We start from the raw sequence: 144,179 nt of genomic DNA on the forward strand, positions 1-144,179 counted from the left end.
TTTTATTGTTAATATTTGGTATTTGTTTGTGAATTCTGATGAATGATGTCCTATATATTTCTTAAAGTATTGGAGCTGGGCTTGAGAGAAAGGAGTGTAGGCAGCCTCTCTACTGAAGATGTATAGCAGAGAAGGGGGATGAAATGAAGGCACTTCCCTTTAAATAAGAGTTCTTTCACCCCAATGAAATTTTCCTTTGATTGCCAAATTTTTAGCACTGCACCTTACAGAGGAAGTAATGAAGGTTAAAGGAGGGAGGAATGATAGTGATGAATGGTATGGAAATGGGGAGCTCTTCCTTAACTGCTCATTATTTTCTTTATAAACCAAAAACTGGAATTCCCAGAATCCCCCAGCCATCATGGTTGTTATAAATACAGAGTTTAAAAAGTTGAGTGGAATCACCTATGGAGCAGTAAAAGCACAGCTGATGATGATGATGATGATGATGATGATGATGATAATAAAATTTATTTATATTTTCCCTGAAGATCGAGGTGGGATCACAGCATAAAAAACATACACATTACAACATATTCAATAAAATCACAATATCACACTATCACTACTATTGCTAAAAGCTAGCTTGTCATCTATTTTCTGTCTTATCATAGTCAGGTGGGGTTCTTTCAGGGTCATCATAATAGGTCAGGTGGGTAGGCCCGTTAAGGATCATTCTGAGGGGGAAAAGACAGACAGCAAGAAAAAGTGGGTTATAGGGCCAACCCTGCCATTCATGGGAAGTGTCAGTGAGATACTGGGAGAAAGAGAGCTTTATGTATATCAAGTGGCTTACCCTGCATCCTGTAAGGTAAGCTGCTGCTCCCAGGCAGTGAAAGATGCTGACCAATTGCTACTAACAAAGTATGATTCACCTGCCCATAATCATTTATCTTGCACCTCAAGCAAAACATTGGCATGGGTGGGCCCTAGCTAGTGAGGAAAGAATGAATCATGTTTTAGTTCCTATCGTGCAAACATCCTTTCAGTGATTTTTTTTACCAGCTTGTGGTATTGTGACACATAGCACATGCAATAATGCAGTGCTCAGAAAAGTTACTTTTATGGATTTCATTTCCCAGAATTCTCCAGCCACCATGGCAAATGATCATATCAGCTGGGAGCTATAGCTGAATTCCCCAGCCAGAATGGTTCTACTGACTAGAGGATTGTAGTGGTCTGAAGTTTTCACACTTGGGACTCAGCATGAGATGACATGACTCATTGGAATAGATGATATTGCTGTCTAAAGTGGGACGTGGTAAGAAAACAAGAGAATTACATTCCAGGTGAATTGCCTGAGTCTAAGAATCCATGGTGGTGAGTTTGCAAGACCTGAATATGGCTGTTAACAACAGGATCTTTGAGATGTCTCCATTGATTGAGACATTATTAAACCATCTTCCTGTCTTGTGGCAACTGCATTATGAAAGGAAATAGGAACATACCACTTTGAAAACTTTTCTTATCACACCTCGCTTCCTTTGCATGACTGCACTACTTTGAAATCACCAACACCACTGCAGTTCTGCCATTACAGCAGTAAGTGCCATGGGGGACCTGATTTTCCCCTTCTCCCTCCCTCCTACTTACTATTCCAAAGCAGATTAGCCTGTTGGTTTATTTATTTTTATTTTGAAATCTATGTTGAATAAATGAGATGTATCCTGCAACCATTTTGCACGCTAAAGCCTTGGATAGCATCAAATGTGAAATAAAAAGCATCTGTCTTAATATGTTCAGATTTTTGAAACATTTGCCAAAAATATTCTGTGTGGGTGGCTTGTTTTATAACAAAGAATCCTTGGGAGGTCAATTTCCAATCTCCCTCCCCCCAAAAACACAAAATTATTAGAAAGGAGCAGCTAGTGAGCAGGGAATTTCCCCTCCTCTATCTACAGCTCCAATAACGGAAACAGATAGTTACAACACATTTATACCAGCCTGTATACATGCTGCTTTTCATGCCACAAGGCCACTTTTTTTTCCTTTGTCGGTCTGTTCGTCTCTTGCCAACTTTTGTTCTCCAGACAACTGGCAAACTGGAACATTTCTTTCTGCACCAAACTGTGCCAAGCTATGTTGTAATTACAATATGACTGATCAAGCATAATTTAGTCTGAGAATTGTTTTAAGACCACACACAAAAAAAACCCCACAAACCCTTCTCTCTCTAAAATGGATGATATGGTAAAAGAAAATCCCCCCCCCCAGTACTTGTCCGACCCTATTTTAGCAATCTCTTTCTCACTGAAAGAAGAAAGAAAGTTACTTGTTCATGGTTTAAGATGTTAGATCTTGCTTCTGAGGAGATATTTAGGAAAGATAAGGAAAAGTTTGGCATGACCTGTCAACTCCTATTTTCTCTGATTTCCTTCTGGACCTTCAACTAAGTGAACATAACACACAGGAAACAGGTACCACATATGTAAATATGTCATGAAGTTGCAGCAGCCTCGCCAGCATAAATTAGAACCATCTCTGATAATATATGGTAACATATTTGGCATAAAATGTCATCTATGAAATCAGAAACATGGCAGAGTCTTATTTTACATGTTAGCGGGAGGCAGAATGGTCTATGCAAGGCAATGGAAAGGGGAAGACACTCTGTCCCCTCTTGACTGGATGTGGAAACTTTATGATTTGACCACTAATGATAAATTGACACATCTGATTAAATTTAATTTTTTAGAGAAATTCTCTGAAGACTGGAGAAGCTATGGAAAATGCTCTGGACTCAAAATTTAAAGGCTGATTTCTCAGCTGATGCTCGATGAAGTGATTGACAAATTGAAGAAAATAGGTTACATATTCTGTTAGTATAGTTAAACTCAGTAATATATTCTAACTCTGTTTGTACCTGAAAATAAGCCATTATTTAATATATGCCTTTTTCTTATTTCTACTTTCTTAGTTAACCAGAAATTATAAAATTTGAAAGAAAATTTTCTCTTTTTTTCTGATTTTGGGATGTTTAGAGATGAATTTCAGAAATTCTTGATCCTAGTTGAATAATTTTCCTTCCTACTGTAAAGAATGAGATTAATAAGGGTGAGAATTGCAGAAAAAGTAATATACACTATTGGTTATGTGGAGTATAAGACATAGTTAATATAGAAAGAACTTATGATTTTTGGAAGTAGTAACTTTTAGATTTGTTGTTTACTCCTATATGGAATGTATATAAATGTCTATCGTCAAGTGTTTTTGTTCTATTGTGTTAATATTTTATTGTTTGTTTTGTTTTTTATATGAATCTTCAATAAACTTTTCAAAAAAAGAGAAAAAAGAAAAAAAGAAATAGCACGATTTTACCTTCCTTATAAGCATATGCAATTGTGTGTCAAGATAGAATGACTCAGAAAACAGTATCAATGAACTCAACTTGAAGGTACACAAAGGAGGAATACAAAGCACAACTCGAGGCAATTCAGCAGACAAACTGGTTTTCAATGTGAGGGAGGTGGAGGCTGCCTCCTCAGATCTTGCAGTATATATCATACTTTATCTGTGCTCCTAATTTAGTGCCAGCTAAATATTCTTCAAATTTTCTATCCATTTCTTTGTTCTGGGATTCTGAGAACAAGGTTTTCCAGTCACCAACAGATCCTGCAAACATTTAAACAGGTATAATGAGTGGTGAGATACACTGAATAGAAGCATAAAATAATGGAGTTGGAAGACATCACAAGGGTCATCCAGTCCAACCCCTGCCATGCATCAAAGCAGCCCTGACAGAAGGCCATCTACCCTCTGTTTAAAGACCTCCAAAGAAGGAGACTCGACCACACTCCAAGGGAGTGTACTCCACTGTCGAAAGCCCTTACTGTCAGGAATTTCCTCCTAATGTTGAGGCGGAATCTCTTTTTCTGTAGCTTGCATCCATTGTTCCATGTTCTGTTCTCTGGAGCAGAAGAAAACAAGCTTGCTCCATCCTCAGTGTGACACCCCTTCAAATATTTAAACAGCACCATCATATCACCGCTTAACTGCCTCTTTTCCAGGCTAAACATACCCAGTTCCCTAAGTGCGGTCTCTCTCTTTTCAATTTTGTTGAGAGCTGTGGGCCAAAGGAAATCCCACTATCATCTTCCTCTTCCTCTCCCCCTCCCCCAATAGAGATCAGTCTTAATTTGATCATCAGATAGGTGGATCCTTATTTGATCATCAAATAGGTAGAAGTGACTGGTGGCTTCATTACTGCTGTATGATTAAGCCACTTTCAGTTTTAATGGCAGTCCTTAGCACCACCATAGCTGTCCCACTTTTACAGGAGCTGTCCAGGTGCTGAACCTAGGTCAGATATAGGCTCCAGAACAGGATACCTCTTGTACAAACTGGAGCAGCTATGGGAGCACAGCCATTAAAACCGAGGGATGTCATTAAAAAGAGGGTGGATTCCTCACACCAAAATGTCTGCATCAGCAGCAACCTCTGCACATTGGCATTTCATAAAATTGATTAGGGAACATATAAGTTACATTCTGTTAACCATTCAAGATATTTCAAAGATCTCTCCTAGAATCATAAAATCACACAGTTGGAAGAGACCACAAGATCTCCATCCAGTCCAACCCCCTGCCATGCAGGAATACACAATCAAAGCACTCTCTACAGATGACCATCCAGCCTCTATTTCGAAACCTCCAAAGAAGAAGACTTCCCCACCCTCCAAGGGAGTGTGTTCCACTATCAAACAGCTCCTACTGTTAGGAAGTTCTTCCTACTGTTGAAGTGGAATATCTTTCTCTCTAATTTGAATCCATTGCTACGGGTCCTACTCTCTGGAGCAGCAGAAAACAAGCTTGCTCTATCCTCAGTATGACACCCCTTCAAATACTTAAATGGGGCTATCATATTACTTCTTACTCATCTTTTCTCCAGGCTGAACATACCCAGCTCCCTAAGTCTCTCCTTATAGAGCATAGTTTCCAGACCCTTCACCATTTTGGTTTCCCTCCTCTGGACATGCTCCAGTGTGTCCACATCCTTCTTGAACTGAGGTGCCCAGAGCTGGACAAAGTATTCCAGGTGAGGCTTGACCAAAGCAGAATAGAGTGGTACAGTTGCTTCCCTTGATCTAGACACTATACTTCTATTGATGCAGCCTAGAATTGCATTGGCCTTTTTAGGCACTGTATCACACTGTTGACTCATGTTCAACCTGTGGTCTACTAGGACTCCTAGATCCCTTTCACATGTAGTCTCCTTAAGCCAGGTGTCCCCCATCCTATATCCATGCATTTCATTTTTCTGCCTAAGTGCAGTACCTTACATTTCTCCCTGTTAAAAGTAATTTTGTTAGATTTGGCCCAGCTTTCTAATCTATTAAAGTCACTTTGAATTTTGATACTGTCCTCTGGGGTACTAGCTACTATACCTAATTTGGTGTTATCTGCAAATTTGATAAGCATGCCCTCTATTCTTTCATTCAAGTCATTGATAAAGATGTTGAATACCACTGGGCCCAAGACTGAACCCTGTGGCACCCCACTGGTCACTTCTCTACCCTTCTCTTTTATTCCTGACCATGGGATCACTCCCAGTATATCCCTAAGTTTACTGAAATCAGTTTTCCTAAAGTCTAGAATGTGTGTCTGATTATACTTGGCTTCTCATTTCCATTGTATAACAAACTCCAAGAAAACATGGTCATTCCCACCTAAGATCCCACCACTTGCACCCCATTAACCAGGTCATCCCTGTTGCTTTGGATCAGATCCAGAATAGCCGATCCCCTTGTTGCCTCTTTCACCCTTTGGACCATGAAACTGTCTTCCAGGCAAGAGAAGAATTTGCTAGACCTTAAAGTTTTGGGTGAGTTTGACTTCCAGCAAATGTCTAGTAAAAATTAATCACAAATTAATTACTAATCTTGCAGAGGACAGATATGCATTGATTCTTATTCCACTGTTGTTCAACACTTGCTTACTGGACTTATTTCCAAATGATTTTTGGGAGGTTATTGCAGTCTGGAAGCCTTTAAACAAATCCTAAACATCCACAGCTGAAAAGGAGAGAAGGAGGCAGTAGAAACAGGGCTAGCTCCAGGCTTGAGGACTTCTCGGCCAAGTTCCTTCTAGTGGCCATACCTTTATGTCTGTGATGCCTTCCTACAATATGATTACTTATTGGTTATCACTACTTCAGGGGATAGGAGAGACCTCAAAACAGTGGTTCCAAACCACTCAGATTTAAACAGAAATGAAATTGACATTTTTTACCATTCTAATTTTCAACAATTTCTGAGCTAAAGATTTTCAAACACAGTTTTACTGTGTATTTGTTTATTTTTAACTATACTTCAGAAACTAGGAACATCCACTGATATGAACTGAAATACAGTCCTTGCTAATCTGTTGAGGATCCATAAAATAAGGCAACCTTAAACACCAAAACAGTCTAACAAGTAGAGGAGTCAAACAGTGACCTTCGCTTGAGCAGGATAGTATTGGTAAATCTTCTGCCCCCCCCCCCCCCACTATAAAAAGTTACCTTTGCGGAAAAGAATATCTCCAAATGCTCCAAGGGTTTCTTGTCCACTCTCTTTCATAGTTTTGAACCTGCTCTTTTCTATAACACTTTGAATCTCTTCTTCAGTCAGGGAAAACCCAAGGAATTTGGCTATTCTTTTCACTTCTAAATTTGGATTCTGGATTTTTAAACAGAAAAGATAGCAGTTTGCATGTTCAGAATTTTGCAGTGATTTATACATAACAAAAATACTTCTGTTAAATAAAATTACACTGAAGATGAAGACAGAAAACTCACAAATGAAAAGTTTTTCATCTGTGTTCAGCCCAGGGTTCTCGTAGCTATGAACTGCTATAGGAGTAGAATGGCCTACACATTCCTCTATACCTTCTAAACCAAGATGTTGTACTATGGAGGCCATTTTTCATCCGGTAATGCCCTCACCCCTGCCCTCATAGTTGGAAGTGATGATGTATGACTTTTGGTTCTGTAAACTGGCTGAAATACAATTGGATTTCATAGTTTGGGGGAGCAATGGTTTTCGGAGTAGTTTCAGAGGGTTTTGTGTGTGCTTCTTCACAGTTTTTAGCCTTTTTTTCAAATGTGAGTCTGAAAGCTTCAGAGGTCTCTAAGGAATTTCAGTAGCCACAAACAAAATATTCTTATAATTTTCCAGCCTTGGCCATGACATCTTTCAAGAAGCCATTTATTTGGCCTAGTTGCCAGAGGAAGCTACAAATTTACAGAGCAATTGAATTGCATTTTCTCTTTTTTTAAATAAAAAAAATCTAATATTTATTTAGAGTAAGATAAATACAAAGATCAACAGCAATAATATTTAACAAATGAAAACAAAAAAGTTAATAATATATTGTGCCATTCTTTTTTTGTACAGAAAAATTCTGGGAAAACATGCAGTTCATTTCCATCCTTGCTCTTGATGAAAAGGGATAGACATTTTAGAATTATATTTTTGTATTCTTTACATATGAAATTCATTTCTAAAGAATGCTTGCACATTCATTATTTCTGCAGTTGTTCAGCAAGAAATTACATCTAACTTTCATGCCCTGGAGCCAATGCGAATCTCACCTCCTTTAGGTCTTCATAACTTACGGCTGTGACATTTTCATTGTCAATATACTTGTCCCATTCTTTCACAAAATCAAAGTAGGATCCCCAACTCACTGGAGAGAGAAAAATGAGCAACATGATACCATCACTCTAAATCCTGACACTTTCAAATTCTTGGAAGTTTTCTCAACAATGACAGAAGTAATCCATTTTGAGACTACTTTAACTGCCCTTGCTCAAAGCTAGGGAATTCTGGGAATGGTAATTTTGTGAGACATTTAGCCTTCTCTGTCAGAGAGCTCTGGTTTCACAATAAACTACAGTTCCCAGGATTCCCTGGCACTGAACCAGGACATTTAAAGTGATTTCAAACTGGATTATTACTGCCGTGTGTTTTGGACCAACGTCTCTCAAGCATACAGCAACATTCCCATTTCATAAATGTCAGTCCTTCAGTCAGTCATATAACTGGATTTTTTTCAACCTCTAATAAAAAAAGATTTAAAATATAATAATATTAATCAGATTAAATAATCATGTGCATGCACTGCTTCCAAGAACAGCATTAAAGACTTTTGCTCTAATCTTTGTGGTAAGCACAGTGAAAAAAGCTACTGAACTATTTACATTAGGATCCATATCAGCAAGTAATTTATACATTTGCTCAATCAATGATCTATCAGACATTCCTTACAACAGAGTACAAGAAATCTTTTCTTGGGACCCCAAGTCAGAGAAGAATAAATAATGAATAATAGCTTCTCTTTGTGACATCCCCTATATGCATCTATCTTCAAATGTGGAAACACTGGCATATCTCCCACCAATATGAAAAAGATGGTTTGGAATTGTAATTCTGGAAATGTCTTCTCAATTCAATATGAGTTATGGAAAAAGTTAATGAGAGAATAATCTCATGTACCCAAGAAGAAGTTGGCCCTTCTTATACACGGATTTTTTATTCACAGATTCAAGCATCCACAGTTTGAAAATGTTCCAAAAAAGTATAAATTTCAAATATCAACCCTTGATTTTCCATTTTTCATAAGGGACACCATTTTGTTATGTCATTATATTTAATGAGACTTGAGCATACATGGATTTTGTTATACACGAGGATCATGAAACCAAACTCCAGCATATAAGAAGGGTCTACTGTAACATCCTAGAAATATAACAACTCTCCCATTTATTCCTTTAATAATAATAATAAATTTTATTTCTATTTCCTGCCTCTCTCTGCAGATCGAGGTGGGATTACAACAAACAAATTATTCCAGCAATAAAAACATATCAAATACATTCATTAAAAACAATAACATATTATCAATACAATAAGATTAATAAAATACAATTAACTTTCATAAAACATACAGTACTACTGGACGTGAGATATTTTACAGCAAATTTGGTGGATAGGTTCACCAGAAGAGATCCGTCTTGAGTGCCTTCTTGAAGGCATCTTCTTGAAGGTGGTGATAAGGCAGATCTCTTCCAGCAAGTTGTTCCATAATTTGGGGGCTATGATGGAAAATGCTCTGTGGAAAGTTGTTGTTAACCTAGTTTTTGCACACTCTAATCATTTCTTCCCAGATGTCCTGAGAGTGCGGGGCGGATTGTGTAGAGAGAGGCGTTCCCTCAAGTAACTCGGGCCCAAGCCATATAGGGCTTTAAAGGTAATAACCAAAACTTTGTATTGGGCCCAGACGCTGATCAGCAGCCAGTGAAGAGATTTTAATATTGGTGTTATGTGGTCAAACCTAGATGTTCCTGTGATCAATCTGGCTGCAGCATTTTGAACCAATTGAAGCTTCTGAACTTGGTACAAAGGTAGCCCCATGTAGAGTGCATTACAGAAATCTAAATGAGAGATTACCAGTGCGAGTACCACTGCTTCAAGGTCCTTTGAGTACAGGTAGGGAAGCAGTTGGCATATGAACCGAAGTTGGTACCAAGCACTCCTAGCCATCACATCTACTTGAGATGACAACTGCAGAGATGGATCTAGAAGTACTCCCAAACTGCGAACTTCGTCCTTTAGGGGAAATGTGACCCCGTCCAGGACAGGTTGGCAAACTTCCCTGCCTGGGCCTAGGGATCCTATTGATAGTACCTCCATTTTCTCTGGATTCAGACTGAGTTTGTTTTCCCTCATCCAACCCATTACCGACTCAAGGCAGGCATTCAGAGGAGAGATGCCATCTTTGGTCACTGCAAGAGTCAGAAGCATAGAGAAATATATTTGGGTGTCATCAGTGTACTGATAACACCGTGCCCCATGCCTCTGGATGATCTCTCCCAGTGGCTTCATGTAATTATTAAACAGCATGGGGGACAGAATGGTACCCTGAGGGACACCAGATGTCAGCTCTCTTTTACGAGAGCAGCTGTCCCCCAGCCTCACCGTCTGGAATCTACCCGAGAGGTAGGAATGGGCCCACTGGAGCACAGTGCCCCCAATGCCTAACTCCCTCAGGCATTCCAGAAGGATACCATGGTCTATGGTATCGAATGCCATTGAGATGTCCAAGAGCATCAGCAGGGTCACACTTCCCCTGTCGATGCCCAGATGGAGATTATCGACCAAAGCGACCATGGCAGTCTCAACTCCGTATCCCGCCCTGAAGCCGTCATCGTCATCATCATCTCTTATTTATTAATAAAGTTTCTCATGTGATTTAACATAACCCACTGGTTGCTAATTCATATAAAACACAGAAACAAAATAACAAGTAGCAGGGCTAGTAAAAGATCAAGATTACATGTTTCCAGTGGGTTAACATCCAACATAATTCACGCTACTAGATTCTAAACTAGTTAGAGCATTAGGAAGAGTACCCAAGTAAAATATATTAGAGAATTCAAGTCTGGTAAAACATATGGTATTCATATCACCTTAATTTACATGCATCTGTGAAAGGATGTGGTTGGTTTAAGTCTGTATGAAAACAAACAAACATGGCTGCTTCTACCACTAGACACCCAAAAGTGGTGCCGAATCCTGATTCCTCCTGAATTGTGCAAATATGATGGTGTCATTCTATTAACAAAAATTGCAATATGTAAGTGATACCTTTCCCATTCATAAAATCTGTGAAATAAGCATCCCATGTTCGTTTAGGAAAGATGGGCATCTTGTTGTTAAAATGAAAAAAGGACACCAGTGTGTCCTTTGGGTTTCTAATCAGCACCAGTACCTGAAACATAAAGAAATAATGTAAAAAAATTCATACTGTAATACTGTACATTCAGAGTACAACTAGACAGACAGATAGCTAGATAGGGAAGGATGATATGAACATGTAATATATTGGGGCTGGCCATATATATTAAAGTAATTTAATATACATTTATTAAAAAATTGTTAAAACTATACATCAAATACACATTCCTACATAACTGAAACCATAATATATTTTAATAGATTATGAATGTTTATTGTTCCAGTTTTGAAATACAAGCATTCTGCAAAAGTTCAAAGTTCTTTGACAATGCAACTCATTACCGAACAAAGTAAATAATGTAAAGAACATTTCACAGTACTGTGAAGGAGTAACAGTATAAATATTCCCCTGTCAATTTTTCTCTGCTAGAAAGGGTAAACATTACCTGATGTGACACCATGTCAGGTTTGCAAATAACCTGTTCCCCACTTGGCTCTAGAAAGTAAGATAACCACCTAGACAGACCCAACAAAATTTGGTTCTTAATACAAGTATACAGTAGGCAATCAGGTTAGCAACACTTTAATCAACAGTAAGACTGGGTAGAGAGGGGTCATCTTGAAAATACAACTGAGAACAGTTCACTGACACCTCATTTTTCCAATCACAGCAAAGCTGTCCTGGACGAGGCAATCCATACCTATCAAACATGAAAGAAACTTTTGAATTGACAGTTATATTGTTATGGTGAATATTAGATTCTACTCAACTCTTTTCTCTCACAAAGAACCCCAAGGTTGATGCTGTTGTGTGCCAGTTTATAGCATGGTTATGCAGAACTGCATCCTATGAAGTGTACATACCATAAGAAGTACAGTATATAAAATGTGTGCACTCACCTTGGCTTTGTTTCTGAAGACAGATTTAGGCAATATATCGGGAGTGAGGTGAGTGATTATAATTCTTCTTGAAGGTAGTTTTTCCATCCTCTTTAATAAAATAAGAAAAAAGGACTAATATCAAAATTGAGGTTAATAAATGTCAATCTTTTCAACTCAATTTAAAAAAAACATTTGTGATGGAAGCATTTTTTCAATGCAGGTGATCTGCAGAAAATTTATTTAATTAGTAACTTGCTCAGCTGTTAAAAGGCACCTTTCCTCTATGGCACTGAGCAGACAGAGAGTAAAAACTAGGACCCTTCCAGGGCCGTGTTCCCACTATGATTTAAAGCAAATTGTTGATCAGGTTATATGACCATCGTTCCCATTTCAAACTGGGTCTGATCCTGCTGTGATCGGTTCCAATCATGATAAAGCAAGGGAAATGCAAAACAAAAAAACAAAAAAACAAAAAAAACCAACACTCTTTCCTGATAGTAGTTCTTTGCTGGTACTTATGAAAAAAAATTGATTCCAAAGTGTCTTCAACAAGTGGGAATGACAGAACCACATCATTCTGAACCACATCATTCTGGAGGGGAGGGACTAATGGCAGAAGGGTGTTTACCATCCCTCCTCAGTTTTTGGTAGATCCACCATTCCGTTAGTGCTGCCTTTGTACTTGTGGTATGATCAATGGGAGCATGATTTTTTTTTAAAAAAATAGAAGATTTGATTCATTAGTTTTGCAACTACTTGCAATTACCTGAGCGATCCAACAGCAGCTCATAGTGAGACAAGTAGTTGCAATGAATTGAATCATATATATATATATATCCCAAGCCAGGCTGCCGCAGACATCACTGATGACGCACAGATGATTGACATGCATTTTGAAGTGGAGCAAACTAGTAGGGATGACAATAGTGCCAAAAAAAGAAGGGAATGATGAAAAAATCCACTTTCATAGTGGGAATGATGGACCTTTTGGAATCAATTTACCAACACGGAGTGAAGGCAAATTACGAACTGGTTTAAATGTAAGTGGGAATGAACCCCAGGTTTTCCCAACTCAGGTGGAACCTCTGCTGTCTGCATAGCCTGCTCCCACAATGGGCCAAATGCCCATGGGTAGTTTGCACTAACCTTTACCCCAGTGAGGCCCCTGCATATGAATAACTACATTCATGAAATTACAGCTCTTCAAATTTTTTTCAACAGAATGGGAATTTCTCTCTGCTGTCATAAAGTTGTTCATTTTACAAATTAGGTTAAAATGAATGATATAATCACTATTGCAAAACACCTGCATCAACAGCTACTATTTACAACTACTGATCATGCCAGCTATATATTACTTCCAAGATTTAAGTCACTAAACCTCTAAGATGATAATATTTGTTGGTGAGCATGAATGGGAAAATTTCTTGCCGTCATGTGGGCATTTCATAAGCATATAGTTAATGGCTATTGTAAAAGAATGTTGAACGCAGCATGTCTTTGGCCTGATCCAACATGGTCTTTGTTATGTTTTTAACTATGTCTGTGCCTGCGACTGAACACCAAAGCCAAAGAAACAAAAAGAGCTAATCTACATAGAACATCACCATCTAGTGACTTTAACTGGTTGCTGCACGTATATGCAATAATTTATTAACTATCTTTGTGTTATAGTGTTATCTAGGCACACTGCTTGTTAACAGCCAGAGCTGATAGCATAGCAGGGCTGCATAGGACTTTACCCTGAAGTTACATGAAACAGTTTCTACCCCCACCCTGCAAAAAAACCATCCCAAATGCACTTTTGATCTAAGTGGCAAATCTAGAACAGTATAGCATTTTAAAAAAAAGATACAGTTTGACCATATTAATTTAAATTGATTTGAAAATGTCCCAGATGGCAATTAACTAAATGGAATTATTTGGATGATTTTGTTTGGGCATGCTGTTATTTTTCTATAAAGATTTTTATTCTTTTATGAAAAAAAAGTTCTACTTAATTCATATTGGAGATATTATATATATTCTCACCTAAACTATGAGCACATGTTTTTATTTATCTGCTTGGATCATTGTTGCTTTGCAGATTAATTAATAATTAATATAACAAATCTGAGCCATTCTGACCTTGAATTTGTCTGGATCTCCAAATTCAAGACGCGGAGTAATTTTCAGTTCCTTCTCAAGATCAGTTCTCTTTTTCATTTCCTCTTCTGTATATTTTGCAGCTGTGATGGATAAGTTATTTAAGATTCCTTCAAGCCAGTGACTACCTGAAAGGTATGAGAAATGTATGGAATATATGCTTGAGTCTGACACATGTAGCAACCTTGTTCTTCCAGCTGCTCTGGAAACTGTATACAAATGATTTTAAGGACTTTGCTCCCAAATTTCCCCTGGAGCTCTTTGTTAGTATCCTGATTAAACAAATTATAGAATTAAAGCAGATCTCAATCACTAGCCACTTCATCCTCTTCCTCACTGGTGCAGGAAATCTGCTGTTAGGAAATCCAGCCTCTTCTAAAAACCTCTATCAAAAAAGAGTCCATCACTTTCCAAGGCAGTCTACCCCTATATGTAAGCTCATTTGAACACTGACAAATAGTGAATATTGATAGTGAATATTTTCATCAGTTAAACATATACAATATAATACAAAAACAGATAAAATCCCAGTTTTTTTCTAACAAATAGTTTGCATGGGGTGAAGTGAGTCAGGCAGACTGATCGGGACAGTGGTATGAGATAAGAAATCACTCTCACACATACAAACACACATGCCTGCTATTTGCAGCAGAAGGAAACTTGCCATTAACACAGTTTGAAATAGCAGATGCTTGTGGTAATGATGTTTTCGACCACCAATGTTTTTACATTTTCCTCCATAACAGAGACACAAGACAGCATACAAAAATTGGAACAGACACAGATAAAGACGTGTACCATTTTTAAAGATATTTAAAGATAATTTACATTATCTTTAAATAGTTAAGAATTAAAGTAAGAACAAATTAAACCATCTTAAACCATTTAAAACATTAAGAACAACTGGAAATATATAAACTAAAAAAGCAAAAAATAAAAACACTACAAATGCCTTTGTGGAGTGTTTGTGTGTGTGTGATGGGGAGAGGAGGGGAGATTTCAATGACCATGGAGCAGGGGGATGGGGACAGGACATCAGATACACCTTTGCTGCCACTTCAAAGGCCTCATGCAGCTCAGGGATCCTGCAGCTTGTTATTCATTTAGAAGAAATGCTTTAAATGAGAGTTAAATGATAGGACTTTCCTCATGTCCAGTTTAGCCTGTATAAGTCATGTAATTAAATAAAATTTATATTTATAAAAGAAGGTTTGTGTGACCAAAAGATAAGGTTTCTTATGCAGAAATGATGCTATCTGTCATCCTGAGATAAAAAATAAGGAGGGAATTCTCAGTCTCCTACTCCCTTGCATGGCCATCTGTACACACGCACCACCAAAAGAACGTGTCCCGGGGTGTGTGTGTGCTCCTTCTAAACAAGGTAAGGCTGTTGGGAGAGACAGAATGACCTTGAAATAGGTGGAGGTCTACAACTCCATTTTGGGAGGAAGTGGGAGGAAGAATGGGGTGTAAGGATATGCACCCAGTTTAGATAAATCCTGAAATTTAATGTCAATCAGGTTAGTTTGAATGAAACTGAAAACATCTCAGAGCATCCTGATCTGCATCCAGAGTGCATCAGCTTCCTCTGAAGTAATTTGGACCCATCTGGTGCCTCCAATACAGGGCCCACCTGAAAGGTAAAAGATGCCCTAATCTCTCTCTCTCTTCTTTTTGTTGTGTCTCTCTGTGCAAGAATACACAGAGAGAGGGGGGAGGGAGGGAAGGAGGAAGAAGAAGGCAGAACAGGAAGCAGTCATATCATAAGAGCCCTTCCTCCATGCCATCTGACATCATCTGGCCTGGGAAGGAGTGAAAAGGCAAGCCCAACTCCATCAGGCCGAGCTTCAAGAAGAAAAGCCTTCCCTCCATGCCATCTGACATCATTTGGCCTGGGAGGGAGTGAAAAGGCAGGCCCAATCCCAGCAGAGCTAGCCAAAAGAAGAGCCTTCCCTTCATGCCAACTGTCATAATCAGGCCTGGGAGGGAATGAAAAGGCAGGCCCAACTCCATCAGGAATAGCCAGAGCAAGAAGAAGGGCCCTCCCTCCAGTCCACTTACCATGGTCCAGGCCTCAGAGGGAGAGAAGAACCACTGGCCATGATCCCTTTCCCCACCACCGTTCACTTCTCCTTTTGTGTCATGTCTTTTTAGATTGCAAGCCTGAGGGCAGGGAACCGTCTGAACAGTGTTGCCAATCACCCTTGAAGTAAATCCCCTGATTGGCTTCCCAGAATGCCTGCAAAATTCCCGGGAGGGGGTGGGATGTCCGGGTCAGGGGCAGGATGTCTAGGTCAGGGGGTGGGACCTCTAGGTCAGGGGGTCTTCAAGGCACTATGGGAAGGCTAAAGGGGGCAGGACTTCCAGAATGGGAGGTATATGGGTTTTTTGGGGGGGAGGGAAGGTATTCATACTTTTTCTTAGGATGGGCAAGAGTGATACTCACCACATTTAGGATATCCTGTCATGATCACATCATCTCTCCTGGCTTCAAAGGTTTCAAGAGCTTGTAAAGTTTCTGGACGGCAAATAGTAATAGGATACAAAACTCCTTTGTAAGAACAAAGTTTCTCTTCTGAGGATAACTTGGAACCATCCATTAACATCCTGTCAAGAAATTCCACAACATGTTTCCTGTCCTGGGCCATATTTTTGTTCACTGGGAATAGATTGAGGATGAGATTTGAGCTGTTGTTCTTGAACAGACACGTATTTATGCAGATCTTTTGTAAAAGATTACATAACAAAGGTCTTGGCTTGTATATAGCAGTGGGAGGTGTCTAAGGAAATAACATTACTGTTTAACTGAGGAAGTAGAATCTAATTCTAACTTTCGCTTTGCTCACTGCAGATTCACTGAGTTTCCTGACATCTGGATTGTCATTCTCTCAAGTGGCAGGAAAGAATATTTCCCATGTTCTTGGAAGTAAAAAATGGTTTGCAATTAGAAACAGATAAAGAAGAAATGATTCTTCAATAAACATAGAAAAGGCAGAGCTGGGGAAAGTATCTTTTTTGGACTGCTGTTGCTTAAATCACTATGTATACGCTACTCATAGTAGCAGAAAGAGCTCTTACTGCTTTGCTAGCAGGTAGGAGAGACTTGAGGAACTATGGCTTGTAATACTAGGTACAGTACACAAATTCTCTGTTCTGTGCAATTTTTAAAGGCAAAAATACACATCCTCTGCTTCATGTGACTTCAGTACATATAGATGTACATACCATTTAGTTTGGTCCCATTTCACAGGTGAGGAATGGTGAGCCACTGGTACATTTAAGTAGGTTCAAGTCAGTCAAACCATAACCAAAATTTATTTAGCATTAGTAAGAGAAATAATGAAGATCATGGGTATATTTTACTCACTGTACAATGACAGCATTTTCTATTTCTACGCACTTGAAACTAAGAATCAGCAGGGGTAGGCAAAGTACCCCTATAGGACACACATGGCTGCAGTGCTATTCTGTGGTCCCCAGGAGTACCCAAATACACACAAAATCGAGTGGAAGTCTAGAGCAGTGGTTCCCTCAGAGGTATGCAGCAGAATATTAAGGGATGTGCAAAACACTTTTTAATAATGCTGGAATAATCAATAACACCTCCTTTACCTTCTTTGCCTGTATCTTCTTCCAAAAGGAGAACAATGCTCAACCTGAGGAAAAGGGAGCAGATGATTCAGTGGGGGAAATACAATAAACATTAGGCAAAGAGGTAACTACAGACTACAGATGAAAAAAAATTCCACCTTGGTAAAGGAATACGTGGCTACTGTAAATGAATTCAAGTCTCCAGGGCCAGATCAACTACACTCAAAAAGAATTGGCAGAAGTAATTTCAAAACCACTGGCAATAATCTCTGAGAATTCCTGGAGAACAAGAATACTACCAGTGGACTGGAGGAGAGCAAATGTTGTCCCCATCTTCAAAGTGGAAAAAAGAGGACCCAAACAATTACTGCCCAGTTAGCCTGAAATCAATACCAGGAAAGATTCTAGAGCAGATCACTGAACAGGGAGTCTGTAAGCATTTAGAAAGGAATGCCATAATTACAAAAAGTCAACATTTTTTTTTTGGTGGTGGTTTTTTTTTTTTTTTTTTTTGATAGAGTTAACACTTGGTAGACTGAGGGGAATGCTGTGGATGTAATTTATCTTGATTTCGGTAAGGTCTTTGACAAAGCCCCCCACAATATCTTTGCAAACAAGCTACTAAAATGTGGTCTAGACAATGCAACGGTTAGGTGGATTTGTAGTTGGTTGGCTGCCCAAACTTGAAAGGTGTTCACCAATAGTGTTTCCTCATCCTGGGGAGAAGTGACCAGTGGGGTGCCACTGTTTTGTCCTGGGTTCTGTCCTGGGGCAAGTGCTATTCGATATCTTTATCTATTATTTGGATAATGGAATAGGAGACATGCTTATCAAATTTGCAAATGACCCCAAATTCGATGGGGTACTTAATACACCAGAGGACAGGGTCAGAATTCAAAATGACCTTAGTACATAAGAGAGCTGGGCCAAATCTAACATAATGAATATCAGCAGGAAAAAATGCAAGGCAGAAAAAATATAATGCACAGATATAGGGTGAGTAATGCCTAGCTTGATAGTAGTATACGTGAAAAAAATCTAAGAGGCTTAGAAGATCACACGCTGGAATCATCAGTGTGATACAGCAACTAAAAGAGCTGATATGATCTTATGCTGCATCAATAGGAGTGTAGTGTCTAGAATCTAAATCAAAGGAAGTAACAGCACCTCTCTATTCTGCTTTGGTCAGGCCTCACCTGTTATATTGTGTCCAGTACAACGTAAGAGGGATATTGACAAGCTAGAGTATGTTCAGAGGAGGGTGACCAGAATGGTGAAAAATCAGGAAACCATGTCCTATGAGGAGTGGCTTAGGGAGCTGGGTATGTTTAGCCTGGAGAAGAGAAGGTTAAGAGGTGTCCCTGTTTAAATATTTAAAGGGGTGTCATATTGAAGATGGAGCAAACTTGTTTTCTGCTGCTCTAGAGACTAGGACCCAAAGCAATGGATTTAGACTACAGGAAAAGAGATTCCACATCACATTGGGAAGAACTTCCTGATAGTAAGAGCTTTTCAACAGTGGAACACACTCCCTTAGAGTTTGGTGAAGTCTCCTTCATTGGAGGTTTTTAAACAGAGGCTGGATGGCCATCTGCTGGGAATGCTTTGACTGTGTATTCCTGCATGGCAGGGGGTTAGACTGGATCAGGGACGTAGCCAAGGGGGGGGGTTCGGGGGTCTGGACCCCCCCTTCAACTCTGGGGATGTTCAAGCTCCTTCCTTCCCCCTCTCCTCCCCTCCATCAAAAGCATTGAGGGCTCAGATAGAGAGGGAAAACAAAAGAGAAAAGACAATATAAGTTGCGGGCTCAGAGAGAGAGGGGGGGGGAGGGAGGGGGAGTAGGCCGGGATCTCTCCCTGTGCTTTCTTTCCCTTTCGTTTCCTTTCCATCCCAGTCCTTCCACTCCTCCTCCTCCCCCCCCCTGTGCTTTTGCCAGAATAAAAGTCTCTCTTCCTGGAGAAGAAAGGAAGGAAGAGAGGAAGGAAGGAAAAAAAGGAAGGAAGGAAGCTTCTAAAAGGAGATATAAAAGAAAGAAAAGGTGACTTCTAACTTTCCTTTCAACAGTTATATCCATATACAATATAGTAAAATAATAATAATAATAATAATAATAATAATAATAATATCACTTACCCAAAATGCTGAGGACTAGATGTATTTTGGATTTTGGAGTTTTTCAGAGTTTGGTATATTTATACATGTCTAATGGGATATAATGGGAGATGGGATCCATGTATGTTTCATATGCACCTCATAGACATAGACTGAAGGTAATTTAATACACAATGTTTTTAAAATAATGTTGTGCTTCTGCACACTGAGCAGTCAGCAAAACCCTGAGACCACTATTCCTTGTATAATTTAATTATTCAGTAATTTCTCTAAACCTTCAGGACTCCCAAGTTTCCTTGAATTGGTGTCAGACCAGATGCTCTCATGGTCAGTTTTGGATTTTGGAATAATTCAGGTTTCAGAAGTCCAGAGACAGGAGACTGGGACTCTACTCTGGACATTTCTTCTGATAATGAACTCAGGTTTTCAAAAACATTCATTTCTGGATTTTTGCAACAACAAAAAAGAGGAGGGTCTGTGATGCAAAAAGCAAAAAGCTTCCTTTCAGCCTTGTTTTTTCTCTTTTTAAAAAGACAAAGAGAATAAAATACAGTTAGCTGGCCCCTTTTTAGCATGTCAATGGGGATGCTTTGATGGAGAGTTCCTGCATGGCAGAATGGGGTTGGACTGGATGGCCCTTGGGGTCTCTTCCAACACTCTGATTCCATGATTCTATAGCACTCTGAGCCTACTGTGATTTTAATTGTTTTTAAAACTATACAGTTTTAACGTTATAAAGTCTTATAGTGCAAACCATGCAATGATGGACTATTGCACTATAATTTTTTATTGATTGATTTTATACCCTGCCTTTCTCCCAACATACGATTCTCTTAAAGGGGTTTGTTTTTCATAAAAAGAAAGGAAGGTATAATGTCTTGGAATTTAAAATTATGATAGATAGATAGATAGATAGATAGATAGATAGATAGATAGATAGATAGATGAGTCTTGGAATTAAAAATCGTGTGTGTGTGTGTGTGTGTGTGTGTGTCTTGGAATTAAAAATCCCTCTTGGAAGTGGGAATGAAATGTTGTGTGGATGCAGCCTGGGTTCTTAGCTCAGCTCAGAAGTTGGAATGCAGTGTCTCAAAGCATGAACAGAGTGTCTCTGAGCATGAACAGAGTGGCTGCCGCTCATTGCTTGAGAAGCTGCACTTTGCTTTATCGACCTGAATTTATCTGATGTAAACACCTTCAGAGGAAGGGCTCAGTTTGCATCTGCACTGAAAAAATAATCCAGTTTGATGGCACTTTAACTGCTCTTGGCTCCATGTTGTGGAATGCTGGGATTTATAGTTTGTTGTGGCACCTGACAGAGATGGCCAAACAGCTCCTCAAAACTACAAATCCCAAGATTCCATAGCACGGAGCCATAACAGAAGTTAAAGTGGTACCATCCTGAAGTAAACGCTTGACCCTCTTTTTGTGTCTTGGGGGGGCTATTAGCCTCTCAAAATGGTGGCACTTAGTCTGGACCCCCCCCCTCCCAAAATCCTGGCTACGTCCCTGACTGGATGGCCCTTGTGGTCTTTTCTAAATCTATGATTCTGTGATTCTGTAAAGGTTGAGAAGTTGTAGCTGCTGCTTTCAGTGGATATGTATGAGAAAGCAAATAGAGAAGAGCCAATGACAGGGTGAGGGGAGAGTGGGATGGGACACCAACTCAATGCAGTGCCATTAATTGGGTGACTGCCTCCTCCAAGCCCACCTCCCTGCTCTCTACCACCCCCCAATAGATACAGTGAGAATTATGGTACTAATTGGCAGAGCAAAGGATGGAAAGAAGAGAGAGTGTAACAAGAGGGTAGGGAAGGCCAGATTTCCAAGGTGATTGGCATCAATTGTCTGTGCCTGCACTTGTCTTCCTCGTGGTGGTGCTTTATGCTGGCTCTCTGCCATTGCTTGCTGGTAGTAGCGGTAGTTGCAGTGGAGGCAGCAGCAGCATCTTCTTAAGAATTGTCATTTTATAGTTTTATCTTTGTTAGCAATCTTGGCTTGCTGGAAGAAGGACAAGGTATAACTATTTTAAATAAAATAAATGCAGCTCAGTGCTACGTGTTGTTGTTGTTGTTGTTGTTGTTGTTGTTGTTGTTGTTATATTCCACTCTATATTCAAAAATTTTCAGCAAAATCTAGTAAAATCAATTAGAACAATTTAAGTACACTTGGCCCTCCACATTTGCAAGTTTACCATCACAACACCTCAGCTATTCTTCTGCTTCCAACCAACGTTGGATGGTGTTGTGTGAATGTGGGCATGGCAGCGTGGGGTTTGGCGAGTGGGGAGTACAAAACTCAATGCCACCAACTCCCTCCTGAAGCCTGAAGCTGTTATCTCAATGTCTACATGGCAGCCTGCTCCCAAAGCTGGAGGTTTGTTTCAATGGGCATACCAGATAAGTTCATTGCACAGGGCTTGGAGAACAGGAACGGAGTGGAACAGAAGGGAACGGGAAGGGAAGGGAACATGGGAAAAACACATATTATCACACAGGAGAATGCTGCCGAGAGTCCCCAATCCGTTCCCCATCGTCCCACAGCAGCCAATTTTGAAAAACTATTCAGAACCGTTCTTCAAAATCGGCTTCTGTGGGACGGATAGATAGCAGATTGGGGACTCCCGGCGGCGTCGGTGGCATTCTCCCGTGCGATAATATATGTTTTTCCTCCATTCCATTCCCTTCTGATTCCCTTCCATTCCACTCCATTCTCCAAGCCCCATGCGATAAACATATGAGTCTCCAGGATCAGAAGTAGGGAGTAGGATCTTTCTTGCTTCCCATTCTTGAAGCTGAAGGCTTTTGTGTCAATGGGCATACCGCTTCAGATGTGGGGAGTAGGATCATTGTTACTCCCATTTCCCAAAGCTGGAGACTCTTGTATGCCCATGATTCAAAAGCCTCATGCTTTGGGAGGATCCATAATAATAATAATAATAATAATAATAATAGGATTTATTTATATGCCACCCAATCACTGGGAATCTGGGCGGCTTACAACAGAGGGGATAATAGACAGTTTCCTGCCCTCAGGCTGACAATCTAAAAAGACATGACACAAGAGGAGAAGGGAATGGTGGGGGGAGGGGATCAGGTCCAGCATTCATCTCTCCCTCTGAGGCTTGGACCAAGGCAGATGGACTGGAGAGAGGGCTCTTTTTCTTAATCGAGGCTGGACCCAATGGTGTTGGGCTTATTCCCCATTTCTGAAGCTGGAGACTATTGGATACACATTGAAGCAAATCCCTCAAGCTGTGAGCATAGGAAGCAAGAAGGATCCTTCCTCCCCACTTCTGAAGCTGCTGTAAGATCAAAAGCTAAATATGAATCACAAAAATGCTACTACAAACCTAGGCTATGTTAACAGGAAATTACAGCCATTAGGCTTTTGCTAGCATGAAGGGTATAATTTATGGAAACAGGCTGCCAAGTGATACACAACTAAAAAAAAGGTTGGGAACCACTGGTCTAGAGGACTGTTCTGCCATGCTCCTCCAAGCTGTTTTGCCCCAGGAGAGGTCTCCTTTACATAGGAAGTGGCCCAGAAGTGACTTTCAGGTCACTTTCTGTTGTAAAGATCTCTCTTAGGCCCAAAACAGCAGAGGGAAGCCAAAAAGATGGGGAAATGCCCCCTAGAGGGTTTTGAGATCCTTTGGGGGCCAAAAGATTTTTAAAGAGAAGAAGGATGAAGCCTGCCAAGCGTCTGGAGGGCCAGTGAAGCCCTTCAATATCCAACAGAGTTTCAAGGTCCATCATCTCTCTCTTGAAGAATGAAGTATTGATTTGATCTCCACTGATCTTTTGGTTATGCACTACATTTATGAGTCACAAAAATGTTCTCACAATGAGAAAACAGCCTACATGTGTGCATTATATATGCACACTCATCCATCTGTCTGGTTGTCTGTCACTAGACCAGGAGCCTCTAAAGATAGAGTGGGTGACATGTGGCACTCCAGATGTTGTTGGGCTGCCATTCCTATCAACAAAAGATGTAGGATGATGGAAGTTACACTATAGGAACTTCTGGAAGGCTGCAAGTTGCCCACATCTGTTCTATAGGATAGAGCCTAGGGTTCCTTGACCTCAGGGCCTGCACCTTCTTTTCCATTGCTCAGGGCAAGAGAAAGGAATCTCAGGGTGAGAACATTGATTTGCAAAACATATGCATAGTTGAGCTTTCTATGGCTACTATAAATAGGGTTCCTAGATCTCTAGAGCTGGCCCTTCTTCACCAGATCTCAGTAGGAGGGCTAGGCATTTCAGGGAAGAGCATTGGCTTGAAAAGTCTATGGCGGGTTATAGACCGCCACTTTGAGGCGGTCTGCCACCGCTGCCGTTTGCTCCGTAAGGGAGCCGTCGCAGCCACACTGCGCGGCTCCCTTACGGAGCAAAAAAGAAGCTCCAAAATGGAGCTTCTTTCTGCGGTGCCTCTGTGACGTCGCGAGGCGCCAGTGGCACATTCGCGATGTCACAGGTTCCGCGACACGTTCGGACGCACAGCGTCCGATATGTAAAGATGGCGCCAGCCGTGTGGAACGGCCGGCGCCATATTGTATGGACAGAGTCCGTATTAGACCCAGGGGCGTCTAGAAGAGACGCCCCTTTTTTAAAATGGGACGTCCTGCGGACGTCCCAAGTGCCAGTTTGTAACCGGCCCAAGTTTTTCTCACTTGTTAGACATGGTTTTTAATTTGAATGGCATACTCTGTGCAACTGTAGTTGATGTATATGTATTATGCTTAACTACATCACTTGGGGGCACTCCTTGTACAAGAGTCTGCCTCTTGGGACATTACAAGGGGTTATCTCTATTACTCACATTTTGGCCCTGAAATCTCAAGACCTCAATAATCCAGGCTTGACAACCCTAATTTGGTCTTGTGCTTTACAACTGAAAGTCAAAAGTTTATCTATCTGTAGTTAGGTGTGTTTGCAGCAACTCATACATTTCTGGTTTACAACTTTTTACAACCAGCCAGACAAGTCTGTTAAAACATCACAAGGTGAAGGTTTATGTAATGAATGTCAGGAATTGCCCTATTGCTATCCTCACTGTGTTTTTGCATCTCATAGTAAAATAAATTTGGAACAAAATGTTCCAGTTCACAGTAGTCATAACCACAACATCTGCAGAATTTTCTTGTGAATGCTACCAAAAGCCAGGAACTAGTCATGTATGTAGTCAATTTTGTTTCAGGCCTACTTTTGGAACTGAATCAGCCTTGGCCACCCAGATTAATGACCTAGTAGCCATGATAGGGAAATCATGGGGTACTTGCTACAGTGAAACACTTAGCTGGGGTGGGGGGGGTGAGGAGGAAGAGACTGTTTGTGGTCTGGAAGAAGCAGCACCAATCAGGGAAGAAGAGATTAGGATGTGCTACTTGCTTCCATGTCTCTTTACAGTGCAGCAAAAAGAACTTCTGGGGTTGAGTGGGCAGCACAAAGTTAAATGAGGAAAGAGAAGGCCAAGTGACAGAGAGGGAGGAAAGAGAAGCAGTGGTGGTGAGAAAGACAATTGGCACAAACTAGACAAATACTACACATGTGTTAATTTGCTCATTTATGCTAGGTGTAATTTTAGCTGCCTTTATTTTTAAGCAAACACTGTTAAGTACCTGTACCTTTGCCATTGTGTAAATTTCTTTCAACTGAGTCTACCCTCCATGCATTTGATGAAATCAGCTGGAATTCATAAAAGTGTCTGTGAAATAAAGCATGTGAATCTTCCAAAATCCAAGTTTCTATTGTTTTCAGTACTAAGGGTATAGGTCTTTTTCTTCAACAGGAGATGGGGCTGCAATGTTATCTTGTTAGGAAGATAAAACTTCCCCCACTCTCTTTGTCTCATCCAGGCACTTTTCCCCCTAACTTGTTGGTCCTGATTTTTTTGGATTAGATCATGCCATGTACTCTTGCTTGCAGTTTGTTATTGCAGCAAAGAATTTCTAAATATAGGCGCGATACATACCGGCAAAATGTAGTGGGGCGGCGGCGGCGGCAGTAGGGTTAGGGAGAGTGCACCATTCAGACACTTCCTAACCCTAGTACGTACTAGGGTTAGCCTAGTACATACTGGCGGCAGCAAAATGGTGATACCCTGTCTACATGGGTGCCGCCATTATGACATGATGAACGCATAGCGTCTGCTCATCGCGTTGCGCTTGCAATGTCATGAGTGCATCATTTACGCACTTGGGCATCGCAAGCGCGATGAAAAAAGAACCTTCTTTTTGCGGGTTCTTTTTGCTCTGCGGGGAAGCCCCACGGCCTGGCGGCTGAGGCTTCCCTGCGGAGCAAACCAGGGCGGCAGGAGACCACCCTTTTTGGGCTGTCTGTATCCTGCCAAAGTTCTGTTGCATATGAGGCTGGCTGGTTTTATCAGCCATAAAGGCACTTACCAATAAAGCTCACAGGGCAATCTGTACTGTCTCAGACACTGTCTCCAACCCCTGATATGTGTGTACTTTATTTTCATCATTAGGAAGTAAAGATACAGGGAGATAAGACCACAGTAGCAAGAGCATGAAGATTTATCTGCTACTTTCTTTTATTCTAGTCCCATCACAGCTAAGCTAAAGTAGTAATCATCTCACTTCCATAAAAAGGGGAAAGACCAAATAAAAATCTAAAGAAAAAATAAATTGATTTAAAATTGAACAAGAAATCCACTGTCCACTCAACTGATGTGTCACTTGACAGAGGACACCCCCTTCTCTTTCTTTGTGGCTTTTTTTCTCATGTGACAAGACTCTCGGCAAAATAAACAGAATTTCCAGTTGGCAGATGACAACAAGCAACTAAAAGAAAAAGAGCTGTAGTTTGTTTAGCCACTCCCAATTGCAGGGTGAGCTAAGAGGTAGTAGTATTAAGCAGCATTTACTAGAGACTTCAGTAATTAGTAGAGTCAACCCTCCAATATCTACCAATTTTTCATCCATGGAGTCAAGCATCCAGGTTTGAAAATATGTTAAAAATATATAAATTCCAAAAAGCAAACCTTGATTTTGCCATTTTATATAAGGGGCACCAACTTACTGTGTCATTGTGTTTAATGGGACTTGAATATCCATGGATTTTGGTATTCGTGGGGGGTCCTGGACTCAAACCCTAGTGAATACCAAGGGCCCACTGTATGGTTTTGTCTGCCATTCTGAAATCTCATGATAAAAGGATAAACTGTAAATAAATAAATAAATAAATAAATAAATAAATAAATAAATAAATATCCTGCCCTTGACTACAGGATTTCAAGGCAACAGGCACATTTTAAAAAAATCTATAATATATGTTTAGCAGAAGGCTTGGTATTTATGCTTTTATTCTAGTTTTGTGCTTTTGCCTTCTATTGCAACACTGATGCTCTTTGCATAACAGCCATTTAACAGGGCAAGTGACTACATTCCAAGTGTATTAAAGTAACTGTGACTAACTGAACAACTAAAATACATTGCATGACAATTGCATGGCAATTTCATTTACTGTCAGCTTTCCTCATTTTGAAAGACCTCTGCTCTGCTTTAAAAAGGAGCAGGAAAAAATGCTGACATTAGCGCACAGGGAACTTTGAGGTGTCCCAAGCTACTTTCTTTGGCTAACTGGACAATGCCAAGAGAAACAACATGAGTGAAAAATTGACTCATGTTTCATAATGGACTAGTGTGCTTCTGGCTTTAGGGTACAGTAGCAGTATTCTCTTAAAGTAGTCCTATAGAAAAATGTTTACAGTCACCATGGGAGTAAATTCTTATACAGATGGTGGACAATGAAAGGCAAATTAGATAGCATGCTAAAGACATCTTTGCATTTACTGTGGCATTTTTTAAAAAATAAAATAAAATACCATTACTAAATAGAATTGATAATTAATGGGATCAAAGGAGATGTGAAGGATGAATTTCTTCCTTTACTGTATATGAGGAGGAAATATGTGAGGAAAATGCCTCTTTTTAGAACTGGAACAGTATTTGCTTCAAAGAAAATCATTTGTTGGCACTAATAAGATCCACTCTCCCCTTCAAACAAATTACTGGAGGAGCATTTTCCCTCAGGACTATAACACAGGAAGGTTCAAGAAACAGATCATTTTCAAAGGGCAAAGTGGAGAATTGGTGGATAAGAAGGAGCAAAACTCCTTCTTATCAGTACCATGAAAGAAAATCAGTTTAAAAATCCATGTTCATTTTCCAACATCTTGTTATGTGCTTATGCAGGCTTTGTAGGGTGTATTTGTTTAAGTAATGGGTGGTGCTGAAGTTTTGAAGCATGCTTTGCTTAAGGCCAGCAGCATAGCTTCTTTTTGTCCTCAAAGCTTATTTTAGTTGAATTATTTCTAAAGAGGTGTAGGTAATCAAAAATAGACATGTGACAGCACTCACATGAACCAGGGAAACAGGTTGTCCAAGTCTTAGATTCATACACTGCCTTTTTAAATACTATATTTTTAACTTATCATAGGAGCAAATGGACACAGCTGGCTTCTGTTGAAGTGCTTGTAGGAAATTTTGGCCACATTTGCAGGAAAAGTTTCTCTTCTCTCAACACTTTGAGCCAGTTTTCTCTGCCTCAAGCATTTCATTGAAATGTCCTGGGTCAGCTCCAATTGGCCAAAGCTCCACTGCAAAATTTTCGTGCAAAGGAAAAGGAAAACGGTACACTTAGACATCTCAAATATCACTGACGTAGCATTAATCAGTAACCAGTTTTCTTCTTTGAGGGAGGTATTCAAGCATATTGTTTCCTGTTTATTTAAATGATTTCTCTGCTGTTATATTTGCTTCTTTGACCAAGCCAGCTTGGATTCCATTCTACTTGTATCATTGCTTTATGCTCCTATCATGGCTCAGAAAGGATTAAGTGAAAATCTGGAGAAGAAACTGGAAGAAAACAAAAAGACTCCACCTGAAGAGGGGCTTATTTTATACAATGGGGAGTTATATCCTGCTGGAGCCTGTAAACCAGAAACACTGAGTATTCTCCACACTTTTAAAGCTCGGAGTGATGATGTGGTTTTAGTGGGATATGCCAAAACTGGTAAGTGTCTCAAACTTGAAAAATTTCATAAGCCTTTGTTGTGCCTATGAAAGTTTGTTTAATTGGGTTCCAATTATATTTAATTGGGTAATTAAATTGGTAATGTCTGGATCAGAAGGAACCTAATTGTGACACACTGAATTAGTTTTTCTAATGAAAATGTAAAAACTATACCTTACCGAAGGAGTGAATAGCGTATATTATATGTAACCAAAAATACGGGATCTTCAAAGTGAATCTAAATTTAAATAATGTAAAGAATATGATGTATGGCTATTATTTAAATCATTTCATTTAAATAAGTACATAAATATCTTGCAGTTTGTACAACCAGGAATCAAAAAGCATCCAACAAGCAGACCTGAGGTCTGGGGGCTCAAAAACAGCCAGGAGGGAGGAAATGTGTTGGAATTGTTCCTGCTCTCTCTAGAGGTAGTGTGGGACATGTTGAGTTGAAATCAAATCAAATCAAAGGTATGGGGATTTTGAGAAGCATATGTGCCTCAAGAACTTCACTTTCCTCACTTTTGCATTACAAAACTTTAGCCACAGTTCCGAGTGCTTTGATGTTGGGGATATTTCATATGTACTTTTTTAAAAATGTAATGAGGCTATTTCACAAATACTGGGAAAATAGTTATGTGAGTTTCTTCCCTATTAGGTTGCACCACTTTTTTTATCCTGATGAAGAGAGCTTTGGGGTTGCAAACAATAGCTGGTGGTTAGTTGGGAACAGTACTTGTATTGTTTTCTGCAATTCTGTACAGTGCACCCACATTATATGCGGGCACGGCTTACATGCATGTGGCTTACGCAACTTCCAGCATACACTCGAAGCTTGCGCCGGAAGAAGCCTCAGCACGCCAGAAAGAAGTAATGGGGCACATGCCCACAGCACATACCCTGCAGAGCTTGAGCATACATGGTTTTTCCCTTACACGGGGGGCGGGGGGTGTCCCAGAACAGATCCCCTGCATAAGGAAGGGCACACTGTAGTTATCTTGTTTGATATCAGAACACAAAATAGACAGAGCTATAATCAATTGATCCTTAATATTTTATTAAGTCTTCTGGTGCTAAAAAGCTAGTACATTTTGCATCAGTATGGCTTGTCAGGCTTCATTTATGTATATCCTTGAAACACCCTCCAACTATCCCAACTTAACAAGGACAGTTCTGATTAATCCTCTGCTGTTTCACATTTTCAGATGATTTTAAAATGTCCCAGTTTCTTCTCCTCCCCCTTTCCTCCTTTGACTTCATCTTACTTCAGTTGTTTCAAAAACTCATTTAAATGACTTCAAAAAGTATTTTGCACTCAACTTAGTGGGAGCGAGGAAAGGAGGGTGAAATTCTGTTTTTAGTGTAATATTGGAGAGTATGGCTTCAGCATTTATCATTCTTACAAGCTTCATTTTGGAATCCATTTTCTTGCTGAAAGACCTCTAATCTAAATCCAATTTGTAGTCTCAACAAGAGCAGGCCCACTGTTTCAAAGAGAACTTGGCAAATCAACACCTATGTAAATTGCATTGACTCAGCAGGTCTACTCAAGTGGGGACTCGCAATTAGGTTTAGGCCTAAATGATTGCAGGCATAAGAATAAGATGCTTTCTGCATTTTAAATGTAATTTGTGTATTTCTTCAGGTACTAATTGGCTTGGTCATATATTAATTGAACTGGAGGCTGCATCTGGAAAGTATGATGAAGAAGAAAGGAACAGGAGGAAGCAACAAGAAAAAGAATTAAAACTTATGCCATATCTTGAATTTGGAGATCCTGAGAAGTTTCAGGTCAGCATCTAGAGCAATGCTCTATCATTTCTTTTATCCAAATGGCAACAGAGCCACAAATAATCCAATTCAAATAATCTGAGGGATTCCCTCCACCCTCAGGATCTTGGAAGGTTGTGACTGTTGTATCCAACATTTCCATTGGGCCACAGGCCACCAATGCCCATGGCCAATTGTACCATGATAAATGGTTGTAGTGGTGATTTCACATTTCAGGCAATTTTTAAAAAGACCCAGATGTGTTTCAAACTCAAGCATTTCTACCTTCCCAAACTGGAAGTGCCTCTTTTTCAGGGCAAGGAGAGCAGAAAATGGTTTGGGAGGAAGGTTAATTCTGTTTTGGTCAGGCCCCACCTGGAATATTGTGTCCAGTTCTGGGCACCACAATTTTAAAAGGATGTTGAGAAACTGGAGCATGTGCAAAGGAGGACGACTAAAATGGTGAAGGGTCTGGAAACCATGCCCTATGAGGAACAACTCAGGGAGCTGGGGATGTTTAGTCTGGAGAAGAGAAGGTTAAGAGGTGATATGATAGCCCTGTTTAAATACTTGAAGGGATGTCATGTTGAGGAGGGAGCTAGATAGTTTTCTGCTGCTCCAGAGACTAGGACTCGGAGACTAGATGCAAGCTACAGGAAAAGAGATTCCACCTGAACATTAGGAGGAACTTCCTGACAGTAAGGGCTGTTCAACAGTGGAACACACTCCCTTGGAGTGTAGTGGAGTCTCCTTCCTTAGAGGTCTTGAAACAGAGGCTGGATGGCCATCTGTTGGGATGCTTTGATTTAGATTTCCTGCATGGCAGGGGGTTGGGCTGGATGGTCCTTGTGTTCTCTTCCAAGTCTATAATTCCATGATTCTAATGCAACCTGCACTTTATTCATCCCTGATTTAGGGCTTGTTTACATGATTACAATACTCCTAATTCCAGTCAATTAGAATGTGCTGTGGCCACATGCAAATAGCAAGAATTCAGGCCTTTTGCCAGGGAGGGGCGAGGCTGCGTAAACTCTGCAAAAAAGGCATTCCAACTTTTACTGGCATGTCTGCAAAATCCACAAGGATGCTCATTATCCCATGTATGACAGTTTGTCTGCTTTGCATTTATTCAGATGGCTGCATGTTTTCAGCATAAGGAGGGACAATAGATGGAAACTGTGCAGGAAAGTAAACGTCAATAGAACGTCAATGTGAATGTGCAACAAACCTGCAGCATTTCACAGCAATTCACATAATACACTTCCATGCACGCTAGGTCTCAGACAGACAGAACTGTGGGTAAGCTGCTGAGTTTTTATAAGGTGAAATTCACACAATTGATGAGTCTCCCTATGCCCAATTCAAATGGTTATATGTTGATATTAATTACTATATGCTGACCTCCCGTTGGGAACATTGTAACACAATGTTTAATTTCCCTCACAATCTTGACAGGATAATGTTTTACTAGACTGGAAGATGTTTTATACCATCTCCCAGTCTTGTAATCTTTATAGTCTTGTATTCACACTGACATGTTAGTGGCCATAATTTATGTTGACAATTCAGGAGTTAAAAACAAAATATATCCAGTTGATCCAAATGAGATCATCTGGAAGAAGATTAACATGACCCCATAAGAAATATACAGAGAGAGAGAGAGAGGAATAATTGAAAGTAACATATGACAAAGAAAATTTGGTCTGAAAATTTCCCTGTTTTGTTTGGGAGAGCACCTTTTCCTCTGTATTTCACCACAAACTCAAGGGTCAGTTGTACACACAAATGTACACAAGGGATTGCATGTTACCAACAACAGCCAGGTAATTTAAAGTGATTAAACCCTCCTGTACAGGGCTGAAAGAAGGCATATCCAATCTGCTGTGAAGATAATATTGACTGCTTTCAGGACATGAAGTAAACATTGGAAGAGCCAGCTTATGGGGACCACTGGTCTCATGAGAGCCAGGCAGCACCCAGTGAAAGAAAGAGAGAGCCATTCCTGCAGATTTATTAATAAATTTCCTTACAACAACTTTTCTGATTAAGTTTTAAAAATTGTATACCACATCAGCAGCTAGGCATACACAATGAATGATTATTTAAATCATTAAGCTTAAGAACTACAATGTCTATTGTGATGTGGCTAATATGTTAGGAATGAGACCTATGATGCCATTTCATCAGTGTCCTTTTTCATATAAAGAGGTATTAACTTTCCCTATTTGTATGTCACTCTTCAAGAGGATGGAAATGTTACCTTCCAGAAGAATTATAAGAACACATCTAATTCCTCACAAGATGCCCAAAACGTTTTTTGAACAAAACACAAAGGTAAGCACTCTGCTCAAGATCTCATTTTCTGCTTGATTAATTTAGAATATTTATATGCCATATCTCAACAGTACTTTTTCAGTGTGATTGGCATAGGGTGTATCCATACTACAGAATTAAAGCAATTTGACACCACTTTAACTGTCACAACTCTATCCTACAGAGTCCTAGGATTTGTAGGTGAGGCACCAGAGCTCTCTGTCAGACCATGCTGAATACCTCACCAAACTACAAATGTCAGGATTCTGTAGAATATAGAGTCATGGCAGTTAAAGTGGTGTCAGTGCTTTAATTCTCCAGTATGGATATACTTGTAGTAAAATGGGGCAACAAGCAAACCACAGTTAGACTATGGCCTCTTACAGACAGCCAAAATAAAGCTGCTTCAAGTCACAGTGGAGGTATGGTGTTTCAATGATGCATGCGTCCTAAGAGTCGAGAAGCCACACCAAAGCCATGCTCCAGTCCTTAGGGCTGGACCGTGGCTTTGGTGTGGCTTCTAGAATCTTAGGACGCATGCATCAATGAAACACCATACCTCCACTGTGACTCGAAGCAGCTTTATTTTGGCTGTCTGTAACAAGCCTATGATTTGTTAGGAAGTCTCTCAATTAGGGGAATTTTAATTAGCTCAAATTGCTGCGAGGGGGCCCGAACAACACCCTTTGCCAAGACTGTGTCCCGTGGTGTATACCAAAGGTCACCAGGAAATCCTTAGAGAGATGGCACAGATACTAAATATGTCCAATTAAATGTCTAAAGGTTATTAAAGGAGAAACACACATATAGCAAGGGGACACACACACACACACACACACACATTTTCAATATTGGCGGAAAGCAAAGGGGTGAATTCGGGAGATAGGTTGATAGAGAGACACCACTATTATGAGCTTTTTAAGTGTTATTTTCCTTTTATTAATTCATTTCTAAGAACAAATACAATTTCAGCTCTTGCTTATTGGAGTCTGAAATCCTTGTGTTTCAATACATTAATTTGTATCTTTTTGTTCTTTAAAGATGCTGGTTTTGTTTCGGAATCCAAAGGATACAGCTGTATCTTACTTCCACTTTGCCAAATCCATGAAATTGACTTCCAGTGAGAAAACCTGGGATGAATTCTTCTCAGACTTTATCAATGGAAAAGGTGACATTGACTCTTTTCCCCTAGTTAGTTTATTACAATCTAAACTAGCTTTATTTATAGTAATAGCAAGTACATTTCTATGCCACTTATCAGTGAACTAAACACTCCCTAAATGGTTTGCAATGGGTAAGCCAATTGACCCCAACAAGCTGGGTACTCATTTTAGCAACCTATGGAAGAATGCCATACAGAGTGGACCTTGGAGCCCCTGGGATCAAACTGACAACCTTGTGGCTGCAGTATAGGCATTTAACCACTGTGCCACCAGGGCTCCTTTCAAATATGCCACTCTAAGAGAACCCACAGTTTACTCCAGGAAATTCTGGAGTTAACCAAGGTGTTCTGGACATGAAGACAGTTGGATTAGGCTGGATCTGGAGTGACCCAGATGTCCACCTGCCTACACATCAGCCTTATCATCTTGCTGGTCTGTTCCCCTCAATGCCACAACCACTACCATAGCACCACCAGCCAAGCAGCTTCTTGTCAGAGCCTGGCTATTGCTGTTGCTTGTGCTGGGGTCAGAATGGGGCTCCCCATCATGCAATCAACAAGAAGGAGGTCACTTCTTGTCCTGTCCTGACCTCCACAGAAGCAACAGCCAGGCTATCACAGGGAGTTTCTTGGCTCTACAGCTACAGCTGTGGGGCCACAGTAGTGGCAGCACCAAAGGGAACAGGCTACTGGGACAATGAGGTGACACCTGATGGCCCATTTGGACATGTTTGGCCCACATTGTGTCAACCAATACTCTAGATTAAAGGGACAAGTGTAGACACACTCAGTGGGGCTGTGATACTGGGGTTAAGTGGAAAAGAAACAGAGGAAGTGAGGTAAGCATGTATCTGAATCTCATCTGCAGAATAGGATACACTGAAGCTAAGGACTTGCGACTGTCCAGCAAAAAGCCTTATCTCTGCCTTGCTTTTCCAAATCTCCTTCTTTGGCACACATGTCCTTAAGTCCTCACCTCCTTCTAAGCACTGCTGCCAGTATAGCCATTTCATACAGCTATAGTTATTTTGGTGCTGATCAGTAGATTTTTGCAAATAAGTGACAGACAGGTCTCCTGCTAAAGCAGGAATGGGCAAATGCATGAAATCCAAGGGACACACAGGTCCCTGATAGGCTTTTTCTCAAACCAGGAAGTGAAATAGAAATCACTGTCAGTTTTGAAAAGAGTCAAGCACTTGTTTATAGATGCAGGTAATGTGAATGGAAATCCACAACTGAACAGTTAAATTGCAGTTAGATTGTACAAAAATCCCTTGCTTACCAATCATATGTATGAGAGATCTCTTAGTCATCCAAACATTTTTTTCCTTCTATTAGTGGCCTACGGCTTTTATTTGGACCATATCACTGAATGGAACAAGTATATCGATGACAAAAATGTTATGTTTATTACCTATGAAGAACTAAAAGAGGTGAGCTTTAAAGATTGTACTGTTTTTTAAACTTCTGATTTGTGTTTTAATTCAGGACTATCTAGGAAATGAAAATAAGATTTTTCGTTTACTCTCTTTCCTTGGTATATATTTTTGAAATTTCAGAATACGACTTCAGGAATAAAAAGAATAGCCGAATTCTTTGAATTTTCTGTGACTGAAAAAGATATTCAATCTATTGAGGAGAAAACCAGTTTCAAAACCATGAAAGAGAGAGCAGCAGAAACCCATGGAGATATAGGCCAGAATTTTTTTCGTAAAGGTATGATTCTAGTATATTTAATTAATTTTATAAACAACACAAATTGAAACTATAAGCTATTTAAGAACAAACCTACCCATGCAACAATATCATGCAGCCAGTTTCCTCAATAATTGTACAACTCTGTAGTGCAACTAGGGGATTATAATCCATGTTTCAGTGTAATAACATTCAAGGGATTCCTTCCCACAACTAGAAAGCCAGCATACAATATATGGTTTGCAAACCAAAGGTAGTAGTTTTAGAAGTGGAAGTAGATTTCAAAATTATACAAATTTAGTAGTGGAGGAAAGATTTCAAAATTGTACAAATTTAATAAAACATAAATATTAAACAGGAGATGTGTCAGTATACATATCTTGAGCTACAATGCAAGAAGAGTAGAATGTACCTGTTTTGTATCTGGGAGGCTGAAGACATAGCTGAAGAAAGAGAGAGGGGGGGATGCCATTTGAAAGATCCTCAGTCTCTCTCCAACCACATTCTGTATATGAAAATACAGTAGGACCTCTGTACCCACCGATTCTGCATCCATGGATTCAACCATCTGTGGCCTGAAAATATTTTTAAAAATCCAAAAAGTACCATATATACTCAACTATAAGCCAACCTCATGTATAAGTCAAGAGCAGGTTTTGCGGCCAAAATTATGGATTTTGATATGACCCATGGTCAAGGGTAAAATCTAGGGGCATGTAACAAAGGATGTAAAGGATGATGCAAGGGAAAATGATGCCAAAGAACTTAGAAAATTCTGGCAGGCATAACTGTGCTCATCCTAAAGGCTGAATGGATGAGAGAGTAGAGGGGATCCATACCTCTTTTTGGTGCTAAGCTCTTGCTTTTTATTCAGAGTTTTTTGAGTCAATTTTTTGACTAAAATTTCTAGACTTTTTGGGTCAATTTTTTGACTAAAATTTCTAGACTTATACATGAGTATATACAATAACCTTGATTTTGCCATTTTATATAAGGGACACAATTTTACTACTCCATTGCAGTAGTATCACTGAAGGGGTGTGGGCTGTATCAGGTGATACCTCAATGGGGGTGACACTCCAGGATGTGGAATGACACCTGGTCATCTCCCTGACCCCGACAGTTGTTGTTTTGGCCCATGTTGGGGCTGCTCCCCCCCCCCCCGTGGGAGCTGTTCAGGCCTGTGCCAGCACTCCCCTGGGCCTGCACAGGTTCTCCGCGGGCCACGGCTGATTTCCTCGGCCTGGATCAGCACTATGCAGGCCTGTGCCCACTCTCCCCAGGCCCACAATGGCAGTCCCCCAGGTTTGGGCATTCCCCCTGGGCCCATGGGGTGCAGCTGCAGCCTTCATGGGTGTCCTTCTAGCTCCGGAAACCCACTGGAAGTCCAGGGCCAGAAGTCCTGCTCACCCCAGAGGTCCTGCCCCTGACACTTGCTGTTACTCATTGCAGGGACACCACTGCTCTATTGTATGTAAAAGAACCTGAGCATCCACAGATCTTGGTATTCAAGGGTGGGGTGAGCATGAGGGGGTGCTGGAACAAAATCCTTGTGGATACCAAGGGCCAATTGTACAGTTATTCCAACCCCCCCCCCCTCCAAATCTGAAATATGGAATACATCTAGCCCCAAACATTTGGGATAAGGGATACTGAACCATTACATTTCATTTATTATGGCAAATAACATGTACTATAAAAAGATTATCCACAGTGTACAATGTAAGTTGACCTATATGAAGAAGGATTGCAAAAATGAATAATTCTTCAACATGTACCTAAAAATAAGAATTGTCAGAGTATATCTGTTACTGTGGAATACATTCAAGGAGATGTAGCCCCCTGGGAGGCCTCTTCAGAGGACATCATGGAACAAGTTGGACTACAGTCAGCCCTTTATATCCATGAGGGTTCCATTTTGGGCCCCTCCCCTAAAGATGCCAAATTCCACAGGACTTCAAATTCCATTCTCCTCAATGGCAGTGCAATGTACACACCACTGTGTTGCCGCGTCTGTGTGTATGTGTTGCCATTGAGGAGAATGGGACATGGCCATCAGTGCATGCCCCAATCTGTGGATGGCAGGCCGGCAGAAAGAAAGAGCCAACTGTATATGATAGAAAGCTCCTTCATCGGTAACCAGGCTAGTCTAGAAGCAAATATAAAGCAAATGTTTTTTCTACAGCAGGAGGATTATACACTGCTGATGAGGGTATTCTGCACTAGCTTTAGTTTCCAGATGAATCTTAATGGACAGCCTACATAGAATGCATTGCAACAGTTCAACCTCAAATCTACCACTCTTTCCTTTCTCTCTCTGTCCCCACAAATTTTATTAAATTTATTCTTTCAGGCATAGTAGGAGACTGGAAGAGCATCTTCTCAGCGGACCAGAGTGAAGAGATGGACAGAAAATTTGAGGACAATGTAGGAAGAACTAGGCTTGGGAAAATGTTGAAATATGAGGTGTACTGCAAGAACTAAGGAGAGCAACAGTACTGCAAACCTCTCAAGTTTCTTTTTTTGCACATGTGGAAAAGTATGTCCGAGATACTCCTGTGTGCCAATAATAATGCCACTCCATCTCGACCCATGGTATTTATATTATATTGATAAAATTGGCATGTTTTTATGTGAACTAACTTTCAAATAATTAATAAAAGCTAGTACATCTTCAAAGATCTGCTTTATTTTAATTGGAGGACATGGGGTGGGGTGGGGTGGGGGACACTATGACTGTAGCCTGTTCTGGTGAACTGAAACCATTTTACAACATGACCCTCCCCACACTGACCTAAAAAAAGAAGGTGCTTTTTCTTTTGCTGCTGCACCTTTTCTCTTCACCATCTCAAGTAGAGCTTTAGCTCTATCTTCCTTTGCTGCCTTATTTCTGCTTTGAAGCAACAAGAGCTATTCATGTCAAGAACCTTGCATACACATATGGCCACCTTATCTTCCAAAATCCCTTCCCCCCAAAAGTATTTTCCAGCACCTCCACTCTTGAAAACCACCACAAAAGGCAATGTGCTTCTATCCTCTATGTAGCCTTACCTCTGGTAGCTACCATACCAGTGGGAAAGTTAATCAATCCTATCTTAGTCCAAACTTTGAAGGATGTATCCAAAGTGGCAGGTTTTGACACCTTGGATAACCCCTTGAAAATTCAGATCAAAACCCAGGGCAGATTCAGTACTCCACTGACATGGAGATCACTAGTTATCATCTCCAACCCTGTGTACCCTTTGCTCTGGCTTTGCCTAATACTTTCAGTAAACAAATAAGTCCCATTGAATCCAATGTGACCTGCTGCTGCATATACATGTATATTGTGGCATTGTTAGCTGTTGAGTTTTTGAGGCAAGGAAAGAAAATAGAGGTAACTGTAAAGGCTTGAAAGCACATTGCTATTGTTATTTTGTTCTAAGGCAGTGCATCACTGATTTCACTCTGCATTTCATTGAAGAAGACACACACATATATGTGAGAGGGACAGAAAGATGCAGGCTATTACTGCCCTTTGAAAGGAAATCGGTAATTGGTGAGGAAAGTGTATAGCTGCCCTTTACTCCTAAAAAGATAAGATAGTTTACCTCTCACCTGTTCCATTCAGGAAAGGGCTTTTCATTGCTTCTGGTGCTTATTGCAGGGTTGGCCACAAACTTACACATATAGTATAAGAGGGAGTTCCCCCTTGTTGGCCAATTACCTTGGAAGGTATCATGAGGACAGGATTTCAGCAGCAGGCAAGATTTACAGCAGGACATCCTAAGCAGGCCAGATGCTGTTCTTACCAATTTTGCCACTTTCCCACCAAATATAGAAATCACATAGTTCAGTTGAACACATGGCAGCTCAGGAATAAAAGGTTGGCAAAGCTAAGTGCACTTGCAGCTTCCCTGTCATTAAATTTCCTCATATCTGATCTTTTGATCACTTGTCAAAGAAAATAGCAAAATAAGGTTGTAGTTTAGATGTCGATTCCCCATGGGCTGCATTCTTGCTATAATGCAGGGGCCGGGTTGCTGTCCCTCAGACAACTGGGGGGCCGAAGCCAAAAAATAAATCATTAAATAATTTTTTTTTAAATTAAATAAATAAATAAACCGGGACAAATGTAGGACAAAATTTTCAAATGGAGGGCACTTTTTAAATAAAAAATGGAGGTCATGCGAAAAAATTTGCTGATTTTTTAAAAAATGTTAAGATAAATGCATGTTTCTGAGGTGTCTATAGACAACTGCCCCACCATGCCCCTTGCGCGAGACGCCAAAGGCCCCGGCGGCAATCGGCAGCAGGACCGGGCTGGGGCCAGTCCCAAGGCCTCGCCGGGCCGCAGGTTGCCTACCCCTGCTATAATGGGAAGTCTGAGGAGATTTCATTAATAAGGGCAAGGAGAAACTTGCAGATCTATAGGATGAGATATGTGTTTCCATGCCCTCATTGCACCATTCTCTCATTACTGCTGTAGTTGACACCAACATTTGACAGCCAGTATGCACTCTATGGAGCAGGAGTATGATGGAGCATGGACTTAACACCACAGAGAAGGGCAACTCGTAGGGCTCTATCAAACTGAATCTAGCAGAAGGGCAGAAGTACAAAAACGGTGGCATTCTTTAGCCAGTGTGGCAATAGTTATGATTTTGGGAGCTTGTAGCCAACCCTACAGTGGCATGGGGGCTTGGAGCTGGGGGGAAATTGAAAAAAATGGCTATAAGCAGTTTTGGGGCTGCACATTGCACACCCCTTCTCTGAAGAAAAAGTTCTGAGATTCAGAAGACATCTTTAAAACATTTCAATCTTTTTTTAAAAAAAAGGTTAAAGGCACTCTTATGGTGCAGTGGTTAAATGCTGGTACTGCAGCCACAATGATGTGAGTTCAATTTCACAGGGCTCCAGGTTGACTCAGGCTTCCATCCTTTCGTAGGTTGGTAAAATGAGTACCCAGTTTGTTGGGGGCAATTGGCTTACAAATTGTAAACTGCTTAGAGAATGATTAATTCACTATGAAGTGGTATAGAAATGTAAAGTGCTATTGCTATTTAAAAAGTACAGGAGGTGTTTACAGCTAATTCACTAATACAGCTAGTTCACTAATAAGGGCAAGAAGAAATTTGTAGATCTATAAGATGAGATATGTGTTTCCACACCCACATTGCACCATTCTCTCATTACTGCTGTTTACAGCTGTTCTGGCAATACACTTCAAGTTTACTATTACCAGTGAAACCAGGTAACCCAGTTAAAACAGTACAAGTTGGGAGTTTATCATGGGGAAGTTCACACTCTTCTTCAATCCTTGTAATGGCTCTCACTATGTCTTTTTTCTTCATTTTATATTTTTCATTTTCTTACTCTTGGAACAATTCATCATACTCATAATTGCACCAGAGATTTTAAAGATACTTAATGTAAATTAAAGGATGAAACTGATTGGGTATTATTTCCATCTACCCAAATAAAATACAATGCACATATTCCTAAATAGAGAAGGGGGGGCGCACTTATTTAATGACTTGTTATTATGTGCCTTCATCTCAACTACAACTTGCTTCAAACTTATCATAGGGTTTTCATGATAAGATTTGTTCAGATATGTCCAAGGTCACCCAGTGGGCTTTCATAGCTTTAGTGGAATTTTGAACCCTGGTATCCCAGAGTCCTAGTCCAACACTCAAACCAATACACCATGCTGACTCTCTATTCATATGTGAAGTCAAAGGCTTTCATGGCCAGCATCCATAGTTTTTTGTGGGTTTTTCGAACTATGTGGCCATCTTCTAGAACTTGACCACATAGCCTGAAAAACCCACAAAAACCTATCTCTGTTCATACCTTGCATGCCTGTTTATCTATAATAACACTCAAGATACTATGCAATGTACAAAAATGGATAGGATATAGTCCCTGTCCTCAGGCTTAAAAGAAACATCTGAAGAAAATGTAAGGAAGGCAAAAGATATGAAGAATGAAATGGAGAAAACCAGAGGCAACAAAAAAGTCCTGCCTCCTAAGGTGGAGGACCAACAATCAGCCCTTGTAGTTATGCCCTTCTTAGTTCTTGTGCCCCCCACTAGCTGCCAGTTACCTGCTTTGAATGGGTTGGGCTTGTTCTCTGGAGAATGACACCAGCTACATTTTTAAATTTTTTTTATTAAGTTTAAAAATACACATATAAGACATCAAATAACATAAATTAACATTTAAACATTACAAAAGTAACAACAAAGAAAGATACAGAAGTACAACAACAAAGAACAATAAGATTGACTTCCTGGAGTTCATTCTGATCTACAGTAGTCTTATTCAGTTATCCTGAAGTCTTCAAATATCATCTTAAAACAAAGAGAGCCATTTGGGATATACATTCGAGAAATTACTTAATCTAGAACATGTCAATTCCAGTAAATAAATTTCTCTTTCTTCTTTCTTTCAACAGCTTTATATTCATGTGTGTGTGTGTGTGTGTGTGTGTGTGTGTGTGTGTATGTATGTGTGAATTTGCTGAAGGTAGGTAACTCCTAGGTCCCTTTTAAGAAATCCAATATCTTATCTGTTTGTCTATTATAATTTAAGCATTTCTCCTTTTTCTTTTAGATAATCTACCAGTAGAAGCCAGCCATTTTTGGTTTCATTCCAATCGCCATTGTTCAAGATACAGGTAAGTTTATCCATCTCAATAAATTCAATCAATGTAGCTAACCATTCATTAATATTGAATTAACCATTCAATAAAATATGCATTTTGAGCATATTTTCCACCAAGTTCTCGCAAATACAATTCTAGCCATAGCTAACATGTAAAGTAAGAGTTTGCCAAATTTTCTTTCCATGTTTTCATCTGAGACCATGCTTAATAGAAAGTACTTAGGATCAAAGTTCAGCTTACATTTTAATATCTTTTTTATCAGATCATAGATTCCCTGCCAATATCTTTTTGTAATTCTACAATTCCACCATAGATGAATATATGAACCTATAGATTCACCGTACTTCCAACATTTATTTGATGTCTTATAAATTTTTGCTAACTTGGCTGCTGTAAAGTGCCATCTATATTGCATTTTGAGCATATTTTCCCTGATGTTGCTATTCAGTGTATATTTACTTCTCTTGACCCAATTCTTTCCCCACTGTTCTAGTAAGGCCTGAATATTGATGCTTACTGTGAATTTCTGGCTAAAGTATACTTTTCTTCCTGTGGGACTTAGGCCATTAATTTTGGAAGATACTTTCCAATCTAAATGGAAAAACTCTCTGACTACAAAACTACACAATCTGGGTCTCACGACTAACGCCCTTCAGTCTGTGGGATATTCTAAAGCTAAAACAGCCATTATGCAGCACATAAAGGACACAGAATTCCAAAACCATAGAATTCAGTCCACAAACTATTTTACTTATTGGGACAGTATAGGACCGCTTACTGTGCCAAACTACATCATGAACCTATCGATCCCCAGATATAGAAGAGCTTTTGCACTGTCTAGATTAAACGTTCTACCATCAACATTACTGGAGGGTAAATTTAGTAAGACTCCTGTTCATGAGCGAACATGCCCCTGTAACTCAGGAGATACAGAAAATGTTGGACACGTATTGTTTTACTGCAGGGGTGATTTGCATGTGTATTGTTCTGTTGCTAATGGCAGGCCTCAGGGTGGGACAGAACAATACGCATGCAAATCACCCCTGCCTTTCCAGGTCACACAATATATATATACCCAACTCCTTTCCAGGCAAGCATTCTCTGAAGATGCCAGGCACAGATGCTGGCGAAACATCAGGAAGAAACTCTTCTAGAACATGGCCACATAGCCCAAAAAACCCACAAAAAACTATGGATGCCGGCCATGAAAGCCTTCGACTTCACATCTGCTTCGTTGATTATTCTTGTTTTTTTCAAAAGAGATTAATTTAATTTCCAATTCCAATTTATTTTTTAGTTTCCTAATTTCATTTCAATTGGACAATGATCCGAAATCCAATTTGTCGTTATAGCTAAATCAGCAACTTTAGGGAGTAATGTGGCTGAGATCAAGAATATGTCAATCCTTGCCCATGAATGGTGTGTTTCAGAATAATAAGTGAATTCTTTCTCATTGCCATTTTTAGATCTCCAAGGATTGATCAGTGCAAAGCAGTCCATTAGCTCAAAAAATGAGTTAGGTAATTTCCCTTGGAACTTTCTTATTGGTTTTTTTTGGCATATCTGTCAATGGGTGGGTCAATTACCTCACTGAAATCCCCCAAAAGAATTAATGAGTCAAATTTAATTTCTAGTCTTTTATTTCACAAGTCTTTAAAAAGAATTGCTTGTCTTTATTAGGAGCATATACTCCAACTACTAAAGTTTTCTGACCTGTAATATCTATTAAAACTCTAATATAACGCCCTTTGGTGTCTTTGAACACCTTCAGTGGGTTATATTTTTTCTCAATGTACAGGACTACACCTTTGTTTCTTTTATTGCATAAGGATATAAAGTCAAGACCCATTCTTTGGTTTTTCAAGAGGTAATTATTAGTTTTCCTAATTTTAATTTCTTGTAGACAAATGATATCATAGTGGTTTTTATAGATATATTCAAAAATCTTCTTTTTTTTGGCTACATTATTTATACCCTTGAAAACCTGGTCCCTTTAATTTTACTCATTGTCAGCGAGATTTAGAGTGGTTCTTAGTTGGAAGGGTCAATTTGTTCAGAATTACCTAAAACTTGTATAATATCAAATATCTGTGGGTCATTATCTCACTTTTGAATCCAGACATTTCAGAAGTCAAGTCATCAACTCTCTTGCTTAAATCATAGTTAGGTCTTCTAATCTCATCTAGAATTGTCTGACTATTTTCTTGTGTCTTAGGTTGGTCAAACAAAGGTCTTCTAACTTGCAAGGACTGATTTTTAGCAGATTGACTTCGTGTTACAGCCATGGTAAGAACCTTGTACAAGAACCTTGTATTTAACTAAAGTTTAAAGAGCTCCCCCCCCCTTTTCTTTTCATTTTTTTTTAAATAAATCTTTATTTGATTTTCTTAAATTAAATACAATAGGAAAGAAAGGGGGGGGGAAGAAGAGAAAAGAAAAGAACATTCAAGTTTAATCAAAATGACACATTTCTTTTGTCATTTCTGATGTGAAGATACGGAGGTATTATTTGTGTTTTCCCATAATAATCTGTCTACAATGTTTTCTATACTTAAGAAATTCTAATACCACTTGTCCTTTTTCCCCATTGTACCATAACTGGATTGGGATTTCTTTCATAATATTTCCATTTAGTTCTTGTTTGTTTTCCTTATTCTTATCACCATTTCCTTATCAATTTCCCCCATTTTTTTTTCAAATTCTTGCTTTGTTTTCCCCGCAATGTACATGGACAATTTGTCCATTTCTTTTAACTCCAAAACTTTTAATTTCCACTCTATTAAGTCTGGGATTATTTTTTGTTTCCAGTGTCTTGCGAAGACCATGCGCGCAGCCGTTATTAAATATAATAATATACTTATCTGTATTTTATCTAGTTTTTTCTGTGGAATTTCTATCATGTTAAGTAGAAATAATTCTGGAGATAGGGGTATTTTTATTTCCATTATTTCTTGTATCTCTTTATGTATTTGTTTCCAAAATTTTTGAATCTCCTCACACTGCCACCATACATGATACGTAGTTCCCAGCTTCGCTTTACACTTCCAACATTTCCCGTCTACATTCTTTTTCATTTTTGAGAGTCTGGAAGGGGCCAAATACCATCTATGCATAATTTTAAAATAGTTTTCTTTCAGGGTGTTTCCTTTTGTGAATTTTTGCGTATCCCTCCATGATTTCTCCCATGTTTCTAGTGGTATTGTTTTCCCTATGTTTCTCATCCAGCTTACCTTTGAAACCTTAATTGTTTCTTCTTCCTGGTCCAATTCTAGTAGCATTTTATAAATTTTCCTAATTATTCCTTTTTCTTTTCCCATTATGATTTTATCAAACTCTGTTTTTTCTATTTCTATACCTTTGTCTTTTATATCTTTCTTTATTTCTATTTTCAGTTGTTCATATTGCAGCCAATTGATCTTTTTCCCTTCTTGTTCTAGATCGTCCTTACTTTTAATTACTATCCTTCCTTTTATATTGGTCACACAGTCTTCATACTTTAACCATTTGTGGTTCCCCCCCTTTTTCAAATAAAGTACAAATGCAAGTAGAAGACCTTTAACCTTTAACATAAAATAAGTGAGTAATAACATGAAATTGCACAGATAGTAGTAGTATATCAATAGATTAGGTAGAAAAGTGTCATTGTCCATCTATGTTCAGATGGTTAAATGGATGGTTTGCTTAATGTAGATAACACAAGGCAAATAGATCAATAAACAACTATTACGTTGCTTGCTTCCTTGAAAGTCCGGGCTAGAAGAATTTAGACTTGTCCAGTCTAATGTAATTCATTCAGGTTGTGATTTTTTTTCCTTCAAAGATGATTTCCTTTTTCCTCTCCACTTATTTTCTCAAACCAGAGCCATCCACAAACCAACTTAAGGACTACAACTTCCAAGAGCCTCCACTGCGGGTGGGATCTAGGGGTGTGTCCTGTTGATTCACTGGGTCCTGGAAGTTTCACAGAAAGAGTTTACACAGCGATGGGAGAGCAAGCGAGTAGACCTTCTCCTCCAAAGCATCTCACACAGGTGGAAATCAACCTAATAAATAAATTCTTCAGAAAGGGTTTTTTAGTTTTTCTTGTTTGTTTAATTAAACCTTCAGTCCTTTTAGAAATTAGAAGTTAGGTTGTAAAGTCCAACTGCCCCTCGCCTTTTTTTAGGATATAATATGCTTTAGAAGGCAGTCAGTCAAACAAACAAAGGGGGTGGGGAGATTACTGGTAAAGTTCCAAATGTTTGGAATTTAAATAACAAGCTGAATATTTCTGGCCTCCGAGTCTCAACCAAGACTATCAGTGCTTATAATAATATCAGAAGTCCATCTTGCCACAATGCCAAAAGCCAGCAAACAAAAAGAAACTTGGTTAAAATTGGTTGTGTCCCTGGCTGCTTCAGGACAGTTACCATCAATCAGTGTGGTAAATCTGGTCCGGTCACCTCCTTCAGGTTTCTTCCTCTTCTTCCTCTCCAAAAATACCCGGACCCAAGCCCTACAGAGACTCTTTAACAAGGGTTTCTACCTATCAATTATTAATAGCATTTTTAAACTGATCAAGGCAGGAAAACTCTGACTTGGAACGGAAGTAAGTTTACAGCGCGTCCTCTTGGTCCGTCCTAGCCAACCCCAGCCACATCTTTTTTTAAAAAAAGCACCAGTGAAATACACATGAGTAACCCTGCAATAGTGCTAGTCAAGGAGAAGCTACAGAACAGCCAGTGGATGTTTTCACATTAGGAAAATTGGAAGGTTATACTGGTGCCAATGCAGGGTCATCCAGGGCATTAGGGACAATTTCGCAGCTGCTTTTCATATGACGCTGCACGCAATCAGAACAGACTCCAAAGAGAAAGTGAGGTGAATCAGGAAGTTTGCCAAACCACCATATTTGCTTTTTCACTTCATTTGTGAAATGGCTCTCTTCGCGTAATGGCAGCCATCTGAAAACCAAGCCTCCAGATGCCCCCAGTTCCCAGATTTCCCAAGGTCCCATGCTGTCCCTAGGGGAGAAAGAATGTTTCTTCTTAAAGGGATATACACACACTCCCCTCTTTCTCTCCTGCATCCTGTAGCCTCTAATTAAGGGATCAGCTGGTGAGAGAAGGCACAGGGAGATAACATTTTGTAATTCCTCCTGAAGGAAATGGAGAACAGGTCCTGGAAAAGGAGGACATCTGGGAGTAACAGCCGTGGCTGGAATCAGGCAGGTTTATGGAGCAGCCCCCTCCTCTTTCTTTCTCTAGTGTGTGTGTGTGTGTGTGGTTTTAAGGGAGTTTGCAAAGGGAAGCCTCAATCTGCCTTCCTCTGAAACAGCTTCTCAGGCAAAGAATATTTTTCTCCCTGTTTCCCTTCCCTGTGAAGCCATTGATCATTTCCTCCCCAAGTAAAAGTTTGTGTTTTGTCTCCTGGGCAGGGAATCACAGACTTGTATTTGTGTGCACTTGTGTTTATGTGCACTTGTGGAAATGACAGTTTGGAGAATGCACAGAAAAAGTATTTCTAAGGTAGCAATGGGGATTTGTCTTCACCCATTTGATAACCAAATTTGCATTGGACCCTAAGTAATGTGCTTTTAATCCTTGTTGTGCTCAGTGTTTGATAACCATTACTAAATTGGCTTGTTTTTCTGGTATGCCACACTTTAACCATTTTTGGGATGGAAGCACATAAGTCCCCATGTGAAAAAGTCCAGTGTAATGGTTGCTCCTGCAGACTTCATAACTAAGGGAACTGGAGTATAAAACAATATTTATTCTTAATCCTCTGCTGCAATAACAAGTATAGCAAAACGTCTGCATTAGATTTCTTGTTTCTTGCCCATGCCCCTACAACTATTACCTCAATGCAACAAGTTGTATGTATGATTCTACATAAAACCTCCTCATGGATTTGTGATGGGGAAATCCACAGCCTCACCATCCCTTTCCCAGTGCCAGTGTGCCTGATTTCATTGTCCCTCAACAAGAAAGGGGTTAGATTTGTGCACAATTCTTGGATTTGAAAACATCACATCTTGGATTACAATGTCCAGAAGCCCCCATCCAGCATCCTCAAATTCTGAGTTTCATGGATACGGGGACTACGGTTTAGCTATGGAGAGGTGGATTAGAGCTTCCTCCCAATAAGAATCCCTTTCCATGAAATTTTCTTTCAGTCCCCAAATTTCTAGCATTACAGAGAGATAGACTGAAAAACTATTCATACCTAGAACTTTTATATTTGAAGGAAACTTTACCTACCCCTTTTCTTTGGGTGCTTAAACTCTGGCCAAAATCTTTCATTGTCAAGCATAACTACAGTGACAGAGCTCGATTATCATAGTTACATCTGATGATGCCACCTCCTAAAAAACTACTGTTTCAGTTTGGCAGAGCTTCAGCTGAAAGGTTTCTGAGATGTTGCAGATTGGGGCACTGGGAAATGATGTTTGCAATATTCTCCTGGTCATGATGCATATCAAAAACAGGCACCTGGAGAGACCTCAGGGTCCTGCTACAACTGTTTGTCTCAAGGATGAAATGATAGGTTTGAGGTTCATGGCAGGGAGTTGGTCTCTTCCAACTCTATGATTCTATGGTCATACATAACTGCAAGTGTGAATCCTCAGCAGTTATGAGATCCAGCTTACAATCTCATAACTACTGAACAGGATGACAGCAAATATTTCTATTCTGAAGTTATAAATTCCTGCAATCCTAGAGATTTGGGAACATACATAAATTTTCACTGGGGGAAGGCAGAGTTCTTATTGAAGGGGCCATGCCTTCATTTTGACCACTGCACTCTGGCAAGACTTTTTTTTTCTGATTATGGCTCAGTGGGTGTCTTTAGGGAACATGGTCAGCAATGGACACTTGGGCAGAAGGATCACATGTACAAAACTATGCAATATCGTACTTTGCTTCTTGCCTTTTACAATGATCATTATAGTAAAACACTTGTAGTGATTAAACAATAAACTCTTTGTGTAATCCAAAGTGCTCCCATATCTTGATATATTTCTGCTATTAACCTTTCCCTTTGATGAACAAATGAGGCCACTTTTCAGCTTTGCTTCTAAGTGCTTGTTGCCTTGTTTAAACATAGGTTACACTATAGGTTACTATTTCCTGCAGGCAAATCTGCAACTGCTTTTGAATAATCAGGACTTTTCTTGCTCTCTTAGGATTTTGGAATAAGGAGAAATATAAACATCTGTGATGGTAAGAACTGGTTTATAGCGGGAAAAACCAAAACACAGTTTTAGTGGAAGTATCTGAAATCCATTGTTTTCCTTTCTTCTTTATAAAGTGCTTAAGAATTCATTTCTGAGAACAATTCAAAGTCTTGGTTGTGACCTATAAGCCCTACATGATTTCAGCTCAGGCTATTTGAAAAACTCCCTTTATAAGCCTGCCAGAGTTGTAAGATCTACAAGGAAGGACTTTTTTTTCTCAGTCCTGCTACCGTCACAGGCTCATTTGGTGAGGGCAGGAGAAACAGCCTTCTCAGTGGCTGCTCCCACCCTCTGAAATTCCCTTCCACGGGAGGCTAAGCTGGCCCCCTGGCTGCTCTTCCTTCAACAGCAGGCAAAGATCTTTTTGTTTAAGCAAAGTTTTAATGTGTAACAGCTTTCATGGAGGCTTTTTGGTGGGAGGTTGCTTTATTTTTAACCTTGTGTATGCTTTTAAATTATTTATACTGTTTAAACATGATAACTTTAATTGTTTTACATTTTTATTTTTAAGTTTTCATTGATTTGTTTGTGAACCACTTTGGGTTCAACTCCAGGAGAAAGGCAGCCTATAAAATGAAACAAAATTCTTGCCAAGCTGGGCAATTTAGGAGATTACGCCATACAGCTTTCAAACTGCAATCCTACCAGAAAAAAGTGTATTTGGCAATATGTGTCACTCAACGCCATCTCTGACCCATAGTTGCTGTGTCCCCGAAGTGTAGGTGTCCCTTTCCATTAATGAGGGAAACCCATCAATGAGCTTGCAGTCACTATAGTCCCCAGTTGTGAAACATCACTGTTGGGGCAGTTGCAATATCAGAAGTCATGTGGGGTCACAGTCTCCTCCCCTTCCCCTGTTCTGCACCCCCCTGACTATTTCCAACCAGGCTGTTTGCCTTTATTTTTTCTATTTCTCTTTAAAACAAACAAACAAACAAATTTAAATCACATTACCGGAACTCCAGAATTGTGTAAAAAAGTGAAATTAAAAAAAAAAAAAATCCCCAAAGGCATGCTGACATAGGGCATGGAGGCAGGGTTAAAGGGGAGTCTCGAAGAGAGGATGATGGTAGAAGCAGCCCCAGTCAAAAGACTGACAAGATGTGCAATAATGGCTGCTCTGAAACTGGTATGTTTATTTTTATATTTTTATTAAGTGACACAATTGCAGTAGGAATGGGCTCATGTGATAATTTCCAAAGACAGTGAAAACCACTTTGCTGACATATTGCAGATGGAGCTCCATCCCTTCCCCTAATCAGCAACCAAGGTACATGTATAATCATGCCCAAAGAAAGAAAGAAAGAAAAGCTTCCAAAAGAATAAACTGTCCATCATTCTGTTTTCAAAACCATCACTTCATCCCATGGCACTAAATGCCATAACTATGTGTATTTATTGGGAATGCCATCTGCAATTTAATGGAATTTAAACCAAAATTACCTTGTGAAGCACTTCACGCTTAATAAAAAGCAGGGGAGGAAAAGTGCTGGCATATAATTTAGAAGGTGTGGGGGGAGGTTCTCTCTTGTTCAAGGATCCAAACAGAAGAATGGAGGAGACTGCTGGTTTTCCCCTATACGGCTGTTCAATATGTACCAGACCTTGGAGAAACTATGAGTTGTCCTCAAAAGGTAACAAAAGGTTCTTGAATGACCTAAATACCTAAAACTGAGACATGATTAACTCAGCATATTTTGCTGTCCAAGATGAAGGAAAGATGACAACACTCCCATTGTTCACCCATAATCCCACATCAGCATGTTGACTGGAAAATTAGCAGATTGCCATCTCTATATGAATGACTGAACAGAGTCCTCCACTGTTGCCTAACAGCAGTACAATAAACTGAGGGAGGTGTTGGATAGCCCTATGTGTGGTATATGGCACAGCTTTTTTCTAAACCCTCATTCCCCACAATCCAATAGCTGTTGCCTAGTGCTCATCTGACTAATGTGAGGCCTACAAAAAAGGATGCCTCTTCAAACAAGTTTATAAGCAACTCCTCAGATTAGTAATTCTCAGTCTTCACTGTCCCTCCAGACATACTTCAAATCTACTACCGGTGTGTGTGTGTGTGTGTGTGTGTGGTGTGTGACAGACCACTGAAAAAACTTTTTGTTATGGTTCTACAATTCAAGGCACATGCAAAATTCTATTTTTAATCAAGGCAAGTGCAAATTTCCTTTTCAAATTTTTGTGAGCAAAGTTTTGTGAGGGTGTCACATGTGTGTCATCTTTAGCCAGGTTTAGTGTTCACCTTGCTTCTTGACTGGGATATGTCACAATAAACTACAATTCCCATAATTCTATAGCATTCAGCCATGACAGTTAAAGTGGTATAAAACTGGATTATTTCTGCAGTGCGGACACAGCCTAAATTTCAAACTCTTTGTTCACATCCTTTCCTATTAGCCACTTCTCCGGGTCCAGGCTGAGCCCTGGTTTAAGAAAAAAAAGTTCTGGGGTGGAACTCTAGAGGCGTTACAAACCGCCGCTTTGCGGCAGTCTCCCAGCGCTGCTGTTTGCTCCGCGAGGGAGTCGCAGCAGCCAAACCGCGCGACTCCCTCGCAGAGCAAAAAAAGGAGCTCCAAAATGGAGCTCCTTCTCGCGGCACGGCTATGACGCCGCAAAGCGCCGCTGGCGCACTCGCGACATCATAGCCACTGCAACACATGCGGAAGCACAGCGTCTGCTGCGTAAAAATGGCGGCGGCCATCTGGAACGGCCGCCGTCATTTTTTACGTGCAGAGCGCCTATTAGGGTTAGGGAGATGTGGAAGCACTGCACCTCCTTAACCCTAGTACGCGCTCTGCGCGTACTTTAATGGCGTTGTGTAACCCGCCCTAGATTACTTTCCATCCCATTTCCTTCCCCACACTTTCTCCTGTACTCCCTGTTATATGCTGAAAGCAGCCATTATTAGGAGTCATTTCCAGGTAAATTAAGAGTAAGTTATGGAAAGGTGAAGGAGCCCATCATTCATTTTAGGTCATGTCTTTTCTCATTGAGCAAAATATCATTTTTAATTTTATTCTTTCTGTTGTGTTTCTTCCTCTCTACTAATTTCTGTCTCACACAAAATAAAACCATAGTTTGAATTTAAACCATAGTTTTTGTTGTTTTTTAAAACTCACAGGGTTTCTATGAAAAGAAATGAAAATGAAAGAAATTGAGAATTCTTCTGCCTCAGTCTAGTGTGGGAAAATCAAAGCTAAAAGCTTTGTTCTTTTTTTAAAGCAACCTTTCTTTCCTAAACCCTTCAGTCTGCATCTATTCTTAACTCTCATTCTCTTCCAGCCCCCAGTTTATGACTCAGAGCAGAGCGTGCACTTTGGAATAACACACAGGTTACAATCTATCTTGGATTTATGATTAACTCCCCGTTGAGAAATTATCTTGGGTGGAACATTTCCTATGATTCCAAAATTATATCTTCTAAACATTTATGGTATTTAAAGTAGAAGAGGGAAAAATATTGGTGGATACTATTATATATCATTACAGCTGCCAGAATTTTAATTGCTAAAAATTGGAAATTAGATAAGACTACAACAATAGAAGAGTGGATGCAGAAAATTAATGAGTTTAGAGAAATAGATAAACTGACAAGTGTTATAAAAAACCAAAAGAAGACCAAAAGAACAGAAGAGAGGCAAAAGCTCCTACAACATTGGGAGGTAAAGTGGGGAATAAACCAAAATCTTTTAAGAAATTAAACCCCAAGGAAAACAAAGCAAATTTAAACAAAATAGTAATATCAGTACTTCTGCTTTAGTTTTTCAAATAACTAAAGGAACTGAGATTGTGGGAAAATATTGTATTAGAACAAGACGTGAAAACAATAAGGCAATTTTTAGTTTAGAAGACGAGAAATGGTATTTAATAAGACTTAAATAAGATTTTATTTATCTTTTTTCATTGTTTGTTTATGATATTATGTTTGTATATGATATTAGCATGTATAGTACACTGAATAAATACAAAAAATGTATAAGGGATACTTACACTATAACTTGTATTGTTCACAAATGCAGGACTAAGAGGAAGTCACAAAAAGGGTCATGAATTGGAATGTTGAAACAAAGACTTCAGTTTTGATTTTACAAAGGATTTGAAATTTCTTTTGTATTAAAGACTGTATCATAGATTTTAACTAATAAAGATTATTTTAAAAATTGCCAGCCACTCATTCATAAACCATAAGGTTGCGAGTTACATACCAGCCAAGGGCTCAAGCTTGACTCGGCTTGCATCCTTCCAAGGTCACTAAAATGAATACCCAGCTTGTTGGGGCAGTAGATTACAGACAACCAGACTACAGTAAGAAAATAGCATCTTTGGCAGGTGCTTATCACACAATACCATCTCTCTCCTGTTGCTGCTTTGCATTTCAGTCCTCACTGGAGCGTACCTTTTCACTGATGAAGGAGACCATCACTAAAAAGGTGCTCTCCACCAGCAACTGAAATGCAAAACAGCAACAGGAGAGACATGATGTCATGTGATAAGTAGCTGCCAAAGATAACTATTATTTGACTGTAACTGCACTTTACTAACCTGATATGATAAACCCATAAGCGACGCCTTTGTGGTTGTGCTACCTGGCCTAAATACCCTGAGGACACCAGAACATATCTGATCTTAGATGCTAAGCAAGGTCAGCCCTGGTTAGTCATTGAATGGGAGGCCACCAACAAATACCAGATGCTGTAGGCTATATTTCAGAGGAAGTAACTGGCAAAGCCACCTTTGAAGATGTCAAGCACAGATGCTGGTGAAACATCAGGAATAAACTCTTATAGAACATGGCCACATAGTTCGAAAAACCCACAAAAAACTATGGATGCTGGCCATGAAAGCCTTCGACTTCCCACCTCTGAGTATTCCTTGACTGAGAAAGCCCTGTGAAATTCATGGGGTTACCAGATAAATACACATACAAACTGACCATGGAATACTGGCACCTTCTTTGTATATTTCTTAGCATTCATCCAGGCTTTTAAACAATGTCTGATTTTAGCCACTTTTTAAGATGTGTTTTTACTTGATGATAGTTCAAAGTTTTTAAAAATATTTTAATTCTTTTGTACTGGCTAGAATAATTTTGGTGTCTTTGACATGTATAAGTTCCCCTGAGACATTGGCTGACAATTTTTGTTTGATATAGAACATCCACATTCATTTCAGCATTGTGGAAGTGATGTTAACCATGCAGTCGCATACATACAGATTTGCATTGTGCATGGGTACACACATGGAATGCATGTTGCATATTTGGACTGTGATCCTGTATCAAATAGATGAAGCATCATGCTCCTACCTGTTCAGTTCATGTCAATCCTGGAAGTTGTTAACCCCTGGAAGTGACAGCTTTTGTTTCTACTTACTGGTGGGGAGGAAGGAGGCAATTCACAGGAGGAAGATGTAGTTGTTTTCAGCTGTGTTGCAGAAAAAAATAGTGTGTGTTCCCTGATAAAGAGCATCCTCCTTTCCCTTCCTCTCAGAGCCAAGACCAGTCACTTCCTCCTCCTCAGTTGCATCTCCCCCTCCCTCATTGGTAGGTAGCAGCACCCCCCCTCCCCCCGGTTTGACAAATGATGAATAGAGATTGTAGACAAGATGCCAAAAGCTAGAAAATGGTCCCCTGAACCCCATCCAAAAAGAGACATCGGGGCAAAGCAGATTACCCCGAAGGAGCAGCTTCTGGCCACACCTTTGAGTGCCAGATTAGGGCCATGGCAACTACATGCTGTGGCCACAATCCAGTGTTTTTCAAGCTCAAACAGAAGCGGATCTTCTGTGTTTCTGCGGCTTGTGGCATCTGATTGCCATGCTGCAGGAACATCCCAACACTGCCTGCTGTCTGGACAGGGCAGGTGAGTGGTGTGATGCTGGCTTGGGGGGGAGGGGCGGAATCGGGTCATGTAATGTGTGGATGCCATGCCCCCACACCACCCTAAACCGGATCTTTTTGCCAGTCTGTACTGGCAGATAGATTTGGATAAGCTACCCATGTGTATGTCACAATAGGATGCTGATCTTGGTGTCTTGGTTCATCTGTGCAACACTGCCATTCATCACAACAGTTGCATAGCACAATGAATGTGTAACTCCACATGTACACTACAGAACCCCAACTTTGATCAGTATATTAAAATAATAGGTTTATGTTTGAGCTTCCTAGAGAATTATTGTGAGCTTTCCAGAGAAATATTGTACTATTTTTAAATGGTCCAAACAGTGCTAGCTATCCCTTTTTCATTCACTTGCTTTCTGATGGATGTGTTAATGACTGGGAAAGCTTGTTCACATAGTTTTGAGCCAAGCAATGGACAGAATTATTATAGAGTGTTTAGTTAGAACTAAATCAGTAGCCAGGATGAACTAAGAAGGTTACTGTAAGTTCTGAATAGGCAACACCACCCTTTGATGATCTGCCTCTTCCTTTACAATTGCATTCAGAAATATGATTTGCTCTACTCCTTGCATGCAAAACATACAGTATAGAGTCACAGTTGGACATGACCTCAAGGACTATCTAGTTCAAACATCTGATATCCAGCAGTATATACAACTAAAACTCTCTTTTAATGAAGGAGAGCTGACCACCCTTTGAGGCAGTCCACTTCACTGTCAAAGATCTCTGACCTTCAGGAAATTCTAACCAATGGAACCTTGTTTCTTGCAATTTGCATCCATTTGAATTCTTGCACTATGTTGTACCTGGCTATAATAACTGCTACTAATTCATATATTTCATTTTATGCAAGCATTCCCTCCAGTTTACTACCTTAGTGTACATTTATATTTTTGTTCATGCAGTGAATGTCTCCTAAAGTCTTGAGAGCTAGTCTAGTTCTCCAGTCTCACTTAGCTGTTGGACTCTGAGGATGATGAGAAGGCCAGGAGGCTGTTGCATTTTGTTTAACTATTACTATATGGGTGGAAATGGCTGCATTCATTTCAAATCTTCTGGAAGATATTAGCAGATTTCAACACTGGGGTCTGGTTTAAATGTATTTGGATATCTGCATTCTATGAAGAGCTTTCAAGCAAATGCAGAGTAATGAAACTGGCACGTGACAACTATGAACAGATCACAGAAACAGGGTACATAAAGTGGGCTTGCCTTTGGACCACAGGAAATTTTGGAGAGATCTGATTTCATCTAAATCATCTTGGCCAACTTATACTCCAGGTGGACTAGGGGCTCAAGTGGACAGGTAGATTGGAGCAGCCTCTGGCCCCTCCAGCTGCAAGCGAGCCCCAATCAGTGCATGATTACAGTGACCGGATGCCTCTGTCTCAAGGTCAGCTGCTGCTGTGGTTCAAATTGGACTACCAGCAAGGAGCATTTTTGTTTTGTTTTGTTTGCAGCTGGGTTTGGGCAACCTTAGGTGGCCTCAGTGTGGCTTCCAGTCAATACAGGGGCATGCCAATATCTGCACATCGTGCCCCCAAAGCAGCTCAAAGCTGGTGCTTTTTGTCCATCTGTTTTGGACCTGGAGAAATAAACTAGTTTGAGACCACTTTAACTGCCCTGGGTCAGTGCTAGAGAATCCTGGCAATTGTAGTTTATCATGACACCAAAGCTCTCTGGAAAAGAAGGCTAAATGTCTCACAAAACTACAGTTCCTAGAATTCCCTGGCATTGAGCCAGGGCAGTTAAAGCAGTCTCAAAATGGATTATTTATCCAGTGTGGTTTGGACCAAAGTGAGATTAACCAAGACTCTATTTGTATTCCCACTGTTTAAAAAGAGAGGAAAAACAGGTCAGCCATGGGTTTGGAACCTCTGTTTTGTCTATTTTGATCATGTAGCTTAAAAATATAATTTAGTAAGTAATGCATTCAATAGATGAGATGAGATGAGATTTGCCACTAGGCCTAAAGTCAAAAGTTTTATTTCTTATTTATATTTTATTCTATAAATGAAATTTTCTTGGCATTGTACATAACATTAATTTTAAACATTATTAACAATTTGAAAAAGTCGGAATAATGTAAATATGCTAAAATATATTGAGCAACCTGACATATTAAAACAAAACAGTTTAAAAACATTTAAAACAATAAAGACAGTTCAAAAGTGATTTTATCATAGCTTAAAGCAAGGCAAAGGCATCTAATATATTTTGGGTAAGGATGCCATTATACCCACTTGTCTGGGTTTAGTCATGCCATAACATTAGCTAGACTAAGCTTGTTTGCTTGCCTGCTTGCTTGCTTGCTTGCTTGTTTGCTTGCTTATTTTAAAACAAGGCTTTCAGAACATGACTTAGCAGATAAAACATGCAGTCACCATTTTACAAGAAGGAGGACTGCAACTGCCTTTCAATATGTTCAATGTGTTCAGCCAGTAAGTGAAACCCTTAACAGCTTGAGGAAACTTTCAGGACTTTATAGATTTATAATTGAAGAGTAATAAATTGATTGTGGTGAAGATTTGATCAAAAGGAACCTAGTGCCTTACTGTGCCAAAGCGCTTCTGTAATCTATCCTATCAGTGGCATCACTGTTTGGTGTCACTCAGTGTAGTAACACATGATGCCAGCCCCATGGTCCGCCTGGGATAGTGGTGTAAATGGGGAGGAGGGTCTTACCCTAGGAAAGCCATCCTTCTCCTACCACCACCACCCTGAGCTGAGAAAGCTAAGATCGGACTCTCTCCTGAGCAAGAACAGATTTTTAATTATGAAAGCTCTCCACTCTCAAGGAAAGATGAAGTTACAGCAAAAATCCCGCCAAACTGGAGAACAACAGCAGAAAAGAGTCAAACAGATCAGAAGTGGAATGCTACAGGAGAAGAGATCAGAGAGAAAGGTTCACCCTCATCCTCAACTCCATCCCAAATAGTAGTGGCATGCTAAGAAGAGTTCCCTCTTTCTTTCCAAGGATGGGCTTCAAAATGCCTCACTGCTGCCTGTTGTCATCCTGCCTCTCTGATGGTGTCACCCACTGTGGTCTGTACTCTCTGCACCCCTCTGATGATGCCACTTATGCAAGAATAATCTATATCCACTTATGCAGGAATAATCCTGACTGAAATTAATGGTACTTTTTTCTGAGTCGATATGTATGTGATTATACTGTTATTTAATTTTTTAAAAAAGAAAGTAATTTCATTTCAAAGCCAGGAAGTCTTCTGAACAAGTTCAGACACAAATGTAGGTTCAGTTTTGAAAGAAGGAATTTACTTTCTCAGATGACTAAAGTAATGTACCAGACGTGTTAATTGCTCTCCCACCACTGAAGAAGGGGAAAAAAGAACTCCACCTTGTATCTCTTACTGTTACCACCACCACCTCTTTTTCTTTCCCCCACTTTCTTTCTCCCCCTGCTCCTGACCTCATCATAAGGATCAAAATAACACTTAAGATTTTAAAAGTACAAGGCTTTGTACAAAGTGCCAGGGATGGGGATGGGGATGTAAGGAGAGGCAAGATGGAGAAGAAGGGGAAGGAGTCATGAAATTGGCACATACGTTCCACAGAGATGGTGCAGTACAAGATTAACCAAGGGCAGAAGAGAATGTGGAATACACAATGGAAGGGCAGAAGATGTAAAGGAGGGAGGCATAGCAATGTGAAGTGAAGCAAAGGGGAAAAGAGGGTAAGAGGCATGGTGGCAGGGTGTGAGATGCAGGGAAGGTACTGTGACACAATGAGGCAAAGGAAGAATTGAGAATGGGAGGTTTAATGGAGTGTGCAAGGTCCAAGGGAGGGATGCCACTTTTGGATGTGCAACAACACTCTACACTGAAAGCATTAATGCCTCAGAGTGGGCAGTAGTTTCTGACTTATGATGACCCTAAGGTGAACCTTAGGGTCATGAGAACATCAGGGGTAGCTATGTTGGCCATTTGGCAAATTCAAACAAAAACCCAGCAAACTGTGATACCTTTATTGGTCAACCAAAATGCACAATGTACATGTTGCAAACTTTCAAAACTTCACTGGCTTCTTTATCAGGCAAAGTGTTGTTTGTTGTTATTTGTACTCTGCTTTCCCTCCAAAATTGGGATTCAAAGTGGCTTACATTCTAAAAGCACGGTACAATTAATAACATACAAAAGTAACAAAATGGAATTAAACTATTTAACTCTAATCTAATTAATTAAACTATTAAAGCATTTAATCCTTTTCTTGGCAAAATTTGTTCAGAAGAGGCTGAGAGCATGGGACATGCCCAAGCTCACCCAGTGGGTTTCATGGCCAAGCTGAGAAACAAACCATTTCCACTAAGTCATATAATTATAACAACAAATCTTCTCATGAAAGGATTGTCGACTCTTTCCATCTTTGTGTGTAGATCATTCTAACCACTATTTATCCATCAAATTATAGATCTGAATCCATAATCTTTCACAAGTCTACCACATGGGGCAAAAAAGGTTCCTTTTTTTAATGACACTTCCAACACAGATGTAAGTCCCCCTTTTTGGTGGGACACAGAAGACTATTCTCTCACTTTTCTGTTTAGTCCCATAACACCCCTCTGCCTTGCCACTGCCAACTCCAGGAGGGGCTCCTACTTCTGTTTACCAGGGGAAGTGAAGGGAGGTGATTCAGGTCATGAGGATCTGGCTACTCTGAGCTCCTGGGGGATGGAAAAGGTGGATGCACTAATCTGAACCATGTGCCATCCAGTAAGTAACAACAGCATGGGCTTCTCCCAGAGTTTGACAGCTGCTGATCCGTAGGAGGACATGGAACCATGGAGCTATGCACACATCTGTCATCTTGGCCTGTATGTGTTCTGAACATATTTCAAACGTCTGGGCTCAAAAATCTTCTATATTCAGAAAGGTATATTTTCAACTCTTTTTAATCTGGCTCATGAATACAGCTAATACTGGCCAGAATCCAGTTAGGGGTGTGCAGACACATAAATGTGATTTACATGCTCATGCCTCCTTTTCTAGGCAGAGTGCAAGCTGTTATTCTGTAACTCTTTGTGCAACATACAAACCCACCACCACCACCCTATGCACCCACAGCTGTCAAGCCCTGGGGGAGACTGCTGCTGCTGCTGCATATCAGTGGCAGGGAGGAAGTGGGGAGTAGTTCAGACAATGTAGCTCCAATAGCCAGTATGGTGCATTGATTTAAGCATTGGACTGTGACTCTGGAGTTCAGGATTTGATTTCCCAACTTTGCTATGGAAATGTACTGGGCAACCTTGGGCAGGTCACACACTCTCAGTCCCAGAAAACCTTGTGATAGTTTCTCTTTAGGGTCATTGTAAGTTGAAAATGATTTGAAGACACATAACAACAAGCTCCAAGGGAAGGGATAGGTGACTGCACTTCATTTATGAATGCTCTCCCATTTCTTCTACCATGGAAAAGTTCTGTGGATTTTCTGGACAAGTTTGTGTCTGATAGTCACAAACTGACCCCAGAGCAGAAGTATTTCACTTATAACGCACACACACATGTAATAATAATAATAATAAATAAAATTTTTATTTATATACCGCTTTTCCATGGTGATCAAAGCAGATCACAGGTCCATCAAATACACAATATATCTATACAATTAGTCATAATATCAATACAGATAAAACCGTGAGTACATGTGTAATTAACAGATATTCTAAAATCACATCTAAAAACATACACACATTAAAAACACAAACATACACACACACACACACACAAATACACACACAAATATCTTAAATCAACAAGGACATGAATGATAATAATCCCTCTGCCTCTGCTTTTCACAACTGAGTTTGTTTCTATTCCCATTTTGTATTTACATCTCTAGACATTTTTACTCACTTTTTTGAAATTTATAAAGGGCTAACATTTGCAATCCCCAAATTTACTGCATATATAATTTATAATTGTTTTGCATTTGTTTACATCCCCACATTAGACCTTATCACATGTAGGGGGGGTTACAGCTCAGATCCACAGTCACTCCTGTTCTAGCAATGCAAAGCGTGATGTTTTTTCACACCAGATCCAGAGACACTCCTGTCTAGCAATGCAAATTAAGGTTAAAACATGATGTTTTACCACACCTGGTTGCCTTTATGTTGCCCTTCTGAATTGAGGGGGAAGCAAAGTCAGTTCTATTCCAAGCAAGTCATGTGATGCAGATTCAAGCAAAGGAGAGTGAGTGCACATTGTATTACCACACCAGAGCATACTTTGAGGGTTCAAAGATTTGAATCAGCAACCTTGCACATGCTCAGTGGGGCTCTGGAAGCTGCCCTCCTTCCCTGCCTCCTCCTTAGCTGTCATCCTTCATCGGGATCTAGGAGAAGGCAGGGGACGACGGGATTGGTGGCAGGTTGAAGGAGATGAGCAGATCGGGGTCTAGAAGGACACAGGGGATGATGGGATAGGCGGCAGGGTGAAGGAGGGGAGCAGATTGGGATCTAGGAGAAGGCAGGGGATGATGGGATAGGTGGCAGGGTGAAGGAGGGGAGCAGATCGGGGTCTAGGAGGATGCAGGGGATGATGGGATAGGCGGCAGGGTGAAGGAGGGGAGCAGATCTGGCTCTAGGAGGATGCAGGGGATGATGGGATAGGTGGCAGGGTGAAGAAGAGGAGCAAATCAGGTTCTAGGAGGATGCAGGGGATGATGGGATAGGCGGCAGGGTGAAGGAGGGGAGCAGATAGGGCTCTAGGAGGATGCAGGGGATGATGGGATAGGTGCCAGGGTGAAGAAGAGGAACAAATCAGGGTCTAGGAGGATGCAGGGGATGATGGGATAGGCGGCAGGATGAAGGAGGGGAGCAGATTAGGGTCTAGGAGAAGGCAGGGGATGATGGGATAGGCGGCAGGGTGAAGGAGGGGAGTAGATCGGGGTCTAGGAGGACGCAGGGAATGATGGGATAAGCAGCAGGGTGAAGGAGGGGAGCAGATCGGGGTCTAGGAGAAGGCAGGGGATGATGGGATTGGTGGCAGGCTGATGAAGAGGAGCAGATTGGGGTCTAGGAGGATGCAGGGGATGATGGGATAGGCAGCAGGGTGAAGGAGGGGATCAGATTGGGGTCTAGGAGAAGGCAGGGGAAGATGGGATTGGTGGTAGGCTGAAGAAGAGGAGCAGATCGCGGTCTAGGAGGATGCAGGGGATGATGGGATAGGCGGCAGGGTGAAGGAGGGGAGCAGATCCATAGAAAGGAATGGCGTCTGATAACACATTAACTTTACGACGTGAATGCACATTGATGGAAGTGCAGTCACATCGGAACTGAGCCGGAAAATCCCCAAAAAGCTCCATGTGATGTACTCTCCTGAGAAATAGATTTTTGTCCATCAGTGGGATTTACTGGGATCAATCTCTGGCTGCAATACTTCCAGGCTTCAAAGATCTCTTATGGTTGCGTATTCTCAGAATGTATGTGACTTAGGACATGTGTTTCAAGACTATACTTGATAATATCACTGGTTAATGGACTATTAAAAAAAAATCTTGTGTTTACGTTCTTCATTGAAGATGCACTGTAACTCCTTCCTTCTTTCATTCCATTTATATGGCACCTTTTTTTCTAGTGTGGGATGCAAGGCAGCTCACAAAAAGAACAGGATTGTTTAAAACCTGACAATAAAATTTAAAATATTTGCTTCCAGGCGCAATACAAGGTGTTGGTTATCACCTATAATGCCCTAAATGGCTTGGGCCCAGGGTACTTGGAGGACCGCCTCTCCCCATACAATCCGCCCCGCACTCTCAGATCGGGAGGGAAACATCTCTTAAGAGTTCCAGAGACTAGGTATATTATGTCTCGGAGGGCATTTTCAGTTTCGGCCCCTCAGCTCTGGAACTCTCTCCCTTGTGAGCTTCGTGCAGTCACGTCCCTTGACGGTTTTAAGAGCGATCTAAAGACTTTTTTATTCCGCCAGGCATTTCCCCCATGAGCCTGCTGACCATACTTTCCCCCCTGGCTATGCAATTGGTGTATGTCATCTATTCTGCCACTTGTATGGGGATGTTTTTATAGGGATTTTATCTGGTTTTAGTATATGATGTTGTATGGGGGGTTGTATTTTGTGATTTACAATGTTTTTACTGTTGTATTGTTATTATTGCTGTTCACCGCTATGATGCTTGGAATAGCGGTATATAAATAAACTATATTATTATTATTATTATTATTATTATTATTATTAAAGTTTTAGAGATCATCACTTTAAACTTTTGCTCAGTTAGTCTCAAAGGTGGTACAAGATGCCTTTGCATACTGACATTTCATACTCACATGGCTTGTCTATGAAATCAGTATAAAATAATTCAAAAGCATACAAATGTTTTTTAAAAATAGAGCACAGACCTCCTCTATGGAGGCTACTAGTAAGCAATTACTCATTAAAAGCCTACTTGACTAAAAAGTTATTTGCCTTCTTGACAGCTAGGTGCTGATAGGACCAGAGCATGTGAAATTCAGAAACCAAACCCCTGTGTGTGTATGAGCGTTTGATGATTTGCATATTGGTTTATTTAGGAGTAACAGCTCAGCTCTTAGCCTCACTCTGTCTAGGTGCATAGGCTAGGAGATACAGAGATGACCAAGTCTTGGAAAAGTTCTGTGGATTTTCTGGACAAGTTTGTGTCTGATAGTCACAAACTGACCCCAGAACAGACGTATTTTACTTATAAAGGTATTTTGTTTCCTGTAGCTGCTTGTAAACCTGAAACTATCCAAGCTCTTGAAACCTTTGAAGCCAGGGTTGATGATATCTTCCTGTGTGGATACCGTAAAACAGGTGAGTAGCTATGTAAATGGGTTGTAAAATGTGGCTTGTAAATGAAGTTAGACCATGGGAGAAAATCACCATCATATTTAGATTGGCATTTCAATGTTGTAAAATTAAATGTTGGTGTTGTTAACATTATTTATATCTTGTCTTTTCTCTCAAAACTAAGGGTCATAGTGGCTTACAGATTGAAACAAATATAATATACCTAAAACATACAAAAGCTAAACATTCAAATGTAATTAAATTGTTAATAACATTAGCATATTTTAAAATGTAACATTAAAAAGAAAAAAATGTTTCAAAACAATACAATTAAAATAAGCCAAAAAAACATGTTTAAAAACACTGCAAAGAAATTCAGAACCCAGGTTGGTGTAGTGGACTGAGTGTTGGACTAGGACCATGGGGATGGGAGAGACCAGGGTTCGAATCTCTACTCATGGAAACACACTGGGTGACGTTGGTCAAGTCACACTCTCTAGGCCTTAAAGGAAGGCAAAGGCAAACCCCCTCAGAAAAAAATTCTGCCAAGAAAACCTCATGATAGGTTCACCTTAGGCTGCCGTAAGTCAGAAATGAATTGAAGGCACACAAGAAGAAGGAGACAAAGAAGAAGAAGCAACAGCAACAGCAGCAATCACAACAGAGTAAGACCTTTATAGGCCCTAAACACTTAAACAATATTGGTGCTCCCTTGTATATCCAATTCTAATATATCTAATATATCTAATGAATATATAGTCAGCCCTTCTTATAAACAGATTCAAGCATCTATGGTTTGAAAATGTTCAAAAAAAGTATAAATTTCAAATATCAAACCTTGATTTTCCAATTTGTATAAGGGACACCATTTTGCTATGTCATTATATTTAATAGGACTTGAGCATCCATAGGTTTTGTTATCCACAGGGGATCTTGGAACCAGACCCCAGCATATAACAAGGGTCCACTGTATACGCCTTAGAGAACGGTATGACAGTTTACTAATTACCAGATTCTAATTTTGTTGTATTCTCAAAATTAATGTATATCATTAATCTCTATTATTACTTTTATTATTTTTATTTTTATGTATATGTTTATATAATTTTTTCATTTATTGTGGCAGCCTTGTTTTTTGTTGTTTGTTTGTTTGTTTGTTTTTTGTTTTGTTTGTTTTTGTGAAACCTGGTTCAGCTGCTTCATCTGCAGTTTTGCACTATATGGTCCATGATAAATCCAGCAATGGAAAATTTCTGTGGTGTCCCCCTTCCCTAGATGCCCTAAACACATGCTTATTTTGCTTAATGATTAGTCGAGCCCTGACTACTACTGATAGTACTACTACTAGAAAAGGAAAATGTCCTATCTTCTATTCCCTTCTGCAGCCACTGGTACCTTACTACAGTCCTCTGCAGAAGCATAACAGAACATCATATTTCTGCCCCCAGCCCAGTACCAATACCTATGGAGGAAATGTGCTGAAATGACTGAAGCACTTGAAGCAATATACTTCATGAGCTGTTCTTTACAGTTTAACTTTACATGTCTTGAACCAAACTGAAATTTAGAATCTTCTTAAATTTAAAATTCTTAAACAATCTTGTTCTACTTAGAAGAAACAGTTGCTCAAAGAACTCATTAGATAAGAAATGTTGCTCCTCATCCTGGCTTCCATTAAATGTGGGTGGATAGATGGGGCATGTTGCCAAACCAGCTGAAAGCCTACTATTTTCATCTTGCTGTGCAGAAAGCACAAATTGTGCTTTTCCTCAGGCGATTCCTATTCACTTAAAAAAGAACAACAAAGTGATATTTCTTACCATATGAACATTCTTGATTAGCAGTCAGGAGTAGTAGCCAGCATGTGATGGCAAACAGCATAACAGCAAAGATACAATAATAATAACATGGTGGAACATAGTGCTCTGCTAGCATGACTACATGGACTTTCCTCATGCCATAGCTATGCAGCATGCAACTAGCAGTGTTGTTCCTCACCATCTACAGCAAACTATACCCATTCTTTTACACCCATTGTTGCCCTGCTATTAAAAAAATGAAGCTGCTAAGGACTATGTCCTAATGTCTAAGTTTAAAGTCTCCTCCCCTTCTTTAATAAGAATTTTATGTCACTAAGACTATTGTAGAGAAAAGGTAATTTTGGTTCGAATCCAATTGTGATATCTGTGAAAAACCCTTGGTGTATGTACTTTAATAGACATTGTGGAAGGAGATATGCAACACCTTCATGAACAACATCCCACAGTGCAAATATATTTGACAGTCCCAGTATAACCTCCCACAGCTAAGTAGTGGCCAAGGGGGCAGGAAGGCACATGAGCTCTTCTGGTTGCAGTTGGGAAACTGAAAAAATAAAAATTGAGGATTAGTGGCTAAGGAGGAGGGAAAGTACCTGGGCATTGACTGGCTACAGTTGGGCACCTGGGGCAAGGACAGTTGTCACCTTCCCGGATCTCTGATGTAAAACATACAGGGTAATGCTGAAGGTCTGGAACAGCAACGAGGGCTATAAGTAATCTCCATCTCCAAGTATGCATACCTTCTATTTTTAACACATACACCCCAAAATACTTTTAATCTCCCCCCAAAAGTGATAGGTTACCAGCAATGGAGGTGGAAGCAGGGACATGGAGTTGGCCACACCATGACACCACTATTGCTGCTGATAACCCATCTCTTTGGGAGTCACTGGCACCACAAAGAGATGTATAGTAGTGGCATTGGTAGAAACAGGGAGTCAGACCCCAAAGAGATGGGCTATTAACAGCAGTGGGGCTGATTTCATGTTTCTGCCATCAGTGCCTCCTCACTGCCTCCCCATCTGCTGTTTGCCTTTCCTTCCTGCCAGGTAGCTTCTTCCAGGCTTATGGCAAAGGGAAGTGAGGGAAGGAGAGAAGTCCATGCCCCCCAAGTCCCAGTGTGTGCAGAAGGAGGCACTCACTTCACTCACTGTTTTCTCTGTGCACTGAGCTGCTCTTTACCCCATGCCTTCAACATTTGGGGAACAGCAGCATTATTCCAATTAGGGTGTCACCTGGTACGGCCTACACACACCCCAGACACCCCTAGTGAGGCTCCTGGATATGCAGCTTAGCAAGTAGTATTTAGAATTCTCAGAGAGCTCTAGTGCTTCAACAAACTACAAAGCTCAAGATTACACTGGATGCAATCATATAAGATAAAGTAGCTTATCGCACACATTATTTTTCCCGTTATGGGAACAGGAAGGGGACTCTCAGGGCCATGCACCACCAGGTAAAAATGTATTTTATCACACAGCAAATTGTCCTCAAAATGGCCCGTTCCATTCCGCAGCACCAAGCCATCCTCATTCACTGTTGAGGAGCATTAAATGTTCGGGTTGGAAGTCTTCCAACGGAGCAAAATGGCACCCCTCAGCACTGAATGGGGATGGCTTGGTGTCATGGAATGGAACGCAGCCATTTTGAGGACAATTTGCTGTGTGATAAAATCCGTTTTTTCCCTGTCGTGCGTGGCCTCGAGAGTCCCCTTCTTATTCTCATAATGGGGAAAATAATGTGTGTGATAAACTTCAAAATGTCATCATGGTATTATGTGTAGCGTAAACTGACCTGTAGTCTTTCTCTTATCTTCCTTCCTGCCCTCAACAGTAACAGAAAGACAAGGCAGCATGGAAGCTCACAGGGAATGTGTGATATTCCTCCTCCAGTCCTCCTTCACCATTTTGTGAGCCCATAATCCTGTAACAGGATTTATCAAAGAAACATCAGAATATGTAGCTAAGGAAACACAAATGTCTCCTTATGCATAGCCTTCGTCATTGTAACACATTACTTTCATACTTTGTGCTGATTTTCCCTTTCCCCTTACACATAGACACCCTTCCCATTAAGAAAGTGAGGACTGAAAGAACTCAGGAGTAGTGTAGCCATGGGCCCTCCTTTAGAGACCACAGGGGAATCCAAAGCAATAGAAAGTAAATTGAAGAAAAAATGTGCACCCAGTTTGTGGATCCCCTGAACCATATACATGGACCCCTGGCTAAGAACGTCTGCAATAGTGAATTTTCTGATTCTTTCTCATTTGTGTCCTTTCTGTCTATTTATCACTCCCTCCTCTCCTGTTGCCTGCTTCTGTTTTGCTCTATGTTGTTTTTCCTTTTTTGTTTATCCCATCAGCTCTTCTTCTCATCCCAGTTTCCCACCTGAGTTTGTCTAATTTCAGATCTGTATGTCTAAGAAAGTATACAAGAAAAAAGGGATGATACCAGGAACTGAACTAGTCATCTGAATGGTGCAATGAGATTTTTTTAAAATATATTGGATATAGTGTATTATTTAGGCTTTGCCCCAGGCAGCAAAATGTCTTGAATTAGCCCTGATGGTAGAAATTATAATTGAGCTGCAGGATCCACAGATGCAGAGTTTTAAGTAACAACATGCCACGAACAGTAGCCTCAAGCATGTATTCCACCCATTTTTCATCTTTTTCAGGTACCAACTGGGTTGAACACATCCTAAACCACTTGTCAATCACAGCTGCAAAATATACAGAAGAAGAAGTGGAAGAGAGAATTAGTATTGCAAGGGAATTAGCCATAACACCACGCCTTGAGTTTGGTGATCCAGACAAATTCAAGGTTAGAGTGGCTCAAACAATAATGACTCTGACTATAATAAATTTGAATGTTTAATCTGTCACAAGACACTTTGTTGTTGTTTGAAAATATCGAGCCCGCTTTCACTTATGTGCAAAGCTATATTGCAAAAGGTGTGCAGAATCAGATTCCCAAGTTGGAAGAGATTGTCTGTATTCTCACATGATAACTAAAGATGTGTTCAGAAGTGGGATTTCTCTCCTACTTGTGCAGAAAATTCTCTGTGTGTGTGTGTGGGGGGGGGGGGTTGTACAAAACAACCATGTGCAAATCTTGCACAGAATAAGTCCTAACTGTGAAGATTTTTACCAGCCCAGAATTCTTTTTTTCTTTTCTTTTTTGCTCATTTTTCAAATATTTTCTAAAATTCTTTCCATCCCTAGATCTGGGATGGGGGTCCTGTAACTTTCATAATTAACAGACCCTGGAGCACAATGAAGTACCATAATGCTACATTAAGCCAGATGGAGGTACATGTCCTCCCTCTCCTTCCAAACTCTAACTTTCTGCTTCAGCTATCCCTCACAATAAGGTTATTGCCTTGCTGGTGGAGAGCAAGGGAAGGGGGCATAGCTGAGAACCTAGTCCTGTTCTTGTTTCTGGAAAAATGACAAAAGCCCTGACCAAGATCTAAACTGGCAACCCTAGATTTAGGGTACTGAACAGGTGGTCCTTCTACATCCCAGAGTGATTATCAAGGAAGAATTCTTACAATAACAAGTCCATCAACCAGGGAGAAGGACATGGTCCTATCAAATATCATTTCCATACTGTTTCCAAATAACTTTTATCTGGAAGTCAACCTCTTTATGAAGTAAGTTTTTTGAAGCATCGGACAATAATACACTCCCATTGCTTATTGTGAAAGCTCTGTCCTATTTATTTAGCTTGGATAGAATCACTCAATGATGATGTTGCAAGCATGTTCACTATTTTCACTACATTGGCTTTGGCAGTGAGCTCAGCTGCAAAAGTGATTATTAGCTATTATATCATTTATTTTAGACTTGTTAGTCATTATGTGTAAGCAGGAAGCAGGAATGAACATATGGGATAATTGGGAAGGGCTCCTGTTCAAACATAATAATACCTGAAAAGATATATTGTCCCAGTAACATTACTAAATTAAGCTAATTGTTTTGTAATCTGAAAAACTGGAAATTATGTTATGGCTACTCTCTGAAGAATTTTTCACCATAAAGGGAACAGAAATGAAATAGTTCAAATGACTGTAATGCTTTCTATGCAAACTTGTGAAGGAGCAGTTGTTGGATATCTGTCAGATATGTTGCTTTCAAAATAAAAAGTTATCTTGCTTTTGGGGAATACATGACTAGAAGCTTGTATGGTATCAGTGTGTGAGTTAAACATGAGAAATAGTATTTATTTACTTATTGCATTTATAGTCCACCTTTCTCACAAAACAGAATTCAAAGCGGCTTTCACTTGTGCCTGTAGATAGAAGCACCACAGCAGGCATCTTTGCAGCAGGTATCTTGGGCAGGGTTTATCTGTGTGCCCCAGAGGTATAGCATATCATTTTTCATGAAAGTAAAACAGTTTAAAATTCACTGTTGTCCACATGTCAAATAGTTATATAAATTATTATAATGCACAACATTTTCTCTGGAAACTTGAGGAGGAAGCCTTCATTTGAAATTCCTTCCAAGATGTTATTTTCAAAAACACAGATTGTCAAATTTTCTTTTAGGACCAGTGCTTGTATGCTGTCAGCATTAGCTATATTTCAGAGAAAGAAACTGGCAAGTCCTCCTCTTGCCTAGGAAAAACCTATGAAATTTGTGAGGTTGCCATAAGTCAACAGGCAACTTGAAGGCGCGTGCACGCAGTGCGCACATACACACACACACACACACACACACACAGACACCAAACATTCAGCAGTCTGGATCACACATGGAAAGTGGGAATAAGCTAGAATGTATGTGTACATTCTAGCTGTGTTAAATCCTACTGAGCTTTGGTTAGGGTGGTGTGTGTTCACCTGAGGCAAGTACTTCTCAGTATCAAACACCTACCCTAGTACTCTCTAAGGCACACCAGCAAAGCATTTGATGTATTTCACATTACATTTAAATTAAAAACTATTACTCAAATGCCTCACAAGAGACCACATAAGAATGCCATAGTCCTGTGAACAAAGTATCTTAGAATAATATGTGCAAGCACATACACTGTTCTTCAGAAGGGCCCAGGGCTAAGGCAGCTATAACTTCTTCTGATAGGCTCTGCCAGGTACTGTTTTCATACTCGATAAGTTGGCATGAAAAAAGTTGAAACACATGAATTATTTATAATGTTCATTTCATAGTTTGCTAGAGATATAAACATGTCACAATTCAGGCTCTAGCCACCTTGTGAGTGTGTGTATGTGACTTCAAGTTCCCTGCTTTCAACTTATGGTGACCCAATTAATTTCATAGGCTCGTCTTAGGCAAGGAATACTTAAGAGTTGGTTTTGCCAGTTCGTTCCTCTGAAGTATAGCCTGCAGCATCTGGTACTAATCAGCAGTCTCCCATCCAAGTACTACCCAGGGCTGACCCTGCTTAGCTTCCAAAATAATACAGAATCTGGTGCCTTTAATGTATTTAGGGCCCCATACAAACTGGCTAAAATAAAACTGCTTCAGGTCACTTTGGAAGTATGCTGTTTAAATGATGCATGCGTCCTAAGAGTTCGGAAGCCTCACCAAAGCCAAGATACAGTCCTAAGGATACACTAAAGATACACTCCCAGCATTCCATACTCTGACCCATTCTTATCATTTACCTTATTGCATTTACTGCTCATCACCATACATAACCATACTTTACCACAGTTTCTCAAATAAACACATTTTTTTGATCTGCCTTGGTCCAGGCCTGAGAGGGAGAGAAGAATGCTGGACCTGATCCCCTCCCCCCCTCACCATTCCCTTCTCCTTTTGTGTCGTGTCTTTTAGACTGTAAACCTGAGGGCAGGGAACCGTCTATTATCCCCTCTGTTGTAAGCCGCTCGGATTCCCAGTGATTGGGCGGTATATAAATAAATCCTATTATTATTATTATTATTATTATTATTATTATGAAAATACCATATATTTTAAAATAATAGTAAGATAAGAAAGGTACTGGATTTATGAGAACTACAAAATATGTTGTTTAGTCAATGACCTGCTACAACAAACAATAGCAGCTGTGCAAAGTTTAAAAATCTGGCTGTAATTGTGGAGTTCGGATTAGACTGAAGATGTGTTTCTATATATGCTCAGATCTGACAGGAACGTGTTTGGTTTTTTGTTTTGTTTTGTTTTGTAAGACTGGCATAATAAAAATTGAAGCTATCACAATAAAAGAGGCAATTCAATAAAACATGGCTGGCTGTTTCCACATTATTTGCTTCACAAGAACATAAACACTGTTGGTAAGGAGTCCTAACTCTTCCTTCCAGGGGTACCAACGGTGAAACATTGGCAGGTTACATACCGCCGAGAAGCAGCGCTCTCCTGCCACCACCGCTTGCAGCATCCAGGAGCTGCAGCTGCCACACCGCGCGTCTCCCGGACGCTCCGAGGAAGGAGCGCGGAAATCGCGCTTCTTCCAGGGCTGGAGAAAAGGCACACTATGTGCTGTGGCGCAGCCTCAATACGTCACAACCGCGCCGCCTCGTGTGGAGGCGGCGCGGTCGTGATGTAATCATGGCGGCAGCCATGTGGAATGGCCGCCGCCATTTTGTGCGCGTGGAGCGCGTACTAGGGTTAGGGGGATGTGGAAGCACCGCCCCTTCCTAACCCTAGTACGCGCTCATCGCGTACTTTCTGGTGGTCTGTAAACCGCCATTGTATTTTGCTAATGAAAATGCTTTCCTGAATTTGGGAGTAATATGTTCTGCAACTCGAGGGCAGTTAACAACAAAAAAGTTCTGCCAAGCAATTGGCAGGCACAAATGCCTCCCAAGACAATATTGCTCTTCCCAGTTTACCATCCTCCAACTGTGTAACTTTGGGTTTGGCAGCTCCTATGTGCCTACCAAGGTTTCTGTTCACACATACTCATTTCCATGAACATTTACCCCTCCATTTACTGTCTTTTTGTACTAATCTTCCTGTTTGTTTTCCTTCCCTAGTTTTAATGCATGGATTAATTTTATTACTTCTATCGATCTTTTCATTTACATGCCAGTCCTATTAGCACTGTGCAGTAATGATAACTTGCTAAAGGAACCAAATATGTCTTTAGCTGTCCCCTGTCTTATATGTTTCTCAAAGGTACAGAAAAATGATGATAGCAATACTGAACAATCACACACACACACACACACACACACACCAAGATAGCGTTAACAATAGATGATATGGTGGTTGCAATGTTTTGAATTTATTACACTTGTTTGACTGTGGTGTTTATTTCTTATTTTACTACAGAAGATGGAAAAACTACCTTCCCGAAGAATCATTGTAACTCATCTTCATCCTCACATGCTGCCTACGTCTATTTTCAGAAATAAAGCCAAGGTGAGTGCATATACAGTGGGCCCTTAGTATTCCTGCATGGATACCAAAATCTGTGAATGCTCACATCCTATTCAATACAATGGCACAATAAAATAATGTTCCCTATATAAAATGGCAAAAGCAAGATTTGCTTTTTAGAATGTATATATTCTTAAAAATATTTTCAAGCCGTGGATGGCTGAATCTATGGATAAAGACTACACAGTGCTGACTATAGCACTTTGTGCTGTGGTGACTTTAATGTAATACAGGTTGAATTTCCCTTTTCTGAAATGTTTGGGACCAGAGATGTTCTGGATTTTGGAATATCTGCATATGCATAATGAGATATCTTGGATATGGTATCCAAGTCCCATGAAATTCATTTATGTTTTGTATACAACTTATTAAGATCCAGATCAAGATGAAGAAGAAATAAAAAGACATTGGATGCAATGCACAGTTATATAAAAGAGATGAAAAAATGGATTGAAGATATGAAGATGAATTCCAAATTCTAAAAAGTTAGATGGAAGCTGCATTAAGAGAAATTGGGAAGAATAAATCATCAGGAATAGATTCAATTCCAATTGAACTGCTACAATACAAACAGACAGAATCAACTCTATTGTCAGCTAATATGTGCCAACCAAAATGGGAAGCAAAACAGTGGTGAACAAACTGGAAATGACCAATATGTGTGTTCGCAGTCTGGGGGTGCTCCTAGACCCGTCGCTTCACATGAGAAATCAGGTGAATGTGACAATCAGGAGCACCTGTTATCAGCTTCGGCTGATATGCCAGCTGCGCCCTTTCCTGGAAGTAAAGGACCTAGAATCTGTTGTACACTCACTGGTAACCTCACAACTTGATTTCTGTAATGCTCTCTACATGAGGCTACCCTTGTGCCTAGTCCAGAAACTTCAACTAGTGCAAAATATGGCAGCCAAGCTGGTCGCCAGAAAAACTAGGAGTGACCGAATAACACCCATCCTAAAATCTCTTCACTGGCTGCCTATTAGTTTCCGGGCATAATACAAGGTATTGGTTATAACCTTTAAAGCCCTACATGGCTTGGGTCCAACCTATTTGAGGGATCGCCTGCTCCCATATAATCTGCCCCGCACCCTCAGGTCCTCTGGGAGGAATCTATTGCAGCCTTTAAAAACCAGACTGACTGCTACCTCCCAGAGGGCCTTCTCTGCAACTGCTCCCAGACTATGGAATGGCCTGCCAGACGAGATCCGTCAAATTGCCAGCTTAGACAGCTTTAAATAAGCTGTCAAGACGGATCTCTTCCAGCAGGCTGTTCCTGAATAAAAGTGTCTGGCCCCAGAATGATTGCCCCCCACATCATATATCAGCCCCCAGCTCTGTCCTCATTATATATATATTTAATTCTGTTTTAATAGATATTTTAATTGTAACATGCTTAATCCTGTTTTAAGAGGGGGAATTTGGGACACTATTGTTGTAAATGTGTATTTTAACGTGTTGTGAGCTGCTTTGATTGTCTCGTCACAGAAAAGCGAGATACAAATAAAAGTTTTATTTATTTATTTATTAATATACATCTTCATCCACAAAAAAGGAGAAACAAAGGACTGCAACAACTATAGGTCCATAGTGTTAATTTCCCAGATCAAAATCCTGGAATCATACCTCCACAGCGGCTGGAAGCTGCACTGAAGCCATGCTCTGGTCCTTTGGGCCAGAGCAAAAAGGAGCTTAGATAATCTGACTCCTGTCAGCCCTTGTGTGCATGTCCTGCCTTAGGAGTGGGCCATGCAGTCAGCAGGGTTCAGAATCACTTCTGGCCAGAGCGGACATGGGCCACTCTTTCCCACTCATCTGCTCTCGCCCTAAGTCTCTGTTGTGAGAGGATGTATGAAGAGCCTGGGGAGGATGGAGTGAGAAGAAAAACTTTCTATTTTAACACCATCTAGGTCTCCCAACATGTCTTTGGGCCAGCATGCCTTCTCACATGTATAACTTCCTAGTACTCCAAAGGTCATTGTGACCTCTTTAAAAATGCCTGATGTTAGATATGAAATATGAAAACATTAAACCTCCTATTTGATGAGAGAGATGTAGGGTACGCTAACACCTATTTATCCATGGACTTGTCTGGGACAGTAAAACAGTATTACCAGAGTACATGAATACAGAATCTTTCCTAGTTCCCAATTTGTGGGGCATGTAATTGTCATTACTACTTAATTCATTTATTTAGTCTGGAAATGCACACACAGAAAATATCAGCAATGCATGGAGAAACTCTGTAAGAGATAGAAATACCAACAAGATAGGGAAAGCTTTGCAATTAAACCAATGTTAATCCATGTTGGGAACAGTAAACATGCTTGATAGACATCCTCTTTCATATGCATCAGGTCTGAGAGTGTGACAGAAAAATCCATCCTAGCCCAGATCTCAGTACCAGAAGAGCTGCCACAACATCATAATTCTTCTATCAGTAGATGTTTTACTTAATTTATCCCAAATTAGGTCCCTCATTGGGAGAAAGGTGAGATATAAATTAAATACAAATTGATCATAGCTAACCGAGTCAAATGTTTTATGTGCTGGTGACTCAAATGAGATAAAAGAAAAAGTGATCAGTTATGGAAGAATTGTAATGAAAATTACCTGCTTTTCTGCATTCGTGATAGATGAACAAAGATTGGCCAAGTTTGTCTGCCTGATCCCTTCTTCACCATAGTAAAGATTCAGGCCAAACACAGCACTTTATCACAATGTGGGGAAATTATCTGTATTCATGTGGAAGGATAAAATAGTCAGATGTTTACATCCCTATTGTCACATCAGGTGTTTGCTATTCTAACACAGTAAAACTGGCATGTTTTTCAGCAACCACAACAGGCTGTTATGATCATCACTGCTTGCAATCATGATCACATGTTGACTATCCTACAGGGTGGGGTATTATAAGAGGCTACAGACTTGGGTATTATAAACTTAGCAGAGCATTTTGCAATTTTAAACTTAATTTGAAATATGAATACAATTAATAAAATGACAGTGTGAAACTAATGTTCCTTTCTGTGTTTTACTCAGACTCTACTGAATTATAGGTTTCATTATTATTATTATTATTATTTTAAAAAATGAGTATAACATTTTAAACTATGATAACTTTCTTTGTGTCTCAGGTGCTGGTACTGATTCGAAATCCAAAAGACACAATGGTATCTTCTTTTCATTTTAGAAACAAGCTATCTTCCTTTCCAATGTCAACATGGGATGAGTATTTCACAGATTATATGAATGGAAAAGGTACCTCTTCAGTCTTGCAGCATATATTATGCAGTGTTTGTTTGCTTGTTATTTTTTAAAGGTTCATGAATGGATTCTGATAGTAAATTGAACAATTTATTTAATGAAACAGTGGCAGGTGAACTCTAACATAGTAGTCTAGGGTTCCACACAGAATAAGCAATTAAACCAATTTTATATAGAATTATTTTTAAAAAACACAGACAGTGACAGCAACAAACGGTTATGACAAACAAACTCAGGGGTGAAACAGATGAGCAGGAAAAAGCAGCTTAAGCTGCCTTTTCTGAAGCTGCATTGAATCCCCAACAACTGCACCTCCCACTCCCAAGGTGGCAGGAGTGTACATGTCATGACCACATGGCACAGCTTCAAGCAGTGCTCCTGGGTACTTTTTTTTAAAAAAAATTGTTCACCCCACCATCCCTGCACACCTTTGCAGGAGTGAAACAAGTAACTGCCACCCCATTGGCTGGCCATCCCTGTGAACCTGTACACATTCAGATGTGCAGCGCTCCACTGGGACAGGGCATGAGAGCAGAAGCCTGCCCATGCAGATGCAGGAAAGATACACTCATGCCCCCTTCGCTCCCTCTTCACCCCATGCCACCCCATTGTCTGTCTGTTTTGTGTATGTTGTACTCATGTCCATGAGAGATGTAATGTTTTCTCTTTTGGGCATTGCCACCCACCACCACTTTGGTATGGCAGCTGCATCCCTTTTAAATGTGCTCCTACAATGGGGCATTTTCGTGCACAATTAGGGTTAGGATTTGGAAACAGCACCCCTTTAGACCGCCCTGGTGTCAGTGCATTTATATGTACATGCAAAGGTACACACTTTCCAGAAAGAAGCAGAAGAATCCAGCTCCTTTTTAGTCTGGCTTTTTCCCCCATAGCGAGGGTTGGGTATGTTTTCTGGCCGGCTTCAAGGCATGCATCATATCAATGCCCTGCCTTGAAGCCAGCCAGAAACCTGCTTATTTGACTGTCTGTTTCATCCCTAAATTACCAATAAGGAGCTAGTACTATTCCCAAACTATATATGCCAAACTTGTTCTTTGTGTTTCATGTCAGTGATCGAGGTGTTATCACATCAAAACATCATGTCAAGATCTTTTGGGACATGAATCAGAATGCTTTGTACATGTTTAATGTAAATTGAAATGACTAGAAAATGTTTTCCACATCTAAGTAAAGTATTTTCTTCAACATGGCTGCATTGAGGCCTTTTGGTAACTTTCTGATTTTTCTCCTTCAGTTAGCAGAATAACTAAAGCAGATTTCTAGATTTGGGAGGTCCTTCACCAATGTGGAATGTTCAGTTGACAAGAAGTAGCAAAATGTTTATGATATCAATTACAGTTGATATGCCAACTGTATCATTTCATAGAGAATTAGGACTTAAGCTAAATACTATGATAACATGGGAATATCTCTATGACCCCCAAATTTCAGCTGTTCCACTATGCATGTGATACTGATACTTTATAAGTATTGCTAGTTTTGTGTGGGCTAAATTCAAGGCCCTGTGTTTGAGCTTTAAATCCTTGTTGCATGCATGTACATGCACTCACCCCATTCTCACCACAGTCACACTTGTCAGTATAAATCAGCTTATACCTGTTTGTAGTATCACATCACCACACATCTTCTCAATCACATGACGGCCATAATCACACTTGCGTCCTGACTCCCCCTTAACCCTGCCTCTCTGCCCTATGCCCTATCCAGCATGCCCTCTAGGGGTTATTTTTATTTTAATTTATTTTTACTGTTTCATGCAACTCCGGAGCATTACTCGACAGTTTGATTTGTGTTGAGGGGGGTGTTTTAGAGAAGAATTTTAAAAAGGTAATTAGACTGCCTGGGTGAACCTAAAATAAAAAAGATAATCAAGCTACTGATGGGGAGGGGGAACAAGGGGAGAGAAGGGGACACTGACACCACATGATCGCTGATAACCTGACTGCCCCAGGAGAGACATTTTGCACCTGGGGACTTGTGCTATTGAGAGCTTCTTGACAGGTTTTCCCCATCAATAAAAAGGGACACCCTAATTGTAGTTAGGGGACAGACCAGCTGTCTGACAAATATTGCCAAAGCCACTTTTTTCCAGGTCCAGTTTAAAATCTGCAAGTAGTAATCTCCTCAGATACAGCTGCCTCATGGATGTGAATGCTAGCACATTCAAATAATATACACATATCAATGAGTTAAAAGTTCTCAAGAAATCTCCCCATAGAAATCTTTCCCAGATTTCTATAGAAAACTTAAATCAGTTTGTTGTGGGAAGCAACACTGTTTCCTCTACTGAGGATAATGTTTTGAGTTGAATTTTGGTTTATTCACATATGAAATAATATTGAAAGTTGATCAGCACCTGAGCAGCACTGGTGAGAATTGTTTCAGTTACTTGAAAATGCCAGGCTCCAAAGCTATAATGTCATGCAACTCACTTTTTTATTCTTTTTCTTCAGTGTCTGGAGGCTCCTACTTTGACTATGTCAAAGGATGGGACAAGTACATTGATGACGAAAATGTTATGGGCATCAGTTACGAAGAGCTGAAAGAGGTGATGTTAATATTGCCTTCTGGAGTATGGGAATCAAAAATACTTTCTGAACTACTGGAATGGTTGCAATGAAAACACATCTCAAAATCATGAGAATGAAAGCAACAACCAGGTTTGATCAACCTGGCCTGCCTGTTGACCTGTTCATCATAGCAAAACAAGCAAATGTTTATTTATTTATTTTTTTAAAAAAGAAATTTTATTGAAGATTGTAACATTTAAACATTTAACAATACATTTGACATTACATAACACATATAAGATAAAACAAGCAAATGTTTATTAAAAATCCTGGTACACAGGAAAGGACAGATATTTCACTGCACTGTAATTCATTCCTAAGGTGAAAAATGGGTTTCCATTTCTCCATTACTAGGAAAGCCAGTAGGAAAGAATAATCCCATTATAAGTCAAGTCAACGTTTATTGTACTAGCCAAAGGCCATGAAAAATGAGCTTATCAAAAAGCATAAAACATTTAACATTTAAAACAAAAGGCACAGAATACAAAGGACATTTTAAGTAAATTTCATTTCTATGGCAAAAGTCTATATACATTTCATTTTATAACAGTTTATCTCCTAAATCTTAGTGATGAAAATTGATTACATGTGTTCTTTTGTTATGAACAGGAAAATACCCTAAGAGGTAGTTGGACTGTTGAATATAAAGGCTTAAATCTAAATTTTAGACCCAATGACAGTAAACTAGGTAACTGAAATAATAGGAATATGGTAAGTGAATAAATTACTTGGTTTGGATTTAGGCCCAATTCAGTTGTGACTTAGCTTTGATTAAGTACAGACACTGATGATCCAGTGTGATTTCTCTTAGTACTTTCAAATGGATATTTGTTTTTCATATCAGCAAATTAAAGTGTTTTGAAGGTCTATTATAAGACTTTACCCCCTTTCTTAAACTTTGCAGGATAATTCTTTGAAGAATTGGTTCCTTCAGTCACATATTACAACATTAAAATATCAAAGATTTTTGTGAAAAATCTATGTGATGGAAGAAATCTGGGATCCTTCTTGGAGGGCCTAAATCCTTATTGGATTTAGAATGCAAAGTTCCTATAAAACTAGCATACATTTTAAAAAAATTTACAAGTCTGTGTAATTTGTATGCTTCTCAACTGGAAAAAGATATGGTAGAATGTGACCGAATACTTAAAAGGGCAACCAGAATGATCAAGGAGTTGAAGTAGTTAAAGAGGAAAGGTAATTGTCAGAATTACTGCACCCCTGCCTCTTGTACATGAACCTCTTATATATGAACTTCATTACTGTGGTGAGGCATAGACACACCATTCCATGTTTACCTATTTTTTCAAGACTGAAGATAAAGCAGCTCACATGTTTTTCTTCAGTTTTCACAGACGTCAATAGATTTATCCAGCCAAGCAGATGGATTTTAGGAATAATCATGGAAAAAGTTCAGAAATCATAAGAATATGCTATCATCTAGTAGCTATAATGGGATACATATACCATGTAACCCCTGGAGTGATTTGGAAGCCACAAAGCCACTGGATAGAACTGAAGATGAATATGTCAATGACTTATCAATGACTTGGAGGAAAAAATTGGGGGAATACTTATCAAATTTACAGATGACACCAAATTAGGAGGAATAGCTAATACTCCAGAGGACAGGATCAAAATTCAAAATGACCTGAATAGACTAGAAAGCTGGGCCACAGTTAACAGAATGAACTTCAACAGGGAGAAATGTAAGGTACTGCACTTAGAGCGAAAAAATGAAATGCACAGATATAAGATGGGGGACACCTGGCTTAAGGAGACAACATGTGAAAGGGATCTAGGAGTCCAAGTAGACCACAAGTTGAACATGAGTCAACAGTGCGATGCGGCAGCTAACAAGGCCAATGCGATTTTAGGCTGCATCAATAGAAGTATAGTATCTAGATCAAGGGAAGTAATAGTGCCACTATATTCTGCTCTGGTCAGGCCCCACCTGGAATATTGTGTCCAGTTCTGGGAGCCACAATTAAAAAAGGACATTGAGAAACTGGAGCGTGTCCAAAGGAGGGCGACTAAAATGGTGAAAGGTCTGGAAACCATGCCCTATGAGGAACGCCTTAGGGAGCTGGGTATGTTTAGCCTGGAGAAAAGAAGGTTAAGAGGTGATATGATAGTCCTGTTTAAATATTTGAAGGGATGTCATATTGAGGAGTGAGCAAGCTTTTTTTCTGCTGCTCCAGAGACTAGGACCCGGAGCAATGGATGCAAGCTGCAGGAAAAGAGATTCCACCTCAACATTAGGAAAAATTTCCTGACAGTAAGGGCAGTTCGACAGTGGAACACACTTCCTCGGAGTGTAGTGGAGTCTCCCTCCTTGGAGGTCTTCAAACGGAGGCTGGATGGCCATCTGTCGGGGATGCTTTGATCTGGATTTCCTGCATGGCAGGGAGTTGGACTGGATGGCCCTTGCGGTCTCTTCCAACTCTATGATTCTATGATTCTATGTCTATGGGTTTTGTTTTTATTCTGTCTGTGTCTCCCTCGGTGTAACATTTATTTCATAGATATGCTATTTTTGCTATGTAAGTGCCCCAGCACTGTGAGATTTTGAAATGTTTGATTTACTGTCTTTTCCTTATAAATTATAGAACCTAAATTTAGGAGTACAAAAAATTGCTAAATTCTTTGGGCTTTCCCTGAACAAAGAAGAGATTGAAGGTGTTGTGGAAAAGAGCAGCATTGATGCTTTGAAAAAGAGAGCCCATGAAACCCATGGATTATTTGGAGCCATTATTTTCAACAAAGGTAACTTTCTGGGATGAGGGCAAGAGGGACAGTAGATTATTCATCAGAAGTTACTTATTAAGGATATTTGTACAATGTAATTTTTTCTCTTCCTGGGATGGTTCATGAGCAAGCTTTTGTAGTTTTATCATTTTCCATTCACATAATGCACACCTTATTTTGTCTAAGCCAGTCTTCACTCTCTTAATGTTTGGTAAGTATCTTTTTTCATTCCAGAATAGTTCAGGGAATTTATCAAACATTGTCATAGTACTATGTTTTGCATTGGTTTATTTCTCAAGTGGTAGGATATTTATAGTGGGAGCCAGCATGGTGTAGTGGTTGGAATGCTGGACTAGGACACTGGAAGAGCAAGGTTTGAATCCCCATCATCCATCAAAACCTACTGAGTGACCTTGAGCATGTCACACTCTCTCACTCTCAGAGAAAACAAGGGCAAACCCCTCTGAACAAATTCTGCTCCAAATCCAATTATTATTATTATTATTATTATTATTATTATTATTACCCGCTGTTCAGCCAAAAGGCTATCAGAGCTGCTTACAAATTGTTAATTAGACATTTCCCTGCTATCAGACTTACAATCAAAAAAGACAAGACACAAAGGAGAAGGGAATGGCAGTGGAGAAGGGGGAAAGTCCAGCAGATCGTCTCTCCCTCAGAGGCCTGGAACAAGGAAGATGGACTGGAGGAAGGGCCCTTCTTCTTACTCTGGTTAGGCCTGATGGAGGCTGGAGCTGACCTGCCCTTCTCTCCCTCTGGATGATGGTGGATGGAGGGATGGCCTTCTTCTTTTCAGGCAAAGCCTGATGGAGCTGGCTTTCCCTTCTCTCCCTCTGGATGTTGGTGGATGGAGGGAGGGCCTTCTTCTTTTCAAGTAAGGCCTGATGGAGCTGGCTTGCCTTTCTCTTCCTCTGGATGGTGGATGGATGGAGGGCCAATAGGGTTGTGTCGCTTCAAACCAGAAATGACTTGAAGTTACACATCAACAATAAAGGCTATATTAGATTTATTGGATATTCCATTTATTTGTATGTGTATGGAATAATACTTTGGTGTTATGTCCTCCCACCTTCCTGCTGCATCCCAAGGGCTTTGACTTTCATCATTTGATATTTCTAGTCTCTGAAGAGGTAACAAGAAGGTTGTACAGTACTGGCTTCACTTGCTGGATAAGAAGAATGCTGTTTGCCCATCACCCTAATAGATGGTGATGATTCCCCAACAATCTGTCCCATGTAGTAGGTTTAATAAAATTCTCCATTTTTGTATATCATAATGCCTGTTAACCACAACACTACTTTTTCAAAAGTAGCTTGTGATGCAGCAAATATTTTACAAACTTAAGGATTCAATCTCATTCACTTTTTTAAAAAAAGTTGTGTATGTTCTTCTCAGCACCACTTTCTCTAAAATGTTTGGCTGTGGATGCATTGTAATGTACCCTGTGTCAAAACCTGCACTTATTTTTCTTTTCAAAAAAAGAAATAGTATTGTCATGATAAAAATATAAAACTGAATTTTTGAGAGAACAAGCTCCACAATAGGTGTTGTTATTGTTTTTATTAACAGCATAAATATTTGTTGTCTTTCGGTTTACATCTTTGGTATACCTTTGTTTGGCGAATCTGACATCTTTTTCTTATAAAACAATAGCAACAACAAAAGAAATAACACTCATTTAATTCTTGTGGTTCAGACTAATTTTTCATTTAATTTATATAGCCCTTTATTGAAATAATCAGGCAGGCTCAGATCCTAAATGTTGAAACATAGTGTAAGAGACCAAGGTCCTCTCTGTCACCACCCCAGGGCTCACTGTTGTGATGAAGCAGCCTTACCACCACCACAGCTGTTGTCTTGCTCTTGGAAGGCAGGAAGGATGGGAGAAGATGGGGTTATCTCCCCAGTCTGAGGACATCTTCCCTAAGATCAGTGGGGTCCTCCAGAGGTCTCAGTATATAATACTATACATTTTCAGGCCTCATTTAAAGTGCTGCTTTTAACTTGGCTCTGTATTGCCTGGATGTTATCCTTATCGCATACGTACTACTTTCAGACATCTTCCTCCTCGTGCCCCTACCAAATACCTATGGGCTGAGGCTGGTGACCAGAAGGAAGAGGGTCTTTTGGATAGTGATACCATAGTTAGGGACCTGCCCGCCAACCCCCAGATAGCGTCTTAGTGCTCTTTTCAGTTTTAGTGACCTAGACGTAGTTTATGTTGATGTTTCTGCTTTCAATTTTTTAGTTGTTTTCTACTGTATTTTACTGATGTATTTGTTTACTGATGAATTGTTATGTTATGTCATTTGTTATGTCATACAGTATAAATACAAAAATAAATATGTATTAAAATTAAATATATATTCCCCCTCTCCAAAAAAATTTCTGCAGGACATGTTGGTAACTGGAAAAGCATGTTCACTGAATCTCAAAGCCAGGCAATGGATAAAAAATTTGAAGAGCATTTAGCTGGAAGTAAACTAGGAGCAAAAGTGAAGTATGATGTTTATGGGACTGCACATTGTGAGGCGGGAGCACCACCTTTTGAAAATATTCCTGTTGCTAGAAATGGATCCTGAAATATGTCTTAACTTTCTGCCTTGTGTACCGTATTTGTCAAAATATGGTTATTGTAATACCTGGTTGGCCAGTTGGACCCAACCATAAATCTTATTCATATATTTGATTTTATGTTTCTGTTTTATCATCTGTTTAATGCGTGCCACTCATGGAACCCTGGAGATTCCTCAGGAGTAAAATAAATAAATGTATATGTCACTTTCTCTGTGAATTTGCAGCATTTGTTGTTTCTTGCTTTCATTCAAAAGGAAAAGAAAATCTCTAATCCTGGTTGAACAAGAGATACAAAACTCTATTCTCCTCAACCATTTTGTGAGAAAGAAATATCTGCTAACCCTCCCCTCATTGTTTCTAGATAAGAAATTAAGGCATAGCTATAACTGATATCTAGTGAAGCCCTTCTAGTGAAAACACCACACTCACCCCAAAGCTGGTGTTGGCAGTCTCCATGATATACAGCTACTTCCTGGAAGGATTTGACTTTGTTCCAAAGTACCCCTGGGGTTTTCAGAAAATGCTAGAGTGCTTCAGGTGCTTTTGGCCATGTGGATAAGTATGGACAACTCAATTCAGCCTCCTGGAGATATCCAGTCATGTGATCAAGGGAGTGGGTCACTCTACCCCCTCTTCATTGACCACATGGGTGCCTCATTTTTCTGACCTCAGCAGAAGTGGTGGCATACCAAGAAGGCTTTCCATATAGCTCCTGCCTGCAAAGAAGTGGCAGTGGCAGCTCTGAATATGGGACAGGCCAGCAGAGCTGATGCGGTGATGGCCATGCTGGCCCATGTGGACAACAACACGCCATCACATCAGATTTGGGATGGTGTGTGTGGCCATCATCGTGATTGCTCTGAACCGGCCCCAGATTAAGCAGCCAGTGTAGAAGAGCCCACTGAAAGAGAGGGTGTGTGTGCCTTCAGTCAAGAAACATACCTGTTACATGGAAACTGGACTTTCTTGTTAATTTTAAATCTGTTTCTTTTTAATTTGTAATTTTTGCCTTTTCTGATTGTGAAAAGATTACTTCTTTAGTTGTGCTGCAATTAAATTGGAACAAAATAGGTGCTCATATTCTTTCTATTTTGCCTTATCTATATATCTGTACTGAGCTTGTAAAATGATTTCAGCAGAAACAAAAAGGACAAGTTAAGATGAAAATCTTTGAATGGGAATGAGAAATGGGGGGGAGGAGTGGCTCTAACCAAGAGACAGGAAAGGTTACAATCTCATCTACCACTGAAGATGAAAAACTACACTTTAAGTAGTGAAAGCAACAAATTCTTAAATATTAAAATGTTTTATTTTGCATAGGCTTTTATACATCCCAGCCCATTTCATCAGATACATGTTAGAAAGTAAAAGTCAGCCCTCCTTATCCATGGATTCAAGCATCCACGGCTTGAAAATATTCAGAAAAAGCATAAATTTCAAATAGCAAAACTTGATTTTCCATTTTATATAAGAAACACCATTTTGTTATGACATTGGATTGTATGGGATTTGAGCATCTATGGATTTTGTTATCTGCAGGGGGTCCTGGAAATTAAACCCAGTGGATAACAAGGGGCCACTGTATTTATTCACTTCCTATAATGAGGGTATATAAATATAAAGGGTACTGGCAGTCCATAGCAGTTCAGTTTAGGTTAAAAAATATATTATCTGGAATCATGTTGAGTTACGAATACGTAACCTGAATTATGCATTCATCATTATGTGGTATTCACAATCCCTATGTAAACCTGAGTTTATATGACACATAGGGATCATGAAAATCCCCCAATCTCCACGTACCAAGAAGTAGCCACTACAATTAATGGGGATCCATTCCCTTAACTTCAGGAAGAAGTTGACTGACATTCCCACCCCCACCGTTTGTGCAAGTGATCGGCAGTATGAGATCTTGTTGGTCATAAGCCAGAATCATGAGCCATCAACAAACCATGGTTTATGACTCTGACTTGACTGCAGGGAGACAAGCTAGACTTACCAGTTCACCTATACCTGTTTGTTTCTTTCCTGGATGCTCACTATGGACCAACACTAGTCCATGAAACAGCTTGTTGAGGAGCACTATATTGGTAGCACTGGCTTTCTCAGTGCTGTGGAAAAGGCAAGGTTAAAAAATAATAATAAAATAAATAGAACTTATCTACAGGGCTTCTTTCTCTCTTTTGTGTGATGACTAAAGCTCAACAAGAGCATGGTGGGGGGGGAACTGCTGAGCCCATTGCTTTTAATATTTCAGGTGGTCTTAGAATTTTTGCACTTAGAATCATAGAATCATAGAGTTGGAAGAGACCGCAAGGGCCATCCAGTCCAACCCCCTGCCATGCAGGAAATCCAGATCAAAGCATCCCCGACAGATGGCCATCCAGCCTCCGTTTGAAGACCTCCAAGGAGGGAGACTCCACTACACTCCTAGGAAGTGTGTTCCACTGTCGAACAGCCCCTACTGTCAGGAAATGCCTCCTAATGTTGAGGTGGAATCTCTTTACCTGCAGCTTGCATCCATTGCTCCGGGTCCTAGTCTCTGGAGCAGCAGAAAAAAAGCTTGCTCACTCCTCAATATGACATCCCTTCAAATATTTAAACAGGGTTATCATATCACCTCTTAACCTTCTTTTCTCCAGGCTAAACATACCCAGCTCCCTAAGGCGTTCCTCATAGGGCATGGTTTCCAGACCCTTCACCATTTTAGTCGCCCTCCTTTGGACACGCTCCAATTTCTCAATGTCCTTTTTTAATTGTGGCTCCCAGAACTGGACACAATATTCCAGGTGGGGCCTGACCAGAGCAGAATATAGTGGCACTATTACTTCCCTTGATCTAGACACTATACTTCTATTGATGCAGCCTAAAATCGCATTGGCCTTGTTAGCTGCCGCATCGCACTGTTGACTCATGTTCAACTTGTGGTCTACTTGGACTCCTAGATCCCTTTCACATGTTGTCTCCTTAAGCCAGGTGTCCCCCATCCTATATCTGTGCATTTCATTTTTTCGCCCTAAGTGCAGTACCTTACATTTCTCCCTGTTGAAGTTCATTTTGTTAGCTGTGGCCCAGCTTTCTAGTCTATTCAGGTCATTTTGAATTTTGATCCTGTCCTCTGGAATATTAGCTATTCCTCCTAATTTGGTGTCATCTGCAAATTTGATAAGTATTCCCCCAATTTTTTCCTCCAAGTCATTGATAAAGATGTTGAACAGTACTGGGCCCAGGACAGAGCCCTGTGGGACTCCACTGGTCACTTCTCTCCAGGATGAAAAGGTGCCATTGTTGAGCACCCTTTGGGTTCGGCCGGTCAACCAATTACAAATCCACGTAACAGTTGCCTTGTCTAGCCCACATTTTACAAGCTTGTTTGCAAGAATGTCATGGGGAACTTTGTCAAAGGCCTTACTGAAATCAAGATATACTATATCCACAGCATTCCCTTCATCTACCAAGCTGGTAATTTTATCAAAGAAAGAGATTAGATTTGTCTGGCATGACTTGTTTCTCTGAAACCCATGTTGACTTTTTGTGATTATGGCATTGCCTTCTAGATGTTCACAGATTCTTTGTTTAATTATCTGCTCTAGAATCTTTCCTGGTATTGATGTCAGACTAACTGGACGATAATTGTTGGGATCCTCTTTCTTCCCCTTTTTGAAGATGGAGACAACGTTTGCCCTCCTCCAGTCTGCTGGGACTTCTCCTGTTTCCCACTTTCTTGGGACTATTAAAGTGTTTGAAGACCCTCAGTGAGCACAAGATGAAACCCTAAGAAAATTAGATCTACTTCTCATTTGCATTTTCTCCTTGACCTTGCCACTTCCTACAGAATCCCTGAGTTAAACTTGCTTGTGGTTCTCAAGGAAGCTACTCCTGCTTTTTAAATTCTGTCTTCCATTTAAAATCCATTTTTCTCTAACTTCTTGAGGCATTTTCTTTATTCTCTCCCTTCTCTCATTCTTTGGATTATCTTAAGAAGCATCCCCAAAGAGGCCAACATGATCATACAGGGGCTGAAACACACAGCCTGGAAGGAGCGGCCTCTTGTTGCTCCAGCCATGATTAGACCAGTACTGTGGCAACTGCACAGCCTGCTCCTGAACCAGGCCACCACCACAGTCCCAAGCTGGCCACTGGCAGGAGCAAATTATTCCCATTCCTGAAAGGTCTGGCTTTTGCCCTCTTAGCGTTGCCTCAGATCAGCTTCCAGCTGCTTTGGAGTGGTGCATCATGTAAACCTCAGACCTCTAAAGTGTCTGGAAGCCACCTTATTTGGCCATACATTTCTGGCCCAGGATAAAGGGTCTAATTCCTGTGTCTAAAAATAAGATTAACTATTACAGTACTGTAGTACAGATATGACAAGATTCCAATATAAGGAAAAAATACAGGTCTGCTATGTGTGCATGTGTGAGCGGGGGTGTATTTGGGTCCCAAAAGGCAAATGAAAAGAAACTCACTTCCATTTGGGACAGATTCATAGCATTTCATGTATAATATGAAGACTATAAAAACAGACCTGCTATGTGTTGGCCATGTGCACCAAAAAGTATTGTTAATATGAAATTAAGACAGATAATATTTACCATAGCTTTTCATTTGGGTGCTGAGAATTTTCCATTCTGCTGACTGATTACTTTAAAACAATATTCCTCCATGTCTTATTTAAAGATCAAATGTGCTGGCAAATCACTCTGTTCTCAAACTAGATGTGAAGTGCTTTGGACCACTCTTGGGTCTTTCCTTATACATACTGGTTGTCAGTGCTGGAATATTCCTTGGGTTTGTGACAGATAATGTTCTGCATTCAGATTTCCTAGCAGAATGGCTTTCCTAGGTGGAAGAAACCATGGAGGCCATTAGGCCCAACCCCTTGCCAAGCAGGAACATCGATCAAATGTTTTTTTACTTTTGATTTCTAGTATTTCCTTAACAAATTTTCACTTAAACCACATGAAACTATGTAAATGTAAATAGATTTGGGCTGTGTGTATGATATTGTAATTTAAAGGTATAATTTTAATTCGGCTAGATGTTTATGTCACTACTATTGTCATTACATTCAGTGATACACAGGAATTATGATTTATGAGTAACATTAGTACAAAAAACACTACTAAGGATTATGTATAGTCTAGTACAGGAGAAGGTAAATGGGAGGTGCCACCGTGTGTTACTGAAACCAAGACTAATGATGCCACTGTCCATATCAGCATGCCACCTGAGAATAAGAAATGATGGTTTCCTTAGCATTCTGGCTCAGTGTCACATCCATCTAAGCCTATACATTTCTAACAAAGACAGAGTTCAACTGATTGAAAATTTATTCCAGAAAGCTGGATCTCTTTTATAACAAATATTTGTTTCATATTGAGGCAAAGTGAGATCTTTTTCAATTCACTCCAAAAAAGTATCTCTTCCAGAGGTTTCATGTCTTGCAGTGGACATCATACTTGATCATTTCTCCCACTTTGGTTCCTGCCAAATGCTCTTTAAATACCATGTCCATTTCCTGGTTATTTTCTTGACTAAAAAGTGTCTTCCAGTCACTCACACCACCTGAAAGCAAACACATATACAGATTTGTATATATAAATATCATGGATATGATACGTACCCATGATTTTCCATTTCTGGTCTGGAAGCCCCATATTTGCTTTTGCAGGTTTGCAGGAGATCTGAAATATGACTAGATATGAGTGAAAAAGCAAAATCTGCCAAATGAATTCCTAAAATGAATTGCAAATCCCCTTATCTCCTTAGGAGACCTTGTGGGCTGGGAGGCTATAGAGAAATATTTTAAATAAAATTCAGATCAATAAATAAGTGCCTGCTTTTGTGGGCAAGCATCCCAAGCATTGTTAGCAAATGGACAAATGGAAAACGTGTGATAACATCCCTAATGCAAGTGCCCATCAGTGAACAGAACACTGCAGGAGGTTGCATTGCCAATTGGCATCTTGTAAAATATATATAATCATGCAACCTATATCATGTAATTCATATATCACTTTGCATAGATTTTTTATTTATTTATTTAGGTATTTATATCCCGCCCTTCAGCCCTAATGGCTCTCAGGGTGGCTTACAATTATTTTTAATCAGACAGTTCCCTGCCCTCAGGCTTACAATTTAAAAGACATGAAACAAAAGGAGAAGGGAATGGTGGAGGGAAAGGGGATGAGGTCCAGCCGTTCTTCTCTCCCTCTGAGGCCTGGACCAAGGCAGATGGATTGGAGGGAGGGCTCTTCCTTCTTCCAGGCTAGCCCTGATGGAGCTGAACCTGCCTAGTGAACTCTCTCTCAGGCCGGTGGATGGCAGTTATGAAGGGCGGAGTCTCCTTCCTCTCAGGCCGGCGGATGGCACTTATGGAGAGTGGAGTCTCCTTCCTCTCAGGCCGGCGGATGGCAGTTATGGAGAGTGGAGTCTCCTTCCTCTCAGGCCGGCGGATGGCAGTTATGGAGAGTGGAGTCTCCTTCCTCTCAGGCCGGTGGATGGCAGTTAAGAAGAGTGGTGTCTCCTTCCTCTCAGGCCGGTGGATGGCAGTTATGGAGGGTGGAGTCTCCTTCCTCTCAGGCCGGCGGATGGCAGTTATGGAGAGTGGAGTCTCCTTCCTCTCAGGCCGGCGGATGGCAGTTATGGAGAGTGGAGTCTCCTTCCTCTCAGGTCGGCAGATGGCACTTATGGAGAGTGGAGTCTCCTTCCTCTCAGGCCGGCGGATGGCACTTATGGAGAGTGGAGTCTCCTTCCTCTCAGGCCAGCGGATGGCAGTTATGGAGAGTGGAGTCTCCTTCCTCTCAGGCCGGCGGATGGCACTTATGGAGAGTGGAGTCTCCTTCCTCTCAGGCCGGCGGATGGCACTTATGGAGAGTGGAGTCTCCTTCCTCTCAGGCCGGCAGATGGCAGTTATGGAGAGTGGAGTCTCCTTCCTCTCAGGCCAGCGGATGGCAGTTATGGAGAGTGGAGTCTCCTTCCTCTCAGGCCGGTGGATGGCAGTTAAGAAGAGTGGTGTCTCCTTCCTCTCAGGCCGGTGGATGGCAGTTATGGAGAGTGGAGTCTCCTTCCTCTCAGGCCAGCGGATGGCAGTTATGGAGAGTGGAGTCTCCTTCCTCTCAGGCCGGTGGATGGCAGTTAAGAAGAGTGGTGTCTCCTTCCTCTCAGGCCGGTGGATGGCAGTTATGGAGAGTGGAGTCTCCTTCCTCTCAGGCCGGTGGATGGCAGTTATGGAGAGTGGAGTCTCCTTCCTCTCAGGCCGGTGGATGGCAGTTATGGAGAGTGGAGTCTCCTTCCTCTCAGGCCGGCAAATGGCACTAATGGAGAGTAGAGTATCCTTCCTCTCAGGCCGGTGGATGACAGTTATGGAGAGCGGAGTCTCCTTCCTCTCAGGACAGCAGATGGCAGTTATGGAGAGTGGAGTCTCCTTCCTCTCAGGCTGGCGGATGGCACTTATGGAGAGTGGAGTCTCCTTCCTCTCAGGCCGGTGGATGACAGTTATGGAGGGCGGAGTCTCCTTCCTCTCAGGCCAGTGGATGGCAGTTATGGAGAGTGGAGTCTCCTTCCTCTCAGGCCGGCGGATGGCACTTATGGAGGGCGGAGTCTCCTTCCTCTCAGGTCAGTGGATGGCAGTTATGGAGGGCGGAGTCTCCTTCCTCTCTGGCCGGTGGATGGCAGTTATGGAGAGCGGAGTCTCCTTCTTCTCAGGCCGGTGGATGGCAGTTATGGAGAGTGGAGTCTCCTTCCTCTCAGGCCGGCGGATGGCACTTATGGAGAGTGGAGTCTCCTTCCTCTCTGGCTGGTGGATGGCAGTTATGGAGAGCGGAGTCTCCTTCCTCTCAGGCCGGTGGATGGAAGTTATGGAGAGTGGAGTCTCCTCTCAGGCCGGTGGATGGCAGTTAGATGGCTTCCCATTGTTTTCTAGAGAAGTTTTTAAAATGTGCACAGAACTTCTTTGATGACATTTTTTCTTCTTAAAGAGGGAAGTTGTGAGTGGTGATTAGTCTGACTCCTACCTATAATTCCTCAGCCATTTCATGATCTTTTCCATTTTAGAACATTTGTTTTGTTCCCTTTTATATCTATTTATACATACAGTCAAAGAGTTTGGGAAAGCCTCCAAAAGGAAACTTAATTTTGATGTAGTACAAATGTCTGAAAACAATCTTTTCATTGTCCAGAGTTAGATGGTTTAGCAAAAGTCAACAGAAATATGATGTGATATTAAGCCTCAGTGACTTCAGTAGTGATTAGGGGACTATAATTTTAAGCACTTTGTAAAAGATACCTTGAGTTATATGCCTCTTTAACATCTAGTTTGATTGTAAGAAACAGAGCTCTTGCTCAGTGGTGTCATTCAGGGAGTAAGAAGAGTACTGTCCTCACCGGATGATGCCCAGAACAGGGATAACATCTGGTTGGGCCCTCCTCCCCCTTCAGGACACAAGGGTTGTGTACATCCTTTACTGGCTGCCCTCTCCCCAGGCTTCCTCCTAGGAAAGGATGAGGAACAGGAGGGATGAACGTGCATCCTTCCTGCACTGGGTGACACCACAATTAGTGATACCACTGCCTCTGCTGTTAAGTAATTGTTATATACTTACCTGACACATATGTTTATTTGCACATTTATTAACTTCTGGGCAGTTGTTTGATATGGAAGATCAAGATACAAACACAGGGCCTGGATAAACAGGGGGAAAGGGCGGACAGAGGCTGCCCTTTTTCCCCTGTATCATTGCCATGGCGACTGCATGTTGTGGCAACAATGTACTCAGAAAAAGGAGCTGCAAAATGCGGCTCCCTTTTCAGCTGCAACAGTGGCACCATTACCACCCTGGAGTAACGCTGTGACATATCTCATGCGCTGTGCCATTTGGTGCATGAGGCACGTCATTGGCGGGCATGCTGTGTGAACATGTGCATGCCAAAATGGCACCTGGAGACCGCAGTAGGGCTCGGGAGCATGTGGACGCTCTGCTCTCCTGAGCCCTAGAATTGGCCCCAGGCTGGCACTTTGTGCCAGTCTGTACTGGGCCACAGTTATGTAGAGATTTGCCCTAATATTTTACTAACTCACTCCATCTCAGCCTGTGCAACAGGGGCTCAAAAAGAAATGTCTCTTAATGAATCAAAAATATAAGGCATGGGCTATGTATGTATGTGTGTATTTTGAAAACCATTAAAAATATAAAAGAAAAGGAAAAAGATACCTTCATGGAAAAGACAATCACCAAATTCTTCATAGGTTTCTTTAGCATTGTCGCTCATAGCCTTGTAAGTGGTCCTTTCTACAACACTCTGAATGTCTTCGTCACTTAGATTCAGTTCAAAGAATTTAGCCATCTTTTCAGCTCCTAAAGCTGTGTTCTATAAGGAAAAAACAAAGCAACAGGTCTTATCACTGCACATATATAGTGCACTATACATGGATTCCTGCTTACGCGGATGCTATGCAGCAATATAAACAATGGTGTGCGTGCCCATGGCACAGGCGCTGCCACACCACCACGTCACCGCTTACATGCACCCTATTTTTTCTTATGGGGCCCTAGCATATGTGGATTTTTCCTTATGCGAGGGGAGGGGGTCCGGAACGGATCCCCTGCATAAGAGGAGGGCCCACTATATATGGTGGATAAACCTCTGATACATGTAAGCTCATGTATCCAACAAGGAAATATTGGTTGCTTAGGAATTAGAATTAGGAATACATTACATTTTGCTTCTGTTTTTGCAATCTGCATTGATGGTGCATTTTCATGAGCTGTAGTTTGGGATTGTTTGTTTCTTTATGTGCTAGAAATGCCCTGCAGTACTGCCTAAAACTACAGTACAATTCCTGTATTGGCACTGGGCAAAGCATTGGTAGACAAATTTCCAGAACATAACAGAGAGCTAGGCCAATGTAGTAGCTCAAAACATGAATTCTCCCTGCTCAAAAAATCCATGTCAGATTGCATGAAGGCCCTTTGTTGCTGTTAATTATATTCAGCTTTGACTTGTGGTGATCCTGTAATTGAGAAACCTCCTGGATGCCTTTTTTATTAACAGCCCTACTGCGTTCTTGCAAACTGATGGCAGCTGTGGCTTTCTTTACTGAATCTATCCACATGCAATGTATTTTTCTTCTTTTTCTACTACCTTCACCAAGAGCTCTTGTATATTATAATGAGTCATGTTGTTTCATGATATGATCAAACTACAATAGTTTCAGTTTACTCATTTTGGTTTCTACACTGGCAAAATAAAGCAGCTTCAAACCAGCTTAAAGCCTACCTGTCCAGAAAACCTATGATGCAAAACGAGGTGACAAATGACATGAAGCCACACTTTAGGGCTAAAAAAAAGAGCAAAAAGAAACTCTGATACTCTGCCTTAACACAGAAAATGTACATCATTGCCTGGGCATATAAACAGCATGGTGTGAGTACAGGAATGCAGGAAAGTGAGGCAGCATATAGAAGCAATCTGTGACGTGCGCCCTGTCTCCATTAAAATGCAGTCACCAGCACAAGTGCTCGCCATACATTTTTTAAATGTGAGCATTCAGGTGCACAAGTGGACAGCTACACCATCAACCTATTGTACCATTGACTTGTCATTCATCCCATGATGCAGAAGTATGACAAACACTGCAGGTCAGCAATAATGCAATGCAGTAACAGTATAAAAACATTAAAAACATTAAAAACATTAAAGACATTAAACAAAAACAAAATAGGCAGAAACATTGGCGGGGAAGAATAGACAGATGAGGAGACAAATATCTCTATATCTGGGGAGGGTAACTAAGTTGGAAAGGCCTGCCGTAAGAGATCCGTCTTGAGTGCTTTCTTAAAAGCTGTCAGAGTGGAAATATGATGGATCTCCTCTGGCAGGTCATTCCATAGTTTTGGAGCAGTAATAGAAAAGGCCCTCTGGGAAACTGATGTTAGCCTAGATTTTTTTGGCTGTAGTAGATTTCTTCCAGAGGACCTTTGTGTGCGGGACAGACAATAGGAAAGAAGGCGTTCCCTCAAGTACTCTGGGCCCAAACCATGTAGGGCTTTAAAGGTAATCACCAACACCTTGTACTTTGCCCTGAAACTAATAGGCAGTCAGTGCAGGGACTTCAAGACCGGTGTTATATGGTCATTCCTAGAAGTTCCCATGATCAATCTGGCTGCCGTATTTTGTACCAACTGAAGTTTCTGAACTTGACACAAGGGTAGCCCCAAGTAGAGCGCATTACAGAAGTCCAATCGAGAGGTTACCAGTGCATGTACTACTGTTTCCAGGTCCCTCGGCTCCAAGAAGGGGCGCAGTGGGCGTATCAGATGAACCTGATAGCAGGCACTCTTGACTGTCGCATCCACCTGAGCTGTCAATTGGAAGTGACTAGTCAAGGAGCACCCCCAAACTGCGAACAGAATCCTTCAGGGGAAGTGTGACCACATCCAGAACTGGCTGACACAACTCCATTCTTGGATTCAGGGTTCCTATAGCAAGTACCTCTGTCTTACCTGGATTCAGCTTGAGTCGGTTTTCCCTCATCCAGTCCATTACCGCCCCAAGACAGGCATTCAGAGGAGAGATGCCATCCTTAGTCACTGCTTCAGTCCGAGACATAGAGAAGTATATTTGGGTGTCATCAGCGTACTGATAACACCCTGCCCCATGTCTCCGGATGATCTCACCCAGCGGCTTAATTAAAACATACACAAAGCAGACAGTCCAGCAGAGATGCATGAGGGAAGGGGAGGAAGAGGACTCTTGATTTTGCTTTTCCAATGTGTCACTGGACACACTAGTGCACTGTATGGGTGGTTTATGGCTCATGTAATTGTGTGACTGGTCACCCAGGGCATCCAATGCGATGGCAGCTGGGCGGGAGGAAGGAGGTAATTCAAGTCGTGGTTGGAGTATTCATGCAATGATGTGCATGCGTGGGAGGGAGGTGGGGGAAAACCCAAGAGGGATAGCTTGATGTTACGTGGTGTGGAGTGTCTGTGGGTGTTTGCCCATCCTTTGGAGTGAGCCATGCAGATAATGGGGTTTCCAACTGATTTGGGAAAAGTCATGATTGGCCCAGTTTTTCCTGTCCATGTGTTCATCATTTAGGGAAAGTGAAGGCTTGATATGCTTTTGGACCCATATATTTGTCTTTTTTGAAGTCCACAGAACTCTTCTCTAGCATCACAAAGGATCCTTAGAGTTTATTAACATGAAATGGTGCTGATATTTCCCCTCTGTTATAAGTTTATGCTCCATCTACTTTCCTGATCCAAACTTGGAGCAAAAACTGCAAAACAGAAGGTACACACACACACACACACACACACACACCAAAGATGTTGTTGTTTTAGGGGTGTTGTTGTTTCAGCAATTGTCAGGAAAGTTTTTTAAAAATATATACAATAGCCAGGGTCCAAAACACAAGTAGCTACAGACTGTGTTGGGGGTCTAGCATTCAGATGATGCACACCCCAAAAGCAGCTTGAAGCCACCCAAATGCCATGTCATCCTCAAACAACTGGGCCAGGAAGGAATGGGTTCTACTCCTTCTGCCAGCCCAGTTCAGGACCTTGGTGGCAGGCTGGATCAGGACTATGCACATGTGGTTGCCGCAGTCCCGGCATGAATCGCAAAGGAGTGGCCTCATGCCGCACTTTCTGGGCCATCTGTTTTGGGCCCAGGTTAACTTTAATTTTTGCTCATCTCTGAAGCTCATTGGCTTACTTTGAGCCCATCACTACCTCTTAGATTAACTTTCTTCAAAGGTTTGCAGTGAGGAATCAATGTGGGAGAGCTCATATCTTAACAATACTGATTGTACCTCTTTCATTTCTTCATATGTTATCGGCATGACATTTTCTTCATCAATGTACTTGTTCCACACACAATGATAGTCAATATAGGATCCAAAAGGCACTAGTGGAAATCAGAAATCATGCAACAGTAATCAAAGACAACTTTTTTTTTAAGTCCTGCTTGATCACTCTGGATTCAGCCTCACTCATTTCTCCCAGTTACATGCCTCAGTAGAGGTTAGATTTTCATAGTTTTAATTTTTTATTCCCAATTCACCGACATACAATCCAACACACACACACACACACACACACACACACACACTATTAAAAGAAAAAAAATCATATATAATTATCTAGTCTCTTCATTTCATCTTTCTTAATGATCATAATTACACTTCCAAAGTTGTCACATTAGAACCAATGCTTAAAAAAATTATTATTATTTATTAGCTCTTAATTATTTTCTTATGTATAATTCATATGTGACTAATGTAATAACTCCCTTATTTCCTCTGGATTTATTACTTAATTAGATCTGGTAAACAAAACTTTTCTCTCATTATGTATATAAATCTTCCAGTGATTATTAATCCTATTCATATGTTCTTTTATCTAAATATTTATATCTACCATAAGAATTAATTACAGTTAGTAATGAATTTTTCATCTATCCCATCACCACCAAATCACCATCAGCTCAGTCTGTCAGAGCTACCCACTTATATTCTGGGTTTTCCAATTGAAGATATTTAATCCATGGTTGCCATTCTTCATAAAACAATTGTTGTCTTGTTAAATATGTTAATTTATCCATTTTTAAAAAAATCAAATATTTTCAATTTCCATTCCTCAATTGTAGGTGTTTCTACTACTTTCCAATATTTTCCCAGAATCATTCTTGCCGCTATTATTGTCAAAAATATTATTTTACCTTCTGTAATTCCTAATTTCTGATTATCTAGAATATTCAAAAGATACAACTTTGAGTCTGCACGACTGTTGAGATTAAACATTTTTCCCATTTCTTTGTGTATTTTTTCCAATATTTGTTAACTACCTCACATTTCCATCATACATGCAAGTACGTTCCTAATTCTGAGTGACACTTCCAACATACCCCATTTGTTCCTTTAAACATTTTTGATAATTTATATGGTGTTAAATACCATCTGTCCATTATTTTATAAACGTTTTCCTTTATGTCTATATTTTTGTGTATTTAATTCATTTTTCCATAGCTTCTCCCATTGTTCAAATTCAATTGTTTGCTGTAGGTCTACCGCCCATTTGATCATAAATTCTTTCACTGTCTCATCCTGCAGTTCCCATTTTAAAATTATATCATAGAATTTTGAGGGGTTTTTGTGTTGTCTCCCCAGATTATATTTTCGAATTCTGCATCCCCGGGACCTATACCTGTCAGTTTAATGCCCATGTTAAATCTCTCTCTTAATTGTCAATGAGCGAACGAATTGTAGTTCCATCCCTCATTAAGAAGTTCCTCTTGTGTTTTCAAAATAAAATTTTCTCTGTTATGTTTATTATATCTTTATAGCACAACCAGTCTCTTTTTCCAAATTCTTCTCTTTTGGATAATGCTTCCATGGGAGAAGTCCATGTTGGGATATTTGGGAACCATTTTACCTTGTATTTCATCCATACATTAAAAAGGGCTTTACGAATAAAGTGATTATTAAAATTTCTGTCCACTTTCAATTTGTCATAAAACAGGTATCCATGGATTCTGTGTGTTAAGTCATTTCCTTCTAAAATTAACAATCTCTTATTTTCTAATTTAAACCAGTCTATAAGCCAATCTAGAGCACATGCATGGTAATACCACTTTAAATTAGGTAAAGCTAATCTACCTCTTTCTATTTTATCTTGTAATATTTTTGCTTTTACCCTTGCTTTTTTTTATTTTGCCAAACAAATTTCAGGATATCCTTATTCCATTTTTCCCGGGGGGTATCGTTAGTAATAAATGGTAAATTTTGAAATAAAAATATCATCCTGGCTAAAATCATCATTTTAACAGTGGCTATCCTCCCAGTCCATGAAAGATTTAGTTTTTCCCATCTTTTTAAATCGACTTTAATTTCATTCCATAATTTGTCATAATAATTTTGAAACAGATCCGTATTTTTTGTCGTCAATGTACTGCCCAAATATTTTACTCTCAATTTAAATTCCTCTTTTCTAATCTTAATACCTTCAATCTGATGATTTTCTCTAACAATATTCAGAAGAACTTCTAAAGATATGATAAACAATAACGGAAACAAGGGATAACCTTGTCTAACTAATCATAAAGGTAAGGTTTACCCCCCATTAATTATAACCTTGGCTTCTTGTTTATAGTATTTTTTAAATTCAATTTAAAAAAATTTCTCCCACCTCCATCTTTTTTAATACCCCAAACATGAAGTCCCATCTAATGTTGTCAAAAGCTTTCTCCGCATCCAAGAAAAACAATGTCAAATTTTTATTAATATTTTTTCATGAATTTCAAATATATTAATTAAATTTCTAATATTATCTTTAATTTTTCTGTTTGGGAGAAAGCCATTTTGATCTTTATGAATCCAGTTTGATAAAATTGTTTTTAATCTTTCTGCCAAAATTGATGTTAATAATTTATAAACTGAATTTAATAATGAAATTGGTCTATAATTATTTGGAGCCGATAAATCTTTGTTTTCTTTTGGAATCAAAATAATATTTGTTTGACTCTATGTTTGGGGTATTTCATCCACTAGAATTTGGTTCATTGTTCTTATAAGATAAGGCCCCAATTGTTGTTCAAATAATTTATAATATTCATTCGAGAACCCATCAGGGCAAGGTGTTTTGCCCAATTTAAATCTTCTGATTGCTTCAGTCAGTTCTTCCATAGAGATTTGTTTGTTCAAAAACATTTTTTCTTCCTCAGTTAGTTTCTTAATAACTGTCTTGCCAAGTATTTTTCTGTTTTGGATACTTTGATTTTGTTTTCTTTGGATAACATTGTAAACTGATTTTAAAATATATATTTTTAATTTTGTCCTTACTGGCTATTATATTACCTCCCTCTTTTATTTTCATGATTATTCTTTTCGCTCTTTCTTTTTTTAGTTTATATGCTAATAATTTTCCGGGTTTATTAACTTCTTCAAAATATTTATGTTTCATAAATTTGTTTTTTGTCTATTTACCATTAAGAGGTTAAATTTTCAGTTTAGACTTTTCCTCACACTTTAAAGAGGTGTGTGAGAGAAGGAAACTATATTATCTCTTGACTGTTTTCTGCCCAGTTGGCTCAAAAAGCTGGCTCAAAAAGTGTCACTTCTTCCATTATATTGGTGCAGTACAGACCCCAAAGGGGTGGCCTGTAGGTGCCCTTTTTCGTGATGGATTGGGGGCAGGACAGCCTCACCAGCAGCCCTGTGGCCCCAATCTGGCATTTTTTCAGGCAAAAGAGAAGCAGCAAAATGCCCCTGGTGCTAAAGAGGAGAAAGGGGCAGCTGTTGCGGCCCCTTTCTCCTCTGCATCATTGGTGTGGCCATTTGGTTGCCATGCCAACAATGCGGTGGCACAAAAGGAGCTCCGGTTCAGAGCTCCTTTCCGCACCTCCACCAGGGTGCCATAAGCAGCCTGAGACAGCATGGAGAAATCATGCATGAACCGATCCATTTGGATGCGGTGCATGTGTGACATCATTGTTATGCACACCGTGTGGATGGCAGTGTGTAAAAATGGCACCCCTGACATGTGCTAGTGTTAGGGAGCGTGCGGTTGGTGTGCGCTCCCTAACCCTAGTATTGCCAAGAATGAGAGAGAATGAGTGCCTTATCACATTACAAATGTAAGCTGAGATGCAGTGATAGAGAAGTTCTTTTTACCTCTCTGCATGTCATCATTGTAGCATTTCTATCTTCCTCCAGAGGCAGATGGTCACAAAAGTAAGGGTTTTTCGAAACAGATTTTTCATCATGACAAAAGGCATGTTTTTAGAACCACCTCTCCCATGAAGAAGAGGAGGGAGAAAATGAGAAGCAAAAGAAAAGGGAGATAGGAACAAAACCAGAACCGTGAATGTAGCTGTATCATGAATACAAATAATGTGGAAGGATAAAGAAAACTATTTTAATAACCAATGTAGAGAAATAAAAGACAACAACGAAAAGAGAAGAATGGGATAAATATTCCTCAAGATCTGGGAACTCAAACGAAAGTTCAAACAAGGGTGAGGATGCTCTATGATCAGAAAAGGAACATACTACAAGATCAGGAAGAAATAAAAAGATGATGGAAGCTATAGACAGGAGAGCTATATAAAAGAGAAGAAAAAAAATGAAAGATACATGGTATGAAGAACCTCATGAATATGAGCCACAAATCCTAGAATTGAAGGAGGAACCTGCAATAAGATATATTGGGGAGAACAAATCACCAGGAACAGATGATATTCTGATAGAATTCCTACAATCCACACAGACAGAATCACCTCTAGTGATAACTATAATATGCCAATAAACGTGAAAAGCAAAACAGTGGCTAGAGGATTGGAAAGGAGCAATATACATCCAATCCAGAAAAAAGATAAACAAAAGACTGAAACAAATATAGAATTATAGCATTAATATCCCACACAAGCAAAATTATGTTCAAAATTATTCAGTATAGACTCCAATCACATATGGAGAGAGAAATCCCAAATGTGCAATTGGGATTCAGAAAAGGAAGAGGTACTAGAGATCACATTGCAAACATACAATGGTTAATGGAGCACCTCAAGAAATTTCAGAAGAAAATCAACATGTTCTTTATAGACCTTAGCAAAGCCTCTGACTGCTTAGATCATGGAAAACTATGGAATGCTCTTAAGGACATGAGAGTGTCACTATGTTTAATAGTCCTTATGAGACATCTGTACTTAAGAAAAGAAGATACTGTTAGAACAGAGTATGGAGAAACGGAATGTTTCCCAATTGGTAAAGGGGTTGGGCAAGGATGCTTTCTATTCAACCTTTATGCAGAAATATCACACAAAGAGTAGACTTAGATTGAAAAGAAAGAGGAGTGAAGAGAGAAGGAAGAATAATCAACAATCTAAGATATGTAGATTACACCAAACTACTAGCAAAGAACATCACAGACTTAGAGCTATTACTAAGAAATAATAATAGGTAAGAAACTAAAATAGCAGGCTTACTGCTGAACATAAAGAAAACAAAAATAACGACCAGGATGTACATAAATTCAACCTAGATAACCTTGGATAAGAATGGATATTGCAGTGAAGAAATAAGAAGAAGACTAGAAATGGGAATGACAGCTATGAAAGAACTAGAAAAGATCCTAAAGTGTAAAAATATACAACAGAGCACAAAAGAATTGTCGAAGCCATTATATTCCTCAACATCATGTATGAATGTGAGAGTAGGACAGTGAAGAAAGGAGAGAAAAAGAAAATCAACTCATTCGGGATGTGGTGCTGGACAGGAGTTCTGAGGATACTATGGACAACCAAAAAGACAAACAAATTTATTCTAGAACAGATCAAGCTTGATCTCTCCCTGGAAGTCAAGATGAAGAAACTGAGGCCACATCATGAGAAGGTATGACTCACTAAACAAAATAATACTAGGGAATGTAGAAGACAGTAAAATGAGAGGAAGACTGCAAGCCAGATGGATAGACTCAACCAGCAAAATCACAGCCCTTAATTTACAGCACCTAAGCAGAGCAGTACATGATAGGAGGTGTTGGAGATGCCTCATCCAGAGGGTCACCATGAATTGGGGTTGACTCAAGGCAGTTAATAACAATGACCCTTGTGAATAGTATAGCAATGCTTTGAGTGGTAAACAGAAAGCCACTTCTTTATTGCTGTATCTCAGCTAAAGTCCGGAACAGACTGCCGGGAAGGGGCCGCTTGAAGCTATCCCTACCAAAGACATCTTGGGACCATGACAAACACACACTGTGGTCCCAAAAGTGCCCTCTACAGCTGGTCCAAATAGGAGCACAAAAGATCGGCTCCTTATTTGGGCCGCCTTAAGCAGCCCCAATGCAACTTCCAGGCATGTGAGTAGCATGCATCGTCTAAACGCCATGTCCCTGGAGTATTTTGAAGCTGCCCCTGTCTAATTGCCCAGAATGACTTCTGGGCATCTTTGGGATATTTGGTGTCAAAATGCCACATCTCCAAGCCATGCAGAAGCCAGCTTTTCCAGGCCGTCTGTTTGGCCTCTAACTTTGGTAATGCGATAAGGCTCATTGTGACTGTGGTTTTCTCGTATATGTATGTGTGTTTTCATTCCTTATAGTTATTATACTATTGGTATAATAGAAAAATGAAATCCTACTTTCTCCCTTTATAAAGGCTTCAAAGAATGTTCCAAAAGTATCATGTGATGGGTATGGAGCATACATGTTTGAAAAATGGAAAAAAGATGCAACAACATCTTTGGGGTTCCGAACCAGCATCAGGATCTAAAAATAAAAATAAAATCAAAAGCGTGAGAATGATGAATAAGACAGGATGGTACAGCCACTTCTAAAATATATTTTCATATATTTTTTTTAAAAAAATCCTAAACACCACCTATATTGCTGCAATCTTAATTACACCTTATTGGGAATAAACCAGATTTGATTCATTGTGTGTTCCTGGTGGACTGCAATATCTAGCAGCCCTAACCACCATAGATAATAGTGAGGAATGCTGGGAAGTGAAACTCAGCACATTTGGAGAGCATAACTTGCCTGCTTACACTATAATTCTTTCATTTCTGACATTTGTTGACTGAATAGTAGAGACTTTGGTCCAAAACATACTGCAGAAATAATCCAGTTTGAGACTGCTTTATCAGCCCTTGCTCAATGCTAAGGAATTGTGGGAATTGTAGCGTTCTCTCTCAGCAGGGCCGGCTCTAGATATTTGGCCACCCTAGGTGAGAAATATTTTGCCCCCTCCCCTCTGCCGAAGCCCTTCAAAATGTAGGGAAAATGTAGGACATGATCTATGACAAAATGTAGGACAAATTGTAGGACGCTCAAAAAATGGAGAGAGACCAGGATTCACTGAAAATCTGATTCTCTCCAACTGAGAAGGCTAAATATCTCAAAACACTATCTTATTCACTTTAATTCAGGCTGCTATCACACTGGAGAATCAATGTTGTTTTACACCACTTTAACCTCTAAATGCTATAGAGTTCTGGAACTTGTAGTTTGCAGTTGCACAAGTTTATTTATTTATTTAGTTAGTTAGTTAGTTGAACTAAATATCGCACCTTTTCTGCCTCTTCTTACCTGAGTGGAAAGCATGACTCAGAGCAAACAGGTGCTGCTATCGCATCAGAGGAGGAGGAATAGAGAAGGGAGCTTTGCCTTTTCCCCCTTCACTTTCAAAGCAAGCGCCCCTCGCTCTCCCCTGGCCCTGGCTCCTTTTTTCTCCTTGCAAAGAGCAACAAGGAGCAAAGCCAGGAGGAGCGCGAGTGACACTTGTCTGAGGCTGTGCATGCAAATACGCACTCCAGCAAGTGCCACTCGCTCTCCCCTGGCCTGACTCCTTTTTGCTCCATGCAAAGCCAGGAGGAACACAAGTGGCACCCTGGCCAGGCCCGTAGCTAGGCCTTTAGGGGTCCTGGGGCAAAAATTTCATTTGGGGCCCCTATATTTTTTAATATCCCGAGTCCTGCCGCAAGCCATGGGCACAATCTTGGCACACTGCCATTTACATGTGGCACGTGTTGATAACATGGCTCATGCGCTGTGTCCAAATGGTGCAGCGCACAAGGAATGTCACAGCACTTGTCACACTCTCACAGCCTTAAGAGAAGGTGAAGGCAAATTCCCTCTGAACAAATCTTCCAAGAAAACCGTTGGACAAGTCACACTCCCTCAGCCTCAGAGGATGGCAAAGTCAAACCCTCTGTGAACAAACCTCCCAAGAAAATCTCTTGAAGGCACACACTCGCACACTCGCACACACCCAAGTGACCAAAGGCAAACTCTCTGAACAAACCAAGAAAACCCACTAGGCATGTAAGTCACACACTCTCAGCCTCAAGGAAAGACTGGCAAAGGCAAACTCTTTGAACAAACCAGAATGTTTTGAAATTCTTCCTGGGCAGAAATGTAGGACGTGTCCTGGATAAAGGAGGAAGTGTGGTCATCCAACCAAAAATGGAAGACATTTTGACATTCATCCTGGCCAAAAGGTTGAAACATAGGAAACATCCTAGAAAAGGAGGACATCTGCTCATCTTACAAAAAATGAGGATGTTTTGAAATTCCTTCTGAGTAGAAGTCTGAAATGTAGGACGTGTCCTATAAAAGGAGGCCAGAAAAGAGTCAGGCCTTGATATCTGGATGCCAGAACATACTCCAACTCCCAGAATCCCATAGCCTTTAGCCAGAAATGAGTCAAGCCTTGATATCTGGCTCCAGAACATACTCCAATTCCCAGAATCCCATAGCCTTGAGCCAGAAACGAGTCAAGCCTTGACATCTGGACCCCAGAACGTACTCCAACTCCTAGAATTCCATAGCCTTGAGCCAGAAACTCTGGCTGCCAAACCAGGTTATTTCTTCAGTGTGGATGCAGCCTGATGAAGCCTCTTGTCCCTCCCTCCCTCTCCAGGGCTCGTTTTTGCTGGCCTGGTGCCTCCCCAGGCCTCGCAAAAAGTTTAGGGGCATCACTTGTGCTCCTCCTGGCTTTGCAAAAAGGAGCCAGGGCCAGGAGGAGAGCAGAGGTTGCTTGATGGAACGCGCGTGTGCAGCCCCAAACAAGCACCAGGGCACCACTTGTGCTCCTCCTGAAGCCAAGAGGAGCGCAAGTGGTGCCCTGGTGCTTATAAGGGGCTGTGTGCGCACGCGTGCACCAGAAACCACCCAATGCTCTTCCCTGGGAGCACACAGCCCAGCAAAGCCAGGAGGAGCACTTTTGGCACCCTGGTGCTTGCCTGGGACTGGAGCTGTGCATACGCACGTGCTCCAAGAGGAGGGCAAATGGTGCCCCTGAACTTTTTGCACCCTATGTGACTGCCTATGTGTAGGGTTGCCATAAGTCAGGACTTCCAAACTGGGACAAATGTAGGACAACATTTTCAAATGTAGGATACATTTTTTTAGCAGATCCAAGCCTCTCCCTCCCAGCTTCACTTTCCTTTCCCCCAACCCCTTTGGGGGAGAGGAAATCCGCACAAAGGAGAAGCCTGGGCAGCGGAGGACAAGCCTAGACCGAGGACGCAGGCTCCTCTGAGGGGCTTGTGTGCTCAGCCCAAGCCTGTCCTCCGAGGCCACTCTCCTCTTCCCAGACCTCCCCTTTCCTCTTTGGAGCTCTTTGAAGGGAAGGGAAGGGAAGGGAAGGGAGGCAGGAAAGGAGAGGAGAGACCTGGGCACTAGCCCAGTCCTGCTTTTCCCAGACCTCCCCTTTCCTCCAAAGGGCTCTTTTGGAGCCCTTTGAAGAGAAGGGAAAGGAGCAGGGAAGGCGAGGACTTGATGGCTGCGGAGGACAGCCCCAGACCTCTCCTTGGTGGCTTCATTTTCCTCAGGCCAAAGGGAGAAGCCTGACCCAAGCAGGGAACTAGGGAGGGATGAAGGGAAGGAGGGAGGGAGGAGGCAAGCCGAGGGACTTTTGTCCCCAATCCGAGTCTCATGCTTCTTCACCGAGACTCTACTGTACACAGAAAGTGCACTTTGGGGGGGGGGGGACCTTTGAAAATGGGCACCCACCTCCTCCTCCTCCTCCTCGCCATGCACTAAGAAAGGGCGTTTTTCCCTCCTCCTGGCTGGCCCAGAGTCTCACTCCTCCTCCTTCTCCTCCTCCTCCTCCAAAGGTCCTTCTCCTTGAGGCTGGCCAATGGCAGAGTGGGGCTGGAAACAGCTCCACTCCAGCTGCTCTGCCATTGGCCAGCCAGCCTCAAGGGGACGAGTGTTCCCTTTAGGCGCGATGGCTGCCGGCCGGGCCCAAACTCAGGATTTAGAGTGAACCGGACCGTGACCGTGCCAAACCGCAAAAACCGTTAGAAGCACGGGTGCAGCCGGGTTATGGCATCCCTACCTATGCCTCTCTGAGAACTCTAGTGCTACAATAAACTGCAATTCCCAGGATTCCCTAGTATTCAGCCAGGACAGTTAGATTGATCTCAGGCTAGATTATTTTTGAAGTGTGTTTTGGACAATTGTGGTAATAACAATGCATACTTGCAAACTATGTAAACTATGTGGGAATATTAATTCATAGGACAAAGATGCATAAGTCATACATGGAGTATCTTGACCTACAACATGTGCTATGGCATTTCCCTGCAATGCAAATTGGACATAACCAGTTTTATTAGGGGTGGGATCAACCTACTTAGCTATTTTAAAGGGCAAGCCCAACCTATCTATTTAGGAATATCTTGAGATCCCCTAATTTCACTATAATTGTGTTAGCAAATTGTGTTAGAAGTATGGAGAAAAGAAAATTTCATTTTTTTTATTATAATCAACTTCTCCAAAATATGTACAAACACACACACATATGGACACATGCAAACCACTGCAATTCCTATAATGCATGAGTTTCTTTGTTTTATGTTGGTTTTGCATCTTGTCCAGTTACTTAATGCTGAATAATGGTTGTGGAATCCACGATTCAATTTACCATGTTGGAATAATTCTCTGAATGTCTGACCCATTCATTTTGGAAAAAAGTATATAATGACTTTTCCAAAGAGAGGGATGGTGGGTGGAAAGCATATTCATAATTCATTCATTTCCTACACATAAAACAGTTGTTTTCTTTTTGGGCATGATATGTATGTTTTTTCTACAGAATAATTTCTTCATATGCACACTACACAGACCATCATGTTCTCACACATGCTCTTGGCTGTAATAGGCTGTGACTGATTGCTAACTCAGGAAGCATGTATTGTAGAGGTCAGATACAGGATGGTTTTATATCAGACCTTATCTTTGGAACTGGCTTCTTATGTTCCCTCATTTTTGAGAGAAGAGGAATCAACAGAACTGTCAAATCATTAATCATTACAATCCAATGTTTTCTGGGCTGTCCCCTCAATTTCTGATTGTGGACAATTGGTAATTTTTCTCTTCTCATCCTTTTGGTTGGAGTTGCCCCACCAGCCTTTCAGTATGCACAAAGTGCTAAATCAAGTTTTCAGAATGCCTGTACCTTTAGTTGAAAATTTCCTTGCTGCAAAGCCTTCCTATATGACTGTTTCCTTATGAATTTTTCTGTTTTTCATTAGTTTTACTGTTGTTGCTGTTTACATGAATTCTCTGCATGTTTGTTAATATCAAGAAATATAGAAATATTTGACATAAAGAGAAATATACAGGAAAAGTACTTACGGTTGATGGACTGAGAACAACAGAGAAATGCTATCTCAAACCAAAGACCTAACTGTCTACATTTCCTTATCATAGTGGCCAGACAAATGTTTATGAGCAGGGATGAGCAGCCCCATAATCATGCCCTAAACAACCTCTGTTAATTACCCTAGTATTAAATTGTCTTTCTACACAGTGAAACATCAGCTATTGGTGTTCTTTGGTTATATTTTCCCTTCTAAGAAAAACAAATCTATTCACTAACCATTGTTATTATACCAAGCATGCTTTTTAATGCTTCATTGTTCAAGAATTCATTATTAGAGTTCAGATTTTGACTGCATGACACTGGCACTTAAAATTAGCCATGTAAATAATTTTGTTTTCACATGAAAGAACAAAAAAAAGAAAAGAAATTATTTCATATTTATTAAATTAGAAGTTATCTGCCCTTGGATGAAATGGCATGCATTTTATGCATTTCACAATTTCATTTTGCATTTCAGTACTTTTGTGCCCCAAAAAATTGTGTTTAAAAAGTTATTCGCACAAAATACAAACTTTTGCACAAAACTTGTATTTGTGTAAAATCCAGATTTTACACAAAATAATTTTAAAAAATATCAACACCAGGTTTTTGTTTCAAAACAACATCATCAACAACAAAAGACAAGGGGAAAAACTAGTCTTCTCTGCTTTTGCTCAGAGCCAAAATATCACACAAATGTGGACATTTTGATATGTTGATTCAGCCTCAACATATCATGAGAGCATGAAATCTAGCGAATATTCTTTGCATCTCTCTTTAAAATACTAGCTGGAATTCTGTTGGATTGTCTCAACTAGAGTAGACCCACTGAACTGTTGAACCATAAGAAAAAATATTAGTTCTTGGGGCTCCATTTGAAGAGTGTTCATAAACTTCAGCTGGTTCAAAGAGCTGCAGTCAGATTGTCACCTGAGGCAGTTACAAAGAAGACCCCTAGTGGGCTGCTTGTTTTTTTCCAGGCTGGTTATGACCTATATAGCCCTATATGGCTCAGATCCAGGCTATTTGGCAGGCCGTATCTCCCTATATGAGCTGGGCATGGCTCTGAGATCATCAGGAGAGACTCTTCTCTCCGTCCCACCACCATTGCAAGCATGGTTAGTGGGGATGTGAGAGAGGGCCTTCTTGGTGGCTGCCCCTAGACTCTTGAACTCCCTTCCTAGGGAGGCCAGAATGGCCCCTTCCCTGTTGTCCTTCCATAGGCAGGCTAAGATACTTTTGTTCAGACAGGCTTTTAAAAGTTCTTAAAGACTGGACTGGGGTTATTGTACTGCTTTAATTGTGCTGTTTTTTAAATGCTTTTATTTTTTAAAATTACATGTTTATGCTTTTAATGTGTGAGGTGTTTTAATACTGTAATAATATAATTCTATTTTAATGATTACTTTTTATATTTTAATTGTACTGTTCTTTTAAATTGTAAGCTGCTGTGAATCCCAGTTTGCATGTTTGTGTTTGTGTGTAGGGGAGAGAAAGCAGGATATAAATAAATATAATAATGTGCTGGCCAAATGGCTGTAATAAAGTTTGTTTGTTTGTTTGAATATAATAATAAATAGCAAAAATAAATCCAGCTGACTGACTGGCTTTGCTTTTCCTGGGGCTAGTCCTCTGATTATAGTAAATTAAAGAGAATACTCACTTTGGCTTTGTTCTTGAAGACTGACTCCGGAAGCTTATCAACACGGAGATGAGTAAATATCACTCTCCTGGAAGGATGGGTCTTCATCCTCTTTCAGAGACAAAATAAACAAACAGGAAGTGGAAAACAAGTAACCTAGAAATGAAAACAGCACTGGAGCTTTGCCTGGTGAGTCCTTGTTTGTAATTTGCAATTTTTTTATTTTTAAAAATTATTTAATTTTATTTTATATTTGACCTTAGAAGCTTCCAGATGAGAAATGCAAGCCCAATTCAGGAAGATATTTTTCTGCACCTCAAGACTTTGATCCTTGGCTTTCTGAAAACACCAACCCTTAAAAAACTGGATGAATAATAAATCATAGAATCATATATTATATGATATTATAGCTGGAAATGACAAGAAAGATTATCTAGTCCAACCTCCTGCCACAAAAGAATGCAAAATAACAGCACTCCTAAAGATATCCATCAAACTTCTGTTTCCTTCTCCTCCTCCAGTTCTTCACCAGAAAGCAAGGGTCAAATTAGAAAATGCATTAAGGGCATAATTGGAATAAGTGCTCGCTCAAGTGGTGAAATATATCTCCACCACTGCATGTTACTGTCCACATTTGTGTGTCTTGCATTTAGCTCACTTTGCTTTATGATTAGCCTTTGAAAAGTGAATGCTAGATTAATTTTCAAATCTGATTGCTGAAACACATACCTTTCAGGGGGAAATATATATATATATATATATATATATATATATATATATATATATTCCCCTTTGTAGTGACTGTGCAGCTGAAAGGCATATGCAGATAGAAGAGAAATATATAAATTATTCACAGATGTTATGACATAGCTTGTCACAGGGAGAAATGGACTACCTGGTATGTAGATGAGTCAACTACATCATGCTAAACTCTTATTCATCTTAGCATAGTATTGTACAGATAAAACTATGCACCTGCTTCTAGCTAACATTACAAACCTGGAAACTGACTGTATTCCTCATTCCAACGCTATAGGAGAGAAAGGACAGGTATTCCATGACTGCTTGGTTTCTTTGTAGTCGAGATTTCAAAAAAGATCTATTTGTTTTTATATATAAAATCCACATCCAAAGAGAGCTGAGCTTTTGCTCAGCAGCAGTGCATGGACCCATTTATGAAACAGTTTGGTGTTAAGGAAGTCACCCAACTGAGACACTGAAGCCCTCACAATGGCTAGGGAGGATAGAATAAACGTTGGCTTGTCTAGTTCATTGTCTCTATCTAGTAGAGAACATTTAGTCAACAGAATCTTTTTTACACCAAAAACTGACTGAAGCTTTGCTTGTCTGTGATAATATGACAGAGAGTAGATCAGAACCTCAGGTTTATTCACTCTTAGAGGGCATTCACACACAGTTATTGTCCCAAGGAGATGCTGATCACTGTGCTGGAATATACTGGAATCACTGTTCCCATTACTTTTTGGGTTTGCGGATCTCTCTGTGTCATTGTGTTTGTCACACATGCCATTATTTTGGGATAAAATGGAGCCACTTCCATTCCTTTAGAATAATAGACTCATAGAGTTGGAAGAGACCCAAGGGCCATACACTCCAACCATCCAGCCTCTGTTTAAAGAGCTCCAAAGAAGGAGACTACATCACTCTCCAAGAGAGTATGTTCCACTATCAAACAGCTCTTACTGTCAGGAACTTCCTCCTAATGTTTGGGTGGAATCTCTTTTCCTGTAGCTTGCATCCATTGTTCCTTGTTCCGTTCTCTGGAGCAGCAGAAAACAAGCTTGCTCCATCCTCAATATGGCATCCCTTCAAATATTTAAACAGGAATATCATATCACCTCTTATTAACCATCTCTTCTCCAAGCTAAACATACCCAGCTCCCTAAGTCTCTCCTCACAGGGCTTGTTGTACAGACACTTCACCATTTTAGTTGCCCTACTTTGGACATGCTGCAGCTTGTCAGCATCCTTTTTGAACTGTGGTCAACTGGACATAGTATTCCAGGTAAGGCCTGACCCAAAAAAAGCGACCCAAAAGCAAATTTACACTGCTGAAGATGTGGATTGATGTGGATCTTTCAGGAAAAATCAGGCCCCATTCACAATACAGAAATGAACCAATTCACATCTGCCCCAAGTGCACTCGATGCAGTTTGTGGGGGGAGGGGTGGCTGAAAAGCCCACTTAAACCAAAGCACTTGACACTGGACCCCTTAGCGGTTCTTTTTTAAAGAGCCACAATGATCTCCATCTTCAGTAGTGTGACCACTTTAACAAATCAATTTGGTTGTGGATGACAACAGGTTAAAATGACACTGAGAGATTCGATCTCACTAAATATATTGGGAACACCAAACCAATTCTGAATCAGTTCTGAATCAGTGCAGAGATGTGAATCTCATTGTTCAAAAAAGTACCAGTAAGTGTGAATGTCCCCTTAAAGCGGGGGGGGGGGGGGGACAGTATCCAATATCCTGGGTTAAATGGGTTTTTGGTACCTAAAAAAGTGTACTCAGTGTATTGAGGATGGGTGTGAACACCAAGGAAATAACCTGGATTCACCCTGGATTATTTTTGTAGTGTGAATGGGGTCTTCTTGTTTAGTTTGAAATTTGAAGCCTTATGAAATAATACAAACAGCTTTGGTTTGGGTACATGGTGATGTCTGCTCTCTGAATAGAAAGAATGTTGGTGTACCCAGAAGGCCTCAATAGGTGCCAGCCATGATTTATTATTGGTCTCAAACACTTGGTGGAAATGACAGCTAATTGAATAAGGCAATAGAATAATGTATGTTTAACATGGGAAAAGTTACAAGCATATAAAGATATAAGGCATCTTCATTCAACAAAGGCATTGGTAGACAATACCTGGAGGTGGAAAAGAAGACGAAGGAGAGACTAAAGAGCAAGGAAAAGTATAAGAGTATGTGTAAGCATTCATTAACAATTAGGTCTGGACACTTTAGGTTTTTGCATAAATAGTAAGTGATCACCTGATACTTTTCAGGATCTCCAATTTCCAGATAGGGATATTCTGCCAGCAGCAGCTCTTCATTCAGCTTGTGAGGTTCATGCTTCTTTGCAGAGGTTATTACTAAATCTGTAACAATCTGACCAATCCAGAAAGAACCTGGAAAAGAGTCAGATAATTAGAAATAGTTTTTTCCCCCAGCTGCTAATCCATTGGAAAAATTATATATGAAGCAAAGATAACAAGAAATATTATCAAGTCAGACTTTTTTTGCTCAAATCAATCCACTTCATTGCAAGCTAGCATCATAGTCTGTGGCAGTGTTTGCATCTCTGTTTATGCCTTTATCTGTGATACAATTTACTATAATATTCTTCAGCAGTTGGCCAAATCTCAATATAATTTAATGTATTCTTCAAAACCTTCACTGTTAAGTGCACAAGCATGGTCTCCTTATGAAATGGACTGGAATCTTGGCCAGTGACTCAGTAAAATGTTAACATGCTAGGTGACTTCAGAAGATGAAATTCAGTCCTTCATAAAACTTCAGGTCATGAGTTTAGCTATGGAGGGGCAGGGGGAAATTATTGCTCAACAAATAAGAATTCTTCTGCTCCAAATGAATGTTATATCCACTCCCCAAATCTCTAGCATTACTGTAACTTGAAACTTTATTGAACATTTAGAGAGAAAAAAACATTCCAGGTATCTAAAGAAAAGTGTTAGGCAAAAGTGGCAGTGACCAAATTAATGTGAGTACTTGTAGATATGAATGACTTCCAACATCTCACTTTCAGCAGTGACAGCAATTTGGGGTCTGAAAGAAAATTTCATGGGGGGGAGGGGGCAGAATTCTTATGCAGGGCAATGAACCCATTCTGTTATAATGTAACCATTCTCTATGTGAGACTGGGTACACATAGAAGCTCAGGGGAGAAAGTTAGTAGGTAGCTACAAACCTTCTTTACAGTTACTCAAGACTGGATAAAAATCAGGAAAGACAGGTAGACCTTGGTAGACACAACTAGAGGGATTTTACTCTACAGGTACAATGTCTCTCTCACTGGAGACTATTTGTTTATCTGTTGCCATGTCTCCACAGAGAGATTGAGAAAGAGAGAGACAGAGTGTGTGGGGAGGGGGGGAGAGAAAAAAGTTTAACACAGGTTAACATCTCAGTTCTAATCTGCTTCCTATGTTTCTTCCCTCTTATTGCTATGTGCCTTCAAGTCATTCCTGACTTATGGAAAACCTATCATGGAGTTTTCAGGGACTGAGGGGGTGTGACTCACCCACAGCAACTCTGTGGGTTTCCATGGCCAAGTGGGGAATTGAACCTTGATCTCCAGAATCGTGACCCAATGCTCAAACACATTACCATGCTGGCTCTCCCTATGAGTCATATCTGTTATTTCTTTATTAAGTGGCCACCTTTAATGGATCTGGAGATTAATTCCACTAACACACACTTTACCCAATAGGGGCTGCTAGTGTTAACCAGGTAAAAAACACAACATTACTCCATTGACAATAGATCATTGGGAAGGTGGGACTGCAGATTTCTAGACACTGGAATATAGGTTGTTGTGGCATGGTTAATAGGAGATACCCAGGGCCAAAGCTCCCTCACCCAATTTCACAAGTGAAGGACAGCAAAATGGAAAGGGCATAACTGGAAATGATGCCCAGATTCTTACCTTCACCCACAGGATTAATGGGGACATATACAAGGCAACCATATGTCATAAATACAAAGGAGGACAAGGCACTACAAAATGCTGGACAGTCAAGAAAAATATAGGACATGACCAAATGAAAGCTAAAAACATTCATATAAATGTAAATTCTTACTTCTTGGTCATACTCAAAATGGAGGACATTTTGAAATTCCTCCTGGACAGAAGGTTGAAGTGTAGAACATGTCTTGGAAAAGGAGGACATCTGGTCACCATGGACATATACAAAATATAGGTACCTGATTTAGGTGGGGACACCTTTGTAGCAGGCAAATCTCAGTGTTGGCATTTTTTGTATTTAGTAAAAAAAAAAACCACAGAAAATTGTGGGAGCTCACCAAGGGCTTGTCTGCAAGGGCCAAAAGGCCCATTTTCTCCCCATTCTGGTGGTGTCCTATTCACAGCTCTAATCCCTTTTCTGATGTGAACAATCTGGATGATATCTGGCACACTGAACAACCAGAACCAGGGTATAATACCTTTTACAAAAATTAAAATAACTTACCTTTCACTCCACATATTTCAGGAAAATCAGGAGCTTTCTGTTCCTATCCCAGAGTGGCTGTTCGCATGTGTGTCCCACTGAGCTGCTTTGTGAATCTGCCACTGTCACCAGTTGCTTGCTTTGAGGTCAGAACAAGGCACCCATCCATGTGATCATCGCTGAACCCCTTGTTCTGACCTCAGAAGCAAGTGATCTGCAGCAGCGGCAAGCATGCCAGGAGGCTCAGCAGGATGCACATGCAGATAGATGTCCCGGTAAACGAACAAAGGGCCAGGTAACGGAGAGGTCAAGACAGCTCTGGGGCCAATATACGCTGGACTGCTCCCAGAATTTCCTGGCTGGTGCAGATAAGGCCCATGAAAAAGTATATAGTTCAACACTGACCTATATATGTTGCATATTGTACAGAACAAATATTATCTGAAAACATCTTATTTATTTGGAGCTTCATAAACTGAAAAGTGCTTTAAAGCTTTTATGGCTGTGTTGTATTGCTGTGTTATCAAAACTGTGCAGACAAGGGGTGTGTGTGTGAGAGTATATACACACAAGCGCATACAGTAGAATAATCCAATTGCTAAATATTTAAAATGTTAGACTTTATTAATCTAGCAAGCATTAACTTTCCTCTTTTTTTCTTCAGCTAATTGCCATGATATTTACTACTGTATGTTCAAGACAAACTTTTGCTTTTCAATCTTTTTCTTTGTCTCTATACTCAGTTTCAGATTTTCTGAATCAACACAATTTAGAATCAGTTGCATCATTTAGTAACTCTTCTCAAAATAATTCCAATTCAAGTTTATAATGGGATGCTGTGTGTGTGTAATCAAATAAACAAAACTCACCAGATTTACAATATGAAGCTATAATGACATCATCACTTCTTGCTTCAAAAGACTCAAGAGCTTTGAAGACCTCTGAGCTACAAAGAGCTGTAGGGTATGCAACTCCATCATAAGTAAACAGCTTTTGTTCTTGAGTCATCTTTTCTACATCTTTCATTGCTTTTACTGAAATCTCCATAAATTTCTTTCTGAAATACGACATTTTTACGCTTCTTTTCTTCTTTCTCTTTTCTGGAAGTGGAATAACTCTATGAAGAAAGTAGATGTAGGCTTTGATAATTAGTTATTTATTTATTTAACAAAGTGGATTTTAAAAAATTATGTTGTATTGTGTTTATGTCATGATTATGTTTTTTAATGTTACACCACTTTGTAAGATTTGTTTTGCTAAATTGTCTTTCCAAAATGGTGGTTGTTGTGTACCTTCAAGGAATTACCAACCCTCCCTCAAGGAAAACCTAAGGAGAGTGACTAAAATGGTGAAGGGTCTGGAAACCATGCCCTACAAGGAACGACTTAGAGAGCTGGGGATGTTTAGCCTGGAGAAGAGAAAGTTAAGAGGTGATATGATAGCTCTGTTTAAATACTTCAAGGGATGTCATATTGAGGAGGGAGCAAGCTTGTTTTCTGCTGCTCCAGAGAACAAGACCCGGAACAATGGAGGCAAGCTACAGGAACAAAGATTCTACCTCAACGTTAGGAGGAATGTCCTGACAGTAAGGGCTGTTCAACAGTGGAACACACTCGCTCGGAGTGTAGTGTAGTCTCCTTCATTGGAGGTCTTTAAGCAGAGGCTGGATGGCCATCTGTCAGGGATGCTTTGATTTGGATTTCCTACATGGCAGGGGGTTGGTCTGGATGGCGCTTGCAGTCTCTTCAAACTCTATTATTGTATGATTCTATGGCTCTAGGCAGTTTTCTTGGCAAATTTTATTCAGAGTGGGTTTGGCTTTACGTTACTCTGAGGCTAAGACAATGTCACTGCCCAAATCAACCAAAGAGTTTTTATGGTCAAGTAGGAATTTGAACCCATGTCTCCAGTCATAGACCAACGCTCAAACCACTACACCACATTGGATCTTTTCAAAAATACTTTATTAATTTAATAGTATAAAGTACTTATCTACCCTCTTTCAAACCAAAGCCCTATCACAGCAACTTGTAAAATGGCATTCAAAATGGCAAACTAGTTATTAAAAGACAAAGAAACCTTTCTAATTAAAAATTATAAAAACTCATAGCATCTACTTTAAACTGGTTAAATTTCAACTCACAGAATATATATTAAAATGAAATTTGAAAGAAATATTGTTTAGAATAATGTTTATATTCTGGTTCAAAACCACTCAGACAGGGCCACACATGCTGCTTTGGGGAGAGAATCGTATTGGTAACCCTGCTTGAAGGTCATAGGAAATGTCATTCTCATCACTTGCCAGGGTTTCTCTCTCTCTCTCTCTCTTTCTCCTATTTCTTCAAATATTTCCATTTCTCTGAATATGATAATTTTACTTGAAGACATAGCTGAATAATATGTCAAAGAGGGACACAAATTTTGTCTCCCATCCAATGAAGACCTAAGATACACTGCTATCACTTCTCTGTCTTAGTTACCAAATCTCTAATCATATGTATTTCTCAGCTGCATGGAACCTAATGTTAATTTCTGCAACATATTTGTATTTATTTAGGTAAAAATCCAAAGTACAGTTTCATTCAACCTGACAGAGAACATCACTATTTGTGTTAGATATCAAAACCAAAAGACGCTCACAAAGCTTTGCTTACCAGCTCCTCAATGACCTGGCACCTTACTTGAAGAACAAGCTGCAGCATCCAGGAAGCCAAAGAGGAATGCTTCACATTTCATATAGGGTCAGACCAGTCAGCCTCATTGGCCAGCCTCTCTCTCCTCCCCTTCCATTTTGAATGTTGTGTTTCTCGTCCCTCACCAGATTTTTCCTTGTCTTTCTCTATTTTATTTTTCTATTTTTCCACTCCTTAATTTTGTATTTGTTGGCCCATGATTTCTTTTCTTTGTTTTCTTTTCTCTCTTCCCATTCGGGGATCTGCCTGTCAGATACCTACTGCCAAAGTCCTACTTCCTTCCCACTAAATAACCTCGAACACCTTCTGTACATTTGAGGTATTGGGATCTATGGTTACTAACTATAGTGACAGAGAGGCAATATGTACAGTATATGCTACTGTGGTGGTGGTCTGGAAATCCTCCTTCTCAGATTACAATTATTTTCTCAGAGTAGGGTCTGTACTACAAAGGCATTTCTGGGGGGGGGGGGGCAGCATCTGCTTTATAGACTACAACCAGGCATTTGACTGCATAGATCATGATGGATGGCTCCCAATGACAACGATTTTTCACTATATCTGATAGTCCTAGAAAGAAATTTGCACTTAGGATAAGAGGCTAAGAACAGAAAAAGGAGAAACAGAATGTTTCCTCGCTGGCAAAGGATCAGTCAAGGCTGCATTCTTTCACCCTACTTGTTCAATCTGTATGCAGAAAATATCATAAGAGGAGAGTTAGACTCAGAGGAATGAGGACTGAAGATAGGAGGAAAGAACATCAACAACTAAGATATGTAAATGACACCACACTACTAGTGGAAGACATCACAGACTTGGAACAATTACTAAGGAAGATCAAAAATGAAAGTTGAAAGGTAGACTTACTGCTGAACATAAAGAAAACAAAGACAATGACCACAGAAAAAATGTAAAACTGAACCTATGCAATGAGGAAGTCAAAATTGCTAGAGTTCCCATACCTAGAATCAAACATTGATCAGAATGGAGACTTCAGCCAATCAAAAGAAGACTAGGAATGGGAAGGGCAGCTATGAAAGAACTAGACAGAATCTTAAAAAGTTAAAGAGGTAAAGATTTACAACTAAGCACTGAAGTTAGAATTATCCAAGCCATTGTATTTCCCATCACCAAGAGCAGGATAGTGAAGAAAGCAGAGAAGAAGAAAATTGGTTTCTTTGAAATCTGGTGCTGGATAAAAGTGCTAAGAAAACCATGGACAGCTAAAAAGATAACCAAATGAGTCCTTGAACAGATCAAGCATGAAATCTAACTGGAAGCCAAAGCAATCAAACTGAGACTGTGTTACTTTGCTTTATCATGAGAAGGCATAACTCATTAGAAAAAAAATAATAATGCAAGTGTGGAGGGAAGAAGAACGAGAAGACGATCACAAGCTAGACTGATAGACTGAATTAAGTCAATCACAAGTATGAATTTGCAGGACTTAGGGGGAACAGGACAAAGGGACTTGGAGATGCCTCATCCATAGGATCACCATGATTCATGGTCGACTCAAGGACAACAGGGTCTGAGAGCAACATCAAAAAACATGTGAACAGATCTCTGTCACATGACAAGTTTCCCTCTGTACCCTGGATTCCGTGTGTTCACCAAATTCATGAGTTCACCAAATCCAGTAATGACCCCAGAGTCCTCAAGATGGGGGAATTTTACAGAGAACAGAATGAAACATCAGGTTCAAGACTGTAACTCAATTGGAAGCACATACTCTGAATATCTTCCATACTCTATTTTCCTAACAGGACACATTTTTTATGAAAAAATGGAAAGGGAACCTGTTCATGAAGGCTGATGAAAGGAGCAACCCTTGATATCTACTGTGGGAAAAGCTAGTTTTCCAGTTCCTGTTGGATTTTAATTCCCTACCGTCCTTAACTTTGGCCAGTCTACTGGGCACTGATGGGAAATCATGAGGTCCAACAATGTCTGCAGGCCACACTTTGTCCACCAAGGCTCTACATATTATTTTTCATCCATGTACAAAGATGTGTACATCATCTTTGTTTTATTATCAACTAGTGGCATTAGAAGGTTTGCATTGGTAGAACAGGCTACTTATAGAAATAAGATCATGTGCATAGAAACTGCAGTTTGAGAATCACTTGCTTATCTTCTCCTGTTCTGATTTTGTGAGGAACCAAAAGATTTATCCAAACCACTTATTCCTCATCCTCTAAGACCAAAATATGTGTCATGATCACTGTGTCTTAGAGCAAAATGCACTAAGAGACGGGAAAACCATGAATGTTAGAAAGGTAGAGTATAAGGGTTCTTCAGTAACTAAAGATTTTAATTAATTTTACAAATTTTATAAAATTATTGCATACACAATGATGAAGGTGAATGCACCATCCCAGCACAGTAAAGAAAAGAAAACATTTATTTTCAAAATTGCAAACATACAGGGTACCATTCTAGTGTCTTACTTGTACAATTGCATTTCTTCAGTAGATATCACCCCACCCCCCAATAGCTGGTAGCCAACTTCTTTAAACATGCAGGGACATTAGTAGATGAAGCACAATGCAACATGGACATGCTGAATTTATGCAGAACAATAGATTCCCTTTTTTTATAAATGTAATAGAATAAACATCTACTGACATGTTTTCATCTTGGCCTCAGAGGGAGTCATCAGGCAGACCCAGCAACATCAGGGACTGCCTGAAGGAAGAGGCCCCTCCCTCCTCAACTGTCCTCTTGGCCTCAGAGGGAGAGATCAGGCAGACCCAGCAACATCATGGACTGCCTGAAGGAAGAGGCCCCTCCCTCCTCAACTGTCATCTTGGCCTCAGAGGGAGTCATCAGGCAGACCCAGCAACATCAGGGACTGCCTGAAGGAAGAGGCCCCTCCCTCCTAAACTGACATCTTGGCCTCAGAGGGAGCGATCAGGCAGACCCAGCAACATCATGGACTGCCTGAAGGACGAGGTCCCTCCCTCCTCAACTGTCATCTTGGCCTCAGAGGGAGTCATCAGGCAGACCCAGCAACATCAGGGACTGCCTGAAGGAAGAGGCCCCTCCCTCCTCAACTGTCATCTTGGCCTCAGAGGGAGTCATCAGGCAGACCCAGCAACATCAGGGACTGCCTGAAGGAAGAGGCCCCTCCCTCCTCAACTGTCATCTTGGCCTCAGAGGGAGAGATCAGGCAGACCCAGCAACATCAGGGACTGCCTGAAGGAAGAGGCCCCTCCCTGCTCAACTGTCATCTTGGCCTCAGAGGGAGAGATCAGGCAGACCCAGCAACATCATGGACTGCCTGAAGGAAGAGGCCCCTCCCTCCTCAACTGTCATCTTGGCCTCAGAGGGAGTCATCAGGCAGACCCAGCAACATCAGGGACTGCCTGAAGGAAGAGGCCCCTCCCTCCTCAACTGTCATCTTGGCCTCAGAGGGAGCGATCAGGCAGACCCAGCAACATCAGGGACTGCCTGAAGGAAGAGGCCCCTCCCTCCTCAACTGTCATCTTGGCCTCAGAGGGAGAGATCAGGCAGACCCAGCAACATCAGGGACTGCCTGAATGAAGAGGCCCCTCCCTCCTCAACTGTCATCTTGGCCTCAGAGGGAGAGATCAGGCAGACCCAGCAACATCAGGGACTGCCTGAAGGAAGAGGACCCTCCCTCCTCAACTGTCATCTTGGCCTCAGAGGGAGAGATCAGGCAGACCCAGCAACATCATGGACTGCCTGAAGGAAGAGGCCCCTCCCTCCTCAACTGTCATCTTGGCCTCAGAGGGAGTCATCAGGCAGACCCAGCAACATCATGGACTGCCTGAAGGAAGAGGCCCCTCCCTCCTGAACTGTCATCTTGGCCTCAGAGGGAGCGATCAGGCAGACCCAGCAACATCAGGGACTGCCTGAAGGAAGAGGCCCCTCCCTCCTCAACTGTCATCTTGGCCTCAGAGGGAGAGATCAGGCAGACCCAGCAACATCAGGGACTGCCTGAAGGAAGAGGCCCCTCCCTCCTCAACTGTCATCTTGGCCTCAGAGGGAGCGATCAGGCAGACCCAGCAACATCAGGGACTGCCTCAAGGAAGAGGCCCCTCCCTCCTCAACTGTCATCTTGGCCTCAGAGGGAGCGATCAGGCAGACCCAGCAACATCAGGGACTGCCTGAAGGAAGAGCCCCCTCCCTCCTCAACTGTCATCTTGGCCTCAGAGGGAGCGATCAGGCAGACCCAGCAACATCGGGGACTGCCTGAAGGAAGAGGCCCCTCCCTCCTCAACTGTCATCTTGGCCTCAGAGGGAGAGATCAGGCAGACCCAGCAACATCAGGGACTGCCTGAAGGACGAGACTTCTCCCTCCTTTGTCACCTTGTATTTTGTATTGCATTATGATTTTTACTGTACACCGCTATGATCATTGCGGAATAGCGGTCTATAAATAAAACATATTATTATTATTATTATTATTATTATTATTATTATTATTATTATGTTGTGGTGAAGCTATGTTTATCAGAAATTTGCCACCAAAAATAATGTTTAATGCTTATAGTTTTTTGTGGGTTTTTTGGGCTATGTGGCCATGTTCTAGCAAAGTTTCTTCCTGACGTTTCACCATCATCTGTGGCTGGCATCTTCAGAGAATGTTTGCCTGGAAAGGATTTGGCTATATATATTGTGTGACCTGGAAAGGCAGGAGTGATTTGCATGTATATTATAGTTTTTTGTGGGTTTTTCGGGCTAAAGATGCCAGCCACAGATGCTGGCGAAACGCCAGGAATAAAATCTTCTAGAACATGGCCACACAGCCCCAAAAAACCACAAAAAAATATGGATGCCGGCCATGAAAGCCTTAGACTTCACACTGCATGTATATTGTTTGTTGCTAATGGCAGTCCTCAGGGTGTGAGGGTCTGCACAAGAGAATTAATGTCTGCTTGATTCGTGCTCATTGTCTGCTGGGAAACCCCTGACGCTGGGAGATTTCTCATTTGTATTTGTTGAGTCTTTATCTTGCTTTCTTGCAGGACTGATAGCCAAACCTTGTTTACTTTAAGGGATTCCTCTTTCCTGTTGAAATTGTCCAGGTGTTTGTGGATTTCAATGGCTTCCCCGTGCATCCTCACACCCTGAGGACTGCCATTAGCAACAAAAAATATACATGCAAATCACTCCTGCCTTTCCAGGTCACACAATATATATAGCCAAGTCCTTTCCAGGCAAACATTCTCTGAAGATGCCAGCCAGAGATGCCATATAGTCCGAAAAACCCACAAAAAATTATGGATGCCGGCCATGAAAGCCTTCGACGTCACATTTAATGCTTATTTCTGTTTGTAGAGTAATTGCAAGTAGTTTGACGTCAATCCATAAACCAGTTGAACTAGAATTCAAGATAAACATATCTAGCTCCTTCAGCAGATCTAACCTTCTTGTATTATACAAGCATACCTGTACTTTTGAAGTTGCACAGGCTAGAGACTTCTCTAAAGGGTTCATCCGAGGCATTTATGATGCTCTATTCTGTTTCCAAATGAATATTTCTAGTGTTTGCCTCTAGGACCTAAACACCCCAAAAGAACCAGAATCTATCTGATTTTCAAGTTATTCAGGTCATCTCTGGTTATCACTTGAAGGGAGACTGCTAACAAACACCAGGTGGAGTAGGCTATATGTCAGATGAGGGAACAGGCAAAAACACCGCTTTTTTCCCCTTAACTTTTTTCCTGTCATGTTACTTCTTTTGATGCATAATATTATACCATCTACAGTATTCTTCTCCACTCATACCTGTACCTTCTACAATATATACCCACTCTCTTTCTTCTTCTTCCTTTTTTCCCATCTCTTTCTTGCCTCTTCCTTCCATTCCGTTCCTTCTCTTCCATTCTAGTCTCCATCCCCTACTCCTACACCCTTTTCTACTTCCTAATATCTCCTTCTCATCCCCCTTCGTTTTCATCCTTTAATTATTATTATTATTATTATTAACCTTTATTTATGAAGCGCTGTAAATTTACACAGCACTGTACATGCAATCTCTTTAGTTAGATGGTTCCCTGCCCTCGGGCTTACAATCTAAAAAGACATGACACAGAAGGAGAAGGGAGTGGTGGAGGGAAAGGGTAAGAGGTCCAGCAGTTCCTCTCTACCTCTGAGGCCTGGACCAAGGCAGATGGACTGGAGGGAGGGCTTGGCTTCATAATGGAAGGTTAATCCACCCAATCTAGCCTAACTCCTACCAAACCTACTTTTCACATAAACATACCATCTACACCTACATTACCTTTCTCCTCCAATAAGTTATCTTTGTATATCTAGCGGTGTTTCTCTATTTTATTTTAAATTTACAATCTATCTTCTATTAAATCCTTTCTTCTCATTCATATCATTCATGCCGACTTCCTACTCATTAATATTTGTTCTAATTCCTCTCTTTTATTGACTTTCCTGTTCTTTCCTATTTATTTGTGAACAACCTCTTTAATTAAATTAAATAAAACATTGATTATTGCCAAGTCTCCTCATCCTTTTTCAAAAAATCTATTACTATTTACGAAAAATCTATTTTCCATTTTTTTAAATGCTCATTTCTGTTTGCGTAGTGATTGCAAGTAATTTGACAGCAATCCATGATCCAGTTGAACTAGAATTCAGCATAAACCTATCTATCTCCTTCTCAAAATCTAACCTTCTTGAATTATACAAGCATACATGTACTTTTGACATTACACAAGCCAGAGACTTCTCTACATGATCATCCTAGGCATTTATGATGCTCTATTCTGTTCCCAAATGAATACTTATAGTGGTTGCCCCTAGGACCTAAACACCCTAAAGGTACCAGATTCTATTTGATTTTGAAGTTATGCAAGGTCACCTCTGGTTAGCATTTGGGAGGGATACTGCCAACAAGCATCAACTGGTGTAGACTGTAAGTCAGATGAAGGAACTTGCAAACACACCTCTAAGTGCCCGTTGCTTAAGAAAATCCTATGAGCTAGATGTATTAGCCATAAGCTGATGGGTGGCATACATGCATAGCAGCCACCTTTACTCCACTTCTTTCATTCAGTCAAGTATCAGTCTATGGATTTTTATCCACAATCAGGAAATACAGTGGGCCCTTACCCTACGCGGGGATCCATTCCGGACCCCCCCTCCACATAAGGTGAATTCTGCCTATGCTGGAACTCCATTCATTTGAATGGGGCTCATGCTCAGTGGTGTGGCGGTGCAAGAGCACACAGGCCCCATGGGCGTGCACCCCATTCATTAGAATGGGACGTGCCACCTCTTGCGCCGGGCACACTCCCCGCACTTTAAGCGCGTATGCTCAAGTCCGTGTAAATCATGCCCGCCTATAATGCAGGTGCACTGTATTCTGTGGAAGAATTAAGATTAAGAGACCTGTGCGTCACAACAGACAGAGCCTGGATCCCAAGACAGGATATTGTACTTATGCAATGGAGTGAATTTGTACTGTCCTTTATCTAAGGGTGCATTTACTATAGAAATAATGGAGTTTAAGACCACTTTAAGTGCTGTAGCTCCATCCTATGGGATCCTGGGATCTTCAGTTTTACAAGGTCTTTAGCCTTCTCTGCCAAAGAATACTGGTGCCTGTTAGAGCATATAGATTTATTAAATTTTGGAGTATATGTGGAATTCACTTTGACCCCAAGCTGACCCCCTAGGGGCACCGCCATTTCTCCAAAGTGGAAAGGAGGAGGTACAGCCTGGCTTCACGTCAGACTGAACTCTGATTTTAGCTCCCTCGGCCATTTCCCCCCATGTTACGGCGGACGTGACCTTCCATCATCTTCATGTACATCTGGTTCCCGGAGAAGCATTCGGAAGTAAATATTTCCCATAGATTTACCTCTCTCAACTCTCTCCTGAATTTCTTCCCTTTTCTTTCAATTGTACATGTGTGTGTATGCATGTGCCCTTTTGCTGTTTATTTGTTTCCCTTTTTAATAAATATTTAGACTTAATTGAAGCAGTCTGTCTCAGCATCATCTCTCAAGGGATTGTTGTGGACCTCTGGTATAGACCACGGGACACAGTCTTGCAAGGGTGTTGTTAGGACCCTCCCTCTCAGCATTTTGAGCAAAATTAAGAAATTCCTCTAATTAGATTCTTCCTAACATGCCTCACAAAACTATAAATCCCAGGATTTTGTAAGATGGAGCTATGGTGGTTAAAGATGTGAAAAATTGCATTATTTCTAAATTGTAGATGCACCCTAGGTCTCCAGATGTCCAAGCGCTAAATGTATTATGTGAATTGCAAACACATTCAAGTGACCAAGGGAATGTAAACACAACAAATAGAAGAGTTCTTGATGTGAATGATTTTCTTTGTGTGACTCTGCAATTCTAAAAATTTGGGGAATGAAAGAAAATTTAAGTTGAGGGACAGAAATCTTGTTTGGGACAGTTGCCTCATTTTGCAGGATCAATGTGGTGCAGAGGTTTGTGTGTGGGACTATGAATAAGAAGAGCAGGGTTTGATTCCCTGCTTGGCTATGAAACCCACTGGGTGATCCCATGATAGGTTCACCTTGGGGTTTCCATAAGTCAAAAACAACCTGAAGGCTCACAGCAATAAAAGCTTCATTTCCCTCTCTTCCTCCTGTTCAATGCTATGGAATTCTGGGATTTGTACTTCTGTGAAATATTAAACCTTCTTTGTCAGAGATCTCTGGTGCCACAACACATTACAAATCCTAATATTCCATAAGACGGAAATATGAGTTAAAGTGGTGTCAAGCTACATTAATTCTGCAGTATGGCAGCTGCTGCAGTGCTTTTGACCCATGATTTCAAGAAGCTATTAGGTGTCCCAGTTCATTGTAGCTGATTGTGCTGCAGCAGACCTAACTCCAGGTGTTTCATCATCACTTGCTGATGAGCTAGACTAACTATTTTCTGATATATGAAAAAGTAGTAATTGATTGTAGTACAGGAAACTTCATCAATTTTCTTGCAGTTTTCAGGCTTTGCAATACACTGCATTTTTCAACTTTTCTCCCAGTTTTGTCCCACCTAAACAAGGTTATGAGTAATAACTACATATCCTACATTTTCAAAAGTGCAACCAGATGTGTGTGTGGGGGCTCTCCCTGACCACACTCTCCCACTTACCATGTTCCATTTTTGGCTGCAACAGCTCCATCATTTCATTCTCCTCCTTTCATTCTTCCTCTTCTACCCCCTCCCCCTCTTAGACTGCTCTAAAAAAACAGTGTGCCTGCAACCAATGAAGGCTAGCACACCATCTTGAATTTAATTGGCTATGTTTGACTGGCAGCACACCCAACCAATCAGATGTTTCCTCTGTGGGTGATTGGTCAATGAGAGTACAGGAAAGGGAAGTAAAAATGATAGCTGCAACACCAACTATCAAAACTATGCCTAATATTTATTTCTCTAGTTGTTTTGCTCCTGAGCTTTCAAAATGGACAACCCGAGTAGCTAGCAGTTCTACTCAAATACTCAGAGACTGTAGAACTCACACAATTTGGCTTCACTCTTAAAAACAAATGCCGGGAGATGATGTACAGGAAGAAGATATGTAAATATAACTCTTCTTAAAGATAATATTTCCATACTCTTTGATAAAATGAAGAGTGGAGATAGGACAAAAGGTGCAGTAGGGGAAAAAGGAGAGAGAGAGAGAGAGAAATACTTAAACAATGTAATTACTTCAACAGGTAAATTTGAAAATGTGCAGTTGCTCAATGTGATCCTATGTAATTCTGCTCAAGAGTCCCCTGGATTGTAGCCTAAAAATTCTTAAGGTAGCTTTTATATATATATATATATATATATATATATATATATATATATATAAACTCCCTTCCTCAAAATCCTCTAGCTTCTAGCTTTCTATGCATAGTCAAGTGAACACACTTGGAATCCCCCTGCAGTTAAGCCGGTGCATATTGGAACACCAAAAGAAACACTTGAGTTATTCCTTTCCTCTTCCTCTCTTTAAACTGGTGAACATTATTAGTCACATAGTTGTGTAAGAATTTGTCATATGCAGGAACAAAATGTGTGGTCAATCTTTCCACAATAAGATGTGTGTTAGAAGCATTTGAAAAATGTACAGAGAGTACTTCTAAATGGTTTCACGCCTTCCCAGAATGATACATCATGTGGGCTGCTGTTAAGTTCAACCCTAGATGTTGTGTTGTCTTTATCATGCTTAAAACCTAGACCTGTCCACAGTCAGAAAAAAGCAGGAAGTGACACAAAAACCAAGGAGTATCATATTCATAGCAGTCTATGGGAGAAGCTCATCTGTTCGGACCTAATGTTGCTTTCTTAAAAACTCTTCGGAGCAGTGGTAGCTGGTGTCTTCTTTGTCAGTGAGACAGTTAATCAGTTCTAGGTTCTAATTCAAACATTAAAGGAAGTATCCAAAGTGCTGAAACTGATCCCAAAAATATATCCAGCAACTTTAGCTTCTTTAAAATTTAGACTAATACCCAAAGCAGATTCACCCTACCACTGGCATAAGAGTCATCAGCCACCATGGCATCACAGGCTTTTACTTGTAACATTTGGCTAATAATAATAATAATAATAATAATAATAATAATATTTATTTATTTATATTTTCCCACCTCTCCCAGGTGGATCGAGGCGGGATTACAGTATAATATCAAATATAATACAGTTAAAATACAACAATACAAACAAGTTCATAAAATGCAAAAATAGCAATTAACATAACAATAAGCGCAGAGTTTCACAAGCAATGGTGGGGCAGAATGCTCTCATCCTGTACAGGGAAGTAGATCTATATTTCACAGGAGATCAGGTGGATATGCTTGCTGGAAGAGCTCCATCTTAACTGCTCTCCTGAAGGTTTCCAGGGAGGTGGTAAGACGAGTCTCTTCCGGGAGACCATTCCACAATCTTGGGGCAGCTATACTGAATGCTCTTTGGCAAGTTGAAGTAAATTTAGTTGTTGTTAATTCTAGCAAATTCTTTCCCATTGTTCTAAGAGTATGGGGTGGATTAAATAAGGAGACGCGTTCCCGTAAGTTACTTGGGCACAGGCCATATAGGGCTTTAAAGGTAATAACCAACAACTTGTATTGCACCCGGAAGCAAATTGGGAGCCAGTGAAGATCTTTCAAAATTGGTGTTATATGGTCAAACCTTGAGGATCTGGTGACCAATCTGGCTGCCATATTTTGCACCAGTTGCAGCTTCCAAACTTGATAGAAGGGTAGCCCCATGTAGAGTCCATTACAGAAATTAAGACGAGAGATTACCAGAGCATGTACCACAGTTTCAAGGTCCTTTCAGTCAAGGTAGAGACGCAGTTGGCATATCAACCGAAGTTGGTACCAAGCATTTTTGGCCGTCGCATCTACTTGAGATGACAGCTGTAGAGACGGATCCAGAAGTACTCCCAAACTGCGAACTTTGTCCTTTAGGGGGAGTGTGACCCTGTCCAGGAGAGGTTGGCAAATTTCCTTCCCCAAACCTAAGGATCCTATGACAAGTACCTCCGTTTTCTCTGGATTCAACCTGAGCTTGTTTTCCCTCATCCAGCCCATTACCGACTCAGGGCAGGCATTCGGAGGAGAGATGTCATCGTTAGTCATTGCAGTAGTCAGAGACATAGAGAAGTAGATTTGGGTGTCATCAGCGTACTGATAACACCATGCCTCATGTCTCCGGATGATCTCTCCTAACGGCTTCATGTAAATGTTAAACAGTATGGGGGACAGAATGGCACCCTGGGGGATGCCAGATATAAGCTCTCTTTTTGAAGAGCAGCTGTCCCCCAGCATCACCATCTGGAATCTGCCTGAGAGGTAGGTACGGAGCCATTGGAGCGCAATGCTCCTGATGCCTAACTCCCTCAGGCATTCCAGAAGGATACCATGGTCAGTGGTATCGAAAGCCGCTGAGATGTCCAAGAACACCAGCAGGGTCACACTACCCCTGTCAGTGCCCAGACGGAGATCATCAACCAAGGTGACCATGGCTGTCTCAACTCCGTATCCCGCTCTAAAGCCAGTTTGAAATGGGTATAGATAATTGGCTTCATCCAACACAGCTTGGAGTTGGGTGGCAACTGCCCTCTCAATCACCTTGCCCAAGAATGGTAAGAGGGATGTCATACTGAGGAGGGAGCAAACTTGTTTTCTGCTGCTCTAGAGAACAAGACCTGGAACAATGGATGCAAGCTACAGGATGAGAATTTCCACCTCAACATGAGGAGGAACTTCCTGACAGTAAGGGATGTTCGACAGTGGAACACACTCCTTCGGAGAGTGATGGAGTCTCCCTTCTTGGAGGTCTTTAAGCAGAGGCTGGATGGCCATCTGTTGGGTATGGTTTGATTGAGAGTTCCTGCATGGCAGGGGGTTGGACTGGATGTCCCTTGTGATTTCTTCCAACTCTATGATTCTATGATTCTAACATATGTCGATATCACATTTCCTTGGGTAGTTATAATTTTGTATTCTGCCTTTTTTCCAAGAAGCTCAAAGTGGCTCACAGCAATCCTGCAAAATAGATGAAGCTAAGATTTTACATTTGGTGAGTCCTACAAAGAAATAAGATTTAAACTTGGTTACATTCACACCCAGGGAAAGGTGGCCTTCTTAATGTAGGGCTACATTTCCCATCATGCCTGACCATTGGCCATACTGGCTATGGCTGATGAGTATTGGTGTTCAGGAACAGCTAGGGTGCAATCTGTTCCCCAACCCTCTTCTAGTCCACACCTTAGAGGAGTTACCGTTTGGAGTACAACTCCCAGAATCCCATAGCCAGCATGATCAAAAATTACAGAAAAGTCACTGTGATGGTGACAATGTGGCACTTCCAAAATCTCATAAAATCTTTCACTTCTCTTTACTATGTGCCACTGCTGCCACCACCACTTATGTGAAGGTGAGTCTCTCTCACCCAACTATTTTTCTCTCATATCAGCACAATGGGGCTTTTATGCCATTGCTGGCACTAATATGTGACCTCCCTAGCTGCCACCAGATTGCACAGCGGACCCTCAAACTCGGATCCCTCACCTGAGTGTCTCCCACATTTTTCTTTTACCTCTGGGCCACTCTGTAGGAAGACAGGGCACACACTATTTTGAGTGTTCTGAGCAATAACAGAATCATTAATCCCTGGTAGCATTTGGCTTATAGTTTTTTAAAATACCTTAAGCGGCCACACATTGAATCAAAACAAAAGAAAACTTTATTTGCAAGATAGTTGATTACAGTGTCTCTTGTCTTGTTGATATTCAGAGTTGATATGGTGTTTATGTGCTTAAACAATTGCAGTTTCACATAGGACTTTTGACTAAATTCTGAATTTTAAATTTAAATTTAAATAACCTTATGCCTTTTCCAGCCACACCAATTCATTTTCCACACTGAACCTCTTTTTATGCCAACCTGGGTATTCAAATCCCTTCCAACTGCCCCTTTCAGCAGTGTATCTCAATCACCTTGGCTGTTAAAACCCTTAGGGTTTAATAAAACTCCAAGGAGTTTATCGCACAGCCATTTTGCCCAATCTGGGCATGGGATGGGATCGGGACTGAACAGGTGTTATCACACAGAAAAATGCAGACTACGTGTGACTCAGAAGGCCAGTGGAGAGGAAGACAGGGAAAGGCACCTCCATCCATGTAGCACCTTTGAGACTAACTGAAAGAGTGGCTTCTGGCTCATGCATCTGAGAAAGTAGGCTCAAATCTTAAAAATAACTCATGGTACCAGCTTCTTTCTTTCAGTCTGAATCTACACTATAGATCTCAGTGTTTGCCCCTCAAGGCTCCTTTGCCACCTAGCTTTCTCCCAGAAAAGAGCTGGGTGGCAGCAGCAGAGGAAGGGTGAACACTCACCCTTCAAGTGAAAAGTTGGAAAGTGAGCCTTTAAAAACCTATCAAAGAAGTTAAGCCTTTTAAAATTTTGGCTCTTGCCTACTGCCAAGTTGTGCAGGCCTGCTCTAACTCTAACTCAGAACTATGGCCCTATCTGGTCCCTATCAAATTCCCTATCTACCTCATAAACATTCCTCTTTTCATTTTTATACTTGTTCCTGGAAGTAGCCCCCACCTTTTCTTGACTAAGCTCCCATTGGCAGATACCAGGCTTACTCTGACTGGATGTTGACAACACTCCAATCTGCCATTTCTCCACAGTCACTATTCTGAGCTCTGATCCTTTGCACATTGAAAAAGAATAATTGCTCAGATAACCTAGACCAGTACTTCTTAAACAGTCTGATGTGGGAGGGGGAGCAGGTTTTCCCCCAGTGTGCCAGGGACTTGAACCATTTATGTTTATCATTTACTGATTTTTTACTTCACATTTTACTTTGCAGGATGGGAGATTTGTGAGCATTTTTGTGCCTATTAATTACAGCTGCTTGTTTCTTTCCTGGATGCTCACCATGGACTAGTACTAGTCCATGAATCAGCTTGTTGTGGAGCAACAAGCTCCACATATTGGTAGCACTGGCTTTCTCAATGCTGGGGAAAAGGCAAGTTAAAAAAAATTAATAAAATAAATAGAAACTTACCTACAGGGCTCCTTTCGCCCTTTTAGCTGATGACTAAAGCTCAACAAGAGCATGTCTAAAAATATGATCCATTAATCCTGTAGTACAAATCCAATATGAAGAAAAATACAGCTCTGGTGTGGTGGGGATGGGTGGGCAGTGTGTACACGGTGTATTTGTGTTCCAAAAGAAAAACAAAAAGAAACTGTTCTGAAACAGACAGGCCAAATAGAGCAACTTCGGGCCACTTTGGGGGTGTGGCATGCAGATGACACATGCCCCCAATGTGGCTGGAAGCTACTCTTAGGCTGCCTAAGGCAGTCTGAAGCTGCTTTTTGCTGGCAGCTTATTTGAGTTCTTCAATATCCAGCCAGCTGCACGTGATAGTCAAGGCAGTTGAAAGTGATTTGGCAAAAGGCATTGATTTAAATGAAGTGACTCACAAGTGAACAGCTTTGAAGGCCAGGAAAGGAAAGTTGTGATTTAGTTGAGATTCTAAATGCTTGTGTATTTGTGGCAATGACAAATCACCTCTGAGGAAACGTCCCAAGAAAGCCCTGTGATCAGTTTACCTTAAGGTCATCATAAGTCAAAAACAACTGGAAGGGAAACACCACCACCATTATGGTGGACAGGATCCTCGGCAGCGTTAGGAAGACGACCTGCTCCCTCGATCCCTGCCCTTCTTGGCTGGCAGTTCAAGGGGGAACGGCGATAACAGAAATGTTGCGCCGTATTATCAATTCATCTCTCAGGGAGGGCTGTTTTCCATCTAATCTTAAAACGGCCATTGTTAAACCTTTGTTTAAAAAGCCCTCCCTAGACCCCCTAATTCGGAACAATTATCGGCCTGTGTCACTGCTGCCATTTCTAGGGAAGGTGATCGAGAGGGCGGTTGCCTTCCAGCTTCAGAGGGTCTTGGAGGATACAGATTATCTAGACCCATTTCAAACCGGCTTCCGGGCGGGCTATGGGGTTGAGACTGCCATGGTCGCCTTAATCGATGATCTCCGTCTGGGCATGGACAGGGGTAGCGTGTCCCTGTTAGTGCTCTTGGACATCTCAGCGGCCTTCGATACCATCGACCATGGTATCCTTCTGGAGCGCCTGGGGGAGTTGGGTATCGGGGGCACTGCTCTGCAGTGGTTCCGTTCCTACCTCTCGGGTAGATTCCAGATGGTGGAGCTGGCGGACTGTCGCTCCGATAAGAGGGCCCTTACATCTGGGGTCCCTCAGGGAGCGATCTTGTCCCCTATGCTATTTAACATTTACATGAAGCCGCTGGGAGAGATCATCCGGAGACACGGGGCGCGGTGTTATCAGTACGCTGATGACACCCAAATAGTTTTCTCTGTGTCTCCGACTGCTGCAGTGACTAAGGATGGCATCTCTCTGCTCAAAGCCTGTCTGGAGTCGGTAATGGGCTGGATGAGGGAAAACAGACTCAGCCTGAATCCAGAGAAAACGGAAGTACTAGTGATAGGTTCCCCTGGTCCCGGGAAGGAGGTTTGTCCACCTGTCCTGGATGGGGTCATGCTCCCCGTGAAGGACACAGTTCGCAGCTTGGGGGTGCTTTTTGACTCGTCGCTTCACTTGACTCCTCAGGTGGATGCGACAGTTAGGGGCACCTGCTACCAGCTTTGGCTGATACGCCAGCTGCGACCCTACCTGGACCGGGGGAGCCTTGAAACAGTGGTACACGCTCTGGTAACCTCTCGACTTGATTTCTGTAATGCGCTCTACATGGGGCAACCCTTGTACCAAACTCGGAAGCTTCAGTTGGTTCAGAATATGGCAGCCAGGCTGGTCACTGGTTCTTCCAGGGTCAGCCACATAACACCTATCTTGAAAGATCTGCATTGGCTGCCTATTCGCTTCCGGGCACAATACAAGGTGTTGGTCGAGACCTATAAAGCCCTAAATGGCTTGGGCCCAGAGTACTTGGAGGACCGCCTCTCCCCATATAATCCGCCCCTCACTCTTAGGTCAGGAGGGAGACAACTTCTGCGAGTTCCTGTGACGAGATTGGTAATAACAGCGCAGAGGGCTTTTTCAGTCGCTGCCCCGCAGTCCTGGAACTCTCTCCCTATTGAGCTCCGCTCAGCCCTCTCCCTTGAGTCCTTTAAGAAGAATTTGAAGACCCATTTGTTTCGGCAAGCTTTCCCTACCATGTCCTGAATTATCTGCTCCTGTAATGATGTTTGATCGTGTTTTAGCTAGGGGGTTTTATTGATGTTTTTATTGGTCTTAAGTTAGGAATGAATGATGGCTTTTATGATGTTGCATGGTTTTATCTTGGGGGGTTCCTATGTTACATAATGTATTGTTATTGTTTTGTTATTATTGTTAACCGCCGTGATCATTGGAACGGCGGTATATAAATAAACCTTCATTCATTCATTCATTCATTCATTCATTATTTCGTTTATGAGTATATTTTACATTATTTGGGTCATTATTGATTATGTAATAATCAAACCTGATCCAGTAATGTATCTCATGTAATGGTAATGAACATTAAAATGAACATTAGTTTGATGTACTTCTTAAATGATTTTATTTTTAATTCTGTTGTTTTCCAACCAAATTTGCACTTTAACCACACAAAACTATATAAATGTGAATAGATTTAGGCTGTGTGTATGATATTGTAACTTAAAGGTATAATTTAATTTTTCTACTTGTTTATGTCATACCATTGCTAGTGATATATAAGAATTATGATTTATGAATAACATTAGTACAAAAACATTACTAAGGCTTGTGTGTGGTCTGGTACAGGAGAAGGTAAATGGGAGGTGCAATCATGAGTTACCAAAACCAAGACTAATGATGCCACTGTCCATATCAGCATGGGACCTAAGAATAAGAAATGATAGTTTCCTTAGCATTCTGGCTCAATGTCACATCTAATCTAAGCCAATAAGTTTCTAATAAAGACAAAATAAACTGATTGAAAATTTATTCTAGAAAGCTGAATCTCTTTTATAGCTAGATATTTGTTTCATATTGAGAATAAGTGAGATCTTTTTCAATTCACTCCAAGAAAGTATCTCTTCCTGAGGCTTCATGCCTTGCAGTAGACATCATACTTGATCATTTCTCCCACTTTGGTTCCTGCCAAACGCTCTTTAAATGCCATGTCCATTTCCTGGTTATTCTCTTGAGTAAATAGTGTCTTCCAGTCACTCACTCCACCTGAAAGCAGATACATATACAGATTTGTATATATAAATATCATGGATAAGACAAGTACCCATGATTTTCCATTTCTGGTCTGGAAGCCACATATTTGCTTTTACAGGTTTTCAGGAGGTCTGAAATATGACTAGTTATGGGTGAAAAAGCAACATTTGCCAACTGAATGCCTAAAGTGAATTGCAAATCCCCTTATCTCCTTAGGAGACCTTGTGGCTGGGAGACTATAGAGAAATACTTTAGATAAAATTCAGATCAATAAATAAATGTCTGCTTTTGTGGGCAAGTGTCCCATTCACTGTTAGTAAATGTGCAAAGGGAAAATGGGTGATAACATCCCTAATGCAAGTGCCCATCAGTGAACAGAACACTGCAGGAGGTTGCATTGCCAATTGGCATCTTGTAAAATATATATAATCATGCAACCTGTATCATGTAATTCATATATCACTTTGCATACATGGCTTCTCATTGTTTTCTAGAGAAGTTTAAAAAATGTGCACAGAACTTCTTTGATGACATTTTTTCTTCTTCAAGAGGGAAGTTGTGAGTGGTGATTAGTCTGACTCCTACCTATAATTCCTCAGCCATTTCATGATCTTTTCCATTTTAAAACTTTTGTATCTATTTATACGTACAGCTGAAGAGCTTGGAAAAGCTTCCAAAAAGAAGCTTGATTTTGATGCAATACAAATGTTTGAAAACAATCTTTTCATTGTCCAGAGTTAGATGGTTTAGCAATAGTCAGCAAAAATATGATGCAATATTAAGCCTAATTAAAATAAGGATGCAGTGACTTCAGTAATAGGTAGTGGACTGTAATTTTAATCTTGAAAAAGATACCTTGAGTACAGAGGATTGAGACTACATTGGCTTTCCTACTATCAATCAAGAGAGAAAGAATGAAAGAAGATTTGAAGAAATTTCAATATGAGGTGGGGGGGGGGGGATCAGAGTTTAAGAAATTACTATGTACAAATAATGACCACACAATAAGTAAACTGTATGAACTATTATTGAGGTTTAATAGAGAAAAAACACAAGTAAAGGAGTGATTGGGACAGAAGAAAATTGTGCCATAATATACAAATGAATCAATGGGAAGATGTTTGGATTAAAAAATTAAAATTTATGGGCTCATACAATCTAAAAGAGAGCTTTTATAAAATGATGTTTAAATAGAATCTGACAGACTAGACAAAATGTATAAAGGTATAAATAATAACTGTTGGAAATGTAGAAATGTAAAAAGGCAAAGAAATATTGGCTTAAAAGAAAAAAATGGATGCAAAAGATTTTGGGATTTAAACTCTGAGACCAGAGTTATGTTTGTTAAATATGATATATTTAAAGTGGAATTTAGATATTTAATAACTGAAATGGTTATAGCTGTTATATTTGTTTACAAAAGATATTGGAAGGTTAAAAAAATATTGAATAATATGGAATAGATAGAAAAGGTAATGGATTTGGTGGAATTTGATATATTAACTAATAATGTACAGGAAAACTCAGATGAAGTCTTTTTTTATGAACATAGATGCTTTCCAGATCACCCAAAAGGGCAGTCTGCCGGTGCCTTCATTTGCTGCACGGAGAAGCCTCAGCGGCCAAACTGTGCATCTCCTCCGCTCTGCAAAAAGAAGCCGCAAAAAGCGCCTCTTTTTGCGGCACCATTATGATGCTGCAAAGCGCCATTGGTGCACTTACAGTGTCATAATGATGCTGAGACATGCAGACACTAAGCGTCCGCTATGTCAAAATGGCAGTGCCCATGTAGAATGGGTGCCGCCATTTTGTACATGCTCGGCGCGTACTAGGGTTAGGGGCGTCCAGAAAGTACGGCCCTTTCTAGCCCTAGTACATGCCGAGCACATACTTTTCGGCGGTCTGGAAACAGCCATAGAAACCTTTTACAAACCATGTACAAAAAGAAAGGGGGATATAATCATTATGGGATTTGATATCTAGGAAAGAAAGTTAGGGAAAAGATCGATATACAATAGATAATTAGTGAAGAATAAATAAATACACAACAATGAGAGGAGCAACTAGAAAGCATGGTTAAGTGGAAGTTAGGAGGGGAGTCTTTTTAAATTGGTTATGTTTATGGACTATATGTCATTATGGTTTTTGTTGCTTGTTTTTGTTTATATTTATGTCAAAGTCTATGTATGTATGTGTTTATTTTGAAAACCATTAAAAAAAGAAAAAGATACCTTCATGGAAAACAGAATCACCAAATTCTCCATAGGTTTTTTTAGCATTGTCTTTCATAGCCTTGTAAGTGCTCCTTTCTGCAACACCCTGAATGTCTTCCTCACTTAGGTTCAGTTCAAAGAATTTAGCCATCTTTTCAACTCCTAAAGCTGTGTTCTGTAAGGAAAAAACAAAGCTACAGGTCTTATCAGTGCACATATATATGGTGAATAAACCTCTGATACTTGTAAGTTTATGAATCCAACAAGGAAATATTGGTTGCTTAGGAATTAGAAATAGGAATACAGTACATTTTACTTCCGTTTATGCAATCAGCATTGATGGTGCATTTTCATGAGCTGTAGTTTGAGGTTGTTTGTTTCTTTATGTGCTATAAATGCCCTGCAGTACTGCCTAAAACTACAGTACAATTCCTATATTGGCACTGGGCAAAGCATTGGTAGACAAATTTCCAGAACATAACAGAAAGCTAGGCCAATGTAGTAGCTCAAAACATGAATCCTCTCTGCTCAATAAATCCATATCAGATTGGATGAAGTCACTTTGTTGCTATTAACTGTATTCAAATCAGCTTTGACTTGTGGTGATCCTGTGAATGAGAGACCTACGGGACGCTTTTTTAAAATTAACAGCCCTATTAAGTTCTTGCAAACTGATGGCCACTGTGGCTTTCTTTACTGAATCTATCCACTTACAATGTACTTTTCTTCTTTTTCTACTACCTTCACCAAGAACTATTGTATATTAAAATGAGTCTTGTTGTTTCATGATATGACCAAACTACAATAGCCTCAGTTTAGTCATTTTACTTTCTAGGGAGTTGTCCACAATGGCAAAATAAAGCGGCTTCAAACCAACTTAAAGTCCACCTGTCCAGACAATTTACGATGCAAAGTGAGGCAGCACCTGACATGAAACCACACTGTAGGTCTAAAAAATAAAGCAAAAAGAAGCTATGATACTCTACCTTAACACAGAAAATGTGCATTATTGCTTGGGCATATAAACAGCATGGTGTGAGCATAGGAATGCAGGAAAACTGAGTGGGTTTATGCCTCGTGCAATTGTGTGACTGGTCACCCAGGGCATCCAATATGATGGCAGCTTGGTGGGAGGAAGGAGGTAATTCCAGTCTCAGTTGGAGTATTCGTGCAATGATGTGCATGCATGGGAGGGAGGTGGGGGAAAACCCAAGAGGGATAGCTTGATGCTACGTGGTGTGGAGTGTCTGTGAGTGTTTGGCCATCCTTTGGAATGAGCCATGCAGATAATGGGGTTTCCAACTGGTTTGGGGGAAAAACATGATTGGCCCAGTTTTTCCTGTCCATGTGTTCATCATTTAGGGAAAGTGAAGGCTTGATATACTTTTGGACCCATATATTTGTCTTTTTTGAAGTCCACAGAACTCTTCTCTAGCATCACAAAGTATCCTTAAAATTTGTGAACATGAAATAGTGCTGACATTTCCCCTCTCTTAAAAGTTTATATTTTCATCTTTTTCCTGTTCCAAAACTGGAGCAAAAGCTACAAAACAAAAGGTACACACAAAATAAACATTTTTTTAGGGGATATTGTTGTTTCAGCAATTGTCAGGAAAGTTTTTTAATACACACACACACACACACAATAGCCAGGGCCCAAAACATAAGTAGCTACAGACTGTGTTGGGGGTGTAGCATTCAGATGATGCACACCCCAAAAGCAGCCTGAAGCCACACAAATGCCATGTCATCCTGAAAGAACTGAGCCAGGAAGGAATGGAGTCTGCTTCTTCTGGCAGCCCAGTTCAGGTGGCAACCTGGATCAGGACCAAGCATATGTGTTTGCCGCAGTCCCAGCACAAATGGCATAGAAGTGGCCTCATGTCGCTCTTTCTGGGCCATCTGTTTTGGGCCCAGGTTAACTTTAATTTGTGGCTTACTTTGAGCTCATCACTACCTCTTAGATTAACTTTTTTCACCGGTTTGCAGTGAGCAATCAATGTGGGAAATCTCATATATTAACAATACTGATTGTACCTCTATCATTTCTTCATATGTTATCGGCATGACATTTTCTTCATCAATGTACTTGTTCCACACACAATGATAGTCAATATAGGATCCAAAAGGCACTAGTGGAAATCAGAAATCATGCAACAGTAATCAGAGACAACTTTTTTTTAAGTGCTGCTTGATCACTCTGGATTCAACCACACTCATTTCTCCCACCTTCATGCATCAGCATAGGTTAGATTTTCAGGTTAGATTTTTCTCCACTCTTTAAAGTGATGTATGAGAGAAGGAAACAATGGCCCGGTACAGACGGGCCTTGTGGCACATCTTGATGATGTGCTAGGGTTGCCTCGGGGCATCACTAACAGACGCCCCACAACCCTAGCACGTATTCCATACGTCAAAATGATCTTAGCCTGCCTAAGGGTCCGCATGTTGCAGCACCATAATCACGTCGCGAGTGCACCATTGGCGCACTGCAGCATCATTATGGTGCCACAAAAAGAACCCTCTTTTTGCAGGTTCTTTTTGCTCCATGAGGAAACCATGCAGTTTGTCCACTGCGGCTTCCTCATGGAACAAACCAGGCCAATGGCAGACTGCCCTTTTTGGGCGGGCTCTACTGGGCCTATATTATCTCTTGGCTGTTTTCTGCCCAGTTGGCTCAAACAGCTGGCTCAAAAAGTGTCACTTCCTTCATGGGTATGGGTTTGGGTTTGCTGGAATTAAGCCAAGCAGTGGAGGACAGGGGGTCTTGGAGATATCTCATCCAAAGGGTCATCATGGGCTGAAAATGACTCAAGGGAAGTTAACAACAACAAAAATGTCCACTCCTGCTTGCAGTATAATATCTTCATTTCTGTCATCTGTTGACCTGATAAGAGAGAATGAGTGCCATATCGCATCACAAATGTAAGCCAAGATGCAGTGATAGAGAAGTTCTTTTTACCTCTCTGCATGTCATCATTGTAGCACTTCTTTCTCCCTCCAGAGGCAGATGGCCACAAAAGTAAGGGTTTTTCAAAACAGATTTTTCATCATGACAAAAGGCATGTTTTTACAACCACCTCTCCCACAAGGAAGAGGGAGAAAAAGAGAAGCAAAAGAAAAGGGAGATAAGAACAAAACCAGAACCATGAATATAGCTGTACCATTAATGCAAATAGTGTGCAAGGATAAAGAAAACTATTTTAATAACTAATGTAGAGAAATAAAAGACAACAACAAAAAGAGAAGAATGGGATAAATATTCCTCAAGATCTGGGAACTCAAATGAAAGTTCAAACAAGGGTGAGGATGCTCTATGATCATACAATCATAGAATCATAGAATCGTAGAGTTGGAAGAGACCACAAGAGCCATCCAGTCCAACCCCCTGCCATGCAGGAAATCTCAGTCAAAGTATCCCCGACAGATGGCCATCCAGCCTCTGCTTAAAGACCTCCAAAGAAGGAGACTCCAGCACACTCTGAGGGAGTGTATTCCACTGTCGAACAGCCCTTACTGTCAAGAAGTTCCTCCTAATGTTGAGATGGAATCTCTTTTCCTGCAGCTTGCATCTATTGCTCCAGGTCCTGTTCTCTGGAGCAGTAGAAAACAAGCTTGCTCCCTCCTCAGTGGATTGGAAATGAGCAATATACATCCAATCCACAAAAAGATAAACAAAAGACTGAAACAAATATAGAATTAAAGCATTAATATCCCACACAAGCAAAATTATGTTCAAAATTATTCAGTATAGACTCCAATCACATATGGAGAGAGAAATCCCAGATGTGCAATTGGGATTCAGAAAAGGAAGAGGTAAGAAAAAATCAACATGTGCTTTATAGAATATAGCAAAGCCTCTGACTGCGTAGATCATGGAAAACTATGGAATGCTCTTAAGGACATGGGAGTGTCACTACATTTGATGATTCTGATGAGACATATGTACATATGCAGAAAATATCACGTAAAGAGCAGGGTTAGATTGAGAAGAAAGAGTAGTGAAGATAGAATAAAGAATAATCAACAATTTTAGATATGTAGATGACACCATACTACTAGCAGAGAACATCACAAACTTAGAGCTGTTACTAAGAAAGGTAAAAAAAAGAAACTAAAAAAGCAGGCTTACTCCTGAACATTAAAAAAAAAATAATGACCAGGATGTACATAAATTCAACCTAGATAAAAAGGAAATTAAAACAGTTAAAGAATTCCCATACCTTGGATTTGATAAGAATGGACATTGCAGGCAAGAAATAAGACGAAACTAGAAATGGGAAGTACAGGTATGAAAGAACTGGAAAAGATCCTAAAGTGTAAAAATATACAACAGAGCACTAAAGTCAGAATTCTCCAAGCCATTATTCCCCAATATTATGTGTGAATGTGAGAGTAGGACAGTGAAGAAAGTAGAAAAAAGGAAAATCAACTCAGTCGGGACAGGACAGGAGTTCTGAGAATACTATGGACAACCAAAAAGACAAACAAATTGATTCTAGAACAGATCAAGCTTGATCTCTCCCTGGAAGTCAAGATGAAGAAACTGAGGCCACATCATGAGAAGGTATGACTCACTAGACAAAATAATACTAGGGAATGTAGGAGACAGCAAAATGAGAGGAAGACTGCAAGCCAGATGGATAGAATCAATCAGCAAAGTCACAGCCCTTAATTTACAGCACCTAAGCAGAGCAGTAGACGATAAGAGGTGTTGGAGATGCCTCATCCAGAGGGTCACTATGAATTGGGGTTGACTCATGGGCAGTTAATAACAACAACAACCCTTGTGAATAGTACAGTGATGCTTTGAGGACATGTGGAGTGGTAAACAGAAAGCCACTTCTTTATTGCTGTATCTCAGCTAAAGCCTAGAACAGATTGCCAGGAAGGGGCAGGTTGAAGCTATCCCTACCGAAGACGTCTTGGGACCATGACAAACACACACTGTGGTCCCAAAAGTGCTCTCTACAGCTGGTCCAAATAGGAGCACAAAAGATCTGCTCCTTATTTGGGATGTATTTGGGCCGCCTTAAGCAGCCCCAATGCAACTTCCAGGCATGCGAGTAGCATGTATCCTCTAAACGCCATGTCCCTGGAGTATCTTGAAGCTGCCCCTGTCTAATTGCACGGCATGGAATATTTGGTGTCAAAATGCCATATCTCCAAGCCATGGAGAAGCCAGCTTTTCCAGGCCGTCTGTTTGGCCCCTAACTTTGGTAATGTGATAAGGCTCATCGTGATTGTGGTTTTCTCGTATATGTATGTGTGTTTTCATTCCTTATAGTCATCATTCTACTGGCATGAATAGAAAAAACGAAATCCTACTTTCTCCCTTTATAAAGGCTTCAAAGAATGTTCCAAAAGTATCATGTGATGGGTATGCAGCGTATGTCTTTGTAAAATGGAAAAAGGATGCAGCAACATCTTTGGGATTCCGAACCAGCAGCAGGATCTAAAAATAAAAATAAAATAAAAAGCGTGAGAATTATGCATAAAAGAGGATAGTATGGCCGCTTCTAAAATACTTTTTCATATCTTTTTTTTTAGAAAATCATAAACACGACATTATAATGCTGCAATTTTAATTACACCTTATTAAGCTACATTTAACTTATTGTGACTTCCTGGTGGACTGCAATGTCTAGCAGCCCTAACCACCATAGATAATAGTGAGGAATGATTGGAAATGAAATTCAGCAATGTTTGAAATGCATAATTGTCCTTATTCCTGCTTACACTATAATTCCTTCATTTCTGACATTTGTTGACTGAATAGTAGAGACTTTGGCCCAAAACACACTGCAGAAATTGCCATTGTTATTATACCAAACATGCTTTTTAATGCTTCATTGTTCAAGACAATTCACTATTAGAGTTCAGATTTTGACTGCATGACACTGGCACTTAAAATTAGCCATGTAAATAATTTTGTTTTCACATGAAAGAACAAAAAAAAGAAAAGAAATTATTTCATTTTTATTAAATTAGAAGTTATCTGCACTTGGATGAAATGGCATGCATTTTATGCATTTCACAATTTCATTTTGCATTTCAGTACTTTTGTGCCCAAAAAAATTGTGTTAAAAAAGTTATTCACACCAAATACAAACTTTTGCACAAAACTTGTATTTGTGTAAAATCCAGGTTTTACACAAAATAATTTT

General features: G+C 40.5%; 5 protein-coding genes across 6 annotated transcripts in view; 2 read left to right on the plus strand and 3 right to left on the minus strand.

The window, feature by feature from the left end:
- Positions 1-3,481: 3,481 nt before the first annotated feature.
- On the minus strand, positions 3,482-16,444 carry LOC149310903 (sulfotransferase 6B1-like). 2 transcript variants are annotated; one of them, XM_089529988.1, is made up of 7 exons: positions 16,188-16,444; positions 13,724-13,869; positions 11,615-11,704; positions 10,625-10,748; positions 7,570-7,664; positions 6,499-6,655; positions 3,482-3,612 (listed from the first exon to the last, which is right to left on the minus strand). In XM_089529988.1, exons 1-7 carry the CDS (start codon positions 16,387-16,389, stop codon positions 3,482-3,484), a joined length of 945 nt encoding a protein of 314 aa, XP_089386114.1. In that variant the 5' UTR covers positions 16,390-16,444. The 2 variants fall into 2 exon arrangements, with proteins under 2 accessions (XP_089386114.1, XP_089386115.1); XM_089529989.1 differs by having other exon boundaries at positions 13,724-13,865; positions 16,188-16,260.
- Positions 16,445-19,318: 2,874 nt separating this feature from the next.
- On the plus strand, positions 19,319-38,104 carry LOC149310904 (sulfotransferase 6B1-like). Its single transcript, XM_089529986.1, has 8 exons — positions 19,319-19,370; positions 28,244-28,482; positions 30,131-30,276; positions 32,500-32,589; positions 33,610-33,736; positions 35,069-35,163; positions 35,290-35,446; positions 37,779-38,104. The coding sequence occupies exons 2-8, from the start codon at positions 28,287-28,289 to the stop codon at positions 37,907-37,909; spliced, it is 942 nt and encodes a 313-aa protein (XP_089386112.1). The 5' UTR covers positions 19,319-19,370; positions 28,244-28,286; the 3' UTR covers positions 37,910-38,104.
- Positions 38,105-63,818: 25,714 nt separating this feature from the next.
- On the plus strand, positions 63,819-84,408 carry LOC149310905 (sulfotransferase 6B1-like). Its single transcript, XM_089528417.1, has 7 exons — positions 63,819-64,020; positions 68,493-68,638; positions 73,081-73,170; positions 76,323-76,446; positions 78,927-79,021; positions 81,653-81,809; positions 84,207-84,408. The coding sequence occupies exons 1-7, from the start codon at positions 63,819-63,821 to the stop codon at positions 84,392-84,394; spliced, it is 1,002 nt and encodes a 333-aa protein (XP_089384543.1). The 3' UTR covers positions 84,395-84,408.
- A 5,293-nt stretch (positions 84,409-89,701) lies between these two features.
- On the minus strand, positions 89,702-116,472 carry LOC149310906 (sulfotransferase 6B1-like). Its single transcript, XM_089529990.1, has 7 exons — positions 116,271-116,472; positions 113,204-113,340; positions 110,209-110,298; positions 103,534-103,660; positions 97,207-97,301; positions 93,602-93,758; positions 89,702-89,954 (listed from the first exon to the last, which is right to left on the minus strand). The coding sequence occupies exons 1-7, from the start codon at positions 116,470-116,472 to the stop codon at positions 89,824-89,826; spliced, it is 939 nt and encodes a 312-aa protein (XP_089386116.1). The 3' UTR covers positions 89,702-89,823.
- A 19,079-nt stretch (positions 116,473-135,551) lies between these two features.
- LOC149310907 (sulfotransferase 6B1-like) overlaps positions 135,552-144,179 on the minus strand; it is a 17,360-nt gene continuing 8,732 nt past the window's right edge. The window contains exons 4-7 of the mRNA XM_089528418.1: positions 143,341-143,467; positions 140,050-140,144; positions 138,031-138,187; positions 135,552-135,811 (exon numbers count right to left, since the gene is read on the minus strand). Coding sequence (XP_089384544.1) covers positions 135,681-135,811; positions 138,031-138,187; positions 140,050-140,144; positions 143,341-143,467 — 510 coding nt within the window. The 3' untranslated portion in view covers positions 135,552-135,680. The remainder of the gene's footprint in view (positions 135,812-138,030; positions 138,188-140,049; positions 140,145-143,340; positions 143,468-144,179) is intronic.

Source organism: Sceloporus occidentalis, unplaced genomic scaffold (assembly GCF_023333645.1).
Source record: "Sceloporus occidentalis isolate IW3139 unplaced genomic scaffold, rSceOcc1.0.p SCAF_6, whole genome shotgun sequence".
Lineage (NCBI taxonomy): Eukaryota > Metazoa > Chordata > Lepidosauria > Squamata > Phrynosomatidae > Sceloporus > Sceloporus occidentalis.

Bases quoted from the DNA above. Each gene is read 5' to 3' on its own strand.
- LOC149310906 (XM_089529990.1), bottom strand. From the start codon at position 116,472: ATGTCGTATTTCAGAAAGAAATTTATGGAGATTTCAGTAAAAGCAATG. The intron at 113,341-116,270 runs GTGAGTTTTGTT...ACTCTTTTCCAG, and splicing joins AGCTTCATATTGTAAATCTG to GTTCTTTCTGGATTGGTCAG. The intron at 97,302-103,533 runs GTAGGATTTCAT...GATTTCCACTAG, and splicing joins AGCCTTTATAAAGGGAGAAA to TGCCTTTTGGATCCTATATT.
- LOC149310904 (XM_089529986.1), top strand. From the start codon at position 28,287: ATGGCTCAGAAAGGATTAAGTGAAAATCTGGAGAAGAAACTGGAAGAA. The intron at 30,277-32,499 runs GTCAGCATCTAG...TCACTCTTCAAG, and splicing joins GAGATCCTGAGAAGTTTCAG to AGGATGGAAATGTTACCTTC. The intron at 35,447-37,778 runs GTATGATTCTAG...TTATTCTTTCAG, and splicing joins CCAGAATTTTTTTCGTAAAG to GCATAGTAGGAGACTGGAAG.
- LOC149310905 (XM_089528417.1), top strand. From the start codon at position 63,819: ATGACCAAGTCTTGGAAAAGTTCTGTGGATTTTCTGGACAAGTTTGTG. The intron at 64,021-68,492 runs GTGAGTAGCTAT...CATCTTTTTCAG, and splicing joins GTGTGGATACCGTAAAACAG to GTACCAACTGGGTTGAACAC. The intron at 81,810-84,206 runs GTAACTTTCTGG...AAATTTCTGCAG, and splicing joins AGCCATTATTTTCAACAAAG to GACATGTTGGTAACTGGAAA.
- LOC149310903 (XM_089529988.1), bottom strand. From the start codon at position 16,389: ATGGCCCAGGACAGGAAACATGTTGTGGAATTTCTTGACAGGATGTTA. The intron at 10,749-11,614 runs GTGAGTGCACAC...TTTATGTTTCAG, and splicing joins TCTTCAGAAACAAAGCCAAG to GTACTGGTGCTGATTAGAAA. The intron at 6,656-7,569 runs GTGAGATTCGCA...TTAAAAATCCAG, and splicing joins GTTATGAAGACCTAAAGGAG to AATCCAAATTTAGAAGTGAA.